Source organism: Saccoglossus kowalevskii, chromosome 16, assembly GCF_978046115.1.
Source record: "Saccoglossus kowalevskii chromosome 16, keSacKowa6.1, whole genome shotgun sequence".
NCBI lineage: Eukaryota > Metazoa > Hemichordata > Enteropneusta > Harrimaniidae > Saccoglossus > Saccoglossus kowalevskii.
The window spans coordinates 6,675,972-6,820,150 of record NC_140656.1 but is presented as its reverse complement, the minus strand read 5'-3'; the positions used below and the strand labels follow the sequence as shown (position 1 = coordinate 6,820,150).

The following is a 144,179-nucleotide window of genomic DNA, read 5'->3' as shown; positions in this document are numbered from 1 at the left end:
ACGTGCCTAGATTTTACATACATACTTTTAAAATCTGAAAAGTTATTGTTTATCATTGTGTCATTCTGCCTTTGTTTATTGACTGCAGTGTTTCTATTAAAAACAAAATTATGTCTTAATCATTTCAAACGGTAATTGATTTATTATTTGTACAGTAGATTGATATAAGGATACTATATGCTTAGCGGTTATAAATGTTATAGCACCAACAGTGCGCGTGTTTTAAAAGTATTTATATTGTCGGAAGCAAGATCATTTAAATACAATGTACATACATACAAATTTCTATTGCAGCACCCTAAAACTCAACAAGGTGTCAATGTTGTTAAATATAAAACTCATATTCATCCTGCTAAAATGTGTAGGTTATGAGGGCGTAAACCTAGTCCCCCTAAATTTGCTTCTGGCTAAAGTGTGCATTCATCAATTAGTTGATTGTTGAAGATGATTTCCCAGTCAGCATTGTCTTATGTTTAATTAAGAACAACAGTAGACACGCTCGTATGACAAATGCGCTTGACGTTATGAAGCCAGCATCTGTTACCGTAGTCAAGCAAGTGAAGATTCCGACATTCTGTCGACATAGACAAGTGAACAAAAACATCAAAATTCGATCTAAAAGCTATATCACAATTGGACCTCAATCACTTCCCTGTTATTGTCCGATAACAAGGCTGCACGTGGTGAAGATCGACCAATGAAAAACCGGCGTTTCAACAATGGCAGCAACGGTATTATAATATGTTAAAACAGAGAGTATAAATAACGGAACTACGCATTGACGAACTGACGGCTCGCTATCTTTTCCTAGTAGGTATATTGCGATATTTCAGAAACCAATGTAGGCCACGGCGACCTTTAAAATGATACACAAAGAATCATGCAATGATCGTGATGACACAAATAGAAGCACAAAGTGTGTTATACAACGTCATCAAATCCTAACATAAGCTAACCACGTATACAGTGCAATACCATTAATTGTTATATTTGATTTTGCAAATTCATAAAATATTAAAGGCAATTCAAATAAATATGTTTCTTAAGATTAGGTTACATTTGCCGTAATTATAATATAAATTAATATAAATATAAATAATATAAATGTACAGTGTATCGACTACTGACTAGCCGACCAATACACTCGTGTTATTCGACAAATCTCGATATAAGTAGGTAAATAGAGCACGACAAAGTCCAAATAATGCACGATATCTTGGTGAGCATACAAATGGTACAGTTGTTCGACCAGTTTACAAAATAGAGGTCATCTATTGAGAACACGCAGAGAAACCATCCGACAAGACATCTATTTTTATATTTTTATGCCAATCATCACGTCGTTCACAGCTGGAGTTTTTTAATGTATTGACCGGTAATTACGTGAATGTGAATGGCTGATATGGTAAATGAGATATCATACAATGTATTGACCTAGTATGCGATTTTTTTAGAATACCTTCGACTGCGTATAAGTATATCCGTTCTTTATACTATATAGTTGTACAATTGAAATGAAGTAGCAATTGATGGTCAATGGTATTAAAGGATTTATAGAAATGTCATTTTAAAGTCTGTATAGCGAACATTACATTGCAGTTCTCGTTATTAACAAAGTCACAGAATCAAGTTTTGTCTGTAGTCAACTTAGTGCTGCTTCCAGAGTTACACTTTGAAATATTTTGTTTACGCCCAGCACTCAGAAACGGTTAGAACAAGCAAAGTGGAAAGTCAGTGAATTACATAGCTCCTAGCTCGGCACTCTTCTTCTTGTGAAGTATGCATGATAATTCTGAATTGTCTTACATCGTTCAAAGTAAATCGTCCTTGGTTGTCCAGACAAATAATTGGTACGTGATTCTCAAAACAAGCTTAGAAGAAGAAAGGATTTACCGTCTTGTCGAATAAATCAAACAATAGCAAAAAGTAACAAGACCATACGTCGAATGTAGTGCTCTTGAGTGTTCTTAAAGTTAGATTATAAACGCTAGACGAGTCTTTCGAAATAAATTTAAAATAAAGTTCTCACCACAATTATTTATTCAACACAAGCCCGGTTACAATATTGTCGAAAAAGTATGATATTGCAAATATACTAATATAACATCGTCTTTTATCTTGCAAATACCTCGACTACTTACGTCATGAATATACTTGTTGGAATCCAATGAAGTGTTCTTTGTATTAGTGATCAATTCCAAATCAATTGAGGGCGCTATACTGTGTGTGTCACGTACCTGATATGATTTCTTCGCCCAAACCATAGGCAGCGTTTTGATTAGATTAGGCTAATTACGCATGTGTTACTTACGTAAAAACTTGTTATTAGAATGTGTGCATAATTGCAAACATCTGTTGATAAGGTCGCCCCCCTATTTGCTGACGTAATACATCGTGTTAGTTGGCTAGTCCATTAATATGTGATATATTAAAACTTAAGCGCAGTGAAATCCAGAAAGTTACCCCACCTTCTATATCCAAGTGAAGTCATTCCAAATTATATTACTACAAGTAACTACATAATATATGACTAGATTGAAATATTTCACTAATTAAAGTAGACGGGTTGTCACCTGCGCATGCGCGAGGATTGAGTCCCACGCGACCATAACAACACATGCTAAAGGCTCATGAGTAGACTACTGCTTTAAACAACGACACTCTATGGTCGTTTGCCGCATGCGCAGGTGACTTCTTCCCCGCTTTAAGCATAAATATAACAATATACGTTGTCATGTGATAAGCATTGAGCAATTTAGCGACAAATCGTGCCTAGTGTTCCACTAATTAAAAAAGAATATTTGAACATGGTAACATGTCACAAATATATTATAAACAACATATTAAAATCTACTAGATAGGAAAATCATTTGGTTTCTATAGCAAATAGCTCCAAAGTCAAGGTGATTTTTAGTCAATGGTTAAATAATTGTTATTCAACATGTGTATGTATAAATGAAACACAGCTGGTGGCCTGCAATAATAATGTTGTTTTTTTTTCAATTATTTGAGAGAAAGTGCATTTGTATATTTGGCACATAAATATAATACCGTAGCAACCATGCAGTGCATATGTGTCAACTCCATACCTTTCTCAAGTGGTGCTCACGTGAATTAGATTGTCCAACTTGTATTACTGTATATCTCATCTATTGTTATTATTTTATTTGACACGTTAATTTTACGTTAATATATAGTATAACAAAACCAAACAAGTTTGTTTAAAGTCATCGAATGCCATCGTTCAAAAACACTTATGCGATGTTATCTTTAAATAAACTTCCATACAATTAAATACTATAATCACGTACAGAAAACATAAAACAAATTAAGGTATTCTCGGAGTCAATGCACATCAGAACAGACAACCACAATTGTTTGTGGATCAAAGATATCTAGTATTTCCATTTACTCTAACCGATCGTATGAACACCAAATCAATATTCATTTTAAAATTTGAAGGTCGCCCCGCCACGCATGCGCGTGATATGGAATGAGCACAGATTAATGCGTACAGAAAAGAAAAGTTACAAAGGTCTATCTAGGTAATTTGTGTGGTGGTTGGAATGCATCGCCGAACCCTAAGAAGTCAAGGTCAGCATTCAATGTCAGGTTCAGTGCACATCTCGGCGAGATAAAAGCTCACATTCGTATTGTTCACTGGGAAAGTGCATTTGGTTGTTCATCAACACAAATCTTGCACAAACGTGGCGTGACGACCACTACACTTCAACAAATTCTAGTATTTTTTAGTTGTTACATTTTCTATTCGTTGTTGCGTAAAAACGTGAGAATGATAGATTGGACTTCCGCTTATATTTTTGCACGAGTAAGGGACCCTAACTGACATTATGAAAAGTATAATATCGATCAAGTAATTATACATTTTTCGATGTATAATTACATATCGTATTTGTATCCATAACATAAACAATATTTGTGTCTGATTCCTATTAATTAATAATCAAATCGAAATATATTACTGCAATATTTCAATTTTTTCAACAATAAATATTTATTTCTACGATATGGCAACAGTTGTAAAAAGGTGAAATAATTTGTCAAATTGAGTTATTAATATTAGTTATAATATACATAAGTAAAAAAATTCTAATGCGCTTACATAATTATAAATAATTCTATATAACAAGAAATAATCTGTAAAATAATATACCAATGCCCAGCAATAATATGCCGTGACAGAATGATGCAAAACATTACGCAGGTACGTATAACTATCGGTTTTTGCACCAGTGCTTTCAGAAAAAAATATTAAACTTAACTAAAAAAACTAGTATAAAAAATGCGATTGGTCAGAACTTGTTTTGTTTCAATACCGTCGTTGATATTGTATCTTTATGAATACATTTGTTTTGATTTATCATGAACTACAAATATTGTTCTCGAAGCACACAGCATGTATTCGTCTGTTTTTGCCAATATAATTTTACTGGTTTGATTACAATAATGGAAATTATTGCACTGGGTTATACTTTGCTTTCATTTCCTTTGAAGTCAAATGGTGTGTGTACTGCAAACTAATCGAACCAGTTACCGACGAAAAGGTAGATTAGTTGCCGAGGCGGAAGTGATCTATTACGATTAATTATCGTAGGGAGATCAATACCTGAAGTTGAGGTTAATATACAGATCATTAACCGAAATGAAGATCACTGCGTAGATCACATTACCAAAGTGGGGTCACTATTCAGATCAGTCACCGAAATGAGGTCAATAATAAAATTAGTTACCTAAGTGGAGGTCAATATTCAGTGGTTAGGAAATATATGCCTTGCTTTGAATGTAATGAATTGTCAGGGTTAATCCCTACGTCATTTATGTATATATGAATGCCACTAGTTATGTGTGGTATACAGAAGATCATAACAAATAAGACGGGATTTTACACATAATAAAGAGCCATATATGCATGCACACATCTACAATTACAACTATCGCTGTGTGTGAGCATAGTCATTACAGTATGTGTAAATACAGAAGCCAAAACCATTAGTTCGAACTGACAGTGAGTCACGATTTCGAAGCGTGTTATAAAACGCCACAGTCGTCGCGTGTGACCCGCTCAAGTTAAACAGACAACTTTGAGCTTTATTCATCTTTTTCAAATAATTATTTTCAAAATTGCATTTTGATTAAAACTTGAAGGTTTTATATTTCATAAAATAAAAATGCTGGTTATTTAGGAAAAATGCGCATGCATACCGCATTACAAATTCATAGGTGATTATAAGCTACTGTTTGCAGTATTGCGTCGAAGCAAGACATACGAAACATTTGTATTCATCAGTAAATCTGATGTGTTTATCAAAAGACATTAAATTCAGTAAGTCACACATGATATATGACTACATTGAAATATTTCACTAATTAAGTATCATGAAAACATCAATGTATGTTGTCTTGTGGTTGTCACACGCAACGTAATACTACCGTAATTGGTATAGTACAGGTGTGATGGTTCAAATACCAAAATGGCAACAGTAACATAAAGACTTCCCCGGCGGCGATGATAACATACGAACACGGAGTCAACAGATGAGGATTCAACTGGTACTAGTATTATTATACTCTGCAAACATCAAGTACAATAACTCGGTAAAACTCCACTACTCCAATAACTAGATACTTAAACTCCAACACAATTCAACGAGATCTCCGATCTGATCTCAGCGCTGAACAACTCCCCTATATATACCCACACTGTCTATAAATAGACCATTACATCAGCATACATAATGAGTCTGGAACTTACTACAAATTTCTAGAATGTTCCATTACCTATTCAACCAGTTTCTAAAAATTCCACCCAGACACAGTACGGTTCTAGAACATTCTCAGTCACACGGAAGTGGTAAACAAGTCGTATGCGACAGTGGTGTATTTTGTCGTGTGATGTCATAAACATTGGGCAATTTTGCGACAAATTGTGCCTAGTCTGACGTGTTCATCAAAGTGTCGAACACAGTTATTTAATCGCGCTCAATAATTTTCAAATTACGCACACTAATTGTGCCATTTGTGATAATTGTATCTTAGAATTCAAAATGTGATACTCGGATTCTGTGATACTTATTTCCAACCGTGCGATTTCACCTGAAACGATTGACACTAACTATAAGGTATAATAACAGATTCGTTAAAAAGAATACAGGTGTTTTAAATAAAATGCTTTCCATGCTGTTGTATATTGATTGATTTCACATGTCAAAAAGATCGTAATTGTTCATTCTTCCATAATGATCATCCGATATGACATTCAGTGTTTCTGTATTTTAATTTGTTTCGCAGATCAATAACTTCATTAATTGCATATCCGTTTAATGGAGATGAGATTCCAGTGCTCATACTCAACTTTGGTTGTCAAATAAATGAGCATATAAAGGGGTATTTTCATCCTACCATATTAGGAAATGCGAATTTCAAATATGGAATGATTAAGCACGTAAGCGTCCTCTAGTAATAAAAACAAACATGGCTGCCACAAGAATTTGACCGGACTCCACACAAAGAAGTTCGCTGATTCTGTTTTAAACATTTTTGGTATCCTCGTAATACCTTATAGTATAGTATCATAATGGATGTTTAGCAGTTTCAACAAAATCAACTAAAAAGCAATCCAAAAGCGCAAATCTCCGCCAGAGATTGTATCCTTACTAATTTATCTACCCTATTACATTAGTCTTCTACAACATGGGTCGTAGTGACATGGGCGTTCTATTACCTTTGATATTAAATAAACACAATTGTAAATAGTGTATTTATTCAATAAATCAGACAATGAAGACCGGTCATGTGTTGTAGGTACATTTCTCACGTTTTAACATGCATGGTAATACTCCATTTCTCAATTTACTGAGCGGATATATGTACAGTATATATGTCTGCATATTTGTACACTACGTTCTCCTTCTCCCGATCAGAAAGATCTACGTTTAGATCTACGTTAACGGTTGCCCCTCAATTAATCTATTTGCTTAAACGGTATCCTGCCAAATAATTATACCCAAAAGCAGAATGTATGTGTGAATATAATTGGTGCATAAACTTATTGTCGATGCGCATGTCTCAAACAACGTATGATTTCATACACTATAACGTACAAAGGTGTTTGCTTTGAGATAAATGCTCGCCCTAATTGCGAACTTCTATTATATTATAATACGTTATCCTGGAAATTACCCTTACTATGGAGGTTCAATCAATGATCTATCGACGCTCATATAATCGTTTACATTGATCTTTTGTCAATTATTGCCTTTCGTGTCAGGCTTCTCCGATAAAAGATTGTGAACAACTATTACGGTTGAACGATGTGTAACAAACCTTGCTATTCAGCCACATTAATTCAGATTATGATACTGATGTTAACAGATTGTACAAAAATGTTCCAACACATAGCACAAACAGAGAAAACTCAATGCAATTGATTAATAAGTGACATTAAGTACGAATACCGAATTTGTCGTCTTGTGTTTGCATTAAAACTTACACATGACACTATAACAAAAAAGGGCAATTTACTTTTTTTCAGCTCCAGGTACCCAAATATAGTCTCCTGAAATATGTTATGTTTAATATGTAATGTGCCTAAATATTATTGAGCGTGATGGGACAATTAGACAAGTTAGTAGTATGAAACTTTAATTACCAGCTCTATAAATTATCAATTAATTCATACGTATTTGACGTACTGATATGAGATAGCATAAGAACAATACTATTAATATATATATATATATATATATATATATATATATATATATATATATATATATATATATATATATATGTAACTGGATTTCGTTGGATTATTTACCATTTGATATTATTAAGGGTTATTGAAAGCAATGTGAAGTTAAACATTGATAGCTAGCCGATTATATATAACAAGTAAGCCATATAAACTCAGTGCTTTTTTTGAATATAAGGTGAAGTTAATTATAGCAGATTTATTTATTTATTTATTTATGTTAATATTTGTCCTTACCTTTTATATCAAATATTGTGGAACGTCGGTTTTTATGGATAATAAATAAATATAAATTTCACGTCCTAATAAGGTAAGATTGATGATGTCACGGTTAAAGGAGTACCCTCCAATATGACAATTGTTGTTTAGTTTTGACCGGCTTTTTTTAATTTCAAGACATGCCAGCTTTAGAAATTTCAGAGATTGATAATCATAATTATGGATAATTCTTAAATTGCGTTCTAAATATTTCAAAGACACTAGTTCAAAGCTTGGCGTCTTAATGCGCGCACACAATGGTATCACGAGTCCCCATCTAATCAGAAATAAGATTCCGCCGCACAACTAATTCAATGAAGTTTTCGACATGAATGCCATCAATATTCAAAAGAACTTGAAATAGGAAATTAGTTTTTATTCTATATCAGCAAGGTTTCGGATACTATAATACGGACTCGTACATCGTATTTCTTTGTTGCAAATTTGAAAACATGTCAAGGGTCACAGGATAATTGTGGTTTATTTACCTCCAAACATGTTGTATGTCACGCAACTCTGAAAAATCGTTTGGATCTCGGAAAAACCGGTTGTCACTTATGGGATTTTAACAATTTCTGGAAATCACAATCTATCTAGTTTTATCATTGAACTTAATCGGATTATACACATAATTTGATATTAATGTGTAGTGTGATAATCACGTGACCTCGCACAATGTCATGTGTGAAATTGATTTGATAATTTGTAAATACTGTCATACTACGCATGACCGATGCTCATCAATACAGAGTACAGGAACGCGCATTGACGGGAAACAACTATTCATCATTGGTATTCAACACTGCACAGTAACAGAAGAGTTTCATTTAATCAGAAAGTGGTATGTACATATAATCACGATACATTTATGTTAATTTATTATTTACATTACATCTTAGCTAAAGCATTGTTATGTGAAATGAATGTTAAACTGTGGTTCATTTCTGTGTAGAGAACATGTTTCATGAATGACGACGCTGCTGAACCATTGTTATCGAGTCGTTAAGATATAAATGTCCAGGTCAGTGCGTATATTTATTATCACAATTGTTTTATTTACGTGTGCAAACTGAGCCGATGGGATTGGTTTGTTTTCCTGCTAAATTAAACAATAACATAATTTATAATAATATATTATGATGTGCGTTTCACTCGACAATTGTATTTTTTGAATAGTACAGTCACCCTGACAAACTAAATTCCTAAAGTGTAAAACGGTTGTCCGTGTTCCTAAGAAAGAAAATATTCTCTTTTTTTATTGAACACTACATCTTATGCCACATTGTCATGACAACAACGTATGTCATACGACGTCTAACCATTTTGTAATGAGCAACTTAAGAATAGGTGTGAAAACATTGCCGGTACATCAAGTATTTCAGTTTATCTAATACCTTCATTATAAAAAGACACTATTATTCCAAATTGTTACTCTGCACTTACTATACAAAACCTAATACAGATAACTTCTAACTACAAAACGTAATGCTATCATTTTAAATCACTGAGGCAATACATCGAACTGTACTACTGTAAGGCTATTGTTAAAAAAAATTAATATTGTTAAATATATCTAATTAGCGGTTGTTAGGCAGTCAAGTCGCATATTTATTAATTATTACTATTACGCGAATATAAACAAACTTTGCAAATGTTTGATTTTTTTATTCTTTTATAAACCAAGTTTAATGTTAATACATAATTCACAATAATTCGATTGTCTGAAGTATATAAAAAACTTCTTACAAGTATATGTACATTATACTTTTCATATAACAACAGATCAACACCAGTTAGCTCTATATATACAATGTGTTTATATACTGCGTTACGCATTCTATGTGTGAAATGAGTGAAATGTAAGCTTATTTAGGTGTAAAAAATAACATCAGTAAACTATCTTACGATGTATTAATACATAGAACAGCTTGATAAATGGCAATCTTACACTCATAATAATGTATAACTTAGAATATGTTAACACCGCGGTCATTTTGCCATAGCAATCGACGCACAATATTTAAACGCACTATATATAAGGATACACATTAGCATTACACGGCACTACATGGCAAGTATCATTTATAATTGGTAAGCACCAATACAACATGTCAAAGCATACACCTGCTGGGCGTAATATGTTTGGTGCAGCAACGTACGTGACTAAAACTTAGATAAGTTAGCCTGTTCTAAGTTTTCAATTTCCGCTGTGATTTTTTGAGTTAGTTGAAATGTAATGTAATGTACTCTAGTGTTATATGTTTCACATAATCGTTCACTAGTTGACGTCTTTGCTCTAGTGTAGCCCGAGACAAATTAGCAGTAGTTGGGGTCTATTTTGTTGTGTTCACTCCAGACATGTCCACAATGTTCTTTTATGTTTAAAAATATGTTTTTGATTTTGTCCTAGTTAATAGTTAGTTTATACAGTGGTATGTTTCAATGAAACATAATAAAAATATGGGCAATGTTTATATGACAATTCATCATGATAGTTTCGTGGTGACTGGTTGTTTTATATTACTAGTATATCCCGGCTATATCGTAGTAGTAATAACGTACCTGGGAGAACTAAACCTCACATAGCTAATAATCCTCCAACGCATTTCTCATCATGAAAAATAGGATTTTGTTTCCTAATCTTTTTTCAGTTACATGCTTTCCGTGATGGATTCTATGATTTCTAAATACCAGCCCATAAAATCTCGCCAAGGTCAATGTGTTCTTTCGTACGTCATGTATTCCCAAAGTTCGTGACCTGTTGAGCGGCTGTTTAGTTCGATATTGCGTCTGACGTGTTCCAAGAGCCGTAGAGTGACGTGAATTGGTAAACACAATTAATTTACTGCATGAAAGTTTGTGTAGTATGATATGATATTGTACTGTATATATATTGCTTTTATATTTGATGACGAATATCATTGAGTGAAGCTTATTGATCTATGTAGGTTTAGTTATGCTCATATTTCGGATTCTTGTAATATGCTGTGATAATTATTAATGTATCGTTAATTTAGTGTATCATTTGACGACGTTTTGTGAACACCGTGAATTTAGGGTATAACCCACAATTTTGAGTATCTGCTCAGTATAGGTAGAGCATTCAATATTAAGATGACAGAGCCTGTATGGATGTTGAACAATAACATAAGTCGAATTGTTATGAGTTGTTGGGTCAGATGAGCCAATTATTTGTGTGAAGTTTCGATCATAAGACACATACAAACATGTTAAAAAATATCAGGGTTTATAGATATCCTTGTTTCACGTTTTTGCCAGATTCAAAAATATTGTTTTCTTTAGTTTAATTTTGAATTTCATGTTTTGTTTCATTATTACTTTATTTAGTTTGTATCAAGAGTAATTTTTGTTTGTCGATGCCAAAAGGTTTGCTGACGTAGTTTGCATTCTATATTCTTGTTATAATGTTGTACAATGCCAGTGATCAGCAATTTTTCAGTCTTTTTGTTTTTAATCCGACTTGGCGATATATCATTGTTTTCATGGATACTGCGTCTCTCATGAACCGATCACAAGTCTGGAATTTCTGTTCATCAGTAAACCTTTTTTTGTGCAGTGCTTGATTATTTCTTGAAATATGATGATTTGAAGGACACATTTGCTAGAAGTATTTATCGTAAATTAATCATTGCATAACATATAAAGGGGTTTTATCTAAGTACATAATCACATCTCAAGTGCCTTTATGAAATAAAATCACAGATATGTCTTTTTTTTAATTTTTTACGCAATACTAAAGATTAATTTCACCTGTTTGTTTTACTTGTACATTATGACTAGTATAGAACTGTTGCAACACATTTGAAAGAAAATATATTATTTTTACAGGTTTTGTAAGGTATTTATTGCAAAATAGATAACTTACTAGAGCATATAAAGTGTAGAGTAAAAAACAAAAGAGACGAAACTATAACATTTCTGTTTATGACTAGTAATGATTTAAGTATTATTCAATGAACCATGTACCGTGTACGCAATAGTGTGGATCTCGCAAACAAACAGGAGGTTAGTCAATGTTAATACACTTCCGGTCAGTTGGAATATGCAGTGTTAGACAGATATTTCACTACACCAGCTTTTGGAAGAAAATGATCATTTTGTACTTCTACGGTGTTTTTGGAACTTAAATTAAATTAATTTGTGACATATTTGTATCGTACATCGTAATATGTCTCTTAGATTCAACAGTGAATAATCGGTGATTTAAGTTTTCAGATAGATCCCAAGTACAAGGACTCATGTGGGATATGAAGTCTAACCCGATATGAAATGTCTAGGCTGCACTAAACTATTTTTATTTGTTGGAACATATCTCACACATGTGAAAGCATTCAGTGACTCTTGTATGCTCTTACGCACATAATTTGTAATAGAAATAAAACTATGTACTTACTTCTAAATGGAATATCCTGTACAATTCCATTTAATACGGCATGTCTATATCAGTACACGTGTATATGAGCGTTGACTTCACATAGATTGCACTTAATTTTCCTCATACAAATCTCTATATGAAGGTTCTGCCTAATGATTTACTTATTCATAATCTAAATTGAAAGATCGTACACCCCAAAAGCCAATGACCGACATCGTGTTACAGATATGCTTTGTGGTTTGTACTAAGCTGACAGTGAAACTTGGTCATTTCATCTTTGATGTCATGTGATCTGTGTGAAAGTCCTAGAACATTTTATGGTATAAAAGTCCTGATGTAAACAAAGATTCTACTTGAGAAAGCCAGACTGTATTCAGTTACCACATCAGTGTGTGCTCGCGCGCAATTACAATTTGTAACATGCATACAATACAATTTTTCATTTTCTTTCTTCCGGTTTACCGTACAATGTATGTCGGATCTTCCGGTTTACCGTACAATGTATGTCGGATCTTCCGGTTTACCGTACAATGTATGTCGGATCTTCCGGTTTACCGTACAATGTATGTCGGATCTTCCGGTTTACTGTTTAATGCATTTCGGACAATCATTTAGTCAGTGCTCTGAGCGATATAATGAGTATATCTTTTTACGCTTACCTAAAATAAATGTTTTTCGATAAAATACATTTTTAATTGTAAGAAACACAATGAATAATCACTAATATTTTTTTCTTATCTTTTGCTTTCACCAGTACTATTGGACTATCAGGAATATTTAATTTCGAAAGAAGACTAATAACCCACTAAGCAGAGATGAACGCCACGGCGATTGCGCAATCAACGTCCTCCAATTTCATCGTCTCATGGGTGGAAATTTGCAAAATCATTATGTCTATCGTGGGTGTGGTAGGAAACTCACTTGTGTGTTTGATATTCATCAGTGTTAAACGCATGCGCACTATCACAAATTGTTTCATCGTTAGTCTCGCATTCACGGACTTGATTTCATCTATATTGATTCTTCCCTTTCCTGTGCCTATTCCCGTGCCATCTGGAGTTGCAGGAGAACTGTATTGCCGTCTGGTGTTCTCACGTGCATTTCTGTGGATAAGTTTTAAAGCGTCAGTTTTCAACCTCGTGGCTGTAACCGTAGAACGTTATTACGCTATAGTGCATCCTGTCATTCACATAAAAGTTTTCACGAAGAAAACGTGCTTCGTTATGGTCGTAATGGTATGGTTTTGCGCATGTGCAGTGGAGAGCATCGCTTTCTACATATTCGTTTACGACAAGGAAGGCAATGCGTGCGCGATATGGTGGCCGAGTGAGGAATATCGGAAAGCTATCGCAGTACTTTTGTACCTAGCTTCGTTTCTCATTCCAACTATAGTTCTTATTTTCGTGTATGTCAAGATACTGTCCTCACTGAAACACCATGCGATTTTATTACATCAGAACCACGAATCAGAGCACAGTCCATCGCTATCACTTCTTAAAACGAGGGAGAAAATAATTAAGATGCTGTTTCTTGTTGTCGTTACGTTCTTCATTTGCTGGGCTCCTAATCAAACATTATTTCTGGCGTTCAACTTCGGAGCGCCCCTAGATCACTTCGCTGTGTACTACCAGTTCTTTATTCTCTTAGCGTTCTGCAACTCGTGCATGAATCCAATAATATATTCTTTCAAGAATAAACAGTTTCGAGACGGGTTGAAACTCATTTTCGGTAAAAATAGTGGGCAGATACAACCGGAACACATTGCACCATTTCACTTGAGGGTACATACAGTGACGCCACAAGGAAGCAGTGCGCCACACGCTGCATTCAACACATCTGGAAGCAACTCGTTAGTCCCGTAAATATAAGCTCGCATGTATAAATATGAGATATTTGAGTTGAAGACAACAAAGATGGTATTTTACGTCGGACTGGAAAAACACGAATGTCTTTTAAACCGCCCTCAATAATATACAGGTTGGCAATGTCACTTGTTTGCGGTAGGTGGCGCTATTGCAAACACGATTGACGGTTTCCTGTGCCTCCGGTCACACCATGCCTATGTACATAGCGTAATTTCAGGGAGACAACATATAGTAATACCAATATTACATATTTTTTATAATATTAGCGAAAATGAATATGTATTTATTTGAATTTGTATTTATGCAAAATAATTATATATCAAATATAGATAATTAGTTTCTCATAAAAAATTTAAACGTCTCATATTTTTGTGTATTTTAAGTTAGCTTACATTTTCAGTAAACAAAATCGTAGCAACATTTTCAGACTAGTTTGTACATAGTCAAAGGTCAACAAAATATTTATCGTGTTAAATTCAGTGTTTATTTCATGTATTAAACATGCAATTTACAGAAGACATTGTAATACTATATGCTCTTATCATTTTGTAGATTTTTGTTCAGCGCAACTTGTCCTTAACATTGTGGACAATGACGTACATTCTTTTAAAGTCAACACCCATCTATTTAACATATTTAAATATATTGGCGTTGAGCAGATTGTGATACTTCTACGAAGTAAGCTTTTACCAATTTAATATATAATGCGACTGCGCATATTAATATATTGACAGTAGAATTAACACGATGCTTACAGTTAGGGTTCGAGTATTCTACACGTGTCGCTGCATTCTCTTAAAGCGTATAAATACAATTAAATGTTCGTAATCCAGACGACTCAGTAGTATCAACAAGAAAACCAGTCATGCATGATGTCTTTGAAAAGTATTTGTGTGTATTTTCAAAACAAGTGATGGCTGTGCTTACACAGTCATAATTATCTATACTTACTATCATCAATAAAATCTTGATTGTACACAAATGTAATAGATCTAATCTGTTGAAAGCATCGTACAACATTGTTAAAAATGATTGGAAAGTTGGTAGATATGTTTGCAAACTTGACCTGAAGGGTTGTCCTACCGAACACCGCAGTTACAAGTGAGAAAAAGTAAATAAAACGAGTAAAGCGATGCAAATTTGCTGGATTTGTTAAAACAATTGACCAAAGTTGTTGATTTTTTTTTTAAATTAAATTCTAGTATTTCAATTTAATGTGTGTTTTTCGTGACTGCGATGACGAACATTTTGGTTGAAAAGTTGACCTAAGTGTTTGATTTTTGGAATTCCTTTTGGGAAAGTTAGAAAATGCCATGAAATCGTCGAATGATTGCCTGAAGCATGTAGAGATCAGTCATACATCAAACGAAACACACAAGAGCAATCAATATCAATTTTGGAAATATTCTGAAAATTAAATTGCCACCAATGGATTCTAATTCAGAAGTTCCATGTGATTATGTGATCGGCTAGTATTAAATGTTAAATGGTGGTGGTCGTCGCGTAGCGCGTGTTCGAATTCCATATAAACAAACAATGTAAAATAAAATACACGCGTTGTATACGTCGCTATGAGTCCCACACCGAACAGAACGCGGCGCGACGACCACCGCCCTATAAGCATCATGGGGAGTGCAAGTACTTGCATGGGACCACCTGAGTGAATCGCCTATCCAAACTTTTTTTTTTAAATTTTGTCACACACTTTTAAATTACATATTTCATTTTTGATGTTTGTTTTTCGTGACTCTGATGACGAACATTTCTGTAGAAAATCATAAAATTGACTTAAAATAGAACATTTAAAAATTTCAATAAAGTATTCTTGATTTTAGACTGAAATAGTGGTTCAAACTGTTGAAAAACCACGTACAAATTTGTGAAATGCGATTGGAATGTTGATAGCTATATTTGCAAACTTGGCCTAAGTGGTTTTCCCACCAACCCCGCAGTTAAAAGTTAAGAAAAAGTAATCAAAAGTTGAGTGAAAGCCCCAATATGTGTCACCAGACAGTCATACGAACTCAACGTATAATGTTTAGAAACAACGTACACAGTTATGAAAAGTGGTTGAAAAGTTAGTAATTTTAATTGGAAATTTGATCTGAGTGATTGTAGTAAATTGTCGACTGAAAGGCTTATAATAACAGACGGCCATGCGAACTGAACGTATAATGTTAAAAAATATCGTACAAATTTTTAAATTTGTAAAGCTATTGCTATTGTCTGGATTTGTCCGAAAAGTGTTTGTCGTATCGATTTAAAAGTTTGAAAAAAAAATAGTAATATAATGCCACTCTCAAAAATTTACCGCTACGCCAATAGGGTTGGACGTGCGTTCTTGGGAAAAGTAAATATTCTAAAACAAAAATAAAGTGAAAAAATTGTTTTTGTACCGCTATTATAAAATAAAATTAGTTTTATATTTTCAGCTTCCAATTTCACGAATCATTTGGCTTTTAGAAGAAAGATGTGTCTGCTATGTTGATAAAATAATATTCATAGGTGGGGTGCTATCTGATTAAAATAAGATCCTAGTTTTGGCTTTATTGTTTTTGTGATTTTAATTATTTATTTTCATTATACATTTTCTTTTACTTTATTTTAATCTATTTATTCGCTGGCAGTTATATAAGAGTATTAGTAATCGCGAAAGCCTACAAGAATTTGACCCAATGTCCATATAAACCCCGGTCAAATCTCGTATAAGCTACAGCCAATCACAGCAAGCTTTTTATATTGACCGACGGTGTACTTACTAAAGAAAATTAAAAAAGCAATTACAATGTACAAAAAATAACGATCGTGTTGCATGGCGTTGGTTTCATTTTGAAGAAAATCATCTCAATAAAAAGTTGGCCAGGGAAAAGTGGGTATTTTTTCCAATGATGGATATGGATATGAATGTCAATTAATGTGTATACTTCCTGCTGCATCTTCGCCAGTCAAGATTCGTTTATCCAGCCATCGCTTCAATTTTACACCAAATACTGGACATAATTAACAATATAGTAAACAGTCAAATCCCAAACTGGATAGACCCCCAAAGACTTAAATTGTATAACGGTCTACGGCACACGGCTATGTTAAGCGATTATACTGGCCCTGGGTTTATAATAGTTTCCTTGTGTTAAAGGGCGGTAGTCGTCGTTCCACGCATGCGCAAGATATATGTCTAATATAAACAATGATTGTGACTTTGACTGACGCTACCAATCTTGAATATATTTGTTTAGGTGTTTGGAAGGTATCGAAGGATTCCCATTAGAAGAGTGTGTTGCATTGTGGGGAAAATAATGTTTATCAGCACAAATATCGCGCTTTCTTAAAGCTAATTACATTAAAAATGTTTAGGGGGATCTGATGGATTTTTATTCCAAATTTTTTTTCGGGTACACCCCCAAACCAGATGTAGAATGTTTAAATTCCCCCTCTTACATGTTTCGAGTAAATTCACCCCACCACACACAGCTATCTCACAGTCTCACCAAAATTTAATTACGACTTGCCAAAATGGATGACAAATGTTTTGTTCCTATGGCAACAAGATAACAGACTACCCAACACTGATTTTAAGACTTTGACTATAGGCCACATACAGTTCTCTAAATGGTTCTCTAAAAAAAACAAGTCTTGCATGGCACAGTCCCCGTTTGTTATCAAATTTAAGATACATTTAGTTTTGTTTATAGCAAAATAGTTGGAACATAAACATGTCAGAAGTATGGATCCAGAAAATGATGCTTGGTTATGATGATATTTTAACATTAAAATGACTGACATCTTGTACCAGATCATCAAACGAGTACTTCTCCATGTTGAGAAATATTGCTCTGGAACAGCAATAATTAAAACAAAATGGCCACAAGTCTGCCATTTTCAATACATCTATAACAGGATGTGAAACGAATATATAAAATTTGATCATAATCAGTCAAATCATGTCAGAGATACGGCTCTAGAAACACATTCATTAAAGCAAAATGGCCGCCAGTCAGTGACCCATAATGTCTTATGTATGTACCAAGTTTGAACAAAATCCATTCATAAACGACCAAGATCCGGTTCCAGAATGCCAGAAATGCTTGATTTGAATGAGTTTTCAGCACAAACATTGCCGGCATTTGGCCATTTTGAATCAGATAGTCAAACAAATATATTTGTATATCTATGACATGATCTATAATGAATATATAACAGTTGAAGATAATCAGTCAAATTATGGTAGAGATATGGCACTAGGACTGCATTCATTAAAACAAAATGGTCGCCAGTCGGTCAATTTTAATTGAATCTGTAAAAATAAAATGTGGTACATCAAGGTTCCATAATGTTCAACGTATGTACCTAGTTTAAACAAAATCCATCCATAAATGTTTGATTTTGATGATTTTTTAGCACAAAAAAGGTCACCAGATATGGTGTACTGCTTTAATAAAAAAGTATTGTTAGTTTCTGCAGTTTGTTGTTGATACTATTAAACCTTGTTTTAAGTACATGGATAATGATTTTCTTTCTGTCCTCTGATATTAAACAAACTTTCAAGCTCCCTCCCCCTGAACAGTACAGTTTATTTCAAGTCCTCCCTCAGCAACAGAAATTAATTTCAGCCCCCCCCCCTGATCTCTTCAGACCCTCTCCTAAATATTTTAATGGCTTAAGAGGCACAGTCCCATGATCATTTGCGCCCGTTCTGTGCCGCCATTTTGTTCATATTTGGATTGGATCGGGTGAACATGTGAGTATAAAATAGTTAAATTTTCATCTGATGATCAGAATTAGTAATCACTAAGTCATGCTAACCACGGACGACGGTAACTGTGTTTTTACTATTCAACGCCCTCAGCGGCAAGAAGTATCTAGTTTGTGTTTATACCTTCGTCATTAAGGTAGAAGCCTACTCATAAATTAAAATAACCAGAATTTATTCATTTTGCAATAAACTGTTCTCCAAAGCAATATAAAGATATTGACTTTAAAAAAGTTGGGGGTCACCAGCCTCATTTTCAAGTAATTGATGGTTGTATTTTAGTGGAAAGTCGTCATTTTGGCACTATTTTAATGCTTTTACCATAGGTTACTATGGCAGAGATATGCAATATCTCAAAATCTAGCCTGGTGACATAGGCAGAAAAAAATTGTATGTTGTTAATGATAGAGTACTTTTTATTGTTCTGAATTATTCAAAAAAATGGGTTTTAAAAAAATGGCAAAAAAAGAAATTTTTCTTCAACATTGTGTTCTATGGAATTGTCCTAAAAGAAGTAATTTTCAGAAATAATAGGACACGTTTCTCAAAAAGCTTAACTGTAACATACAAAATAATGCTATTTCATTGTACCATGGGACATTAGTCTCATGATTGGACATAATAAACTAATAAACATTGTAATGCGATTTATGACCAATTTTGTCAACATTTATGAGTACCTTAATAAATTGAATTTTTTTAAAGATTTACTGAATATCTCAAGATATTTACTCAAGGAATTTACTCATTGTTATAATAAACAACTACTGGGTGTTGTTTCTCAACAACTCCTGTATACGCGTATTCCAACAGGACCATTCTTATAATTTTCTATTATTCGCCAAATTTTATTTTAATAAATACAAAAAAATAATTAGAATTCACAATACTCTCTTCAATCACCGGTGGTAGTCAAACCTTGTATACAACAAATTAAAACTGCAACAGGAAGTGACATCCATGTAAGTTGTGTGACCCATTTTTTTTATTATTATTATAACTTTTCTCATTTGTGGTGAATCAATTTTCAATTATTCTTCGAAGTGGTTGCTATGCATTGTAAATTCCTTAAAATAAAAAAATAAACGAATAACCATGTTCAGTTTTTTTTTATAGAAAAAAATGCAAGAGGGAGCACTGCAATTCAGCGACGCCACTAAGTGGGGGAGATAACGATTTTGAAAAAATGCTGGGGATGTAGTATAGATTTTTATTTTATTGTTTTATATTATACTCCATAAATGTCTATAATATAATAACTAATACTCCAAATAATATGAGTAATAAGCAAGTCAATTGGCCTATTGGAAAAGGTAATAATGACAACAGTTCATCTTACAAGAACCTAATTCCCTCGAATTTCCTGTGCCCTCCTCCTGCTATTACTGCAATATATCATGATCCCTGGTCATATAAAACTGTCCACAATGTGTGTAGAATATTTCTAAAGTCAACATTTGAATACTTTTTTATTTTTTACATCCTAACCACTATGGAAAAATATAAGCCGGAGTCAGTGGTAGAATAGGAAAGGAAACGATCAATATCGCAAGAAAAAAGAAGGAGAATGAACTCGTGTGGGGAGAAGGATTGAGGGCGCATTTGCAGGGTAGCAGCATCAAAGTGGAGGTGAGTGTGAGAGAAGATGAGTCACCATTACTACCAGAGAATGAAGCTGTGCTGTGTCTCATCCAGGTAAACAGTGTCTAAACCAAAGTATGTGGGGGGAACCCCCTGCACCTGCAAAGCCGGAGAGGACGTTGGGGAAGATTTCCAAATGTCCGTTTCCTGGGTGCAACATATCAGTTTAAGGTGTGGTGATGATTTATCTGAAGTAGGAACTGGTTAAACCATGGAGCGATACGTTTTATTATCATTGTTAAATATATGAGACGTTTAAAAACACTCTTTGTGATATTAAAATGGCAAAGTTTTGTACACAGTGACCAAAATGTAGATAAATGTAGTTATCAACTCGTATAGCTTAAGTTGGTCATTGTGGGCTCAGCATTTGTATTAACGTATATTCAATAACTGCTTTATAAATTGTCATCTTAATTTTTTAAGTAATTTTGTATTTTGGTTGTTTAATATTTTTAAAATTATAATGACAAACAAACATGTAGGTGTATCCTCACAATGAAAATATAGGTGGCACTGTACTTTAACAGACGGAGCCGATTATCTCGTAATACATTCTAAACTGTTTACTATAGTCGTATCTTATTCACATGAAGAAACAGGTAAACTTTGATTGCTCCAATTTTAGATAATATTTTGAGTCGGACATCACACATTGCTAAAACATACCTACAAAAACCTGTTTAATGATACAACACGTCATTGGCCTTCACAGTTGGTATCAAAGGAGCAAAAACATGACCTTAATGGAATTATGACGTTACGGCGTGTGTGGGCGACGGAAGTATTATGCGAGGATTGTGAAAGGACAATGATTGTGGTTTCGTATGCAACAAATTTTCTGAACGTGATTTACAATATTTAGCTGATTTAAACGTGATTTGGAGGCATTTTTTGGCAAAATAACGAATTCCTTGGTATCCTAAAAATATAAACGCAGTGAAGTGTCAAACCAAAGCTTATGTAAAGCTTTTCAATTGCCTGTAATTATGCATGGAATTATCGTGATTTACATAATTACAATATGATTGATTATATTTGCTGTTATAGCTAAATTTATTGGTGTATGTAGTTATGTAGTTTAACCTGAATTTGAATATATCTCATGGTCTCATTATATTATAGTTTTTAATATGACGGTCATGATGACAGGAGGTTTTGTCAGGAGAAACTTTGTACAGATACCGTGACAAACGTCACAGAATTTGAAAGTGTAAATATATTCAGAGTTCAGAGCTGGTACGAGGGTCGTTCAATAAGTAATGCCCCTGACCCACTTCCAGTTGTCTGATCTAGATGAAATTTTGCATGTGTAATAAGTTACATCTCTATGGGTCATGTTGCGAAAACAGCCCTAAACTAATTGTGGTTTCTGCATTTGCAGGGTAGTAGCATCAATGTGGTGGTGACCTTGCACCCTCTGACTTTCATCTCTTCCCAGTCAAGAAGTTGTTTTTGAAAGGAAAGCGTTTCCGAGATGGTGCAGCCTTGATTACTGAAGTTTCGACGTGGTTGTAGTTCAACCTGGGGTGTTCTACAAAAACGGTGTGCGGTGCTGCATCAAACGATGAGAGAAATTCATAACTCTGGTTGGTTCCTATGTAGAGAAAGACTAATAACTGTGCCAAGTTTCATTAATGTCCTGATATGGGAAATGGGTCAGGGGTATTACTTATTGAACGCCCCTCGTAACTGTCACATTCCGACTAAAGCGTAGGACGAATGAAAGTGTAATGGCGAGAAAGGATCCGTAAACGATGGCTTTGTTTTTATTTTACACTGCTAGATTCCCAGAACATAAGCCAAACCGTTGCGAGTGATCGGGTCATTTTATGACATCAGATCCACATTGACGACAAAACCTATCACCTTGCCTAGAAGGTGTGTGTGAAAGAGACTGTCGTAGTCCATTCGTTGTAAGTGGATTTCCGTTGTAACAGAGTTTTTACTCGTATATTATAGATTACAACCCTTACACCTTAGATATTTGTTCAATTTTGATGCCATTAAGCATTTCAATCCGTGTGTCTGGCGCCCGTAAATAATAAAAGTCGTGTATGCCACCATATAACCAACATAATTGCAGAATCTATAAATTTCAAGTTCGGATTCTCAAATTCAGATCTGATGACAAAGGAAAGCGATGCCATTTTAGCTGCACGTATGGTTATTTCGTAATTTAAAAAATAAAATTCGATTAAAAGAAAATTATTGTATCGAAACGTAAATTATTAGGATTTTCATTAATGAAAAACGTGTGACGTATGTACGAACTTATATTATTCCCCGGAACAGACATATACCACAATACATCGCGTCTTATGAGTATTAAACAAAATATACGTCATCCGACGTCAGTAAATCACTCACATCTCTAGTCACAGGGCCATTGTGCTGCGTATATTTAAGTAGAATAGTAACATGGCGTAAAAATCCAATCAAACTAATATATCTTTCAGCAATCTAACATGAGTCATGTATCTTGTTACTGCTTAGTCCTACAGATGAATATGAACTGAATAAATACATTGTTAAATGTCAAGAAGTAGAAAACAGTTGTATGTATATATATGACGTAGTATTACATTTACTTAAGAAAATCACATTAAATATTTATACAAAGCGTTATTGCTGCATGCTTTGTTTTGAACTGAACGCAGTGTTTTGTCCGTCAAATATTGCAAATAATCAGTCAAACGCGTAACGCCAATAAATGGTTAGTGACAGCAATGGTGATTGTCTTAATATAATATAGTATGGTATGTAATCTGATAGCACACGTGACTTACCAAGTCGTACATTTTATAATTAGCAGGTGTAATGCGACACGTCAGATATTGTAAGCATAACAACATGCAAATATAACAAAGTATAATAAATCATAATCAACTTTATTTTTCCACGTTTCGTTTAAAAAAACAATAGTAAATATATATGTTTTTGTTCATATTGTATTTTTAAATTAAATTGTAATTGTATCTGCTTATTTTCAACTATATTTAATATTGTTTGGTCCTGTTAATTTGTACATGTTTGTATTCCCAGTAAATGAACAAATCGTTAAATAAGAGTACCTGTCATAAAATAACAATTACAACTCACCAATCGAACATTTCATGAATGTTTGTGCTGCATATTATGAGGTTATGACAAGGTTACCTAAAAGTATGCCCGAAGACAGTACAGCGGAAGTATCGACCGACGCACTTGCTGCCTGAGTGCATACTTTGAGGTATCTTCGTAATAACCTTATTATTATACATCTTTTCCTTCCACGGATACCATCATGGAAATACCGAAATCCAAAATGTTTCGAACTTCTGTGTGGAGTCCGGTCAAACCCCAATGGCAGCCATGTTTTTTTTTTTTATTAGAGGACGCTTACGCGCTAGATAATTCCCTATTTGGAATTCGCATTTCCTTCTATGATAGGACGAAAATACCCCACGCTGCACGTTACAACTTATGGCGTTACGGTGACAGATGTATAATAATAGTGTTTTCTCTATGACAAACTGGGTTATTTGTGTGCTCATATGTATATTTATAATTTCAGAGACACATCAATAACATGTTCACTATTTTTTGAGAAAATGCATTTAATGGTTAATCCGTCCATGAGAAATACACAATCAAACATAATAAAAACTAACACGTCATTTGAAACTACTTGAGCCATTTCAGCTTAGCCTGAGATCTAATTCATTCATTCACACATATTTTGATAGTCGTATTAACACATGAATTAATCAACGTCTTAATTGAGAAGTCACGTGCAGCTATTTCCATCTCATGGTAGATTTTCCTGTCCGCTTTTCAGTTCCTTCTCAAAATAGTAGCTGGGAAAACGTAATTCCAATAGCTCCAATGTAAAGTTAAAAATCTAAAAAGAAATGCTTGATGAACCTTTCATAGCATACCAATGCAACTACGAAAAATAACGTTTAGTTTGCATGGAAAGGATGGAAACTTCCAACTTGTACATTTTAAGTCAAAAGGTGCTTTATTTATTTCTCCACAATTGTGCATATGACGAGAATGTTTTAAATCGCAACAGGGTACAACTAAATAATTTACTCCGCTAGAATAATGCTTTGCTGCGATCTATTGAAAGTAAGCCTCAAAGACCTGATCAATGCTTTGAATTATTTCTATAGTATCTGATACTTGTACTTGATACCTGGGGTCGAGGTATGTGTTGCTTATTTTATTTTATTCTATATTTATCAAACGCAATTTTTAAACCCCAAATCATGAAAACCATTACGTCCTAGGTGTTAAATGGGGAACCAGTTACTAATCAATTCCGACGTACATACTTTTCATATTTTACATATTAATTAGGTTTTTTGGAACACATATGTTATATTGTTTCTTTCGAAAAATAGTAATCAACTAATGCAAGTCGGTCTCATTAACTCAAATGTGTATCATGCATATTTATCACGTAGTAGAATGTCACAAAGTATAGAAGACAATAGACCGATATCCCTCTGGGCCAAGTGAAAAATATTAACTGCCTTTCTCATTAATAGATGATTTGCGTCATCCAGAGTTATAACTATAATGGGTTTATAGCTTTTAGCATTAGTGACCATGTGATCGATTGTTCAGACTATATATCGTACTCGTTTGAGTAGGTTACTTGGAATTGACTGCCAATTGTGAGGACAAGATACAGTAAAAGTCCCAGCGTTTATGACAACATATGAGAAAAGGTACTGTACTGTCATCTTTGTATCTTTGCATTCAGATTTACGGGTGAGCTGTGCCGTTTCTAACATCTTATATCTGATCGAAATTGGATAGTTCAATATCAAAATATGTAGAGACTATTTCTAGGAGAGGTATTTCAAATTTTCAAATGAAACGGACTAGGGGCGTTGAAGGTATTTCAAATTGAATTTCTTTAAGGATATTTGCCAATTTACATAATGTTTTTAACAGAAATGTCATATACTATTTTGAAACGGCCTTAACACATATTAAAAGTAGTATTTTCACAATCTGGTAAAAATGAGTATAATATATATATATGTGCGTGTAATATATAATATATGCATATATTCTCATATGCGTATTTCACTGCTTAATAACATTAACATTCCAAAAAATATTGTTTTCAACATTTTAATAAACGCTTAAGAAACGTTTTACATACTCACGGAAAATAGTATCAAACTTGTATCGTTTCAAAGTATTAAACTATAATATGTTTGTAGTGGGACGCTGGGTGCATTGCTTTAGGCTTGGCGTTTTTGCCGTTGTCGGGAAGACAAAGTCGTGTACTTTTTTTTTCTGTATTGTATTTCACACCATCTCATGTCCTCGTAATACCCCAACACTAGGACCGATTTCCGCTGAATGATAAATATCAATTGTGTCACATAGTAAGAACATCAACGATTAGTGTGGTGGGTTCTACTGGCGAACCTATATGCAGAGCAAGTTACTTTACGGGATTCGCCGGAGAAACAACCAACACGAGTGATACCAACTCTAGGAATGACTACATACCACCGATAACATACAATCTAATACTGCCTACCCAAAATACATACTCCAATGAAAACATATCAGCAGGATCAGTCGTGTCCTTATATACATTCTGGTAACGTACAGGTTTTATAACTTTCCCATTGATCCCCACACCGTGATAGTGTTAAAAAGGCATATGTTATGTTTCAAACAAAAGTTAAAATAGAAATTACAACTAAAATAACTCGACAAATCTAGGGTCAAATTGCGTAGTTACAGGCCCGTAGCCAGCACTTTTGAATAGGGGTTCGAAAACAACAATTATATTTTTGATGTGAAATGTGTGAATTTTATAATATTCAAAAAGTGTATTTGAGCTCTTTTACAGACATTTTCATATTATCGGCTTTAAATTCAATTGATTTATTTTGTGTTACGTTGGTAAGATATTTCACATAACATCTTTGAATTATTTTACCATTTTAGAGAAAGGGTCCTGAGCCATTCTCCACCTCCAGACATACGCATCCACACCATTGATCCACTACGGCAAAATGTTGTACACAAAAAAGACAAGACTGTACTTATCTTAGCATTATTGACTTAGTAATTTAAGGTAGAAGGCTACTTACGAGTTTTTTCGCTCTTCGCAGATGTTAGCGCACATAAAAGTGACACGATTTTACGTCGAAATCTGTCTACAATTATTCATTTTAGTAATAGTCAATTTTGTATTATGTAATTTTATTTCTGTACAGGGCCTCAGCCTATCGTACAAAATGTAAGGAGTAGAAAAGTGCACAGCACGTTTTAAACACAATACAACATCCATGTAAACATATGGTACTAAGTTAAGCTGAATTCATATTCGTCTCGTCGCTTGAAAACTTTTAAAAGATATAGAGCTATTTGATATATGGTGTGGCAGTTTGCGTAGCGACGAAGTAAGCCCAGACTGTCAGTATTTGCATAATTGCATAGGATTATTAGATCATTATAAAATGGACATATAAAAACAAAGTGAAATGTATTGTTGTGTGTCTGCCTAACTCAACATTATGTTTATGGCCAAAAACAGCAAATACTCGGCAGTATATATTTTAGTCTATAATTGCTTACCAATAAATCTCCCAGTTTATAATACTACTTTGATTTTTCCAAAGGTACACAGCCTGGATGATTGTGAAATTCTCCAACTTGTTTTTCAAACCAGACAATGCCGAAACCATATTTGAACAGGAGATTTTTATGTGGGTTTCCCAAGCAAGTCTGCCGGTCTTGTCTAATCGTTTAAGCATGATATAACATGTTTTGGGGTTTCAGTAATTTTAACCATTATGAGATACAACGCTTGAAATAACCACAGCACAATAGCAGCCTTCCACATTCGTCTAACATCGCTACATTGTTTGTACAACTATTAATGCTTAGTATCGGGTAGATATCTGCAAAGTGTTATCTGTACCTTCTCGATTTCCGAATTTACGTACCCCCATATCGCTACCATAAGAAATAGTTGGCACAATGATTGCATCAAACAAATTAAATGCACTAACCAATGGCATACTACCAAGTTTTTTACAGTATGTAAATATATTTGGTTCACTGTAAATCTGTTTTTTAGAGGGCGGTAAAATAATATGCATACAGTGGCAGTTTAGCAGCGGTCTCATTAGACTTCAATGACTACAACTCCTTTTATGAACCCACTAAAAATATAGTAAATTTTCTGAGACATAAAAAAAACGTGTAAAAAATATGTTTGCAATTTATGATTCATCACATAGTTTCAGTGCTGAAGCAACACTGTGGGGTAAATTGTTGGCTGCAAGAAGCTCTTCGGCCTATACAACTCGTGATGATAAATCTTCGGCATTTTTTTAATGATATGTCCAACCCGTAGCTGTACACCATTGTTCAAAAACAGAGACTACACGTACTAATACAATAAGTTAACTAAATTTGGCTGATACACTTGGAACAAAACAGTGATATATGCCGTCATTAACGTGAAGAATGCAAAACTAATGAACCAAACTAGGAAAGTACAGTGTGGTGTTGTCGTGTCAATCCCGTTCGATCCCCACACTTTACTAACTGAGCGAAAATTAGCACAAGACAAACTGCCTATTCAGGACCACCACATCATTCAGAGAGAGACTACCATTACATTATTGTTTCAATGTTGTTTTAATATTTAACATCAGGTGCTTGAACGCGATCTTCATTACACCATCGCGGAAAAACCGAATAAAAGCCTGCCTATTTATAACAACCTGTTTTGGTTGGCTGCTGTTGAGCCGAGACGGCATAACTTCACGATTGACATTTAAAGCTCGTTGCGACCTAAATGCATCTTACTATGCATTACTCATTACGGAGTCAAGCGATTTAAACAATGATAATTATTTTAATTAATGCTGTTTGTTTTGTTATGTTTTAATCTACGATCATAAATCTATTAACTTCCAAAATTTAGGGGGTTCGACAAATCCGGCTAAATAAATAATCGATGAAAATAAAAAAATAAAAAATGTGCAAATGAAAGCGTTACATAACTATTTAAAGTTGGCTTGAAATTAATTCCTGTGAAAAACTATACATTCATGTCATAGAATATAAATGCAATTATATTACACAATAAAACACGTACATTCCACCCTATTACTCAACCTAATAGTTTAATATTGATGCGTTGGTAAAAGCCATGTTAATTATTACATACAGATTTACTCATATATCTTGCATGCAAATTGAAACTAACACAGGAAGTATGGTGTTTGTCATTTGGTTTTAGTAATTCATCTCGTTACTTCAGATTATTATCTACTTTCGTTTGTGGGTGTACGTGGGTGTGTGTGCATCATGTTGCTGTCGGTGTTCTCGTGGCATTTTATATATAATTTGTCTGCCTGTTGAACGCAAGTAGAATACAAGTTCATTATTATATTAAATATTTATATTGTGTGCAATACCATTAGTTTTTCTCAATGGCACTGTGTTATTATTGTTTCTAAAATATGTTAATGTAATTTCTGAATGTCAGTCGATTTATCTTTTGTTTGTATTGCTTGACGGTCAACTCCGACAGATAAAATCTCTATAAACCTCCTGGAAACGTAGTATTTACCACAAATTCTCCCTTCAATTTTCATTAATTTATGCATTCCATACACAAATGTAAAATGAATTTTAAGACATTGAAAAAGGTTTGTATCTGTCCTAGTCAGTTGATATTGCTTGCTGACAATACGCCCAGGAACCAGATCAAAAGTAAACCAGACAATTTAAAAAAGTGTTACATCAATGGCATTGATATGTGTCGAGAGACTCAGATTGTGGGCGAGGTAAAGGCCCGATAAAACTCTGGACAGAGCAGTGCAAGAGAGTGAGTAGTTAGAAATAATTGGAGACTACTTATTACAAAGCACAACACAAGAATATATGATTGTGCAAATATATTCCAATATCGCAATATTCCATTCCATCCGCATTCGAATCAATCTAGGCAGTTGAATGACGTCAATAATAAATTGGTATTGAGCCAGATTGAACTGTACAAATGTGACGCTATCACAATGTAGTATTCAGTCAGTATGTGCCATACCACTCCTAGCAATTATACAAATTAATGCTACTTTCTCTAACACGATTATGTCGATGAAGACACAGGATAGAACAATGATGTGATATTATTGTGTACATTCAGCTAGATTTAGGGGTTCGTACATCACTATGAAAGGTTTGCAATCCGGATGTCACAAGATTCATAGCTCTGTAAAGCCGTTGTAATGTTGTGTTTTCATGGAATACAGCGTACATGTAGTAGATATACACAAAACACGGGATCATTGATGAGATGGAGTAAAAAGACGGGAACACTGGGACAAGATATGTTAAAAAATCTACGCATAAATATATGTCCACAAAACACATTTCATGTACCATATCTCTTTATCTTTTTTATTTAAGAACATGTTATTATGCAACATGCAATATTGCGTACTTGATTGATTGGTCAAATATGTGACATTGCAAGGGCAAATTTCATTTTTTTCACAATTTCCCGATAAAAACTGAATGAACATATATAAAGTATTGGAACTCTAAACTAAAAAACTATTAGTATCTTTAATCAGTGTTCAATTGCCTATCGTACATCATTATACACTTTTTGAAATTTATCAAATCTAAGAGTAAATGATTATTGGAGAACGGCAGAACAACATTTATTGTCTATTTATCGCTTATCGAAGCTACCAGTTCTTTTCCGGTGCTATTTTTAAATTTGCCGGCTTTCTGTATGTTCATTCAAATTCAATGTAGATTAAGCTATGATGTGTTTTTGGGTATCATGCTGCCCATGCGACAGAGCTGTCACGATCAGTAAAATACGTAGGTAAATAAAACGGTATTTAAGGTATCTCTATTTGTTTCTTTTTGTAGCGTTTCACAGAGGGCGTTATTTAACTTCAATAGATTGAAACGTGATATATAAAGATAAGAAGAAAGTTCCAATGTTTTGCGAAGCATGGTGAATATCACTAATCCGAAGAAAATAATTGTATATTTCACATCTGGACCAATCACGTGGATCGACATTTGTCTTGTTATAATTGGCATCACAGGGCTTGTCGGAAACAGTTTGGTCTGTATCGTTTTTTTGTCAATAAAGAAACTGCGAACAACGACAAATTATTTCATCGTTAGTTTGTCTGTTGCCGACTTGATTTCATCGCTGCTTTTTCTAGTCCGTACCATTAAGATTTCAATTCCAGGCGGAGTTGCTGGTGAGCTGTACTGTAGACTGTTCTACTCTGGGGCTCTTACTTGGATTTGCGTTAAAGCATCTGTTTTTAACTTGGTTGCAGTTACTATTGAACGTCTATGTGCCATTGTGTATGCCATAAAGCACAAGGTATATTTCACAAAATCAAGAGCAATTGTACTTTTAACATTTGTTTGGATTTGTGCATTTGTCTTGGAAAGTTTTCTGTTTTATATGTACGCATATAAAAATGGACAGTGCATTTCCGGCTGGCCAAGTGACGCATTCAGAAAGTTTGTTTCAGTTGTAAATTTGACGGTGTCGTATATTATACCTTTGTTTGTCATACTAGTGGCATATACGAAGGTATTGATTTATCTGAAAACACATGCAAAATCTATTTCCAGGGACAACCAATCGAATACAAACACTGCGTACACACTGCTGAGAACTCGCCGAAAATTGGTGAAGCTACTACTATTTGTGTGTGTAATTTTCAATATATGTTGGATGCCTATACACTTTGTATTTTTAGCTTATAACTTTGATGCACCGTTGGACTATGATGCAAACTATTTTCAGTTTTGTATTTTACTTGGCTATGCTAACTCTTGCGTGAACCCGTTTATTTACGCATTTAAGAGTGATCACTTTAGAAGAGGAATTCTGTTCATATTTTGCGGTAAGAAAACAAGGGGGAATTCGATTACAAATGTACCGACAGGGATCGCATGGCCAGCAAGTAGTATCAATCCTCAATTACGAACTGGTAGGACCCCTCTACAGGAAAATTGTGTCACACAGACTGTTGGTATATCAACAATTTCATCCTGAGTCCATACCCATGTACTGGTGTTACATATATTATTATACATTGTGCTTATTAATTCATTTTCATTTTCCTGAATTTATATTCTGATACATTTAAAAATTTCTATTCTCGTGATATTAAACTATATAATAATTGAGACGGTTTAGATACGATTAGGAAACTATAATGTTAATTCTCGATGTGGTTACCGCCCTCTAGTGACAAATTTGAACACTTATGTCTTGTGATGAGAGGAAAGTCGGACAAAAAACAATGGTTTCGCTTTCTTGGTGTTGACATTTCGCATTGGAAATAGTTCACCTTTTGATTTTCGAGTTTCGCCATTTATTGATTCTTTGTTGTGTTTGAGTATTTGTATTGTCAGTAATATTTACCTTGTCTATGTATTTGATACTTTCACTCAATACTAATTCGGTATTTGCATGTGACTCGCTATTATGTGTTCATGCCCTGTATTGCCACTCGATGGTACAGACGTGTAGGAAGTTCATCTTTCATTGTGGTCATCTCTCTTTGAGTATTTATTTTCCTAAATCTTCACTAGTAGCCAATGAGGTAAATATAACTTTAGAGGGTATCCATCGCAGCAATATTATTTTGGTTATTTGAGTCAAGATTTACTTGTCATTGAAAAATGCACGTGTTTGAGCACGTCGTACAACTAGCCATGTGTTGCTGATATGTATTGTATATCATTATTCTGAAATGAATTGTGTTGTTACAGTTATTGGATATTATTCATATTTGTATTTGTCTGTATTTTTCAGTTTTTACAGATCTTAAGATTGTGAATACGATGTTCATAAATGTGCTTGGTTTCACACTACAGATGGTTTGCTGCAGTTTGTATAGCAGACCGGAATTATCGTTATGAATAAATCACAGCTCAAGTATATGAAATTCTTGTAGACTTGTCACTTGTGAAGTAAACCCCTTGGTGACACATCTGACTAATGTTTAAACCCACGCATGGACACAATCAATATTATTTGGTATTATTATATCACTTTTGAATGTTACTGTATTCGAACTTGTAACACTCAGTTTCAGATGTCGAACACTTCCTAGTGCAAATTACACTGTTATTAACACCTAGAACTTAAGTGTTACCTCCGTTTTGTGTCGCTAACCTCATTGCTATTATATGTCATTGCCCATTCATCAACAAATAAATTTGAATTTGTATGACCTTGTACTGAAAGGGTACCAAATTGCGCATGTGATGAACAATTGAATAATGTTGACCGTATTTTAGTCTGAATGTTAAAGGTCAACGTTACAGTTTTATTTGTTCATATACGTGGTGCCATGTTTACCTTATATATCACGTTTATAGAATTTAATACAAATTACGATTTCTTACATATAATTTCCTTTCATCGGATCAATTTGAATAAATTCTTTGATTATATGTCAAATAACTCTCCACACCACCACATACAATCTTTCTTTAATTATGTAAGTTGATTTTCCATACCACCACATGCACACTTTTTAATTATATGTCAAATGACTTTCCACATAATCTCATAATCTTTTTTTTTTATTATATACCAGATGCTTTCCACATCATCACATACATTCTTTCTTTAGTCATATGTCAGAAGACTTCCCACACCACCACATACACATAATCTTTGATTATATGTCAGATAACTTTCCACACCACCACATACACATATTCTTCGATTATACATCCGTTGATTTTCCACACCAGCACATACAATCTTTCTTTGATTATATGTCAGCTGACTTTTCACACCACCACCACATACAATCTTTCTTTGATTATATGTCAGCTGACTTTCCACACCACCACCACATACAATCTTTCTTTGATTATATGTCAGCTTACTTTCCACACCACCACATACAATCTTTATTTGATTATATGTCAGTTGACTTTCCACACGACCACATACAATCTTTCTTTGATTATATGTCAGTTGACTTTTCACACCACCACATACAATCTGTATTTGATTATATGTCAGCTTACTTTCCACACTACCACATACAATCTTTATTTGATTATATGTCAGCTTACTTTCCACACCACCACATACAATCTTTATTTGATTATATGTCAGATGACTTTCCACACCACCACATACAATCTTTCTTTGATTATATGTCAACTTACTTTCCAAACCACCACATACAATCTTTATTTGATTATATGTCAGTTGACTTTCCACACTACCACATACAATCTTTCTTTGATTATATGTCAGTTGACTTTTCACACCACCACACACAATCTTTTTTTGATTATATGTCAGTTGACTTTTCACACCACCACATACAATCTTTCTTTGATTATATGTCAGCTTACTTTCAACACCACCACATACAATCTTTATTTGATTATATGTCAGTTGACTTTCCACACTACCACATACAATCTTTTTTTGATTATATGTCAGTTGATTTTTCACACCACCACATACAATCTTTCTTTGATTATATGTCAGCTTACTTTCCACACCACCACCACATACAATCTTTCTTTGATTATATGTCAGCTTACTTTCCACACCACCACATACAATCTTTATTTGATTATATGTCAGCTTACTTTCCACACCACCACATACAATCTTTCTTTGATTATATGTCAGCTTACTTTGCACACCACCACATAAATCTTTCTTTGATTATTTGTCAGTTGACTTTCCACACTACCACATACAATCTTTCTTTGATTATATGTCAGATGACTTTCCACACCACCACATACAATCTTTCTTTGATTATATGTCAGCTTACTTTCCAAACCACCACATACAATCTTTATTTGATTATATGTCAGTTGACTTTCCACACCACCACATAAATCTTTCTTTGATTATTTGTCAGCTTACTTTCCACACTACCACATACAATCTTTTTTTGATTATATGTCAGAGGACTTTCCAAATGTCTTGTGACTTTCAACACATTTACGCACAAAATATAAACCGGTAATCCATTCCTATATGACAAATAGATGCAAACAGATCTTGTCATCTGTATTTTACGACATTATAAGTTTTTCAAATAATGCATCAAGAAATCCAGACTCTTTATTCCCAGTCTTTACTTACTGACGGGGTGAAGAGCCGTCTTCCCCGCCAAGGGGTCATGTTGTATGTCAAGTGATGTTGAAGCGTCAAATGGTAAAGTGTTAAGATTCCCTGACTGGTTAACCAGATTATGCTAGTTGTGAATCACGGCCTTTTACTCTAAGTGACTTTTTTTGGCTTGAAAGTCTTTAATATATTGTTGATGGAGGCTGTTGAGATATAATTCACATCCTAAAATGAGGCATATTGGTCACAATGAATTTTGGGGTTATATTGCCCATTCTTCCTTCTATTACATGCACATGGTCTAGTCATATCTCGAATAAAATCGTTATATATATATATATATAATATAATATATACACTGAATGAACAGTGGGTTATATAGGCATATTTTAAGCACTGTTACATACATAATTCAATCAATGCTATATCGAAGACATTGGACAAGATAAATGGCGAGCATATTAAATATATACATGGTCAAGGGAATCAAACCTCATGTTATACAATATCTCTAGCATTGGTGTAGACAGTAACCAATGTTATATTGAAGGCGTTGGACAAGAAATATGACATATTATATGACCACATATGGACATTAAATCACAGCATATATGCATATCTTTAATTAACAACTTATATTACAGATGGAAACATATAATCAATTCTATAGTGAAGGCTTTGGATAATATAAATAGTCAACATATTGAATGGCCTTATATCATTATGCGAACTCATTAAATATGCAGATTGAGAAATGTACGCAGTGATATAATAACAGTATGGACAACATATTAGATGACCATATATGGCGATAGAACGCCATTAAATGAGTATGAATCAAGCTTTATTTCAGATAGAGACATACTACCAACGATATATTTAAGGGACTAGGTGACAGATATGTTAAACATATCAGATGAGATTACATGCTGCTATTCACATATTTATTATTAATTAATTATTATTGCTCTTTATAAAAGGGGAAAGATTTAAGTTTAGAATGATCAGAGACTCATACATGCTTATTAATCTAAAAAATGATGCATGTCATATAAGTATATGTACGTATATGTATTGTATTATATTCACATACACTGTACATTGGTAACTTTTACTAGCAAAGGATCACTTAGAGCGCATCATCAACCACATGATTAACTGCTTGCTACATTAATACTCGTAATTTGTATAAGCTGTATGATACATCGCGGGTCGTATATAGTTGGGTTGGGTTGTTTGTGGTTCTACCATGCATTGGCATTATCCTGCAGACATTAAAACTCAAAGGTATACCACGCAGACAATTCTAGTTTTGAGACTTGCTGGTTTACACTATTTACACTCTATTATAGGTCTACGTGTATTTATAACATTAAATGATCGTGACATCCCCAATCTTCAGTCAACTTACTTATGTTTCTCAGTACAAGAATCCGAACTCCCAAGTCACCAGGTAAAAAAATGGATTATCAATGCTCTATCAAGTAAAACTTACACAGAATTGGAGCACCAACATGACTGGAGATGACAATTTAAACTATGACTTCATAAAAAATACACACAACACGTACATTAAACATATGAAGTACAAACGCTATATATATAGTAATTTTAGTCATGTTTTTACCTGTATGTAAGAATTAAAATTATCAGGAAACATCTACATTTCATAAAAAATACACACAACACGTACATTAAACATATGAAGTACAAACGCTATATATATAGTAATTTTAGTCATGATTTTAATTAACATACATTGCGAGTGGGACGGAAGTGCGTTTCCATAGCAATCCGCTGGAATTGAAGTACATACATATAAGTATAACATTAGTAATGACTGACCTCGATAACATCGAGGTTCATCATTTGCGCCTGGTATGAAATTTCTTGTCTCTCGCCTGTATCGATTGTTTTGAAATAGATACAGTAAGATACACAGATATCTATACCTCGACACCGTAAGTATATCACATTACGTGTTGGCCTACATCGCATTCATAACATGTCGAGTGCACAATTTGTAACATATATTTCGGCAAAATAATGATTGGAAATATTATAAAATTGCAGTATAGGTATGACTAAATCCATTTTAAATGATTTAATAACACCAGAATAACCAGCTATTCAATTTACATTCAACAGTATGCATTCACGTAATATGCATGCATTGAACAACATTCATAACAGGCATTCTAATGCATTTTATTGCTTGTTGTTTTGAATGTATCGATGTGTATTCTATAAATGTACAGTACTATCACACTGTTAAGCATTTTACCATTGATGGAAACCACATAATAAGATTTCGCAATAGTATGACAATGGCTATTCCAGTGCTGCTATTTGTGCTATTCTTCTAATTACGTTGAAAACACGGACGTCTTGTTCAAATCGAACGTTTTTTATCGGCGTTTCTTTATTCATTCTCCGTGCCGTCGCTATTAGGTTTCTGTAATTGCATTCAGGGGATGTGCCTTGTCTACATCTAAACGTTACACAATTGAGAACGTGGGCGTTTGTGATTGCTATGAAACAATTCACATATGAGGTTATACAATTCTAGTCAATCCTGTGTTTGTATCTGCTTTTGTGTTCTCTCTCAGTTATCAGTACGATTTGACAAAAAAAATGTATTATCCAGTTGTTTCTCATAAAAACATACAAACCCATTTGTATCAATTTCCGCGGCAAATACTGTTAGGGAAGTTAAACATGCCATAGGTGAGAATTATTTTTAAATTCAATAAATGCGAACTAATAAACAAGATAAAAAAACACCTGATAATGGTCATAGAGGTGGTTAGAGTATCATAGAAAAGCGTTGTGTGTAACGTAAAGCATCACGGTAGTTGTGCCTTGTCGTGTTCGATTTGGGTCACATGACGTAAACAACGCGATACATAGTTTTAACCGAAATTCGAATTGAAATTACTTGTGTATATGCCAGTAGAAAACTTTACTTGAATATGAACTACTCGACGCATTGTGATTATACATGTAATATAAGTGTATTCCAATATTATTACTAGATTGTATTACATAAAGAGTGGACGAATCAGGTTGCTGTTTCTCTTCAAGGTTCTCAAGTAAAAAATGACGACGCGAACAAAAAAATTATATTTGGCCATGATGTTGTTCAGTGCGTCTCGTTGCAATATGTTAATTTATGTTTATTATTCTAATAAAATATATTAATAATAACCGATAACTTTGCTGTTGTGAATTGACAAAACAAATAAAATGAGCCAAGATCGTGTAATTATTCTTTATATTAAAAATAAGAATAACAACATAACAGCATATGTATTTACTATCACTGTAATATTAATATGTGCATAATACATAACGTTACACACAATGAACATGAGCTGTCAAACATTCATGATTTTTTTTATCTTATATCGTTAATGTGATATGAATAACAAATTTGTTTATTTGCCGTTGCTAGGATACTGGTAAAACACACGGGCTAACAAGATCTCTCTGGTGTATTAATGTGTGAGAGTGAACCCTGGGATACTCAGTGACTGCATTCATATCTAGGTATGTTTTGATCACAATTACCGTTCTAGTATCAGACACAAATATTCGAGTTTAAAAAAAAGTGTGTATTTTAATGTCCTTGATCATTTGTGCGCAATGATAAAAGCATATACGGCATTCTCAGCAACAAGTGATTTGTATTGATTATATCCGGTGCGATACAATGGTTTCAAATTGGCAACGTAACCAACAGATTGTATAGACTATGATTCGGATATTCATTATATGTAAATTAAACCTTGTTTAAAATTGTGTCCAGTAATGAAGTGAATATGTATATTAATTCTATTCAAACTAATTCCCGATTTATATTTCCAAGAAATTCGAAGTGCCCCACCGATATTGATGCAATGCAATCTTTGTTGACGTGTCTTTGTGATCTAAATCAATTTTTAGACTTACTTGATTTAGTTACAACATCGGTTTTCTCGGCAAACACTGCGTTGCCATATAGTCGTACATAAATATGCATTTATCAATTAATAATCATTTATCTTTATAGAAACCCTTTTCGAATGTGTTACAATGGAAACTTTCTTTTCTTTTCTTGTCACGTACTCGTGTACGTAGTAATATCAGTGTTTTACATTCTGTGAACAATGAACGCAATGGGTATAATGGGTTTTTTATCACCAGCGAAAAAAGCGAAATTGAAACCCAGTGAGTAATTGATGCATTTACACTAGAGAATTATGAAATGCCAACTAGTTGATAGGACAAGTATTACATGCCCGAATTATCTCACCCAGCCACTACACAACTAGCCCCTGTATATCGTAGCCGGCCATCCCTTCGTAGGAATGGTACTGAACCACGACTTGTTATAGAATGTTGAAAAGCTTTAAATTGATTTACGTTGTACCTGAACCAACACTTTTTGTAGGGATCGTTAATTTGCTCACTGTTGAATGCAATTAAACCGACAACCAGCAACGTTTGTATTTCCTCTCGTGAGAATAGAATTCTTCAATATCAAGTATAGCTTAAATGTGGTGTGACTGTGAACGGGCGGATACCCCCATATACGTACCGTAATAGAAACATGTCATATATTGCTTGCATAGTTAGGCGTGTTATGGCAATATCGAAACGGGTTTGGATTTTATATTTTCTTTTTGTATGGATTTCATCGGATGGTGTAGCTGAAGGTATGTATATATGAAATAATACAGCACTTTTGAATTTAAACCTCATATGTCCATAAGGGTTAAACCCAGGTTATTTTTTTACCATTTCACTACTTTATGATATTAGCACAACAATGTTATTAAACATGGAATCGTGTGTGAAAATGTTTAAAATATTAAATGAATGCTAACAAATTTGGGTATGCATGTTTATGTAGCTGTTCCTTGTATGATTACGTTAACAGTATATTCTTAGTTATACTTGTGATAAAATAAGAAAGTTGGCCTCCATGAAGTGTGTGTTTTACAGTTTTAGATAACCTTTGCGCTAGGTTTATTTTCGCACGAGTGAAATGATAAGTGCTCTAGAATTTCCCAAACATCTACTGTAAAAAAAGTTGAATTTTTTGACCACGGGCAAGGCTAAACATGAAAATAGAATGTGCACAAAAAAGATTTGCAGGTCACACATCAACGGATTCGCCCAATGCTTTAGCAAATCCTTCTTATATATCACAGTAAAATCTTCTCAAACTTGGAGGAGGGGGGCAGAACAGAAATAATCCTGACAATTTTTAAGGCATATTCATAAATCCTGTAATCATCATTTTGAGCATTAATTGCAATAAAATAAAACAGCACATAAATATTCTCAGATTATTATTGTATTTGTTCAGGTTAAAAAATCCTGTGTGAGCATGTTCCCTTGCCGTTTGCTCGTAAACTTCCACGCGTAACTGAAACACAGGCATCCATGGCGCGCAAACCAAACTGTATACTTTTTCTTCTTAAGCTGTCACTGCACGTATATCCGTTGTTTTCGACAGTTCGTGTTACTATAATTGAAATACAGAACGACGCACTGCTTGCCTGATGACAGGACTTGGACGGGGATGTTCGCTCAAATAATGGGCTTGATTGCGTCTCGACCATTACTGCGCATACCACCGTTCTAACCCTTGTCATCACGCAGGCAGTGCGACGTCTTTTATTTCTTAAAAGAGAAATAGGTATTATTCGCATTTGACAAAATACGCGTCTTACATCCACTGATCACTATAGTTTAGTTTACAGGTTACATAATTGTACATGACTTGATACATAAATATTTATTTCTTACGTATCGCGTCTCGATCGTTTCTTACAGGTTGTTCGGCAGGACAATATCATCATGAAGGGAGGTGTTACGAAGTGTTCAACTCTAATATTGATTATTTCAGTGCTCGTATCAATTGCATGCTAATGGTCCCAGTTGGCGACCTACCACAGATTCTCGACCAGGATGACCAGGACTTCCTTTTTAGCTTAATGACGTCACCTAACGAATACTGGACAAGTCTTTACGATACCGGAAGCGGTGCATTTGCGTGGCAAACAGATAACCGTATGCTCTCAGAAACAGGCTTTACGCAGTGGGTTCCATCGCCCGCCGTTGATGCCCTCAATCTATGCGTTAAAATGATTTCAACTTCTTCAGGTGACTGGGATACTTCTAGATGCGACGCTGCATGTAGTTACATATGCCAATTTCAGGGTAAGGTTTTATCACATCGCACTAACACAGACAACCTAATCGTAACAATGCATTTAATGCAAATCTATATATTGCCCGGTGACACATGAAATCCATTTCTTCCCATCGCCAACGATTTGCTTACTGCACCCGTAATATAACTAGAGAATTACGTCACTGTATGTTGGTTACATTGTAAATTACGTTGTTGCATGTAGATAAGTAATTCATTGCAATGTAGTGTTTGTATTGGTTAGTCAGCATTTGTCATACATTCATTATTATAGGGGGAATAGTAGTCAATTGTAACTCATATATAACGTATGTATATTTTGAATAAGAAAACATTCATTCTTTCTCACCCGCGGTTTTATCGTCAAATTAATAGCATAGTTATGTTGCTTTAAATTCTACATATTCATAATGACAGCACTTAAATATATATAATGTATATAACCCACTACTGAAGTCAGTTGTACAGTTTCGTTAAGAGAGTAACTTGGATTTTAAAATCATGTTTAACTGAGTTGAATATAACCAAATCAGTGTATGAATGCCGTTGTTTTTTTAAACCAGCGGCGACTTCATTCGCAAATTCATAATATAATGGCATCCGAGATAATGAGTTCAGTACAACACATTCATTAATTGTTTCGTGAACACAATAACTTTAATTACATGTGAATTATAGTATGGCTTCTTGTGTTCGATTGCCGACACTGTGTAATTGCGAAGTCTTTATACGTACACCTGTGTGTAGCCGTGTCAACACGTTTTATTATACCCTCTAATTGAATCAATTTACTATAGTATAAGTGCGTAGCGATAATCTGAGAGGCTATACTAGAATTCGTAATTCTGATGACCTCTATTCACCTTATTCCTGTGAATACTCTTAATCACCGGATGACTGTGTCGAACAACGTCTAAAAATTGTGGTATTATATGAATGTATAAATATATAAAAATACGGACACTTATTTTTCTAGTCTCTATGAAATCAAGGTTTGTAACAAATGTATGACAAACAATAAACATATTTATTTATTTATTTATTTATTTATTTATTTATTTATTTATTTATTTATTTATTTATTTATTTATTTATTTATTTATTTATTTATTTATTTATTTATTTATTTGTTTGTTTGTTTGTTTGTTTGTTTGTTTATTTATTTATTTATTTATTTATTTATTTATTTATTTATTTATTTATTTATTTATTTATTTATTTATTTATTTATTTATTTATTTATTTCACTTGTATATAAGATCCTGGGGGAGCAGCTACAACTGCAGCAGTGACCACAGGTGTGTCGACAACAACCGTGCCAACAACATCAATCACAACTGCAGCAGAAACAACAACCGTGCCAACAACATCAATCACAACTGCAGCAGAAATAACAACCGTGCCAACAACATCAATCACAACTGCAGCAGAAACAACAACCGTGCCAACAACATCAATCACAACTGCAGCAGAAACAACAACCGTGCCGATCACAACCGAGTCAACAACATCAATCACAACTGCAGCAGAAACAACAACCGTGCCGATCACAACCGAGTCAACAACATCAATCACAACTGCAGCAGAAACTACAACCGTACAAACTGTAACTGGTAAGAGCAATCATATTTATGTATTAATTTAAAAAACTTGTTGTGAACCCAAATGATGGTTACCCCAGAATATCCCGCATTCCATCTGATTTACGATTGTCAACTATCGAACCTAAACTAACAAAACCGATAATCCGAGCGACTGCGGAAACCACATTATATCCTTTCTCCGTAATACATATTTCTCAATGTATATGGCCTTAGAAAGGAAGCCAATAACATTCCCCATCGCGTGTCACAAACAATTGGATAAATTTCGGCGTTAGTGTTCATGTGTTTTGAGGAATACGACCACTATTTCTCCTATCGACTTGCATGCAGTAAATAATCAGACGTAATATAATCTTAAGAAATAGCTTTATTTCATAATGCCAGAAAGCTCTTCATAAGCTACTGAATCCAGTGATTGTATGATACATGCAAACATTATTTAGCTATACGTATTTGCTGGCGATTTTATCAGAGGTAATACATTGTTGTACTGCTGCTGGCGACACCCTCGCTCGTCCATTGAGTTTGTGTTGCTTGGCAACAACTATTTCAAGTGAAAACTTCCGACAAGAAGAAAATATGGCTGCACGAAAATTCACAATTCAGTGAGTTTAAAATAGTCATATTTCAAATGAAACACGTGTTAAATACTGAGAGTAGAAGTTTTTGTTGTTAATTTTGTCTAGTCTACCTAGTTTAACCCACAACATGCTAACAATGACTCTAACATCGCAATGTGTGTGTTAATACAACTAATTAACATACATATGAAATATCACTTTTTTGTAGCCAAAAATATCTGTGCATTTACATAGACGTGTTTAAATGCCTTTTAATTTTTTTTTGGAATTGTAAACAAAATCAAAAATATCTTTGGCTATCTATGTGTGGAATTTGTGTATTGAAAATATATTTATTATAACTTATTCTGTTTTGTAGTGGAGAGGCATTTCTACTGTGTCACACTGAAACATATACTAGTATTTTAGGCATGTTTTGTTTAATAAATTGTTTCTCAAACACATTTTTAGTGTTGTGGATTTGTTTAGAGGAGCTTTCGAAATCCAAAACTGCAGAACCGCAGATACGCTACAGTCTATTATCACATGATTTTTTTTGTAAGAAGACTTACTACAGTAGGGAAATGTTTAATTGCAAATGCAATTGTTGCTTGTGTCAGATATGACAAGTATTATAACATTATTAGCTTTAGAAAGTCAATATTGCCAGAGTTTAATATTCATAGTCAGAAGGCGTACACGTGATAATAAAATAAATGCGATCAATTTACCGAAAATTACAATATGGGGCCGCCGTCATGAATACGGCTTGAAACTAATATAGTAAATATCGGTAAATTGTCGTACGACAGCAATATCCTACTATATGAGAAGCTGGCATCCCCAATTATTTAATGATTTCGTCCAACAATCGACAATGCTGGCAAAACAAGCTTTGTCTGCAGACAACTATTAAATTATTAAAGCACATTTTCATGAAACCCGCACAAATATATCAAGTTCTAAACTGATGTCCCGGATCCTGGGAACAGTTACAGCGAATATATTTCAGATCGTTCAGTAACAGTAATTGCCAATCATCAAACTTACTTATCATTGAGTCTATAAAGGAGGTTATGGCGATGATTGTTAGTTATATTGTTACTCTTGGATGCATTAATCTCTGAAATTTGTGTTTGTTTAGGTCACCCTACCAGTTTTTATCCGGTTACGACCACGACTGTTTTGGTACAAAGCAGCGATTCACCATCAACCCACCTAGACAATGGCGGTGCGACTTCAGCAAGCATACCAGCATCAACGAGTGTAGCTCCATCAAATGCTACCCAGACTGAAACCTCCATATCTGACAAAATTCTCCGCGCATTGCCATCATATCTGTTTTCAGGGGCACTGATGGCGGTTATGAGTGGTCTGGTAGTTTGGGACTGCTGCTTACTGGCAAAACGACGCAGACGAGACAAAGAAAAGAAAGAAGAAAAAATAAAGAGATCAGCTGAAATGATGACAGAATTCAATTAACAATCAGGAAATTGACATTTCTCCTCTGAGGATATATCCACGTACATATATCTGTTAGTGAAATGAACACACACATAAACATCCCTTATAATTTCTTACCATAAATAGTTCAGGGCGATTTACTGCTTGAATAAATGCGCTGAATGTATTTATTTAGGTCCCCACCTGTATCGTGAATAATATAATAATTGAATAATGCTAATGTTAACACAATCAGCATAACAAATGATCTATTTAATAGTAAGTAAAACAACTAGTGTTATTATTGAAATTATACAATTTTTATTATGAGACCATTTGACTATTGTACTCAATATTGTTCTAGTTTGATTTAGGCCTTGACACATTTGACACATAGGCGCAACATTTTTATTATATTTTAATATATGTCATAAGTAACAAATATAATATCTCACTGGTTGCGGTCTAATTACAAACCTTTGGTGACGAATAGTGTGATTCTTCTGTGGAACACCCAACATGAAAATGGTATGCGATTAGATGAGAACGATCCCAAGGCGTGTTCTTGTTTTGCTATTATACAATGACGATTCTGGAATCTTTGACTTGGGACGTCAGAATGGACAAGCGAATAGTGTACAATTATTTTTGGTCAAGGCGAATTGCCTGCATTGAAGGTTATAGACAGAAACTCTCACAATTGGCTATCTCATTCATATTCATTCCATTGGATTTTGCATGGATGGATTCTGTAATATGGAGTATAATGTATGTGTACATTGCTTTGTGTAGTTGACGAAAACTGTGGGGTTTGTTATAGAATGGATACATATTACAAGGCTGTTGAATTCATTCCGAACTTATAGTTCAAGAAAACTGGCAAATAATCTACGGAGAATGTAACGAAGTTGACGTCAGAAATGAATTATACATTCAGTTAAATTAAAAGATTTGGCAACGATTGTACCACATTGCAAGGATCAATCATAATAAATGTATAAACCAGCTATTGGAAACAGATTTGGATTTGGTTTAACTTTACAATTCAATTTTTAAAATTAGTGCAATTGACATTATGTTTTTTGAATACCATTATATGTTTTTATTTATCAAATAGAAATGAAAAAGTATTCTACGCACAGATATACATGTATTATATATTTTAAGAAAGCATTTGATAAGAGCACCAGTTAAAAAATATACTCTCACACTCATAGGTTTACAAGTATGGGTTATTTTCTTATAGGGTGTCACAAAATGGCTGAACTTTATTGCTCTTATATAAATTACATGAAAAAAACAATTACACAGACTCTTTAGTTGTAATCGTTTGTAGATTAAATTTAGCTACATCAAAATTCATAAAAAATTCAAAATGTGGTGATGCTCAGACAAATGTGTAAATGGTTTATTGAATGGCACTTGTCTTACTTTGTATATATTTATAGAGAACTTTGTCATATAACTGTGAGTGAACACTCCGACTGCTCAAGTCAATAAAGCAGCAGTCATGCTTTCATCACAGATCACGTATTTGGCAGAGCCATTGGAACATGTGCGAAAACATCACCTTGAACTTGATTGCAATTTCTCACACTATTGTGTCAATCCACCTGTCTCATACAAATTATATTTACTTGCGTCATTGAAGACTGTTGCCATCTTCAATAAATATATTCATTGCCTTTCAATGGTATGGTTTGCCAATCAACAAACCCCAGAAATTACTGCCGAATTGTATATGCCCACTTTAATATAAATTTATGCACATTTCTACAATTATTGTATTATCAACAACTATTATAGTTGTATCAACATGGGAAATATACAACATCATGTCAATGCAATGTCTTGGCAAATTATAGTAAAATAGGCTTTATTTGACTAGTCCGTTTATTACGGTCATATAATCCAACGACACGGCTCTACTGTGATGTAAATCAGTTAAAGGAACACTGTTTCCTACGAAAATATTATCTCGATCAGTAGTGGTTCATCAATAAAAAAATATACTACTACTGTTGTTGTTGTTGTTGTTGTTGTTGTTGTTGTTGTTGTTGTTGTTGTTGTTGTTTTAGATATTTGCTATATTTTTAACGACGACTACACCACCAACATTTGGATAGTGTGTTGAATGATTATAAAATACACAGCCCTAAAGATGAAGTGTCATCTCGGAATACTTGTGAGCACGTGGTTATCAGTCACGTGGTGACAGTGCAATGTGTAGAAGATGGCAATGTACTGTGACATTATATCAGGGTAATTTAATTAGGTTTTTGTTTCAGTATCCAAGATGTACATGTGAAGATGTAAATTTCATTATGCAAACCGTTGACATTTAAAAGTTTGCCTTGGTTCACAAATTTACTACTGTCGCATACGACTTATTTACCACTTCCGTGTTACTGAGAATGTTCTAGAACCGTACTGTGTCTGGGTGGAATATTCTAGATTTTTTAAGAAACTGGTTGAATAAGTAATAGAACACTGTAGGAGGCAATAGAAGGTAATGGAACATTCTAGAAATTTATAGTAAATTCCAGACTCATTATGTATGCGGATGTAATGGTCTATTTATAGACAGTGTGGGTATATATAGGGGAGTTGTTCAGCACTGAGTTCAGATCGGAGATCTCGTTGAATTGTATTGGAGTTTAAGTATCTAGTCATTGGAGTAGTGGAGTTTTACCGCGTCATTGTACTTGATGTTTGCAGAGTATAATAATACCAGTACCCGTTGGAACCTAATCTGTTGGCTCCGTGTTCGTATGTTATCATCGCCGCCAGTGAAGTCTTTCTGTTACTTTTGCCATTTTGGTATTTGAACCATCACACCTGTACTATACCAATTACGGTAATATTACGTTACGTGTGACAACTACATACATGAATATAATAAATAAGAACTGAGCTAAAGTAGGTATGGATTAGTATACACCAGATGGGTCACAACAGTTAGGGATGTTACAAAACAACAGCTCCTTGCAGTACTATTAACATACAGTACAGAGAGCAATGAATCTTAGCCAGATGTTTTACAGGAAAGTAGGGTCTCGTATGAAAAATGCATCTGTCATATCTCAACATACGACATATACAACATAATTAAAGAAGTATTGCTGTACCTGTACGTAGGAATAATTGGGAGGACATTTAATTCGATTCAGAGATTTATTTGACAGTATGTTTTGATTAGAGAGGCAACATTGAAAGTTATCATGAATATCCCCTGTCCACATTTCGCAATTTTATTAGACTTTATAATAATGTTAAATTCTGACTTTACTAAATCCTACAAATTGGTTATATAGCTGCTAGTGAAAATGGTGTTGGCATATTTCATATCATAAAAATCAATTACAGAAATCGAGTGGGATTCTTTCTGTGAAGCATGTGGTGACAAAGTGGTCCAGGAATGTATTTTTGGAAAAATTTAAAACTAAAAACCGGAAGCTGTTTCATTGTAACCTATGCTCGTCATATTTCATGATTTTATGATTTTTTTGTGTATACTTTCAGTACAAAAATCATTTTCTTTTTTCAGTGGTTGTGGTTTTGTGATATCTAATTGTTGAATCACGTGTTCAGGCACTTAATGTATACATGGCCTGTTAGTGATGGATATCGCATGTAAATGTCACTCGTACTCTTGTGTGATTAGTTAATAAAATCGCTATGTTTTAGGTTCATGCTACAACTTGAATGTGAATTTGAAGAAAACTATTTTAAATAGAACGGCCACAGTTCCGAATCCTGCCGGACATGTTCTATATTATAGCGTCTGTGCTGGTAAAAAGTCTGTATAAGCTTGATGTTGAATAATCTTGGAAGAAAAACTGTGGTCTTTGTGGTAATGTGGTCATTGCAAGGTATATTGCCTACTTAAGTACCGTCAAGCTGTTGGATACCTGTCACACACAACTTACCATTTAAACCATGCATGTACTTGCAGGAAATTAAAACTTTACATTTGTACAATTTGTGGGACACATGTTCAACTACCTTTGACAACATACTGAGAGTGTAATTCCTGTTTTGCAATGTTTCGCTCACTTTAATCATAACGCATGTTCATGATTTTTACGAGTCCTTCATGGCCCAAAAAATGACCATTAATTCCTGCTAACGTACTCAATAGGGTATATCTAGATGTAATGACGTTAAAGATGAAATCAAGCTTGGTAGAATGCTAATGCCTAACATGTTTTTCTAAGAGCACTTAATTAAGAATAACAATTGAGTTTTCAGAAAATTTTATCAAAAATAAATATGAGAGGATTATTCAAAATGCATTCTTCAACCATCGCAAGTCTAAAATTGTCTTCAATTTTCCACTCACGTGTTTCACCACTAGATAATGAGATCTGATGTTACTCGTACTATGATGGATGACAGATGGTGTGTGGACAATAGGCGTGCCCCTTCCCGAATTTCTAGATCCACCAGTGCTTATAAATCAACTTATTACAACATTCATACTAAGTGCAAAGGCAGTGGCGGCAGCAAAAAATGTTGGGGGCGTCGTCCCTTCAAAAAGCTGAAACCCTTTGTGTCAGCAAAATTTGCCCCTCAAATTGCTGGAAATAAGTTTCAGAGGGTTTAGATTTCAATTTTTTTAACAGGGAGCATGCCCCAGACCCTCTAGTAAGGTCGCGCCTTTGGCATGACATTGTGAGCAGTTCTCCCTCCCTCATGCAAAATGTTGTGCCACTGCCACTGAAAGGCCAACTTGAAGTAATTATTAATACTTGATTTGTAAAGAAACAAATATTAGACAATTGAAATAATCTGTGGTAGGGTCCAAATTGAATGCAAAATACTTGTAAATTAAAGTTTTTAAATACGTGCTACGAGTGGTTTCATATAATCAATGGTAGCTCTACTTGTATTGTTATACGGAGTATGATGTCCATGCATGCTGCTTTGCGGAGATATACAGAAGTCTGCATCACAGTCAAGTTATTACAGAGAAAAGGTTAACTCAAACATTCTCTTTCAAGAATGATTGAGTGGATAGTGATGTCTGTGCTAAGCAAATTGGTGCGCAACTGACAAATAATCTACAGTTGGCCAACACTGGTTTCTCAACCAACCCAGTAATTGTTATGCAAATTAGGCAATTAATATGCATGGCTTTCAACCATAAACTAACCAGGTCATTACCCCAGAGCATATATGCACCAAGTTTCATTTAAATTCAGTTAGTGGTTCTTTAGATATCAGAGAAACGCATACCCACAGACAAATTAACTTCAAAGATTTCCATTGTGTGCAATGAACTATTTCAAAAACAGAAATTCCATAGCACCACTTGTGTGATATTTTATGTAAATGTTTTCAAACATGTCTAGTCCCCGGATAATTATGAAGTGGCTTTTCCCTTGTGTTTGTGAAATGTATTCCATCAACATGAGGACTTTCAATAATAGATACAATAATGCGTGTCTCTGAAGATCGTTACATGACAAGAACTGACACATGTCTCGGACACATTATATAATATAAATAGAAGATCATGATGCAACTGCCTTTCAATAATGAAAATGCATGCATTCAGATGAATGATGCATCCTTGTAGAAATAGTTTAACCCAACCAGTTTTAATCCAGAGACACGCATAGCAAACCGAGCTGGCAATGTTGTTATTCTGGTATCCAGAGCAATATGGCAGTGGCGGTAATAACGATAAAATTGTAACATACATGTAGACATGTCCTGTAATCTCCAACATGGAATATTGTGTCTATGGCAAAGTTTCCATATTTGCTCTTTTAGTAGCATCTGCACTTATTTAAATGTCAGAGGTACATGCACGTCTATGGTCAAAATAAGTTATACTTCTAAGAGAACAAACACAGTATGGCTGGCAATTGTCACCTGGTATGCATGTACAATAACAAATTACACATTCATAAGGACAACATAATATCTTTATTTCTCACTATCATAAAACAATGCATAGGTATGTTGGATACTTCATTCATAATTTAACTATATTACAATTAATATTAATTTATTTAAAAATAATTGCACTATATACTGTAGTATACATAACACGGGGCTGTGAATATCTGGGGGATCTATTCAATAATCACTTGATATTAGTCTCGGAAATTCGGTTACAACACTATAACTTACAAAAAAAATAATCTATTTTCACTTAAGTTATTATATTACCCGATACAGGTTTAATATCTGCTCAGTAAGAAAAAACTTTTCATTGCAAGCTGCAAAAAGATCTGTTCCTTTAATTAGGTCATAAATGTCATGCATCAAATCTATATCCTGTAGTACATGTCCACAGAACCCCCCCCCCTCTCTCTCGCTCTCCCCCTCCCCACCCACCATCTATGCACACACACATACACAGGTATCTCATGAAAGATGAAGTCATTAATTCAAATACAGTTAATTACATACATGAAATTTATGTTGGGTTTCAATTAAATTCCAGTTTAATTAAATTGAATTAACTTGAATTCAACTGAAATTAAATTCAATTTAATTAAACTGGAATTTAATGTAACCAGATAAATAGGTATGCTGTATATCAACCAAACTCTAAACTTAAATTGGCTTCTTTTTTATGGTAGTAATTCACTTGTATGATATATTCAATGAAATGGCTTCACTTTTCATGCAAATAACACACATTTCTGTTTGGCTAATGAGGCTGGTAATACAACAAATACCTTCAGCTCGGACAGCCATGAAATACAGTTGTATGTGGTGATTGGCCTCTGCAGATACAATCACACAGCAGGGCATCTAGAACCATACTACATACATTAGTGTGGTGTAATACCATGTCAGTGTGGTGTAATACCATGTCAGTGTGGTGTAATACCATGTCAGTGTGGTGTAATACCATGTCAGTGCGGTGTAATACCATGTCAGTGTGGTGTAATACCATGTCAGTGTGGTGTAATACCATGTCAGTGCGGTGTAATACCATGTCAGTGCGGTGTAATACCATGTCAGTGTGGTGTAATACCATGTCAGTGTGGTGTAATACCATGAAAGTGCGATGTAATACCATGAAAGTGTGGTATAATACCATACTGGTGTCAAGTAATAACATATTGCCGAGGTGTAATAATTTTACAGTTGAAGTGACAAGTTTGAGAAGCCCTATATGCATGCATACACACCACACCAAGTGGTAGCCTTAAGACAGATGCTCTAACAATACAAATACACATATTTGTACACTTTTAAAAACAAAATACTTACTTATACAAAATAACTATGTAAATTTACTTACAATAATAAAAAGTCACTCAGTAGCACCTTTATGCGAGAAGAAAGCATACAATATTGAGCTTAAAATATGCTGAGTTGTTTAAAAAAAACATTATATAAAATCCAACCATTGAGTCACTCTGGTATATTAAAGGCACTGATCCTGAATTCCCATTTTTAATGGTGTCACTCTGTTTTCTGTACCGATATCCAGAATTGCAAAGCATCACACCCAATTATAATAGTTTAAAAAACAAGGAGGAAGTGACCTCATAATAATGAAGTGAGATTACATATTGCAAGTACATTTGAAAATTCAGTGGTTTTACACTCAGAATCAATTTGCATTATGAAAACAAAGTGTATATCAGCACGTTTATTCATGAGCACTGAAATATAATACCTGAAATTGTCATCGCCATATTTGGATGTTTTCCCGAAGACAGTTGTGAGACTCCAAGTCAACTCACTTTGGAGAGCAATTCACTAAATACAAACAAGTAATTGATTATGACTGGCCTTATCAGCTGATTTCACCATATTGGGCAGATTATTAAGATTATATAAAAATGTAAATTAAATAAAAAAAAAAAAAAAAAAGGAAAGGGAGAAAAAATATCTACAGTGAATACAGTTTTTATAAAAGTTGTTGAAAATGTAGTAAAATATTTAAAAAAACATGTGAAATTTTGCATATTTTAAAATATCTGTACTATGCGATACACAAGTCAATTTTGCATAGATGATGGAGATACATTTGGTCAAACTAGCCTTCACAAAGTTTCAACTGCTGCGGCAAGAAATTACTTTTCGATAATGTTTTGGTGAAGTCACTACTAATAATTTCAGTCCTTTGCAAACGCATCATACATTGTCGTGTCTTACTGACATCCACAGCTTACTGTGTTCTTAATAAGGCTTTAAATGCAAATGAGCCAAACAAACATAACCATATAAGGCAAGACTTTTTTTTTTAGTATTGATAGAAACTGTAAAATATTGCAGGCTCTATCCACCCATTCAAAACAGATAGGTCTCTTCTAAACCTGTATTTAACAAAATCTAAATCATAATCCTCCTTCGTATTGTCATGATTAACATGCAAATGAGTATTTCCTTATATGGCAATATTAAGGACTATAAGAGGAAATTTGCAGCAAATTGTAATACAAAGTTGCTAACAGTAAATTAGTCTAGTTTCTGCAGATGCCTATACAGACTCTGTACGTATGTAAATACACATTTCCAATCAGGCTTGTTTCCCATCAATAACATGTCTTCGGTTTCCAACAGTGGCATGATGTCGGCTTTGGTTCTGTAATAAATTAATTATTCAAAATGGCAGTCACATTCATGAATATGCATGAGCAAGGAAACGCCACAAGGAAAGGAAGTGCACTAGTGCTACCATGAAGCTTACAAAACAGTGCATATTTTAATCAAAGTGAAAATAACAAGGGGTTTAATGGTCTAATGTCATATGTAAATGCCCTCGTCATGGTCATTTACTAATAGAGCAACCACAGTTTGCGTTTATTCTCATACTGATTTTATTTAACATACATGCATTTAAACATCTGGGGACAGAATTAGAGAATTTTAGTTAGCTCACCAAATCAAAGCATTTCCACTGCCTGGCAATCATATCACAGGTGAACCCAAATGCCGAAAACTTTAGGGAAAACTGTACTTTGGGGCTAGTGGTTGAAACTCTTGTGAACAGTGTGACAAGACTATCCTACATGTACATGTGCAACATATATAAATTAGGTTGTTCAGGATTATCTCATAGTTGAGTTTATGCTGTTTTCTCAACTTTAGCAGTTTTCACCAGCTCCTCAACTGGCACACTACATCAGCTCGCACAGATCCCATAGAAATGCATGGTACAGTGGTGTGCATCCAAGCAAACATTCTGTTACGTAGCTCCACCCCGAGAATATCAATAACATGATCAATGGATTTTTCTAAATTAGTTTGGACACTATTTTAACCTTATCACAAAACATTCAATTCAGACACTTACTCTGCTGTGTTGAATGCTAAATCAAAATTACGTCTTCTGTTCTTTGGGTTGAGTACCCGATAATCAAAGGCGTCTGGGAAGTAGTGATGTATGAGGGCACAGAATGCCATGCCGTTAGCCCAGCTGCTTGAGAAATTAGTGATCTCACAGTTCTGAAAAAAACAACTTATGTGATCAAACTTACAATCATAAGGAGAGGAACGAATGTTATTAATTGTGGATATTGAGCTGACTGCAGCAGTTTACAAGCAGTCAGATATCAAATGGGAGACGAAAATTGTATGATTCACTGATTCCGACTGGCCAGTGGCTAATAATCCAATGAAATTGGTGGCACAGACATATCCACACACATGCACGCCTACATGCACAAAAATTTGTGACAATTTAATTCTTCTGTACAACAATGTATACAATGTACACATGGAAATTGCATTGTTTGTTTACATGAAATTCGAGCAAACTATGGACTATGGTATTTCAAATAAACAGCCTACATAAAGGGCAGTCTGTCAGGTTTTAAAATGCTAAAAAAAATAGTTCTTCCCCAACGAGTGATACAGTAACTTAGATTTGTCACTCACCTCATAACCTGCAGTCCTTGCCTTACACCATTCTAGTAACATAGTTTTAATGGTGTTTGCATTCTGCACTCTCATTCCACCACGGGCAACACCTCCAGATGGTGCCCCGCCTTTAGATGCCCCACCAAACTTGTCCATGATGGAAGACCTCTTATTCCTAGATGACATGGCATCCATTTTCTTTCGTTCCATTGCTTCTTTTTGTCTGGTCATGAAATAATACGACAAATCAATGTGTGAATTTAGATTATGTATATTAATAATGCTATTGGCATAATTGGGATTATGTATATTAATGATGTTATTTGCATAATTGAATTATTCATATAAATGAAGTTATTTGCATAATGCTCAGTTAGATAATGCATAATAATGAACCTATTTCCATAATGCTCTGAAACTCCTTGATTAAAATATTTTCTCACAAAATAAAATTATGATTTTAATTTCAAAGTTTTGCCCCAATACAATAGATACAAATGTATAATAACATTACTAATATCATTAAAAGTACTGTCACTCTACCTTTTAAGAGCATCTTCTTTAAATTTGGCAGTGTCTGCCAACTGCTTTTCTTCACGTGCCTTTTTTCGTGCAGCAAGTTCTTCCTCAAATTTAGTCACTAGGATTAATGAGAAAATATTATTACAAATATTATAACGTTATAATTAATGCTAATGAATATATTATAATACTGGTATCCACCCATTTTAAAATTAAAATGCGGTGGTCGTCGGGCAGCGCGTGTTCAAATTTCATGTAAATAAATAATGTATTTTACACACGTTGGGTATGTCGCTATGAGTCCCATATTGTTGTGCCGCCCTTTAAATAGAAATTATAGTACTGTAAGTTGCATGTATGCTTGATGCCCTCCAACTATTTATTTCAATCAAAATGAACAGAAAATACCATGTGTTTCCACTTATGATAAGGGTAGTTTGTCAATAAGACTAAAATGAAAATGTAAGTCATTTGATTTAGGATGTGAAAGTTAATTTCGTAATCTGTGCATCAAAAACGCAATAAAAAACACGAACATGACATGGGTGAATGTAAAACATAAGGAGTGGAAATGTACATGAAAATGTGAACTGAACTATGGGTAGAACATCTTGTAGGGTTTGCACAAAATTGTGGTGGGGATGCACATTTTAATTAAAGAGCTGAAGATATCACTGAAAAACAAGTCATTGAAAATGACACAGTCCCCATAAAATTTTTGAAAGTTCTCTTTGTGCTAGTCATATTAAAGCAGAGGAGTTGTCGCGAGCATGTCCTTGAAACTTGAGTTCCAAGTGGCATATACAACAGATTGTGGTACAAAATGTACATAAATCTTGGAAATATAGTAGTAAGGCCAAAAACTAAGATGGCTGTCAATCGACCATCCTTGATCCAATTTTGAAACAAATTGTCCTGGACATGCATCCCAACATGTATAAAGTATGTGCCAAATTTGAATGAAAACTGACAAAGCATGTCCAAGATACCACATATAAAAAACAAAACAAGATGCCTGCCAGTCGGCCATCTTTGATCCAATTGTGAAAGAAATTGTCATGGACATGTATCCTAACATGTATAATATATGTACCAAATTTGAATGAAAACTGACATAGAACATTTTTCAAACAAGCAGCCTATCGGCTGAGATAGCTCTGCTGTTAGCAATGCACATTTCAATTAAAAAACTGAAGACATCATTAGAAAATGAACAATATGAATAGTATCAAAGCAATCGGACTTACAGTTTTTAACGAGAAGTCGAAAATATCACTTTTTACCAAAAATTACAAAAATATTCACCAAAATAAATTAATTAGAGAATTGAAGATATCATCACAAAATGAACAAATCTGAGAGAGGTCCACATGTAGTACCTATATATGTAATATCAAAGCAATCAAACTTGCGGTTTTTAACAAGAAGTCGAAAATATCACTTTTTACCAAAAATGGCAAAAATATTCACCAAAATTAGAGAATTAAAGATATCATTACAAAATGAACAAATCTGAGAGAGGTCCACATGTAGTACCTATATATGTAATATCAAAGCAATTGCACTTGCGGTTTTTAACAAGTCGTCGAAAATATCACTTTTTACCAAAAATGACAAAAATATTCACCAAAATTAGAGAATTAAAGATATCAACATGAAATGAACAAACCTAAGAGAGGTCTACCCAAGGTACATATACACCAAGTATCAAAGCATTCAGGCTTGTAGTTTTCAAGAAGAAGTCGAAAAAGTAAAACATTGACACGGACGACGACGGACAATCACTCATATGATAAGCTTCGCTCGACAAAGTCGACAGCGGAGCTAAAAACAGACGACCATTTTGAATCAAATCGCTAAACCACTGCATGTGCATATGTCCCACATAAAGTAATAGGCACATGCAAATAATGAACGTAATCGGTCCAAAGAATTCTGAAATATGACTCTGGACGGACTGACGCACGAACAGACGGATGGACGCACGGACGGTCGGAGGACATGTATCCTAACATGTATAATCTATGTACCAAATATGAATGAAAACTGACAAAGTATGTCCAAAATAAGACATTTTCAAAAAACAAGATGGCTGCCAGTTGGCCATTGTTAATCGAATCAATAAACCACTGCATGTGCATATGTCCCACATAAAGTACTAGGCAAATGCAAAGAATGAACGGATTCGGTCCGAAGGATTCTGAGATATGACTCCGGACGAACGAACGCACAAGCGCACAGAGACTGAATTATAAGTCCCTGTTTTCGGACATCATCCGAACTGGGACTAATTAACAATATGTATAGTATCAAAGCAATCGGACTTGCATTTTCAACAAGAATTTGAAAATATCACTTTTCACCAAAAATGACAAACAAGCAGCCTCTCGGCTGAGATAGCTCCGCTGTTAGCAATGCACATTTCAATTAAAGAACAGAAGATATCATTAGAAAATGAACAATATGCATAGAATTCAAAAATATAATTTTTAACCATAAATGATTGTGGTTTTTAACAAGAAGAAAATATCACTTTTTACCAAAAATGACAAAAATATTCATCAAAATTAGAGTATTGAAGATATCATCATGATATGAACAAATTTGAAAGTGATCCATATGTAGTATCTTTATATGTAATATCAAAGCAAATGGACTTGTCGTTTTTAACAAGAAGTAGAAAATATCACTTTTTATCAAAAATGACAAAAATATTCACCAAATTTAGAGAATTAAAGATATCATTACAAATTGAACAAATCTTAGAGAGGTCCACATGTAGTACCTATATATGTAATATCAAAGCAATTAGACTTGCCGTTTTTAACAAGAAGTCGAAAATAACACTTTTTACCAAAAATGACAAAAATATTCACCAAATTTAGAGAATTAAAGATATCATTACAAATTGAACAAATCTGAGAGAGGTCCACATGTAGTACCTATATATGTAATATCAAGGTAATTGGACTTGCTGTTTTTAACAAGAAGTCGAAAATATCACTTTTTACCAAAAATGACAAAAATATTCACCAAAATTAGAGAATTAAAGATATCAACATGAAATGAACAAACCTAAGAGAGGTCTACCCAAGGTACATATAGACCAAGTATCAAAGCATTCAGGCTAGTAGTTTTCAAGAAGAAGTCGAAAAAGTAAAACATTGACACGGACGATGACGTCAGAGACGGACGACGACGGACGATGACGTCAGAGACGGACGACGACGGACAATCACTCATATGATAAGCTCCGCTTGACAAAGCCGACAGCGGAGCTAAAAAGTTGACAAGGACGACACTCGTATGATAAGCTGCGCTCGACCAAGTCGACAGCGGAGCTAAAAAGTGTAACAAATATTGCCAATTAATGGGAAGTGAAGTCTTGTGATTCACTTATTTCAGAATCTTACACTGCCTTCATGTTTGTATTCCTTGTACATATACATTCCTTGTAATATAAATTAGGTCCCTCAACTTTGAAGCCAACAAAACTTACATTTTTTGCCTCCTGTGCCAACGCTGCTTGTTGTGGAAACTGAAGTCTTACTGACAGACATGGAACTTCCACCACTCCCTGAAAACATGTACAGATAACAAACGTGATGAGAAGGTGAATTGCAGCCATATTCATTGTGATACTACTTACAAACAGTAACTGTAGAATTTTAGATTATCAGTGATTTCAATACAAAAATACACCCAGAATAAACTTGCCACAGACTACATGTACATGTATATCACATTATATTATATTCATTGAAAATTGTTTAGGTTATTGTAAGGCCATAGAAAGAAAAACACAAATGTTTCTGGTCACAAATTGTTGTTTTTAAGAATTTGGTGAGATGAGGCAATTTCTATTTAACAGTTCACAAAGTTTGCCAATAGAGGGCGCTGTGCAATAAAATAAATTATAAGGGCATAGTAATGTGTAAGAAGGGTGAAGACTAATCTATGTTAGTTTTGGGAACATCTGCTCAATTTAACATTTCACGATATCTAAATACTCATTTGTACAAGAAAGTATGTACAATAATAAATTCACAGAAAAAAAAATTGCTGAAAAAAAATATTTTAAAGCACAAGTTAGGGATAGAATTTGTTGGGGAGGGGGAGCAGACGTTTTGGCATATTGAAGATATCCTGAATAAAATAAGCATACTCCCAAGATTGATAAATTCATACTATAGACTTGTATAAACACAAAATGATTTATACAAATAATTCCTAATATTAAATAATTATTGTTGATATGTATTCTCATTTGCATTATGAATGATGAATCACCAACAGTGGTGTCATAAAATGATACAACTTCCATTAGTTTTCACATTCAGATACAAATATGTAAATATGGAATATCTCAACTATGTACCTTTAGATGAGACCATGGTTTCCTGTTCAACTGTCTTTGATTGGGTGCCGCCATCTGAAAAGAAATCAGTGAATGAATTTTACAGAATGCACTATAACTTACTCTGAGTACAAATTAAGCCCTGGACCATTTCACAAAATGTATATATACTGTTTTTTATTGTTGTATCAAGTCTGTATTATCAAGTTACATTTTAAGTCAAGTTGAGTCAAAGCATTTATACAAAGACATGGTTTGATTTGTTGAAAGAACCTGTTAAAATTAAGCTGCTTTCTCATTGGCTTGACTGTAAGGTGCTTGGGTTGCCAATCAGGAACAGCCACTTAGACTCGGCTCCAAATTTGAACAAGCAGCCTCTCGGCTGAGATAGCTCCACTGTTAGCAACGCACATTTCAATTAAAAAACTGAAATGAACAAATCTGAGAGAGGTCTATCTGCCGTACCTATATGTATAATATCAAAGCAATCAGACTTTTTTAATAAGAAGTCGATAATATAACTTTTTTCCCAAAAATGAGAACAATATTCACCAAAATTAGAGAATTTAAGATATCATCATGAAATGAACAAATCTGAGAGAGGTCTACCCAAGGTACATAAACACCAAGTATCAAAGCATTCAGGCTTGTAGTGTTCAAGAAGAAGTCGGAAAAGTAAAAAGTTGACACGGACGACGGATATCACTCGTATGATAAGCTCCGCTCGACAAAGTTGACAGTGGATCTAAAAAAGAGACATTGAGTGCAACGGCAAGCATTTTGACACCTATACCAACCTTTGGATTCTGTGATGGTTGTGGTTCTCTTGGCCGTCGTTCCTCCAGCTGTCTTTTCTTCTGTGGTTGTAGTTTTAGAAATTGTACCTCCAGTATTTGTGGTAATAGTGTTAGCATTCTTCTCTGTGCTCACTGTGTTGTTATTGTTTACTGTTATTGATGCTTTGGGTACCCCAAGTCCAACCGCTTCACGAATCTTCAGGTCCTTTGCATGTATTCTCTCTCGTTTCTCTTTTTCCCAATTCTTTTCTTTCTGTAATAATCTATTTTCCCTTTCCTCTGAAATGATAAAAAGAAAAGAAATAAGGAATTCACTGTGTAAATATCAGTATATTTTCTAGTTGGCCAATAGGAGTGCATACACATTACTTGTTGAGAAAGTGTGGTTAAGGTAGTTTGCTGTCAATAAAAAACAAACTCAGAAATTCAGCAAGAGAGGTTGGGTTACTGTACTGTTTTTCAGAAAATGACCTCAAAAATTCATCAAAAATGGATTTTTTTGAATAGCTTACAATTGATTTATATGGCAGAAACATTCCATCATGTCTCATATGTGTAGGCTGTTTTGAATATTAGTATAAGTTGTCCATAGAATAATGTGTTTACATTGAATCCTATAGAAAATGCAAAATGGTTGTTTTTTTAGATTATTTTGCATATGTTTTCTTTGCAAACACATTAAATATAAATGACATGCATGTATGTGAATCATCACACAACAATTTTTGAATGATTTACTGTGATCATTTTTTGTTCATGTTTTAATGGCAGTGAACTATCTTAATTTAATTTGAACTGTCCTATGTTTACCTTTCTTTTTCTTCCTGATTTCTCGAAGCCTTGATCTTATCGCTCTCCGGTCATCAAAGTCCGTGGTGGCATCCAGCTGAAGAAAGAAAAAGAGTTATAGAAATTTTAAGCTTTCCATTGATGAAAAGATGAAAGGACTTGTCAGGAACACCAGAGTGTGTCATATGTCGGCACAGCACCACCAAGTGGCAGAGTTTGGTGAAACTGTTGTTTTTTATTTTGTTCATTGCAGCTATAAATGTCATGCTGCTATCGGGTTCATAAGGTGGAATTTTTTACTTATTAAGAGCTTCTGAACATTTTTTAAATATACGAACACTATAATTTAAATTGTATCGATGAAAACAAATTATTATGAAAGCAAAACGTGACAGATGCTGGGTATACATCGTACACCCAACTGTTACTGTGTGGTTTCCATGATTTTCACAATTTTATATATTATATTTATTTCGTACAAAAACTTGACTAAGCAAATCCAAAATGTGGAAATGGTTGTGATATCAAAAAATTTCAAAACATTGACAGACGTGGGACCCACTCCAGTCCTTGTAAATCCAATTCTTTCATTGTGATCTATTACAATGTAGTTGTTCAAATTAAATCAATTGATCCACTACAGATAACGTTTTGATCCACTACAGATAACGTTCTATCAATAATGACGTAATCCAGTTTCCTAGATTAATGCATCAGCTATAATCTGAGTTGGTATGCAAGGCTAAGCAATGAAAGATAAGTAACAATGCAACATATTTGAAATGGCATGCAGCAATGGACTACTACCAAATGTACATTCATTAGAAACTGCTGATTTGATTCAGATATCACTGATTTAGATAGACCGGTTATTTCCAAATACAACAGAAATTTGACAAAATTGTTTGTAAAACAACTCACCATTGTTTCCAGCTCAGCTTCATCCTCAATATGTGCAACTGCCGGCGGGGCCATTTCGCTGTCGTTCTTCACTTCTTCCCCTTTATGCGTGGCCTCCAAGGCGTCTTTCTCTTTACCACTGTCTGCTCCGTGGAATTTTCCACCTGTGCCAAATCTCTGCGTCTTCTTGAAAAAATTAAATGAAAGCACATTTAGGTTACAATGATTTTAACTTTATGATGATAAGACACTGTATATTCACTGACCAGCTTCGAATAAGGGGCCGGTTTGAATCTATGGACAAGTTCTGAACATTGCGAGGAATTCTTGCTATGGAGGTCAGGTTGTTTTGTAATGCCACACAACGCATGGAGCATATCACATGACATTATCCATTGTCTCTATCTTTCATTTTTTATTTTGATCTGTTAGACTAACAGTGTTGTCATTCTGTGAATAATTAACTTTTCTGTGTACTGTTTTACAAGGCAAATGTTTTAAGTAAAGCTGTTTATATATAAAACAAATTGTCATAATTTCAAATGCCAGCCCAGAAAATTATTTATTACAAGCTCATTTAACTTTCCTGCAGATTCAATACATGGTTTAGAATCGGGATACACAGGGTTTGTTGTAATACAACACAGCATGTATTAGCCGTTGAAATTGGTTGCTGCTACGCTGAGATCGATCGCTGCTATGCTGAGAGGAAGGGAATGATTTAATCACTTTACAATATCAATTTATTTGGCCTCACAGTAGTATAAAAAACTGTATTAGAAGCTGCAGCTGCAGATTGTGATTTTTTGGTTCTCAATTGTTCAAAAAGAACGAGTTCAGCTTGTGATACAGACTTTACATACATATGCATGCCTGCCTGCTAACAGCCCTGGTACATGGATAACATTGATTTTAATGGTCTAACAGAATATTGAATCTCCTATCACAACAACTACCAGGCATTTAACAATCATATCGATTTCATTTTTATCACATCATTGAACCCTGCAAAGGTCTCCATAAAACCACAGCCATACACCCAAGTGATATATACTGATACAAGCAGGTGGCATCATTACAGACTTCAACTGGTTCTAATTTTAGACTTTAGTCCTGATCCCAATGTTACACACAGGCCTGGTGCTCAAATACTAATTCCATAGTTTCAGAGAGGTCAAATTTATTATGACCTTAGTACATGTGTATATGTGTGACCTTCTCTTACATACAAAATGAAATAGAAGCAGACCCCTATCAAGAATTGGAATAGATGTAGATCCTTATCTTGGAATGGAATTGATGTAAACCCCTCATCATGCAATGGAATTGATGTAAACCCCTTATACAATTAAATAGATGTAAACCCCTTATCATGCAATGGAATTGATGTAAACCCATTATACAATGGAATAGATGTAAACCCCTTATCATGCAATGGAATACATGTAAACCCCTCATAATGCAATGGAATTGATGTAAACCCCTCATAATGCAATGGAATTGATGTAAACCCCTTATCATACAATGGAATTGATGTAAACCCCTTATCATGCAATGGAATTGATGTAAACCCCTTATCATGCAATGGAATTGATGTAAACCCCTCATCATGCAATGGAATTGATGTAAACCCCTCATCATGCAATGGAATTGATGTAAACCCCTCATCATGCAATGGAATTGATGTAAACCCCTTATACAATGGAATAGATGTAAACCCCTTATACAATGGAATAGATGTAAACCCCTTATCATGCAATGGAATTGATGTAAACCCCTTATACAATGGAATTGATGTAAACCCCTTATACAATGGAATAGATGTAAACCCCTTATACAATGGAATAGATGTAAACCCCTTATCATGCAATGGAATTGATGTAAACCCCTTATACAATGGAATTGATGTAAACCCCTTATACAATGGAATAGATGTAAACCCCTTATACAATGGAATAGATGTAAACCCCTTATACAATGGAATAGATGTAAACCCCTTATCATGCAATGGAATTGATGTAAACCCCTTATCATGCAATGGAATTGATGTAAACCCCTTATCATACAATGGAATTGATGTAAACCCCTTATCATGCAACGGAATTGATGTAAACCCCTTATCATGCAATGGAATTGATGTAAACCCCTCATCATGCAATGGAATTGATGTAAAACCCTTATCATACAATGGAATTGATGTAAACCCCTTATCATGCAATGGAATTGATGTAAACCCCTCATCATGCAATGGAATAGATGTAAACCCTTTATCATACAATAGAATAGATGTAAACCCCTTATACAATGGAATAGATGTAAACCCCTTATCATACAATGGAATTGATGTAAACCCCTTATCATGCAATGGAATTGATGTAAACCCCTCATCATACAATGGAATTGATGTAAACCCCTTATCATGCAATGGAATAGATGTAAACCCTTTATCATACAATGGAATAGATGTAAACCCCTTATACAATGGAATAGATGTAAACCCCTTATCATACAATGGAATTGATGTAAACCCCTTATCATACAATGGAATTGATGTAAACCCCTCATCATACAATGGAATTGATGTAAACCCCTCATCATGCAATGGAATTGATGTAAACCCCTTATCATACAATGGAATAGATGTAAACCCCTTATCATACAATGGAATTGATGTAAACCCCTTATCATGCAATGGAATTGATGTAAACCCCTCATCATACAATGGAATTGATGTAAACCCCTCATCATGCAATGGAATTGATGTAAACCCCTTATCATGCAATGGAATGGATGTAAACCACTTATCATGCAATGGAATTGATGTAAACCCCTTATCATGCAATGGAATTGATGTAAACCCCTTATCATGCAATGGAATTGATGTAAACCCCTTATCATACAATGGAATTGATGTAAACCCCTTATCATACAATGGAATTGATGTAAACCCCTTATCATACAATGGAATTGATGTAAACCCCTTATCATACAATGGAATTGATGTAAACCCCTTATCATACAATGGAATTGATGTAAACCCCTTATCATGCAACGGAATTGATGTAAACCCCTTATCATGCAATGGAATTGATGTAAACCCCTTATCATGCAATGGAATTGATGTAAACCCCTTATCATACAATGGAATTGATGTAAACCCCTTATCATGCAACGGAATTGATGTAAACCCCTTATCATGCAACGGAATTGATGTAAACCCCTTATCATACAATGGAATTGATGTAAACCCCTTATCATACAATGGAATTGATGTAAACCCTTTATCATGCAATGGAATTAATGTAAACCCCTTATCATACAATGGAATTGATGTAAACCCCTTATCATACAATGGAATTGATGTAAACCCCTTATCATACAATGGAATTGATGTAAACCCCTTATCATACAATGGAATTGATGTAAACCCCTTATCATACAATGGAATTAATGTAAACCCCTTATCATGCAATGAATTGATGTAAACCCCTTATCATGCAATGGAATCGATGTAAACCCCTTATCATGCAATGGAATAGATGTAAACCCCTTATCATACAATGGAATAGATGTAAACCCCTTATACAATGGAATAGATGTAAACCCCTTATCATGCAATGGAATTGATGTAAACCCCTTATCATACAATGGAATTGATGTAAACCCTTTATCATGCAATGGAATTGATGTAAACCCCTTATCATACAATAGAATTGATGTAAACCCCTTATCATGCAATGGAATTGATGTAAACCCCTTATCATGCAATGGAATTGATGTAAACCCCTTATCATGCAATGGAATTGATGTAAACCCCTTATCATGCAATGCAATTGATGTAAACCCCTCATCATGCAATGGAATTGATGTAAACCCCTCATCATGCAATGGAATTGATGTAAACCCCTTATCATGCAATGGAATTGATGTAAACCCCTTATCATGCAATGGAATTGATGTAAACCCCTTATCATGCAATGGAATTGATGTAAACCCCTTATCATGCAATGGAATTGATGTAAACCCCTTATCATACAATGGAATTGATGTAAACCCCTTATCATACAATGGAATTGATGTAAACCCCTTATCATACAATGGAATTGATGTAAACCCCTTATCATGCAATGAATTGATGTAAACCCCTCATCATACAATGGAATTGATGTAAACCCCTCATCATGCAATGGAATTGATGTAAACCCCTCATCATGCAATGGAATTGATGTAAACCCCTTATCATGCAATGGAATAGATGTAAACCCCTTATCATGCAATGGAATAGATGTAAACCCCTTATCATACAATGGAATTGATGTAAACCCCTTATCATGCAATGGAATTGATGTAAACCCCTTATCATACAATGGAATAGATGTAAACCCCTTATCATACAATGGAATTGATGTAAACCCCTCATCATGCAATGGAATTGATGTAAACCCCTTATCATACAATGGAATTGATGTAAACCCCTTATCATGCAATGGAATTAATGTAAACCCCTTATCATGCAATGGAATTGATGTAAACCCCTTATCATGCAATGGAATAGATGTAAACCCCTTATCATGCAATGGAATTGATGTAAACCCCTTATCATGCAATGGAATTGATGTAAACCCCTCATCATGCAATGGAATTGATGTAAACCCCTTATCATACAATGGAATTGATGTAAACCCCTTATCATGCAATGGAATAGATGTAAACCCCTTATCATACAATGGAATTGATGTAAACCCCTTATCATGCAATGGAATTGATGTAAACCCCTTATCATACAATGGAATTGATGTAAACCCCTTATCATGCAATGGAATTGATGTAAACCCCCCAATCATAGCAGCAGATAACCAATGTCAATCAGAAATGTTAATAAGTAAGAAACCATATTACCAAGTGGAACTGAATGACTAAACTGAACACAATACACAAAGAAAACTCATTAAGATGCAGTGATTGTGTTTTATTGAAAAATGTTTCCCATTCAGCACACAAATTAAGCATTTCTTGCATTTCCATTAGTCAAGGTTGGTGAGTATGTACATCAGCAGAGACTCGAGAATATTACCTCAAATCACAAATCAGTTTAGATTAGTTTGGGCAAATGAAAAGAAAAAAATATTTTGGATTCGAATAACTCTAATCAAAATTGATAGTCTATCCTAAACATTTTGTTTTTAACACAAGCAAAGACTTGATTAAAAATGCATCGACTATACACTAGCACCAGCCTTAGCTGTCTTCTTAAAAAACAGCTATGAAACAAAACAGCAACAACTATCAGTGTATTAGGTTGAAATTAGAGAGTGTTTTCTATTCTGTTTTCTCCATGGGTTGCAAATTGGCTTTATTTTTTATTTTTATTTTATTTTTTATTTGTTTCATATAGTTTTTAATTTTCTTTCTGTAAGACCCTTTTTATCCTTTCCTAAGGATTTTATGTGTCTAATAAATATTATTACAGAAATTTAGCCAAATTGGGAGGATTTTACAAAAACATTCTTACACATGGGACTTGTTGATCAAACTAGATGCAATCGGACTGATCGACAAAAGGATATCCAACGTGCATAACTTTTTGCAGTTTTTGAAGTGCATCTTAACACAAACATGCAATTTTTGCCTTACTTCAATATCTAACTGTAGTGTACATGTTGGCATTTATCTCAAATTACTTGCATTTGTACTTGTTTCAAACTCCCCCTATTCCTAGTAAGCTTTCTTAGAGTTGGGAATTGCCCCAGGGTGCTTACATTTAGACATGCAGCTTTACTCTGCCATAATCAATGACATAACTACATGTTTGATTGAACAGGCTATCCTGTCATTGATACCAAGTTTGTCAAAGAAAATATGTTGATCCCTTGTTTTCCTATCCTTATAAAGACCTTATGGGTCACAGCGACCAGACAGGACGCCATCAATAAATTCATCGCGTTTTTAGTGGTATACATGCAGATTTGTTTGATTGAAGATGATTCAGAAGTATTTTGCAATTTTTTTTATCAACCTTTTCACCAATAGTTCCCCATTTTCATCACAAATTTGTTTCTAGTCTACACCTCCTATCAAAAGATTGGGACAAAATAGCTACATTTTTTGTGTACAAACTGAAAATTGACTCAAATTTTGTCTGTTGGCTCCAAAATTAGGGTTCATTTTGAGAAATATTGAAGAATATAAGAAACAATTGTAGAATAATTTGGGTGGGACAGTTTGGTGCTGAAAAGGTTAATCTTAATGTTTTTTCTTTATAAATATAAATTATATAATATGTGTCATGTCATTTTGGTAAGTGCTAACAGTACTTGTGTTCAATAGGGCTTGGTGAAGCGCACTAATTTTCCATTATGAAGGCGTAAATTGCTGCAGCCCTGTCACCTAATCCAAAACAAGGAACAGAAAAAAAAAAAAAGAATTTGTGTGGCAAAATACACTACTGTTCCATGCACCATCAGTAATTGCAATTTGTACATTTAAAAATTGTCAGCAGAGACAACAGTCACATTGAATGTCGGGAAATACATGTATCACTATGCATAACAATATTGATGAATATACGCAATGTCATTGCGTTATGCCACAGAAACCATATTTCACATTTAAGAATATGTGAAACGGCTGTGTGATAATATACATGTACTACTTTTTGTGAACATAACTTTGTAGTTGTGGAATACCATTTAAAATTTAACAGATCCAGTGGTCATGACCTTTGCTCATTTGGCCAATCACAGATATCATAAGTTGTTGGAGAATTACTGATCTGAGTAGCAGACATGTATGCATCCCAATGTAGGCAGGATTGACAACAACAGGTGACAAATACATTAATAGACAACACCATTCTACTTATGAAATGTACATTGAATGATACACATAACTACAACTGTAGAATGCACAAGGTCAAATGAATAACATAAAGGTTGTAATTGAAGCGCTAACAACATCAAATGATTTGATAAATAAATACCAAATATGGAAGCCAAATCACCCCCCCCCCCCCCCATCACAGAATATTGACTCAGATATTACCATACTTTTGAAATGATTTGCAGTTTACATAACAAATTCAAGGATTAGGTTTTAAAACAGTTTATTTGATAAAATTTGTGGCTTATTGTACACTGGAGTTTTGGATTCTCAAGAATTTTGTCAAAATTTTATGCTAAAGACAGTTTCACTGATGATTGCATAGATCCTGAAGGGATTTAAATAACAATATAAACAATCCCACAATTCAACAGTGTAACCCCAGCGATATATACTTTTTTTTTTTACAGCACAGTCATCTGAGTTCACTTATCCATAGAGCTACAATGTAAGTGATGCAAGTGGCATCATGGGATGTATTCATATTATAATTATGCAGGCCTGATGTCAATTGCCTGTGAACCTGTCATAACCTCAGTATATAATTGCAGAAAATTCCACCGGTGTTGGAAACAAATTATTTACCAACTTGTTAATATTGTCCAAGGAAGTTCAGTTTCTGAGAAAAATTTTTTTTTTAAATAGTTTGGAAACCGTTTTTAGTCGAAAAGTGATTTTAAATATACTCATAAAATCGACCTTCTTTACACAACACTGCATTTATATTTAGTTTTATCAATGGGATTATCTTAGCATCAATAAGCTTCACTTTTAGAAATATCTTTGAGGTGAAAACGTGAAATCAATGATCTTCAAGTAAAGTTATCAGAACAATACTTAATAATGTGCTTGGCCACTGTACACAGCAGTGCACTGCTATCCAGTCAACTGTACAATGAATTGTAGTACATCATAAAACTACATAAATTGATGGGACAATGAAAGTTAATTAAATTTTAAGAGCTGAAAAAGAGTCCATATACAGTATTCGTGAGTTGACAGCATACGTACTGGTATGATTCATCTCATTATTTTAATGCCTGCACAGTAGTATTATTGACCTATAAAGTCTTTATTTAAAACAACCCTGTCTCAATCATGATGCACAAACTTTGGTGGAAGAGGAAATGTCGCAGAGATAATCACTAAGTTTTAAATTCACTGATGAGTGAAGGAAACAATACATCAATTTAATATTAACTGGGTGAATTAAAGGGACCATGACAATGATATAGAATACATTTGTACTACCAAGAGTAATGTTGATAGCCCTAAGAATGGATAGTGTGGCAAGGTCAAACGATCACACACAGGGTTGCAATGTTAGGAAGAACCTTGTCTTAATTCAGTCATATTCTGCTATCAGTGAAATAGGTGAAAATAAAATGTAACTAATTATTAAGTCCTATTCAGTATCAAATGTGACATGTAGACGACAGTTATAGACAGCAAAGTGAATGATAGTACTTGGTAGAATAATTACTAGTACGATAGGTATTGATGTACAATTGGTCGTCATTTAGGAATGAATAGACATCTTACATACAAGTGTGAAGAAACCATAGGAGCCTCATGCACCATAGGAATAAAACAATGCACCATGGGAGTACAACAATGCACCATGAGAATACAACAATGCACCATGGGTGTATCACAATGCAACTTAGAAGTACCACACACTAGAGTTTATTGGTACAAAGTAACCCATGCCCTGCCACTGTCAAGACGCATGGCATTTCACGATTTGAAAGGTGTAATCTATAAAAATACAAGTCTTCGATGGCGTGCTATACGGTAGTCATTTTGAATCAGAACTAGAAGCAAAAATATGTGTGACAAGAGGTATAACATACATGTATGTGTACAGTTTTGATTGCATTTAGCCAAGGCATGCCATGTAATGTACATGTTTTCAAGGACTAATCATATTCCGTGTTTCGTTTAAAATTGATACCTACATGTATGACTGGTAGAATTGTGGTTTTGATTGCCAAGTCCTGAGAACAAAGAATTATCTGAATACGATGGATTGAACCACTGGCAGAGATTTATTAAAGAAACGACTTAATTTTTAGAAAGTTGTTAAGATCAGCAGGTGCTTGTATTTATACTGGTCGGGTTGGTGCCAGGAGAGTGCATTAACTTGTCATAATGCTATTATAATAGAAAGGTGGTTCCTGTCACGTAATATTGTTTCAGTGGCAATATGCTTTGAATGTACACACAGTTTACACATTTGAAGAGTTGGCATTTAATGACCCTTCTAACCACCGCTACCAGTTTGACTCATTAGTCCAAATAAATACAGACGACAGTGAATTAAATGGATGTGCATTAAAGTACCATTAGTCACCATTATCAAGAAATGTCAGGTATTTTCTCACTCCACAACTTATGACAGCTTGTGTCCTGGCAAGCTGAATGCATGTACAAAGGGCAACTAACATCTTCCAAAAAAAACGTAGACTAATTTTAAAACACATAATTCATGGAAGATTACATTTTAGTAAATTTGAGGATTATTTTAGATACATTCCTTATTTCCCGCTGAAGTCAGAATTATCATTAAAAGTAGTATTTGCTCTATTAGACGTGTATGACCATATGTAAAAAAAAAAAACAGAAATGAATCAGAGTAGGTGCATAAATCCCACAAAACACTCAGCTTTTATTAGAGATCCACCTCTATAGAAGCGAATACTTTGATGAAGCAATGCTAGTAGAACTTTAAATTTGTTGAAGCTGAATTTTAGAAATTTGAAGAAAAATTCTCCTTGTCCAGAACAGAGCGCTGAGTGATACCGAGACCATTTTGTGCAGGACTTTTTTTCTTTCTCAGTAGCAGTGACTGTAAGCGATGAGAAATCAACGGCATGTACGGTAACTGGGTTACTGCGCATTGCACCATACAAGACACTGAAATTCAGATAATTACTGATCTGGAGAATGGCCAACATATTAAAGCCAGCTCAATGATGTCAGTTGTTGCCATGGTAACCAAATTCTGATTCTGATTTCAGGGTCTGCTTGGGATTGTTATTAATGATAAAGACCAGACTTCCACCTATATAGTCACAGTACCAGTCATGAATACTATTAGCACATTTCCTTCTATTAAAACTATTTCTCACATGAGACTCATTCTCACATTTCCTATTAAAACCATAATTCTTTTCGATTAAAACTATATTTCTCACATCAGACTCATTCTCATTCATTTCAGATTTGTCTTTCTCATCTCACCCTACAAAGCAAGCAATTACTCTGAAAGGAACTTCAGTAGTCAACTTGAAGGTTGTAATTCTGTTGAAATATTAAGCAATTCGACTGATCATTCACTGAACATGTAAAGCAATTCCAGAAATGCAAAATCGGTCCAGCAGAAGAATATAAACAATGTTTACAATCCTTAAGCAGGGAAATAGCAGCCTTCATGGGATCAAAGGTCACTATGGTCCTGCCAGTAACTATCTGAAGCATCCATACCCATAATTCATTAGGATTTTTTATGCATCACTTAATATCATACACAAATCACTGCATTTCTTGTAGGTCACCAGCCTCAGCAACACAGTGCTGTGTGTGACCTGCCAGGGATACCATACACATAACCTACCAGTAACATAATACACTGGACCCAACAGTGGGTAATAACAATGTATATACAAAACCAATTATAACCAATCCCTGAAGGAATCCATTACTAAGGCATCTCCCCCATTGCCCATATTGACCAGCCCCTTGATATACAGTCAACTTGATGAGTGAGGTGACACCAAAGGAACGTGATATGTGAGAGTTCAGTAGTGTAAGTGTGCCATGAAATTCTAAACTGGGTCCAATTAACACTCTCCAATTATATAATAAGTCTAGTAAGATAACATTAGGTTTTTATGTGGTTATGTTGGCTCTAGAATTTAAACATTATGTCTGTCAGGCACGGCTGTATGTCAATATGGGCTAAAGAATGTTTCTAATTTCACTCTGGAGAGATGGGAGAATATTTTAATTTAAACCAATATCTAAAGTGTATATTTATTGCTAAAAAAAATTACTGGTATAGAATAGCAAACTATGGACACCATAATATGTTTACATCTCACAGTAAACACCGTAATATGTTTACATCTCACAGTAAACACCGTAATATGTTTACATCTCACAGTAAACATTGTAATACGTTTACATCTCACAGTAAACACCGTAATACGTTTACATCTCACAGTAAACACCGTAATACGTTTACATCTCACAGTAAACACTAATATGTTTACATCTCACAGTAAACACCATAATATGTTTACATCTCACAGTAAACACCGTAATATGTTTACATCTCACAGTAAACACCATAATATGTTTCCATCTCACAGTAAACACCGTAATATGTTTCCATCTCACAGTAAACACTGTAATGTTTCCATCTCACAGTAAACACCGTAATATGATTACATCTCACAGTAAACACTATAATATGTTCACGTCCCACAGGACAATGTTAAATTTGCGTGAAATAAAACCAATATTTTTTCAAGACAAAAACCAAAGGATTAAAAACATTTCTGTCTAACAAATGAGTCATTAAGTATATCTAATAAAGTTCCAGAATTGACAGGAGTAAAGTAAAAGGTCAAAAGATATCAAATAAAATACAACATGCAATAAAATCATTACCAGCAGTAGCGTATGATTGCGCATCACATTTCTACATGTGAACAAAGTTACAATCATGTCTTTAACACATGCAATGTACCCAGATTGGGGGGAGGGGTAGTGATAAGAAAAAAATAAAGTTATAGCAATGATTCATAGAACAAAAATGCCAATATTTCAAGTGCCCCAGAGATTTACAATTTTCAGACTAGAAAAGTCATGACAAGCAAACATCAATTTTACAATCCAATATAGTTTACCTTTTCCCCCCTTGTGACTAATGACATAAGAACTAAGTACAAGTAAACATCTACACATTTGTAAAGTGTAGTGTAGTATTGAACTGCATGCCTGAAAATGGCTAAAACAACCAAGAATGACAGATTTGTCTTAGATATAATATTAGTTATAGAAACCAGCCATTGATCTTTTCTCATAAGGCACGCATGCACATCTTTCTGTACAATATCTTGAGTTAAAAATCACTTTTCATAATTCTTTTAAAATAAATCTCTCATGTCCATATTTTTTCAAATTAATTGATAAATACCTGAATCCAATCGAAAGCGCCTGAATATGTTCACGTAGTCCAAAACGAACAAAGAAATTAATAAATAATTCATAAAAATTTGTAAAATGATGCATACATATTTGAGTGGTGAAAATGTTCTTATATCAATACAGATTTTATCAATGAGGACATCTTATCTGTGATCTGAGCAAAGTTTTCTGTGAAGTAAATATTACACTCATCAAATATTAGAGTGCCAAGGAATTTGTACCTAATTCAGGTCGCTGAACTCAAGGACATTGTTGACATCACTGCTGATGTCACTAGATGAATTATGACATAATTATTAGAGATGCAAAACATCACAACTGAAGAAAACAACATCATTGGAATTGTAACACGTGGAAAAGAGCTCCAATTATATAGTTTTCAAAGTCGGTGGATAAATGGTCGTATTTGAGTGCGATGAAACAGACATGTTTTTATCAACCCTTATAATCAAACAGACACACTGTTAGGTCCAGTTTGAATAAAATAGTCACTATTCCTGAAACCAGCGCCATCCAATCAAAACCACAAGTTTCATGTAAAACTTGTAAGGAAGTCAAGCAAATCAAGCAAACCTGGCATTCCATATTTTGAAAATACATTAAAAAATAATGATTGACAAGGGATTATTTTTCAATATTTCAATACAATAGTATCAAAGAGACATTAAGATGGGATTTAGATCAATAAAATATTATTAGGGCTATTTTTTCATATGAAAATATTAATCTAATATAAACAGATGGACATATGGTGATGAGCATGTCGAAATAACATGTTATCATTGGCATGACTGATATTTTTAATAAATAAAACATACATGTGAACACTAAATGTCCACACACGGTGATGAACTAAGTAACATTATCATAATTTCTACACAAGTTTTCACCAAAATTAAGAACGAATATAAATTTAGTATATTCAATGTACAACATTAAAAACTTTCACTTGAACATTTCTAACCATAATTTTGTTTTTTATTTTTTATGTATCTTTCTATAATTTTTTAGAAAATTTTGACAAAAAGAGACATAATTTCCCATTGGCTAAAAGAATTGATCAAAATTTTAAAAAAAAATAAAAAAAATTATTCGGTTTGAAATTTGTGATGGTGTGAAAAATTATCATTGGCGATTAAAAGGTTAATGAACATTCTAATATACATGTAGTGTTATAAACATCTGTACTTTCCTGTAAAGTGAAAATACCATGACGGGGATCATGCAAGAATACTGTAAAGGGGGTAATTATTCACTGGGTTTTAATTTAGCTTATTTCGCTGACTGGAAAAATGCGCTAAATTAAAACACAGTGAATATGTAAAATTTAGCATAGAACACATTATCTAAATGACGAAACCGTGAATTTAAAACCCACTGAATATGCCTGAAATGGTAAATCAGTGAAATTTAAACCCCGTGAAAATTGGTCATTTTACAGTAAGTAAACACGTATAAATACATAATAGCAGCATGTTGCCACAGGCATTGGCTGCACATACTAGGGTTAGAAAGTAAGTGATTCACATAGGAATGTATGTACTTCAAGGGGAAACCAAGTTACTGACTGAGACAGCCTTGGTGAACCTGAAAATACCAGTTTGACAAAAGACACAAAATTGTCAGCAAACGCAGAGGATCATATTTTACATGTTGAGTGGTTTGGAGAAAAGTTTATAATGACACGCACCAGTAGACCGGATAATCACTACGATGAAAGCATTATAGTATAGCATTGTATTACAGCAATGTAGCACATTCATAACGGTTTTGTGAACGCAGAAAAGTGGGCCTACTGTTGGTGACAAGTACTGGAGCACTGAAAAAGTGGGCCTACTGTTGGTGACAAGTACTGGAGCACTGAAAATGTGGGCCTACTGTTGGTGACACGTACTGGAGCACTGAAAAAGTGGGCCTACTGTTGGTCACCAGTACTGAAGCACTGAAAAAGTGGGCCTACTGTTGGTAACAAGTACTGAAGCACTGAAAATGTGGGCCTACTGTTGGTGACAAGTACTGGAGCACTGAAAAAGTGGGCCTACTGTTGGTCACCAGTACTGAAGCACTGAAAAAGTGGACCTACTGTTGGTAACAAGTACTGAAGCACTGAAAAAGTGGGCCTACTGTTAGTCACCAGTACTGGAGCACTGGAAAAGTGGGCCTACTGTTGGTGACTAGCACTGAAGCACTGAAAAAATGGGCCTACTGTTGGTAACAAGTACTGAAGCACTGAAAAAGTGGGCCTACTGTTGGTAACAAGTACTGAAGCACTGAAAAAGTGGGCCTACTGTTGGTAACAAGTACTGAAGCACTGAAAAAGTGGGCCTACTGTTGGTAACAAGTACTGAAGCACTGAAAAAGTGGGCCTACTGTTAGTGACAAGTACTTGAGCACTGAAAAAGTGGGCCTACTGTTGGTAACAAGTACTGAAGCATTGAAAAAGTGGGCCTACTGTTGGTCACCAGTACTGGAACACTGAAAAAGTGGGCCTACTGTTGGTGACTAGCACTGAAGCACTGAAAAAGTGGGCCTACTGTTGGTGACTAGCACTGAAGCATTGAAAAAGTGGGCCTACTGTTGGTGACTAGCACTGAAGCACTGAAAAAGTGGGCCTACTGTTGGTGACTAGCACTGAAGCACTGAAAAAGTGGGCCTACTGTTGGTGACTAGCACTGAAGCACTGAAAAAATGGGCCTACTGTTGCACCGAGAAAGTGGGCCTACTGCTGGTAATCAGTACCATAGCAATTATCATAAAGAGGGTGAGGGCAGGAGGAAGGGTTGCAGAAATAAAACAGTTTAGTCACAAATGATATAGACTAGCAATTGTCTCAGTGCAGACCTTGAAAAGCTTCAATGCTTGTGGTAAACAGCTGCTACATAAGACCTGTGTTAAAACACATGTTATTGGTTACTGAATGCCATGCTGTGGATGGAAATGTGTTTATGTTGGCATAATTCCATCCTTTCACAATCCAGGACAACCAGAAAAGGCCACAGCCGGGAAAACAATATTTAAACTATGAACCCTTTACACAAGAGATTACTTAACCAGACCAGATGACAATAGGCTAACCAGGTCAGATAACAATAGGCTAACAAGACCAGGTTCAGGCTATGCAATCATAGAAAACATAACGGGCTATTTCCTGTTATTGAAATCACATGCAAAAAAGAAATGAGAGTTGAATTAAACGCAGTGCCTGGTGACATCCTCGGACACTCAATGGTATAGTTGTTTCTCTATAATTGTTTTATCTCTTGAATATCTCCTGAACACAGGAACATGAGTGATGAGCAAGTGATGCTATAAAAATCTCTTCAAAATAGTATGGATTTGGGAGTGTGATAATTAGCTTTTTCTGTACTCAACTTTTTAACCTTTTCACCACCAGACTTTCTCGCCCAAATTTGTCTGCACTTGTTTCTTATATTTTTCAATATTTCTGGATATGGACTCTAATTTTAAGTCAACAGACAAAATTTTCAGTTTTAAATAAAAAAAAATGACTATTTTTGTCCTAATCTTCTGAAGGAAAATGAATACTGTAAAGTATTTTTTAATCTGTGATGAACTGATGGTGTAAAGGTTAAAGTGATAGGCAAGATAGAGTGACTATTCCCTTTAGAAATTAGCATCTGATAATCAAATGGTTCTAGTTGTACATCTTATTGCGGATGTATTTTTAAATAGGTGCAGACTAAGGCAACAGATTGACAGTGGGGTTTGTTATTCTTCAAATAATAGCTCACTTAAAACAATATACAGTGTATTGCCAGATCAGTGGTTGTTACAAACATATCAAAATAAACAAACACTGGGAAAAGTGAAACATTAGAATTCACATCAGTAATACAGTTACCATAGTAACAATCAAATATCAATAAGGTCGACAAAACAGGTATGTTGGCACAACATTTTGTCTTTTTTTATATATTTTTCTATAAAATCGTTGTTAATTTTAGATCAAATTGATACAATTTCTTATCGACTAAATTTTTTCCCTATCAACTTAATTTTTTCGATCAGAATTTTGTAAAAATGTAGAAAAAACTATGTGGTGTTATTTTGTGAAAGAGGACAATAGTTAACCTATGCCCTCAAAAGGTTAACATCAACATGAAGACACAGTTGAGTTTATTTTATCAAGATCTTCAAATTATTACAAAAAATATATTAAAAAAAAACAATTTTCAGACAAAAAAAAACCTCACTGCAGAGATTATCCTGTGTTATGATTTATACTTGAATTACATATATCGCAATAGTTTACACAGCATTCACACTGGATATAAACATAGGTATCATGTCCTGAATAAGATTATGAAAGTCAATACTAAATGTGAATGAACTTGACCTTGAAATACTCAAGTTATAATATCAAAGATAATATCAAATGACTTCTTGGTAATTTGGGAGAAACCATGCTCGAGGAATGAATGATATGCTTAAAATTAAAATATTATTGACAAATCTCCGCAATTCACAGCAGCCTGATATCAACTTAGCCACTCAGTATAGCCTTAGATACCCTCCTCCCTCCTAGTCCCCCCCAGTCTAGTTTTACACACATCCCAATTACCTCTAAAAATATGGAACCTTCTAAACTCAGTATAGCCTTTAAATACCCTCCTCCCTCCTAGTCCCCCCAGTCTAGTTTAACACGCATCCCAGTTACCTCTAAAAATATGGAACCTTCTAGTTTATGCAGGAACTGTCATACATGTGCAAAATTTCTTTCTTTCTCAACTATTTGTAAATTTCTTTGATGATTGGTAGAGAAACATTTGCACCTTGGTGAGCAAAGTTTAGTGTATTTGTTGTCTATGATATCGGTGATTGTGAAACCAACAAAGCACAAGGTAGATAACCTAATAAATGATTGCTTTTGATGTTCACAAAAATAAAAATGGTCTTTAACATCTTTGGTAGGTAATAAAAGTCGGGTGCGCTTAGGTCAGCCGTATTATTTTTTGATGACCTAATTTGTGACTGTGTTCTACAAGATAAAACACAACAGGAATGTTCACAGACTTTGGATAATATGCTTTCAGACAGGAGTGTAATGTAAAAGCAATTTAAACTGAACTGTGTAAACCATGAAACCTTCAAAGTCTTGCTTAAATAACGCAGATTCTATGAATCAAACACATTTCTTTGGGGTTCATTTTAGACAAGTTACAACAAACAAGAAAGTAGAATGTCATTGCGGCTATGGCAACCGTCACCATGACAACCACTTAAGCTATCATTATAGAGTAACATTTTAACAGAAAGAGTTATGATTAATCATACTAGCTAAAGTGAACAATTTTAAAAATGCAGTTAGTAGTAAAACAGCTAGCTCTTTTAAGAGGAAAGACAAGTAGAAAGTTAGATATGGTGAGGGCACAATTAAGTAAAATAATATATGAAAATAATATGACTAAAGCAGCCATGTTATTTATTGAATGACTGGTGTTTTTATAAAATTCAACTTTAATGGAGTTTTATAGATATCTACACAGATTATGATGCTGCTGTTAGGGGAACTGTGAATCAGTTGGATGTATGACTGGATGGTGTCTGATTTCACCAAGATGAACTATATCATTATGATACTTGAAACTTTGAAAAACAAAATGTCATCTTTCAACATTTTTCTTCATGCTAATGCTACACATTCTATTTACCATAAAACATGCTAATGAACTACATATCATAGACAGATTGTTATACTTGGACTTTCAGTTATAACCACAAGATCAGATGAAATTAAATCTTAGGATTATTTTTCCTGTAAAGTAACAGTTAAAAAATCAAAAACATAGAAGGAACAGACAGCCTATGGCAAATCCCGCAATTTTTTAAAAAAATGGAAACTTGACAATTACATAATTTCATTCTACAATATCTCAGCTTTCTGAAAACATATATTGCCATGGTTACATGCTTAGTTACTGGTGGAGTATGCCCTAATTGCAATTAAAACAATTACTTATTTTTCTGTCACTACTTTAAAACATTTTCAGTAATAACAAGTCAAAAATTCAGATGCTGTAATTCACATTCTAGAAATCCCTGTGGGACAAATGGATACAGGAATGAATTCATACATCTAACAAGAAACAGCAGTTTATCCAATCAGAACGGAAACGTTCAAATTCAGTTTGAAATGAATATGCAGATGTAAAAACACTTTGGAGAAATAGTAGATGTGCACACATTCAAAAATGTGCAGAATGCCTGATAGCCGTGCTACTACTGACCTTTATCAGAGAGCCAGGGATGTTTCCCTTCTCTTAAGGAACGTTCTGCTCTGGTCGATGGATATAATAAATGTCCCACAAAGCTGCAATGCACTCGAAGCACACACAAAAATCCTGGCACAGAAAAGGTTTTCTTGACAGAAACAAACTTAGCAAAAGAAAAAACAGGTTCCGGAGGAAAAATATGAAGTGTGTATCTTGGAGAACGCTGGCTGTCTATAACAACCACATCTGTTCACTTCACTGGCCTCAATTCCTACACAACCAACACTGTTTTTATTTTGACATAGATATGCTTGTTGACACGGGGGCGTCACTCCTATTAGTTTTTAAGTTAATTAAGTTTTAAAAGAAAGTTAGAAATCAAATTCTTTATATAATAAACCAGAGACAAAAACATAATAAATTAATGCAGGCATTTATACGCTGTTTTTGATTGAGTGAGCAATTAATGTTTCCCATTTATGACAGTTTACCACCATAAACAAGCTCCAGAGAAGCACTACAAAAACAGAGCGCCAAGAAAAATATTTATCATGTAGATTCATATTTCAGATACATTACTGAATACATTCAGTGTTGTTTTCATTTCAAAACTCCTAGTAATCACATGTGAATAGCAGATAAATTACACTAAGGTGTGGACCCCCTGATTCACATCATTATTGAGTGCTATACCGAGGCACTACTGATTAATAACAACTAGGAGGCCCTTACGTCAATCACTCCATCAGAGGTAAAACATCATGGCTGGATGCACTGTTAGTTAGATCATTTACGTCACTTGCACAGTCAGCCAATCACAAGGGTCAGTCTTAACCACAAGAATGGAAAGCCATTTAGATGGTAACCTTTGGTCTTTATAAACAAGGTTTTTTTAGATCAATCTTTTTATTCAGTTTATTGAACTTATCTGTGCATAATTATAAACTTAAAATTAATTTTTGATTTTGATGAACGAATACAAAGAATCATTTTAGAGGGAATTATATTCATATAGCTTCATATAAAAACAAGCATTATTATGTTAACATTTTGTTTTTCAATTGTCAATCACCAAGGTATATTGACTTATAAAACATGTCCCCCAAAGTCAGAGTATTATTGGTTTAATATTTGTTCTCCAAAACACAATCAGTATTCTATATTTTATAGATGATAGAACTAACCAATTACATAAGAAGACATTATCAGCTGAGGGGAAGATAATGCATTTGGAAGAGCCGGCCCTTGCACAAAGCTTTGCAAAACAAAAAAAAAAACAATTACTTGAGCAGATCAAGATAGACCCAACTGCTCAGGAACAGTATTCGTTTACTTTACCACGATGTAAACTAGAATGTTTAAAAATCTAAATGCATTTTTTAATAAATGTATGCAATAAAGACTGTGCACGTTCACAACAAAATTCCCTACACAAGGCCTTGGATTAACAGAGCCTGCAACAGCTAGGTAAAATATGCCAAGCATTTCAGACACTCATGATATTCATGCTGTCTTCCAATGCAGACTTTTTGCTGGAGAAGGACACAGTCACTTGACAAATGAATCATCACAGATATTGAAATTGTCTCATATTTCCTTCACACCAATGACAGGTAAGTTAAAATTACAAGTCATATTATGTTTTTGTGTACAGGAACAAAGAAAATTACAAAACAAAACTATTGAATCCACTAATTGGATAATCAAATTGGGCAAAGTTTTCCAAAAGCATGGTTCACTGTCTGGTAATTTGACAAATGACAGTATATGTATAAGATGTCTCCATTTTAAATCTTCACAAATTACAAATCTGACCTGAAAAGTGAATATCCCTCAAAATAGAAGCCAGTTTTGTTGCAGTGTTTTCATACATGCATGTGTTCGAGGCCAATCATTATTCTGTTATATGCATTCTTACAATGTCATCACTATCATCAATATTACTAATGAAAGCACACACTGTAAACTGTTTAACATTCATCGCTACATTTCTACAATTTGACAAATGACATAATGATTCACAAAGAATCCTAAGTAAGTATTTTCACTGCTACAATATGTTTCTTGAATCAGAAAAGCACATACATTTGTCTCCAGTGAAATAAAAGTTGTTTACCATATTTAAAATTTGATGAATTCAAGAAAGAGGGTCATTTTGATTCCATATATGGAATATTCATTATTTGATGCCCTGGATTGATTGATACTACCCATGGACATAGGGAGGTGCATAAACACTGCCATGGATTGATTCACCATACTACCCATGGACCTAGTGAGGTGCATAAACACTGCCCTGGATTGATTCACCATACTAACCATGGACCTAGGGAGGTGGATAAACACTGTCCTGGATTGATTCACCATACTACCCATGGACCTAGGGAGGTGCATAAACACTGCCCTGGATTGATTCACCATACTACCCATGGACCTAGGGAGGTGCATAAACACTGCCCTGGATTGATTCACCATACTAACCATGGACCTAGTGAGGTGCATAAACACTGCCCTGGATTGATTCACCATACTAACCATGGACCTAGTGAGGTGCATAAACACTGCCCTGGATTGATTCACCATACTACCCATGGACCTAGTGAGGTGCATAAACACTGCCCTGGATTGATTCACCATACTACCCATGGACCTAGTGAGGTGCATAAACACTGCCCTGGATTGATTCACCATACTACCCATGGACCTAGGGAGGTGCATAAACACTGCCATGGATTGATTCACCATACTACCCATGGACCTAGTGAGGTGTATAAACACTGCCCTGGATTGATTCACCATACTACCCATGGACCTAGTGAGGTGCATAAACACTGCCCTGGATTGATTCACCATACTACCCATGGACCTAGTGAGGTGCATAAACACTGCCCTGGATTGATTCACCATACTACCCATGGACATAGTGAGGTGCATAAACACTGCCCTGGATTGATTCACCATACTACCCATGGACCTAGGGAGGTGCATAAACACTGCCCTGGATTGATTCACCATACTACCCATGGACCTAGTGAGGTGCATAAACACTGCCCTGGATTGATTCACCATACTACCCATGGACCTAGTGAGGTGTATAAACACTGCCCTGGATTGATTCACCATACTACCCATGGACCTAGTGAGGTGCATAAACACTGCCCTGGATTGATTCACCATATTAACCATGGACCTAGGGAGGTGCATAAACACTGCCCTGGATTGATTCACCATACTACCCATGGACCTAGTGAGGTGCATAAACACTGCCCTGGATTGATTCACCATACTACCCATGGACCTAGGGAGGTGCATAAACACTGCCCTGGATTGATTCACCATACTAACCATGGACCTAGTGAGGTGCATAAACACTGCCCTGGATTGATTTACCATACTACCCATGGACCTAGTGAGGTGCATAAACACTGCCCTGGATTGATTCACCATACTAACCATGGACCTAGTGAGGTGCATAAACACTGCCCTGGATTGATTCACCATACTACCCATGGACCTAGTGAGGTGCATAAACACTGCCCTGGATTGATTCACCATACTAACCATGGACCTAGTGAGGTGCATAAACACTGCCCTGGATTGATTCACCATACTACCCATGGACCTAGTGAGGTGCATAAACACTGCCCTGGATTGATTCACCATACTACCCATGGACCTAGTGAGGTGCATAAACACTGCCCTGGATTGATTCACCATACTACCCATGGACCTAGTGAGGTGCATAAACACTGCCATGGATTGATTCACCATACTACCCATGGACATAGTGAGGTGCATAAACACTGCCCTGGATTGATTCACCATACTAACCATGGACCTAGTGAGGTGCATAAACACTGCCCTGGATTGATTCACCATACTAACCATGGACATAGTGAGGTGCATAAACACTGCCCTGGATTGATTCACCATACTACCCATGGACCTAGTGAGGTGCATAAACATTGCCCTGGATTGATTCACCATATTACCCATGGACCTAGTGAGGTGCATAAACACTGGCCTGGATTGATTCACCATACTAACCATGGACCTAGTGAGGTGCATAAACACTGCCCTGGATTGATTCACCATACTACCCATGGACCTAGTGAGGTGCATAAACACTGCCCTGGATTGATTCACCATACTAACCATGGACCTAGTGAGGTGCATAAACACTGCCCTGGATTGATTCACCATACTACCCATGGACCTAGTGAGGTGCATAAACACTGCCATGGATTGATTCACCATACTACCCATGGACCTAGTGAGGTGCATAAACACTGCCATGGATTGATTCACCATACTACCCATGGACCTAGTGAGGTGCATAAACACTGCCCTGGATTGATTCACCATACTAACCATGGACCTAGGGAGGTGCATAAACACTGTCCTGGATTGATTCACCATACTACCCATGGACCTAGGGAGGTGCATAAACACTGCCCTGGATTGATTCACCATACTACCCATGGACCTAGGGAGGTGCATAAACACTGCCCTGGATTGATTCACCATACTAACCATGGACCTAGTGAGGTGCATAAACACTGCCCTGGATTGATTCACCATACTAACCATGGACCTAGTGAGGTGCATAAACACTGCCCTGGATTGATTCACCATACTACCCATGGACCTAGGGAGGTGCATAAACACTGCCCTGGATTGATTCACCATACTACCCATGGACCTAGTGAGGTGCATAAACACTGCCCTGGATTGATTCACCATACTACCCATGGACATAGTGAGGTGCATAAACACTGCCCTGGATTGATTCACCATACTAACCATGGACCTAGTGAGGTGCATAAACACTGCCCTGGATTGATTCACCATACTACCCATGGACCTAGGGAGATGCATAAACACTGCCCTGGATTGATTCACCATACTAACCATGGACCTAGTGAGGTGCATAAACACTGCCCTGGATTGATTCACCATACTACCCATGGACCTAGTGAGGTGCATAAACACTGCCCTGGATTGATTTACCATACTACCCATGGACATAGTGAGGTGCATAAACACTGCCCTGGATTGATTCACCATACTAACCATGGACCTAGTGAGGTGCATAAACACTGCCCTGGATTGATTCACCATACTAACCATGGACCTAGTGAGGTGCATAAACACTGCCCTGGAATGATTCACCATACTACCCATGGACCTAGTGAGGTGCATAAACACTGCCCTGGAATGATTCACCATACTACCCATGGACCTAGTGAGGTGCATAAACACTGCCCTGGATTGATTCACCATACTACCCATGGATCTAGGGAGGTGCATAAACACTGCCCTGGATTGATTCACCATACTAACCATGGACCTAGTGAGGTGCATAAACACTGCCCTGGATTGATTCACCATACTAACCATGGACCTAGTGAGGTGAATAAACACTGCCCTGGATTGATTCACCATACTAACCATGGACATAGTGAGGTGCATAAACACTGGCCTGGAATGATTCACCATACTACCCATGGACCTAGTGAGGTGCATAAACACTGGCCTAGATTGATTCATCACTGATACAAAAACCATAATACACACAATGCAAATACCATTGCAAATAAACAAGGACAATTTAGCAACACTTGTCAGAGTGAACATTACTATTCAGTTAGGTCACTATTAATTGGTAAGTATGTAAACCACACACTGTGTACCTATTGGCATCTTCCACAGAATAATGCATGGCAGAGTTCCAAGCCTGCAGTTATGAAATCTACATATGGACATGTGCGTGACTGTCAGAAACATGGCAACTTGAGATGAACTGTAATAAACAACATCATCCTTGTGCATATTCTCAATTCCACATAACTGAATCACTGCTAAACATTGATAATACGCACAATAAATATGTTGCCACAGACTTCCTCTCCTGTTTGTAAACAATCTTGTTTTAAAATACAAGGCCAGAGATGGATATGTGGTAGGGCATATACACCAAGGACACGTTAATGAATACAGGAAATCTCATAATTGGCTAGCAGGACACATCAAAGATACAGTAACAGCTGGATACACCAAGTATTAAATAACAGTGATCACTCAATACTTAAACAGCTGAGTCTTCAGGTTTGTTATGGTTAAGGAGACTGAAGGAAAGTGATGCAATCACTCCCATTTAAAACCACTACAACCTACTTAACCATGTGCAGACTGATAAACTCTTATGAACTGTTTGTTTACTATGTGGTCACCGGAAGAACCATGTTATGACTATGTTTATGGTCAGTTTGTTTCCTTAATGACATTACATGGGAGTAAAGTTTAGATGCTATTGGTCAAGAAGAATATACCATAAAAGAAACTTTTCAAACATGAACTCATTATATGGATTCAATTTGCCTAACTTTACAAGGTTTCTATTTTACCAATTGCCAGAAGATCTAATACGTAATATATCTAAGTTTACTTCACGTTTAGGAAACAAGACATGCTTCTCAAATTGTATTAATTATTTCAAACTGTATATAGCGTATTTCCTTAAATTTATATTTACTGATAATGATACTACTACCGGTATTGTACTTGATTCCACATGAAAACACAGCCTAGGGATTTTATTCAAAGCAAAACATGCAATACGTGCACCAAAATGAAATACAAAGTTAACCAACCATTCAGTGTGGTTGCTATATGTTGTGTTCACATGCTATCTTGGACAAATGTTGCAATCTCCACGGTATCATTTTTTTTAATAATTTAACAATTTTTTTTAGAAAATGTTGAAATCGTAAATCAATATAAAAGTTCAGTGTACTTAACACAATAAATATGCCTCACATTTGAGCTTCTGATAGCGCAAATATAGTAACTGTATAGGTGATAGTACTGGCCTTGTAGAAGATTACCAATAACACTTCACAAATATCATTTACCATAACATTGTATCACAGGTCAATGACCTCATACATGTATCAGAGGAAGGATGCATCTTGCAGTATTATAATTAAGGGTGTGGGTCAAGTAAACTCTGTCAGTGAACTTTTATAGAGGTAGTTCACATTACATCACAAGGCCTTCAAAGGCAGCTACTACAACTAAATTTAGCTTTCACAATGGCAGCTATATCTTTGGTTTGGCCTTCACAACGGGTTTGACATTCACAACAGGTTTAACATTCACAACGGGTTTAACATTCACAACGAGTTTGACATTCACAACGAGTTTGACATTCACAACGAGTTTGACATTCACAAGGAGTTTGACATTCACAAGGAGTTTGGCCTTCACAACGGGTTTGGCCTTCACAATGGGTTTGGCCTTCACAACTGGTTTGGCCTTCACAATGGGTTTGGCCTTCACAATGGGTTTGGCCTTCACAATGGGTTTGGCCTTCACAACAGGTTTGGCCATCAAAACGAGATTGGCCATCAAAACGAGACTGGCCATCAAAATGGGATTGGCCTTTGCAACAGGTTTGACATTCACAAGGGGTTTGGCCTTCACAAAGGGTTTGATATTCACAACCGGTTTGACATTCACAGTGGGTTTGGTCTTTACAGTGGGTTTGATATTCACAACAGGTTTGGCCTTTACAACAGGTTTGACATTCACAATGGGTTTGACATTCACAATGGGTTTGACATTCACAACGGGTTTGACATTAACAATGAGATTGACATTCACAATGGGTTTGGCCTTTGCAACAAGTTTGACATTCACAATGGGTTTGGCCTTCACAATGGGTTTGACATTCACAACAGGTTTGGCCTTCGCAATGATCGCTATATTTCAGTTTTGGTCTTCACAATGGCCTCTATATGGTCTTCACAATGGTCACAACAGTGCTCAAGACATGTGTGAGATACCTTGTATAAAAATAGAATTGTTTAATCTTACCTTATCAATACTTGTATGTTTGGTCTCCACTGTCTCTGACAGTTCTGAATCCAACTTGATTTTTAATCCAGTTTTGGCAGTGGTAGTTCCTACAGTTAAAGCATCAAAACTGCCTGTCAAACTTGTATTATTGTGCATTTTTATTTCAATCACAATTTTACTTAAGCATTTACACTAAATTAAATTTATTTTTAGGTTTAAGTTTTAAAATCCTATCATCTGTTAAATCAATTAGTGGGATAAATCATTTTTTAATAAGAAAAAAGGTACATATAGAAAGGGATTAATGTTTTAATTAAGTTTAAAAAAGAAAAGAAATGTTTTAAAGTACTCTTCCTTGGTGCTTTCTCACCTTTGTGTTGTGGCTGTAAATTAATGGCAGCGGTCTTGGATAATAATAATCCATCGACTTCACCCGAAACATCGGTTGTAGGTCGTAGTGTAACTTTAACAGCGTTTGAACTGTTAGCAACAAGAGTCTGTGGTTTGATTTCAAAATTAATACTTTTAGCATTGTCATCATCCACAACAAGTTTGTTTTCAACAATGAAATTCAAATCATCGAAGTCAGATTGTGTTTTGGTATCCATGGAAACTGTCTTAGTAACAACGCTTGTTTTGCAAGTGTCTTCATCAGTTGCAAGTTTCATTTCAATGTTTGAGCTTTTAGATGCGCTTGACAAGGTGAATGTAGTTCGGGATGTTTTCCTCACTCCTACGTTAGTTTTTTCAACGTGCACAGCCTCTCTACGAATATTTTCCCCGATTTTGGATGGTTCCCTCAAGGTCATTACTGCTGTTGTTGTCTTGGTGATAGGTTTCTCCTCCTTTCTTTCAATATTCAACAATTTTAATGCTGTAAAAAATATAAATGTTTTTCTTTTTTTTCAACAAAACATCTCAACATGGATATTAACTTCATGGTGTTTTCCCACCACAAAAAAAATTACGTAATTATGTTTAGTGCTTTCTATTTATATTATCAGTCATCACCAGGAGAAGCTGTCAATCCAAGGGATTGCACCAGTGAATCATGGGTACTACATTGCTTGAACTATTAATCTGCTTTTTATTGTGTATTCTAATTTATGTGTTATTAAGCTTATTGCACAGATGCCCCTTATATTTATGGGCCTCAAGTTCATAGCACAGGTGCCCCTTAAGTTTATAGGCTGTAGGCTTATAGCAAAGATGCCACCTTAAGTTTATGTGCTGTATAAACAACGACAAATCTATTATACTTCAATCATTATTAATCAGTTTAAATGGTTAAGACCTAATATTAATGTTTTCATACTTTTTGATCTGAATAATCCTAATTAAGAATATTTTTATTATTACACAGATTATAGTTATGACATCATGAAATAGATAAGAATAATTTGAAATTTTTACCAAGATGCATTGTATAAGAACCAATCAAAAAAGGTGGTGGTAAATTGGATTGGGTGATGGCATAATGAGAGGAGGGTGATAACGTGACTGGGTGGCTACTTGTGGGTTGGGTGGGATATGGGTGAAGGGGGGCTTATGGGTGAAACTCACTAGTTGCTACACTAGTTGTCTACATTTCACTAGCACTATCAGCATAAAAATGATTCACACTTGGGTACACACCATTCTCATTGTAACTAAGGGTAGCTAGGTGTTCTGAATACATGGTGAACAAGGACAATGTGAGGGTGCATGGCATAGCTTCCACACTTTACATGCATGGTTTTAGCAATATTTATAGCATGCAGTAGATTGCATTGGTACCTTCGCATGTATTCCTCGTACCATCATCTTCAGTCGTTGTTTTATCTGGAATCTCATCTGAAGATTGCAACCATATTTTAAATTAGTCCACCCAGATTGTTAATAAAAAGTTTAAATTTGTAAATTCATTTCCCATGAGGCATCAATCTTAAAAGACGGTTCAACGATATAGCCCTCTACAGGCCTAATCTATAAATTATTCAGCCTGACATAAACAAAAGTTTTTGTCAAGATAACCGTTGAGGGCTCTGATGAAATGATGAACAACTTGCAACAGCCATTTCCTGCTAACATCTTTGTTGCAGTAATACCACTCCTTTTACATGGTATCATAACATAGCGAGTCAAAATATGAATTCTCAGAGTAGAATAACTCAAAAATATAAATACCTGCTTTTCTTTTCTTCACATCCCGTATATGACTTCTTATTTTCAGCCTGACATCAGTCTTCTTTGCTGACAACAACTAAAAAATTAAACAAGTTATTGATAAAACATTAATATCAACTCATCATAATTTCCTCACAGGCAAGTCAAAATATTAAAAATTCTTACCATGTTTTCCAAGATTTCTAAATCCTCAATTTCTTCAAATGAATTCTCATCTTTATTGGTGATTTGTAGTTCTATCTTCTTTGGTTCAGGGACTCTATTTCCCAGCATGCCTTTATTGCTAGAATTAACAGTGGAGGTAGTTTTTATCAACTTCTCTTGGTTGTCATTATTGCAAAGTTCAATGCTGATTGTGTTTCTCCCTTTTGTATTATCATCTTGGTCTTCTGTTTTATCTTCAATTTTATCCTCCACTGGAAGCTTGCGTGGGGCAATTGACGGCATCTCAAACTTGTCCAGTTTTGTCTTCGCATGCGTTTTAATTGACATAAGAGGTGTGTTGGTTTTCACATCACTGTTTTGAGAGACTGGATTGATAGCTATCTCAGCAATTTTCACTTCACCATTTCTCTTCTCCACTTCTTTGTTTTCAAGTTGAACAAGAACAGTAGAGGAGTGGGTACCCTCATCTTTGCTTTCATCTTCTTTTTCTGCAGCAAAATTCAAATGCAGTTTCAAATAGCTGAACATGGATGAAACTGTTTTTGGTACTATTTATAATTTTAAATACACATACACCACTTAAAGCCAAGGAAATACATTTTTTGGTCCTGTTTTGATCATTAACACCAATAATTTTTTTTGATACACGAGTTTGAGATATTGTGACATGTGACATTGTCCAGAATGTTCAGACACTGCCAATTACTGAAAGTGAGTGAAATAATATTCAAACCTACCTCTGTTTTTCCTTCGAAGCTCCCTCAGTGTGATTCTTATTTTCTTCCTTTCATCATAGTTATCTGTATCTTTCAGCTGTAATCAATGTTAGTCGACTAAAGTTAACTTTTGTTACCATTATTAAAATGACCCCAATCATGTTTTCACAGCATTAAAGGCCATTAATGGCAGCTTGTTTTTGATAATAATTAGTAAAATTTACTACTGATATTGGATTTGTCTCGTCATTATCAAATACACTATAATACAAATCAAACTGCATTTGACCTTAACCAGACATCTCAATAGCCATCATATATGATTCATTATTATAAATCTATTATCGAAAACAATAATAATCACTGTTCTGTAAAAGGCCTTATTAACACTTGTTCCAAAAACATATCAGTATTCATTAAAATATGTCCTTAAGTGGTGTAAACTACATCTTCAACATTGATGCATTCAAGGTCATTACGTTGGACACTGAAGACAAACGTTCATACTACGCTACGTTATGTGTCAGTGAATATGCTCCCTGTATTGGCTTTGTGCAAACAATTATCATAATAACGTAATAATACTAACATCTACTGTAGATGTAACAGTACTAACCATCTGTTTTAGCACATTCTCATCTTGAATTTCACTAATCTTTTCAATATTCTCAGCGGATTTCTGTCCTCCATCTTTGACCTTTTCTTCCTCGTTTCTTTGTGGTCTTGACGTTGAGGTTCTTTGCGAGTTGCTTTCGTCTTTAGTATCCTCTTTACGAGTTGATGTCTCAGTTTTCTCTTCCTGGGCTTGCATAAGTCTTCTTGTTCTACGGGCCACAGGGGATCCCTCCGGTGTCATTGACTTGGTCTGATCTATGATTACATGCATGTGTGCATCAATTAGTAATGATTCATAATTGAGTAGTGAAATCTGAACAATTATACATATTCTGAAAGCTTGGATATCAGGAAACTTAGTAACTCTGTCAATGTATGTTTTTTTTTGCTAAGTGCAGAGGAATTTTATTATCAACAGTAGGGCAATGTTGGTTCATGATCTTGTAAATCTATTTAATTAATGAACTCTAAATATCCATTCATTTGTGTTAAATGTTTATTTTTATCTACCTCTATATCAACCTATAATGTGACAATAATGCTACATATATTCTGAAAGCTAAGATACAGGAGAGCACAGTCTGCCATTTACTGAACATGTAACAATGGTGATGTATACGTACTATGAAAGCTTGAATGTAGGACATTTATATAAACAGGTCTTGTAACTAAATTACTTAGTTTACAAACATATCCCAGATGATAGGATGCATTCATACAGACACGAAATAATTCCAAGAATGTGTTCAAATTTCATTATGCTGGATAATATCCTTTGAGGTTAGCAACCTAACTTGTTTTTTAGAAACTGATGACTATAAATTAAAAAAAAGGGGGCTTGCACTTAAATTTTTTTACTATTGGTTTCTGTAGTATAAACATATGTCTAAATTTTATGTGGTAAAATACAAGTGAAAACCATATAGACTGTGACTGACAGTTTTCAATCATTTTTAAAATTTGAGTATAGAAATAAGAGCAATGGTCATTGGTGCAATGGCTTCCATTGATATACTAGTAATTCTCTAAAATAAACTAGCAGATCACAAAAGAGCTATTTTTGCATAATTTTAGATCCACTGATTCAAAATGAGTTTCGTACTACACAATAGAAAGTAGTTCATAAAACATTCAGGATTGGGTAAAAGGCTTTCTGTGTGAGCAGCGCCCTCTATGGCTCTGAATTTCTTTAATCATTGCTAGTGAAGTACTAGATTTGATATCCTTTCAAAACAAATTGCTTCAATTTACCAACCTCTGGTTTTTCTCAATTCTCGAATGGCAGCACGAATTTTCTTCCTCTCCTCATAGACTGTAGTGTCTTTTAGCTGAAATGAGAAATCAGATGAATTACAGGTCTGTCTACAAATCAAGATAACCTGCCAGTCTCTTACTGGTCTGTCTACAAATCCAGATAACCTGCCAGTCTCTTACTGGTCTGTCTACAAATCCAGATAACCTGCCAGTCACTTACTGGTCTGTCTACAAATCCAGATAACTGGCCAGTCTCTTACTGGTCTGTCTACAAACCCAGATAACTGGCCAGTCTCTTACTGGTCTGTCTACAAATCCAGATAACCTGCCAGTCTCTTACTGGTCTGTCTACAAATCCAGATAACCTGCCAGTCTCTTACTGGTCTGTCTACAAATCCAGATAACCTGCCAGTCTCGTACTGATCTGTCTACAAATCCAGATAACCTGCCAGTCACTTACAGGTCTGTCTACAAATCCAGATAACTGGCCAGTCTCTTACTGGTCTGTCTACAAATCCAGATAACCTGCCAGTCTCTTACTGGTCTGTCTACAAACCCAGATAACTGGCCAGTCTCTTACAGACCTGTCTACAAATCCAGATAACCTGCCAGTCACTTACTGGTCTGTCTACAAATCCAGATAACTGGCCAGTATCTTACAGACCTGTCTACAAATCCAGATAACCTGCCAGTCACTTACTGGTCTGTCTACAAACCCAGATAACTGGCCAGTCTCTTACAGACCTGTCTACAAATCCAGATAACCTGCCAGTCACTTACTGGTCTGTCTACAAATCCAGATAACTGGCCAGTCTCTTACTGGTCTGTCTACAAATCCAGATAACCTGCCAGTCTCTTACTGGTCTGTCTACAAACCCAGATAACTGGCCAGTCTCTTACAGACCTGTCTACAAATCCAGATAACCTGCCAGTCACTTACTGGTCTGTCTACAAATCCAGATAACTGGCCAGTATCTTACAGACCTGTCTACAAATCCAGATAACCTGCCAGTCACTTACTGGTCTGTCTACAAACCCAGATAACTGGCCAGTCTCTTACAGACCTGTCTACAAATCCAGATAACCTGCCAGTCACTTACTGGTCTGTCTACAAATCCAGATAACTGGCCAGTCTCTTACTGGTCTGTCTACAAATCCAGATAACCTGCCAGTCTCTTACTGGTCTGTCTACAAACCCAGATAACTGGCCAGTCTCTTACAGACCTGTCTACAAATCCAGATAACCTGCCAGTCACTTACAGGTCTGTCTACAAATCCAGATAACCTGCCAGTCACTTACAGGTCTGTCTACAAATCCAGATAACCTGCCAGTCACTTACTGGTCTGTCTACAAATCCAGATAACCTGCCAGTCACTTACAGGTCTGTCAACAAATCCAGATAACCTGCCAGTCACTTACTGGTCTGTCTACAAATCCAGATAACCTGCCAGTCACTTACTAGTGTGTCTACAAATCAAAATAACCTGCCAGTCACTTACTGGTCTGTCTACAAATCCAGATAACCTGCCAGTCACTTACAGGTCACAACCTACCAATGTACATAGGTAACTTTGTGATCGATGCTTACAAGCAAAACAGTTTTTCCAGCTTTGCAAAAAATTAAATTCAAGCCATACAGTCGAATTTTTATGCAACTATGCCTCAACAGGAATATACTCACCCTAGAGCTCAGTAAAGAACCCATTGCCCTTGGCTTTGTCACCCTACTCTTTTTAACCAAACACCGCCGAGTAGACCATCAACACCAAAACAGATGCAAAACCAGTTTTACTTGGCAAAGCAAGTAATCTGACTAATCCCTTAGGTTTAAAAGGCATTTTAGTTTCTTTGTGTTCATACAGTGATCGGCCTGAATACAACTAGTGAGACACATTGACTAGAAAAAGACCTACAAAGGAACATGTAGGAAATCCATTGACATTTAAAAACATATTCTAGTCAGCTGACAATGTTCACAGACAGCACTTTATTATCTACTATCATCCTCTCTGAGGACAGTAATTATACAGTTCTAAATGCAGGTCACGCCCAGATTGACCTTTCCGTGACCCTCAAAGTATTTTCTACTAGGTCACTTTGCCATCCAATTTTGTCTGCATTTTTTGGGTGAATGGATATCAATAGGAACAATTAACTGGAACAGAAAGCCATTGTTAACATAAGCAGACAATGACCAATCATAAATACATGGGAAGAAGTACAAGGAATACGAAACATTTTGCATATAGTTTAAATATAATTTGCATAAATTAAAGCAGGAGCCAAATACTAGTAGTAACCTTTTAAACAACAGTTAACAAACACAAGATGTTTTGTTCTTCTAAGAACTATTGTTCACCCCTATGTTGAGAGACCAGCATGACAATCTACCCAAGGGTCTCAGCATCTACTTGAACCATGTAGTACCATGGATGTGTTGAAAACAAAGCGATACAGTTGTGCGGTAATGCAGTGTTTCTGGAATGAATATTATTTTCATGATTTCGTGACTCAATGTTTACATCGCTACATTCCTAAGAACTGCATGCGGAACTATGGGCGACAACTAGAGCATTCACAAACTTACATGCATATATTGTCATCGGCAGATATGCATGACGTGTTTGTTATTACAATCCAACCTCTCAGCTTACTAATTGTTACAGGAATGCTAGGACAAAACCTGTAATGCCAAATAAATCTTGTGTTTCTCCTAGCATGCAATCCTCTTATAATACTTATTGCAGCTACCCATGCAAAGGAAAGTAACAAAGTGGACATCTTTAACTTGAGAACTACCGAGCTTGACAAATCTGCATCTGGGGACGATATACGAACCAGCAGTAATTTTACAAGTGCAATGAACATGGATAATTTCCATCGACTTTGATTAAAAAAATATCTTGAACTTTTTAATAGTCAAGATCTCCTGGAGATCTTCCCAGGCATGTTAGTCTATTATTGTATAACAATGAACGCATACAGATTTATAGAGTTCACAGACATGGCTGTAAGCTGTACCAAGTTTGCTTGGCAATGCTTACTTGCTGCATTACACCTAGTATATAACCTTCCTATGTCAGATTGACTTGAGCCTCTAGAGATGCATCAATAGTCTAGTATATTTTGCACAGCATGTCTAATATCACCTTGATGACTAGTAGTACAACAATTGAGGTTAGACAACTTAAATTCAAGTACTTGTATGTTTCAATGTAATCGTTGAATACTTGCCATCCATGACCGCCAACATTAGTTATATAGATGAAAGGTATTTGAAATTTTTATCGACCAGGAATTAACATAACTAAGTGTTATTGTTGGGTTAGGTACCAGATGTGAATTACTACTCCATCAAATGTATATTATGGATTTAAATTTATTTTTGCCAGCCCAGACTGACACTTGTAAACAAAGCAAAGAATGATGGATTGAATTTCAAGCATTCCAGATGGAGGCTAAGCATCTTGGGTAAGAGTCAGAGCGTGTGATGGTTAGAGAATTTTGAAAGAACACTGGAGATCAAACTGTTATCTCCACCACCACCACCACCACACCCTCCCACACCCACCCCAACAGATCCCACCCCATTAAACCTTGATCAAACCTTTAGTACAAGTTCTTATCAACAATTGTCATAAGACATATATGCACCCTGGATAAATGTTTTGTTATTGTCTTATACAAAGGGTCGTGTATTTAATAGCCGGGTTTGACCTATAAACCACACATATGTCAAAACATACCATGTTTGTTGCAAATGTCAACAACTGATGAAAGATAAAAAAAGTAGTTTATCCACTGGTAATAACAAAACAATGGTGATGTTTACTCACCAAATTACTTATAGCCATTCTGAGATCTATTCAGACAGACAGTTGGCAAGATTGCTTACAACTTTACAAAACGCTTCGGTTTTTGTCCAATTTAGACTCAACATCTCATTTGATTACACATGCACAGTTTATACAATGTATCATTTCATTTTCATACTCTCTGAGCATTCATTAGAATATAAAAATAATGCATTTTGATGTGTTTTAAAATTTCCTGAATTACACACAACATAGATAAACAAGAAATGAAGTTATTGAATGTACACAAAGTTTGCAAATCAAGATGATCAATCTTGTGAAAAAGTGAATCACACACAGCAAGCCATCTGTCAAGCAGTGCCACTAAGTCTAGAACAATGTAAACCCTAAGTGTTTTGCTGAGTTGTAGGGCATCCTGCTAGCTGACTGTCTGAATAATTCTAAGAACTGCTGTTATGCAGCAGTCACTAAGATCACTACTAAGTAAACTGTTATACTCACCATCTTGGTTAAAACTTCTTCATCCTTGATGTTCTCTATCTTTGGATGATTTTCTTTCTCTTTCAACTTGGTTTTCTCTAATTCTAGCTCATCTTCCGTTTGATTCCTATGCCTGTATCGAGTTCTGGGTGCCTTGCTTTCATCCCCACTACTATGCCATGCATCTCCATCACTGTCAGCGTTTCCGTGCCGACGAAGTTTCTCTACTCTTGGTTGTCTCAGATCCTCAGAGTCTTTGTTGGTTGATGGTTTGACGTTATTGTTGTTATTATAGTTTTTCTCAGCTGTCTTCAACTCTCGTATAGCTGCTCGAATTTTTCTTCTTTCTCCATATTCTGAAGTAGTGTCCAGCTAAAAAGACAAAATGAAGCAACCACTATAAATACACGAAGAGTAAAAAAAATAAAATGCAAAGCACACATGATGTTTCTGTTATAGCGCCCTCACTCTGTAGCAAAATACAAGGTACATAATTTCAAAAAAATCTTTCATCATTTACCTTAAGATCTCATCAAAATGATAATGATAAAATTATTTAAACTATTCAATATGTAGATTTCTTTATTTTCACTTAGAATTTATTTCCACTACTTTAGCTGATGGAATGGAACAGTGAAAATAAAATCCAGCATAAATACCTTTTTTTTATTATATTTTACATTCAACTCATCAAAAATCAGTGATAAGAAACATCATGCATAACAGCAAAAAAGTCTCTTCAGCTAAGACTAATTTCATCTTAAATAAAATAAAGTATTGTAGAGTAATATTCAACATAAATCTGAATACACATGTATGCAATTCTATGGATGTTCAAAATTCATGTTTTCTGTTAAAGCACTTGGTAAACATGTTGAAATACTCCAGTGAAAAATTCTGTATAGACATAAAACAAATACAGTCCAGTGAATTCTGAAAAACTGAGGCATCATTTTATTTTGATACATTTCAAGCAATGCTGTTGAATTTTTTATAACATGAACATGGTGCAGTGCACTATGAACATGTTGGTTTATGAATAATACTAGACCATAATGTCAGTCTACAAACAATTGATATCAGGTGACAACCTCACAAGAATAGATCTAACAATACATGTATATTTCTATCTCTGAATATAATTTTAGATAGTTCCCCATAATACCCTGCAATTACTTGTTACACTGACTGGTCCCCCCCCCCCCCCTAGATGCATGCACATTTGTGTGAAAACACAGCTCTATGTCTATGGAAAGGTCAACACAGGCCATCAAAATATAAATTATATGTAGACACTGTAAATTTATCGTTTCTCACCATGTGGTCATAATTATTTCTAAACTAAGGATTTTTCATCCATATTAGCATATAGACTGGGTGGTCACACTGACAGGGATGTGGATTTTGCTCTTTACATACTTTTATGGACACCGCCATTTGGAATTGTTGAAACTTAAATCACTGAAGTGTTACAAGTATTGTATGCAACTGTACGGTCATAGTTTTATAACATACATGCTTTATAACTGGAGCATCTTTAATATACATGACTGCATAAAATCAATTACAATTTGACTTTAGTTAGATCGCAGACACACTTCTGTTTTTTATCTAAATATACATGCTACTACATATAATAGAGCAAATATGGTACACGTGTAGGAATTCAGTGGCACATTTCAGGTGAGAAAACTGCAAATTGAAAGAGAAAAAACAGCAAAATTTGAGAGATCGCAGAATTTGATTATGACCATACTACCAATTAAGCTACCAGATGTAGGTTTCCATAAGTAGATTGGGGTCATGACCTTCAATCCGTTAATATCCTCATCCCAAAAAGCTGTGGAGGACTTGACTTGAAGTGAGGAAGCAAACTTTAATTGCTCGCCATGTATGGTTATGTATTTTGTCAAAATTGAGCTGACCGTTTTTGGTAATGATTTCTCATTGTCTAGCAACATGCTCACTAAATTGTGCACAATACTAACCATGATTTTGTGTCTAATTGTACTGTATGCAGATACTTAATTCAGATACATATACAGTGTAGTATCAAACTTAATTATTATTTTCATTGAAAAGCATTAACCTTCAAGTACAAGGCGGTATATTATATTTCACAACATCAGAAATTTATATTTGATCTGAGAAACAAAATGACGTGCATCTAACGTATTTACCAAGTTTAAACAAAATGCATCCATATACAACCGAAATCCAGTTCCGGACTGGCAGATGTACTTTTAAGCATACAATGGTTGCCAATCGGCCATGTTGAATCAGAAATCGGATGTGCTCAAGCTTTGAAAAATAATGAAGAAGTTTTCAGAAATGTCTTGGTGATTACAGTGAAAATGTATTGAATTTCACCACCCAGTAATTACTGTACAGTTTAAAAAACATGACAAAACAATATGTTTGTGGGGAGGAGGGGGGTACCAACTAAGCACAAGGGACATCCTTTTGCATAAAACATCTGTTAGTCTGTTATGTATCTATTAGGCAAAAATAAAATCCCATTAGACAAATTTAGCGATAATTTTTGGTTACCCCCAACCTTTTTTTAGGTCAATATCCTTATGCTACCCAAGAGTACAATTTATTACAATATGAATAAATTCTGGGTATTTACATTTATGAGTAGGCTTCTAACTTAAATCAATGAATTTGATGCTAAATCTGTGATGTGTGTCAGTATTAACCAATGTCTGATTTGTTTACACCCAGTGTGTAATAAAAGAAACATATGTTTTGCTTTTCAAACTAAATAGACCAAGCCTGATATAATATTCTATGACAACAATATAACGGCAAGATGACGTCAAACATGGTATCTATGGCAACTAGCACAGTGATGCATGCACACATTTACTGCACAGTTCACACACAATGTCTAATTTTATACTACACTATCTCAATATTGCTAAAAACATTACTGAAGGTCGAGAGAAAAAAAATAGTGTTTCTGAAAAATAGATACATGTACACATAGATGAATTAATGTGTTATTCTTTGCATTGTATGCAAATACCAAAGTATTGAATAATTATGATATTAATTATGCAAGCTGTCACTAGTCTTAATTATTCAAAACCCAAATATTTATAATTCAATTTACAAGGACATTTATTTTTACCAGACGTGGTTTCAGTGACAATTTGACCTTTGACCTGAGTGAGCATTATTCACCATGACCAATATAGTCACTCCCACCCCATGATTCAACTATACAGGCAGTATATGTATCAAATTGAATATACTGTATTTCTTCTATTAATTAATATGCTTACGTAAATTACATCAATTTTTCTATGGTCAAAAAACATAAGTAATAATTTAATGATTCAGTATACAATAAATTAATAAAATATGGAAAAAGATCGGATAAAGACTGAGTTAACAACAACAACAACTAGGACAGATATTTTCCCCTCATATACCTTTTCTTTAATCTAATTATAATCAGGCAAAGTGATAAAACCCAAAACATTGTTTCTACCTATTCTACCCACATGGAAATAAAACTACATTTTTCAATTGACAATATTTTAAAAAGCCATGTTTTAATGCAATAAATACAGTGCTAATGTAGCCAAGGTATTATTTTTTGGTCAAGGCAGATCAGATTCATCACAGCGTAATTTGCATACCAAAGAAACACCTTAATTACCTTTATCATATTCATAGTTTTTGTCCTAAATTGGCTCTATTTTTTATTCAACCCCTACACTAATACCATGGGGAGAACCTTGTATCAGTAAAGGACAGTGGACTGTCAGCCACAGGTTTTAAAATAAAAGTAGACAGGTTCGCTCACAGTTTGTAGTTTCACAGTTTGTTTTCCATGCAGTATGTAGAGACAATATATTTTACAATACTCTGTGTTGCAAAGGCACATTCTCATTTGTACCATGTGCTGTCCAGTTATCGGGCAATAACTGGCAGTGCTTGGAGTTCAATGAACGAACGCAGAGAAGATTGCGCATAAATCAACAATATCCAATGTTTGCCTACATTTGAAAGGATCAATTTAACAACAAACCCATTATGATTCGTGCACGTTAAGAAATTCTGGTCACTTTCTCCTGCATGTTTTCACATACCATTTGCTTGTGACTCCTGGTTTCCTCAAGGCACCCATTCCATGTACTGTGAAATACTTTATTTTACCTGGAATTAATTTTTGCTGAAAAGACTTTTCGGTGTTTTGTATTTTTCACTGATTTGTGACTGAGTTGAATGTAAAATATAGGAAAAAGATATATTCGCTGGATTTTATTTTCACTAAATCAAGCGAAAAAGTGTTTTCCAGTATATACAATTTTTCAACAGTTTGGGTTATTATTATTGAAATAAAGGACTTGATTCTGATACAGAAACATACTAGAATTGACCAAGTGCTGTTCAAACCAGACTATAATTATATAGTTTTTACTGAGCTTAGATATTATAGGACACAAGGTACATTTTTATTTTGTTTCAAATATTCTATTTCATTCCTGTATGATAGACAACACTTATGAAATCCAACTTCCAAGAAGACTAAGGTGTGAAAAAGTTAGTTCACTGATAAGCCATGCCTCAAAAGAAAGTGTCACCACTGGGAGAATGTATTATAATAGAGGGCTATGACTTGTATTTGTCTGAATAAGAGCAAACGCTGATCTATAGAGAGGGACTTGTGGCTGAATGAATCAAGGTTAGAACAAACAAATACTGGGTTTAAATGGGATTACGAGTGACTTGAGTCTGTCTGAGGTTAGATCATTAACTACTTCAATTTTCATGCATAGATGCAGGATTTTTGATAAGACACAAATATATTGTCTGTCAAGAAAAAGATTGTTGACCTTAAGCCAGCAAGTATTTAGTAGATTTCTTTACAGTCTTTGTATATTGTAAGATAATTTGTGCACCCCCTTGCAGCTATTGGTTTGGTCCCAGAGGGGGAAGGTGTTTAGCAACTTTTCATTCTAGCAGTCACAATTGTAGATACACGCACAGCACTAAGCCTCAGAGATTAGTAGGCATACGTATACACACAGGTCAGGCAAACCGTATGAAGTGGCCATAAAAATCAACCAATGACGTAAATTGATTTGAAAAGGTTCATCAAACAAAGATTTCGGTTTCCAAAGATCTCGACTTGGGATTCTTAGCAGGTCAACATTGGTCACGGTACTTTCAAGCTAAGCGCTGGAAACCAACGTACAACATTACAATAGTACTTATTGCATTTTGTTGTCAGAGTTTGTTAATTGTTCTCCACGAATACTCCACTTTTTGTGGAGGCACAATGGTATATAAAGGCAATTACAAGGTCTTCCTGTCTGGTGGCACGATATCTTTATTGTGGTTCTTAATAGGGATGAGACCGGGTGTAGCCCGTATAATAGTACCTGCATGCCCTCTCAATGTAAGCATGCCTTGTTAACCAAGACGAAATAGCAGAGAGTGTCAAACACAAACGGGGCAATTGTCACGGCAACCAACAAACACCTGCAGAGTGATAATAAATATGTATTTTAAGAGAAGATTGTCTTTTTAGTGAACAAAATTTAGCTCAAACCAAATATTCACGACCTCATTATGAAAGTCTTTATTTTTTTAATGAATGGGGCACACAGGCCAGCTCCAACTTTCCAAACATTTTTTAATATCCTCGATATAGAGATAACGATGCTTATAACTGCTTATAACAGATTGTCAGGCACAGACGATAGAAAACTGTACTTTCTTTGGGATGGCCAACTTTTCACTTATTGTCAAATGCTGCACTTGCTTTATAGTGTTGAATGCTCATTATGTAAATAATAGAGGTGTGGCTACGGTCAAAATAGGTCAAGTTTCAATGATCCAGTATACTATATAATGTAGTTTTGGGTTTATATACACTCCTATTAGAGATGCGCAAATATGGGAAATAGACAAACAAAGGATATTTAATTACTGTACACATTATACATGCATGACGAATGCTATCCTCTATTAGTAGCACATGCACATGTTTCTATGGTCAAAATAAGTAATACTTTAATGATTCAGTATAAAATTAATGCAATTTTTGGTTTATATGTGCACTTCTTTTGGAAAAGCGCTTTCTTTAGAGCAAATAAACTAAGGATACATGTATATATGGTTTGGGCTATACCCCCTAAATACATGTAGCATGGACAGTAAGTCTCTGATCAAAATTCAGATTTATGCCTGTCCATCCATTCTTTTTTGTGACTAATTTATTGAGGGTTGTCTGCTAAAGGCTCAATAAAAAATTTTTATCTCCACCACGGACCTCTGTTAGTAATAAATTCTATGGAAATACAACTATTAATGAGGGTGGTCTTGAAGCAAAAACCTGTGTTTGTACAAACACCAATTTTAACAACTTCCTAGAAGAGGCATTTTTCTGTACCATCAAAGCTTGAATGCTTTTCATGTCAACTTGTCTTTCTAAGTTAATACTCTTCTACATAATATCACATGGTGTTACAAGTCAATAATGTACTTTACTACCCAGACAGGAAACCATACATGTATGTCCCGGATCATCGATTGAAAAATATGCATTATTAATAAGTTGTTACTAAATATACTTTTTGAAACTTCAATTAATTGCGTGCCTCATCTTACAGTTTTAATACTGCATCCAAACTCCAAAACATGATAGAGAAATTTATTTCATAACGACTTAATTTACTGATCTTTGTTTAATTCAAACGAGAGGGAACTGAGTCCCAAGCGATGATAACAACACACGATAAAAGCGCAAACGTTCATGGGAATACGCTTGTTTGTAAACAATGACACGCTATGGCCATCTGACACATGCACAGGTGATGACTCCTCCGCTTCAAGTTTGAGATACAAAGTCACATATTTTACTTTTGTTTCATGTAACAGTTTATGATCCATATATACAGGAAATTATTAGTAAAATAGAATAACTTTAAATAGCTAAAGTGGAACACTTAACCTGACTTTTCTGTCTGTGAACCTCTCAGTGGTTTAACATTCAAATTAAATCCTTTTCAGACAATATGTACTTACATGTACTTGTAGTTACAATAAAGACAACTTTTTAATCAAAATACAATTCTAAGTTCTCCAAATTGATGCGTACACATACTTTTTTTTCAAAATTGCCCTTAAATTGTGCTTATGTTTTGATTTTTCATAAGAATTTTTTTTTTTTTAAATTCAAACAAACATTTCTTTTTTTAAAAAGCTGTGACACACGCATTTTAATAGAAGCAATAACAAGATGAATAATTTTTTCCTAGGCCTTAGTTTGGTTGCATTGAGAGACCTGCTGACATTGTGTGACCACGAAGATCACCCTGACTGGCAGCATTATAGCATAGGATACAATGCACAACAATGAAGGCATGACTGGAATAAATTAGTATAGCCTCCCTACCATTGGTATGCAGAAAAGTCACAACATCCCCCAGTTGCCATGGTGATGCAGATTGAAATGTTATGCCCATTCTCCAACTGCATGCAAAATGAGGCTTCAATATTTGTTGAATATTAAAAAGAACGTATGCTATGCTAGAAAAGATGCATAATTTATGGTACATCTATCTCCATTGAGTCTCAACCATACACAAACACAGACTTGTATTCCATTCCTTTTTCAGACATTGGAATTTCAACTCAACATTCCTGGAGTGCAGAAATTGGAGAGATGGCATAGAAACAGCCAGACACGCTTCAGGGGTATTTATAGGCAGGAGAGAGTAGAAGAGGTGACCCAGCAGGATACAAACAGGAAATACATACAACATGACAAAGTGGTCCAAGGTATACTTTACTATATTGCATACCAGTTGACTGATCCTAAAAATATTAATCACCATTATATAACAAGAAGTTTGTCAGAAGGTTGAAACACATCATTGTTGCCATAGCGATAGAAGGATCATTCTTCATTTAAGCCGGGAATGATATATTATTATCAAGTGGCTGTGTGGTTACCATGGTGACTGAATGTGATTAATACTGGTTCTCACTAGAAAACATTATACTGGGTTTAAGTTGTGGCTGGTAATTGGATTACATTAGTAAGGCAGCAACTGGGCACAGACTGAGAATATTTCTGTTGACCACAAATTTCTGTCTTATAAGTACTCCATAATTTTAATTGTTACATGTAGCTAAGTAACTAAACCTGCTTAAATTACGCTTGATGAATGCGCAAAGTTGACAATATTGTTTAAAAGTTAAATATGTATTATTTTCGTTACAATTCAGTGAATTTAAAACCTAATGAACATCTCTGTAACATCAAATCAGCTAAATTAAACCCAGTAAATGTTTTTTCTTCAGAAGTACTTTTTCATTCTGTTAGGTAACAATTTCCCTCAATCATTTTTCAAAATAGTTTCCAATATTAATAGATATTAGTTCTTTGACGATAAATACAACAAAATTTTGTATACTTAGCTAGGAAATAAAATGAATAATTTATTTTGCCAAATTATCATATCATGCTAGAGTCAGGGGCAAAATTAGGGCTTGTCCCAGACAGTCTGATTATAGCAGGGACAGCTAAATGTAGACATTACCTGTCCCTGTGGATATGTGAATAAAGATATTAAGTTTTTACTAACTGATCAAATGGGGCTAAAAAAGTTGCTATATTGTGTAATGTCTAGAAAATTGCTATCAGAGTTCAAGACTTATAAAATGATGATGAGCCATAAATTAAAATTGTATTTCAAATACCATGTTTCAATTCATCTAGCTAGGAACGGGTAATTTTATTCTTCAACCAGGCAACTTTTTTTAATTTCAACCCCCAAAAAGTATAATCATTCAAGTGTCTTATTTTCACTTAAAGTTTTATAAATATTCGGAATATTCAACCCAATTCAATTATGTGGAAATTTAGAGAAGAGCAACACACTATGACAGTTTTACCTGGATTGAGCTAAAAACAGCTTTAACAAGTTTTGGAAACATCTAGTTTTCCCAATAAGTTATCAACTCTGGCACTGTTTAATCCAGTAATGTTTATTGCTGAATTACTGATATAAATCGTCTATATTGAACAAACCATCCTGTCTTGTAAGTGATTTATCTTTGGTTAATCATTAGAATTAAAAAAAAAAAAACATGAAACAGACAGTCTGAACACACCTACAAGATCCATACATGTGTACCTTTAACCTTTTCACTACCAGTTCTCTCATTTATTACAAATTCCCAAAATAGTCTCATTTATAGTCTACACTTTCCCTCAGAAAATTGAGACAGAAATAGGCAAATCTTTTGAGTAAAAACTAAAAATAGACTCAAATTTTGTTTGTTGGCTCCAAAATTAAGGTTCATTTCCAGAAATATTGAAGAATACAAAAAATGTACAAAAAATAATTGCAGACAAATTTGGGTGGGAAAGTCTGGTGGTGAAAAGTAGTAAGGACAATAATAATATCACACATGAATATCTACCAACTAGAACAAAATTTTAATTCAAATACAAAGGATTTAACAAAACAATGAAAACAACATTATCAAGCAGCAGGGATGGAATTCAATTTTTGTTAATAGCCTGACTCAGCATTTTGAAAAAGCTAATACCCTATAATTATGATTCGTAGATTATAAATACAGTTGTATTATGAAAGATTTTTATTAACTTGATTTTAAAGACAAGATTTGCATCTAAGGGGGAAGGAGTATATATTTCTAGTGGTCGAGATGAGAGAGATGTGTCAATTTGGAAAAGGTAGTCTGTGGGGCTTCTGTTGATTTCAAAATATTCCCAATAACACAGAGCAATTTAACTGCATCTGTCCACTCAAATAATATTGAACTTTAGCTACCACAATAAACTTGGTATATCAGATTACTTTTTATTATAATATTGTTGACTTTTTGTTTTCAATTTTGGATGAAAACCACCAAATACTGCCAGCCTTGCAATTGTTGTGTTGAAATCCCAGCATGGTGCATATGGTATGTGGTCCTTTCATGACTCCAGCTAATTTAAAACATGCTCTCAACTTCATTAAAATTAGAAAATGGTCTGCATTCCAGAGTGCATGACATGTGCCCTTGCCTGGAGTGTGATCATCATTAAGGGTCAAACATTTAAAATCTTGGGGGGGGGGGGGGCTGGAAGAGTACAACCAGTGCTCTTTTGCTTTGTGTCAAAATGTTTTTCTTAGCACCTTGCACCTTTTTTCTCTTAGTTTTCTCTCGTTTTCTAAATTTGTTTTCAAATAATTTTTATGCCAGCCTCTCCTCCAATGACTTCACATGACCGACCCACTCGTTTCCAGGATTTTATGACATTCCTGAAATCGAAATTCATTGACACTCATGTTGTAGGACACAAGAGAAATTTGCACTGCTAGAATAATTACACGATACTGATTAACTCACGAAATTCGTAAAAATTCGTCTCATGAAATTTAACCGATTTACAGTATGTTATTTATCCGCTTTCCTATAAACTAAGGAGCCAAGCCCATTTCAGTCAATTGGTCATGGGATGAGATTGTTATAGAGATGATTGAGGATTAAAGGGTCAGTTTTTATTTATCAGATTAACCTGCAAGCTATTAGGTATACTGGATTACAAGTTTATTGGGAAATTCAAGATAACTCCAATGTTTACAACACACAGAGTGAAACTCATACAATCGTGTAGATTAATGGATTAATGTCACAGCAGTTAGGGGATTTTTGTCGAAATACGCAGGTGATATTGATCATTTCCAATGTAGGAAAACAATAACTTTATAGACAGAGTATAAGATAAATTATAATTCTATTAAAATTTAACCAGTGTACCTACAAATGGCTGAATTATTATACAGATTAGGTAGTTAATATAAGCAGATTACATCAGAATTAATCAGGTGTGTGTATTTATCCAGGGTATATACTGGATAATACAAATGTACGAAATCATATCAAAAACTGAGAAGTTGAAATATGTGTGACAGGACAGTTGGCAGATCAAAAAAAAAAAAAAAAAACATTCTTCGTCCAAATAGAAAGCATGAATAGATAAAGCTGTCTGAACACTCTGCACAAGCCTTTGAATACAATATATATTAATTCGTGAAGTTTTCTATGCTGTCTTATGCTGGTAAAACTACAGTATCCAACCAATACATTTACACACTGTACAAATAACTGTGATAATTTTAACAGCTTCCAACATAAATAAAATGAATGCAGAACATTAGTGGCGTTCACATTATGGATAACGGCACATGCCAAGAGTCATGACTATTCAGCATGTACCAAAAATGTGATTGGTCGAACAGTGTTGGCACAAGTTGACTAAAACTTGATGTCAGTCCCAATAGTATAATACACATGTGTTGATTATGTATACAGATTATCTAATGAGGGTGCGATTAAGTGGGTCATAAGTGGTCAACATGAATGCAATTCTGTATTCCCTTCACAAACATGAATAATTGAAAATTGTCTGCATGTGCCGAGATCTTGTAATGTGAACGCAGGCATTGACTGAATTAATACTGGTTGTTTGCTTTGCACGGGATCCCAAAACATAAAATAACTATTATCTGGACACATTGTCTCATTCTATTTGATATTCACCATCAACAGCTGCTGTTACTTTTAATGACATATCAAGGCTGCTTCAATAACAACATCTAACATTATCATTAAAGGGGGACTGCTCAATCCTATGGATTGCACTAAAGAATCATGGGACACTATTGTTTATGTTGTTTACAATGTTAATCTATCTTTTGTTATCCATTGTTATTTTAATCCAGAAAGTAAATTTGTTGTGAAATTAAGCTTAACTGGAAGGTGCCCCTTTAACAAAAAATGTAACGAATATTAATGAGGTTTAATTAAATTGTACACAACTAATATGGTATATTTTACTTGTAGCAATCTTTGTATGCATGATTAAAACCAGGATTCAACTGAGACATTGTCAGCATGCATATAGATGAGATAGAATAGTTATGCATACAACTGTATGAGGTACAAATGTACATCAAACAACTCTGTATAGAAAACACCATATAAACAATTATTCATAAATATTTCTTTGCAACTATAAGTACAAAAACATCAGAAAACAAAACAGAAAAGGTTTTTGCCTATAAGGATACCACAGAGTAAAGAATTTACCACACAGACGATTGTAACCCCATAAATACCAAGGTTCCAGTAGGGTGCCGTCGACTAATGCTGTTTTTACTTTTAAAAATCACAATGTCAGTCTGTGTGCGATTCTAACATTTTTTGCAGCTTTGAAAGGCATTCTTAAAATTAACAATTTTGTAAACTAACAAACTATTTTGAAACCAAAGAAAGATTTGTTTCATGTGCAAGATTTGTGTCCCTATACTAGTATACTGTAGATCGCTTAATTTCACTGCTGAGAAACAACCATTCAGTCTGGAATCAGATATGCACATAATATTGATGAGGTCACAGAAAGTGTTCCCATATTATAAGTTCATGCATTTACTAAGGAACTGCTGTGTGCAATTAAATATGCAAATACGATAATTAATGGCTCATGTGATTAAATATGCACATAATTAATGAGATCACGTAATTAGATATGCACATAATTAATAGCTTACAGAAAGTGTCCTCAATTTAGGATCGTGTAGCCAATCAGGCACAATCTTGTAGCTACAATCTCAGGGAGAGCTGAATGCAATTAAATATGCACATAATTAATGAGATGACATAATTAGATATGCACATAATTAATAGCTTACAGAAAGTGTCCTCAATTTAGGATCGTGTAGCCAATCAGGCACAATCTTGTAGCTACAATCTCAGAGAGAGCTGAATGCAATTAAATATGCACATAATTAATGAGATGACATAATTAGATATGCACATAATTAATAGCTTACAGAAAGTTTCCTCAATTTAGGATCGTGTAGCCAATCAGGCACAATCTTGTAGCTACAATCTCAGAGAGAGCTGTATGCAATTGGATATGAGCATACGTTGTAATTGCTCACAGAAAGTGCCCTTAAGGGTTCATGTCCAGTACTAAAAAACTGCCAATGAACTAGGCCTGATACATGTATGTACATGTAGACCACATGTAAACCACATGCGTGTGTCACAACACATTTTTAACGATTCAAGATTTCTTCAGATTAAAAGGTTTTATGAATTAAGTTATACATTATAAACATGCTTTTGGAATGAAGGAATTTTCACTGCCAGCACTTCAAATTACCATACAGTACAGTACATCACAAGACCAGTGAAAAATGTGGTGATCTAGTCAGAAAAGACCCTTCTAAACTACTCAACTACAATGTATACAACATATAATGAGATACCTTTCATTCTTATTTGGAAGGAGACACCATTTATTGACAGCTGATAACTGATGGTGAATTTCTTGATTCTTGGGTCAGGTTATACAATCATTTCTGAGTAATGGATTGGTTAAAATGAATTTTTTTTCAAGTACCTAATCATGCAGGGATACAAGGTATGAATATATTTCAAAATTTGATGAGTATCTTGCTTGGAAAGTGTTGAAAACTGGCACTGTTCTTTCTCAATCTTAGTGGATATGATTTACCTATCAACACTCACCAGATCCAATCAACAAGGCTTATTTATGAGCATCTTATTTGTAAACATTTTATTTTTAACACCAAGCATGCTTCAACTTCGCTGAACACTTTGTTCCGTCAATATACAGAGTCAGAATTACTGACATAAACCTTGGTACTTGTCCACTCATGGGTGATTTATTTGATGTGGTACATGTATGTGGAATACTTGTTGATGTACAGGTCCGTGACTCAGGGCAGTGCCCCTAGTCACATTATATATGGCCTATTTACTTAAGATTGAAAATTAACATGTTTTTTAAAAACATTTTCTGTTGGTATACACAATCATCTTAATGATGTACGAGTTGAAAGCTTGGATCTTGACTGGAATTCACTTATAACACAAAGTGTCCCAAAACCAGCACTTGTTGCTAGGGACATTTATAGTTGTAATTTCACAAGAAATTATTTTTTGCAAATTTCACAAGTCTGTGAAAATCATGAATTTATTTTAGCAGTGACAATTTCTCTGGGGATGATTTTTGGGAAAGTTTGTCTTCACAAATGCCATAAAATTGCTAAAAATCCTAGCGTTTCACAAAAATTTGTATTCATGTGATAGTTACAGCACATAAACCACTGTTTTAGTGTCATACATATTTATCAAATTTGTAAGAGTGGTGTGACTTGCTATTGGGTTTTGTGAAGACAAGAAATTGTTTCCAGGACATTATAATTATTTGTAACATATTTATCCAGAAAGATTCTTATGCTTCATTCAACTGCCAAGAAGATGCTTTCATTGGCTATAGAAATCATTTGGTCCCACCCATTACCCATGAATCTTTGTAAGGTCCCTTCAATCATTGGCTGATTTACTGCTTCGAACGCAAAAGATGTATCCCATCAAATATGTTTAAAATGCTTGAAATTACAGTGATTCATCTGATGAAATTATTTTAAAAGAATGCAGTACCATTATCGTTTGGCACAGAACAATAAATTGCAAAATGTATCTATGTTTGGAGAAGAGAGTCAGTGGCAAAAGAGGGGTTAAAGTTTAATTGACCACAGTGGAATTTTATATGGGTGGGTATGCATCCCTTAAGGCATATGGTTGGTCAAGATTTCTCAATCACCATTTTAAATTTATAAAATTTATAAATATTTGAAATAAATCAGGCATCATAAAACACAATGTATAACTCAATACTTAATTATAATTACTACAACACTGGGGCTTATCATAGAAAAGATTTTGCTGTTATAGTAACTGTCCATATGTGCAGAGAAGGCATACATGTACAAACTATGCATGTTTACATAGACATAATGGTCTGTTTTTTGAGAGCTGCTGATTGCCTAGCACACAGTGACATGACAGACAGGCAGGTTAGTATTAACAAAGTATGTAAAAAAAAAGATTTAAAAAGGCAAATTCAAGCCTGGTTTGTCAGGATGAATACGACTTATGATCAGGTTTATCAATTTACATCCATATTGCGTTTGAATGAACAGCAGTGCTTTAACTTTAGAGTTTTCAAGGCTTTTAGCATATAGGAATAACACCAAGGCAACTAACTGGGAATCCAGGCAATTGCATTTGATGTCTCCATGAATTTCAGGCCATGGAATAGTGTATACCAAGATGTACATCAAGAACAACCAGTGATTAGTCAATAATAGAACATAGTATGTAGACGACAATGTCTTGTTGAAAATACCAACTTACTGTGAGACCAAGTTAGAATATTAGCTAAAGTTCACACTACAAGAACTTGTGCAACATATATTTAATCTTTCATGTCTGCAAAAGAAATACACCAGTTATGTTCATGTTAAACAGGCCCACATTGGGACCAACTTAAAACTATTATTCATCAATTTGTTTAGACATGTTTTGCACATGTATCTGACGTGGTATTTTTATCAATCATCTTGCAAAGGAAGGAAAAGAAAAAGAAAAGAACAGCTATTTTTTTCAGGTCATTAGTCAGGTTTCGGCTACACGAAGTACGGACTAAGATTAAAGCTAATCTCATATATTTGCATATCGGAAACGGAGGTTAGCATATGGACTACTTGTTAAGAATATAGAAATCTACACTCCTTTTAACTAAAAACAAGCAGCCTATCGGCTGAGATAGCTCCGCTGTTAGCAATGCACATTTCAATTAAAGAACAGAAGATATTATTAGAAAATGAACAATATGCATAGTATCAATGCAATGGGACTTGCTGTTTTCAACAAGAATTCAAAAATATCATTTTTCATCATAAATGATTGTGGTTTTTAACAAGAAGAAAATATCACTTTTTACCAAAAATAATCACCAAAATTAGAAAATTAAAGATATCATCATGAAATGAACAAATTTGAGAGTGGTCCACATGTAGTATCTATATATGTAATATCAAAGCAATTGGACTTGTAGTTTTTAACAAGAAGTCGAAAATATCACTTTTTACCAAAAATGACAAAAATATATTCACCAAAATTAGAGAATTGAAGATATCATTACAAAATGAACAAATCTGAGAGAGGTCCACATGTTGTACCTATATATGTAATATCAAAGCAATTGGACTTGCGGTTTTTAACAAGAAGTTGAAAATATCACTTTTTACAAAAAATTACAAAAATATTCACCAAAATTAGAGAACTAAAGATATCATTACAAAATGAACAAATCTGAGAGAGGTCTACATGTAGTACCTACATATGTAATATCAAAGCAATTAGACTTGCGGGTTTTTAACAAAAAGTCAAAAATATAACTTTTTACCAAAAATGACAAAAATATTCACCAAAATTAGAGAATTGAAGATATCATTACAAAATGGACAAATCTGAGAGAGGTCTACCCAAGGTACATATACACCAAGTATCAAAGCATTCAGGCTTGTAGTTTTCAAGAAGAAGTCGAATAAGTAAAACATTGACACGGACGACGGACGACAGACGACAATCACTCATCTGATAAGCTCCGCTCGACAAAGTCGACAGCGGAGCTAAAAATAGCAAAACAAATTCAGAAAGAGCAGAATTGAGATTGCAGAAAAAAAGGAAGTAGGAGGAGATTTTCATTGTCAGTTCATTTTTTTTTATTGAGAACAATGTCCAATGATGTATTCACGTTGATTGTCATGTCTAAAATGATATACTAAGCGTTCACACACATACTTTGTTAGCCTGTGCTAAGGATCGGGATTTACCCTGTACATCATGTTTCTTAGCCTGTGCTAAGTGTTCTCACGGGTATTCTTAGCATAGACAAATGTTATTGAGCTCTTAACTGGTGCTAAAGAGCTGTGTGTGAACACAACTAATGTGAACGACACTAACGCTTCATACCTAATCAATCTGGTTGAATGGTACCGGTATGTTAATATTGACTTTTTTGTCACTGTATAACAAACATGTAACTACAAATTCATTCTGGTGTGAATTCTGATTTATGACTGTCCTTCAACTCTAAAAAAATAATGTATTTGTTTGTAACTCATTATATCAATACAAATGTAACTTGATAAGTCCAGCAGTTGTCCTGCTAGGTGGTGTTTGTGGCTGCCAAACTAGATGTAACCAGATATACCTACATGTAGGAGGATATATTGTATTTGTATACACATACAGAAAGATTATAAAATCATCCCAAGTCATCATAGTCTAGATGTATTCCAATTTCAAAATTCAAATTGTATTAAAGAGGATTTAGCTTCATATTTACAAATGAAATTATCTACTCAAATAACACATCACTAAATCGTCATTAAGTACCAGATATCTGATATTTTAATCCTACTTGAGTCTCTTGTTTTGGGATAATTATTCTTGTGTATACACTATCCTTTCATCCTGCTAGTTTTTGCAGACATGGATGTGTTGAGAAAACTTGTGGAAATATCACAATTTGTATTGTGGAAATGACTGACAATACATCACATCAACAGTTTTCAAAATCTCAAGACAAAAAACGAAAATCTAAAGAACATGAAGATTGGAAAAGTTACAAGGAGTTTTGCCATTTTTAACACAGAGATATGAATGTAAATTTCATGTGAGCATCTATGCCATTAGAATGCATTGGAATCGTTTTTAGCTGTTTTTAGATTACTTCATAATCAATTTGCCCGTGGGAATACTACCATATTTTCTCTATTAGTAGCATACATGCTCAATACGTAAATTACAGTAAATTTTCTATGGACAAAATAACATCCAATATCATTGTTCAAGTTTATTTCAGTTAGATAACATTACATATATTATATATATATTGACATTATTGTCTGAAAATCTAAAAGTATTTCTCTTGTAGTTAGACATTGTAGTCAGGCAACTAATTGGGAAGTACCGGTACTTTTTTCTCCAATATTATCAGAGAAAAAAACCAAATAGAGTCAGTGTAGGAGTTAACAGCTAACTAAGATATCTTGTACAATAATATTAGAGTAAATTGTTCAAAGCTATCACGATTTCATCAGACTGTATCAAACGATAATTAATCATAATTATTATGTAATTGAATATCCTGTCTTTGTGCATGCACATTCCAATTATACAGATTAACCAATCACATATCCTACCATCTTTGGGCAAACCCAATCTCGGGTTCACATTAGATGGCTCCCCAAACTAGTATGTTATTATAGCCTTCTCAGCATGCCAGCTCACCCATTATATAATACTTCTCAAATTCCTTAAATCCCTGTGAATTTGGGAAACCAGATGTTGCACATGTATTCTCCTTTTTGCAAAGGATTGGGAAGAGAGCAAAAATAGAACACACTAAATCTAACAATAGTCAATACACCCACATCCAACAGTACACCCACATCTAACAGTATGTCTACATTAAAGTTATATGCAGCAATGGTTTTAGAAAGGAGACTGCATCATAGAAAACAGGAAAACAGAGACAATTTAAATTATATTCGAGATCTCAGCTATCTCTACCGATATCTCCCTATGTGCATAATTGTGATACTACCAGTATTTAAATCTTTATCTCAATTATCAGCATTTATGTGCATAAATAATGTTTACATTGTACATAATTAACAGTTTATAGACATGATAGTTGCATTTGCGCACAACTCCTTAAATATCCACAATTCTTTTACTGACTTTATGTTCCAGTCCATCTTTGAAAATAGGAATGGTCACAGCATTTCATATACCATAATAATCTTGGAGGCAAGACTATCTTAGCCAATCAAAAATCTTATTGGACATCAGCCAATCAAAACCTGGAATTCATACAGGTCACTGAACAAATACACTCCCCCCCTCCCATGTTAGCGTCACACTTTATCAAACAATTTGTCGAACTTGAACTGCACTCCCTCTCAAATTTTCTGACAACTTATTATTCAAAGTATTTTATTTTGAATGTCATGGTCAAGTGAACACAGATAAAGCCATTCCATATTAAAGTGCTTTCCATAGTTACTTTAGGAATGTACCTGGCAACCCATCACCTTGACTCTGTTGGTTCAGTTGTGGCAACAAAAACAAACTTCACTAAAAAAAATGCTAGGAGCAAGCAAGCAAGTTTTGCAAACATTGACACTGTTTATATTTGAGGTTGAGACCAGTGGTTGGGTGTACACTGATTCATCCATACAAGTTCAAAAATAAATACAAATACCCTATTTTAAAGTAAAGAACAATTAGCTAAAGAGATTATTAAATAAATAGTATTCTTCACATATTATGCACAAATGTAATTCTATGCGTTATATCCCTGTGGTCTGCCTATTTACATTTTATGTTTATTTCTTGCAGAATGAGAATAGCTATCCCAAGGAATGTCTGCTGTTGCCGGTAGATTATACTAAAAATATGGGAAAAACGTATATATCAAGACTTTGTAATGGTTGATTTCTCTGCCTACTACAAGTTGTGTAATTGTTATGTCAATTGTTTTTATGAGGCTAATTGTTTTGAATTTAAAACTCTTTTTTTTAAAATAACTGTAAGAGATTAAGTAGTGTTTGTATGCAGACCAACACATACAGTGTGAGATCACAGCAGGGTGTTGTTTTTTAAAGATCTGATTTTCTATTGGGTTGGGAAGATAGAGGAATTGTGGGTTGACTCATGAGGTTTGTGACATCTGTGGTCAGATGAAATAATTAGCATTTGAAAAGTATTATTAAACAGTAAATTCAGTATTTGCTACACTACCATCCTAGACTAATTGGTTTCATGTGTGAATTATACCATGGAACTAAAAACATGTGTTTTTACCTCTTATGATTATACCGATCAGTAAATACGTTTCTTGCAGAGAATGCACACAAGTGTACAAAAAATAGTCTTTTCTCGTTTTTAATCCAATTAATTGATATATTAGGCACACAATGCACGATGTGTAAATGCATTCAGAAGACAATTACTGAAGTTTTTTTTTGCAGTTAACTAATTTACGATTCAAATATGAATTCATTTCACCATCCAAGAGTGTGAAATTTTTAGTTTACAATCTGAGCTCCTGATGTCCTGGAAAAGCTAACAGGATGTTAGTACAGTACAATTCTAGGGTCATTCAGGTTTTATTACCCTGGTGTTTTAGATGCCAGGGGCATGGTTTTAACGCAAAGAGTACTGTAAAAGACATATTTGGATGGTATATGCAGGTGTTTTATGCTCTTAAATATCATTAGTGACATGGAGCAGTCAGGGTTATTACTATGTAATGTTTATCTGAACTTTTTATAGCTTGTTATTTGAGTTATCACAAAGTTGTTGAGGGTTTAAATACCATTGCATCATTTACAAGGTCGTTGATTTCAATAAAGTTAAACTGGTGTGATAACGGGACTTAGATGATTTGCTTTTAAGCAAAATTTGACATTATTATTTTAATGTTTGTGTGAAAACGCTTCACTAGTTTGTTTGGCAATGCCTCCGAGTGTAGCGTATGGTGTTACGTAAATTGTTACGTACTTCAAACAATCAAGAAGGTGACATCAACCATCATTTCATCATATCGTAAGGGTACAACGGGGAACCTGCATTATCATTACCAGCGGCAGCCATTGTAGACCGTAAATGATAAATACCCGCCAAGAAAAAATACAAACAACGCTCAAAGTGGATGATAGCGGAGTCTGTCAGTGGCACTGGTGCAGGGTGAAACGAAATGTTCAAGCAGCTGTCCGGTTTGCGGCGGCTCGGCGGGGGAAATACGCATCGTTTGACTTAGCTACATCATACGACCTAACTTAAAATAGTCTCAAATGCAGAGTAACAACATAAATGTTGTACTGATGTGTTATAGTTTACATGTAGTCGGTCACTGACAATGTTTTAGTATTGATCTCACGCCGCCCGTATATTTGTAAGCGCCGCATTGTAGCCGGTCTTGTAAACATACATGGCGAGACCAAGAACGATCAGTTCAGCCTTTTCACAGGCAAGCACCCATGAACGGTCAGCGTGTCAAATTGCAATCAAGCACGAAATATGCAGCGTACATTTGGGTCAGGGATGCATACGTACACGTTGTACACTTTTAAAAGTAAACATTCAGTCAGTCATGTACAAAACTCGACGAAAACTCACCAATTTTCTCAGCGTCGTCTCGTCCTTTCCGCCGTACGTATTCATCCTGAACTGTTTACTGACTCCCGGGACGCTAAACCGGTGACAGACTACTTTGACTGTCCGACATCTGATAGAAAATTAGCCCCAAATGACAGCTATACCGTGAGAGCTGTAGTACATGCTAATGTGTGGCGGCCTCGGTCACAGTGCACCGGCCTAAATGCTAACACTGAGTACACTCACAGGATGTAGAAGCGTACAATGGGGCGGGACTCCACCGCGTGTTGGTTGCCGTAATTCTTGTAATGGGGGTGATGCCCTAACAACAATAGATGGACTTTCTATGTGTCCCCTTTCACAGGAAAGACCTTTAATTTTCCCGCAAATTATAACATTTCTGTTGAACTGTAGTTCAAAACAATAAAAGAAGGTCCTGTAGTGTTTTCGAAATGGTCTTATTGCTTTTATCAATCATAGAACAATCCGACGCCCTTATGGTGTGTTACATCAATCATGAAAGTAAAACTAGATCAATTCTTTACCTCCATGCATTAATATAATCGCCCGTGTTTTGGTCTTGCTTTATGACAGAAGGTTTGGCGTTTTTTAGACACCAGCAACTCGTTTTTACCAGGATATTCAAAGATCACAAAAATAATGCTGTTATCGTATATAAGACGGTCCATGACAATGTCAAAAGCCATAATAAATCACTGATTTGAGTGTCATCCCGGGATCTCACCCAACAAAGACACAAGTACGAATGAAAAAAGAAGGACCATGGAACTTTTGTTATATCGAAATATCGATAACAATATATGTACTATATATATATTATATAGGGAGTCCATTTCAGCAAGTGATGTGTATGAAGTACGCTTTATCATCTTGAAAAAAAAAACTTCCATTGCAATGTGGACACATTTTATGATCGATACCCTATTTAACGAAATACATGTACCTTGACGTAAAAGTAGACATCTCACGTGACAATCTATTGAGTTCAGTTCTAGCATAATAAAAAAAAGTCAATAGCTATGACGTAGTTTGGTTTAGTAACCTAACTGCCTATGTCACATCAGTTTGGTGGTTCCTAGTGTGCTACGCTTGATACCCTTGAAAATTCAAAAAGTTTGTGGAAGTCGCTGTCAACGTCATCACGGTTGCGGTCATCATACCATTCATTCACTGCGACGATGTGGAGTCTGTTATTTCCACCATGTTTGCCACAGATACATAATAACCCAAACCCACCACGAAATAAAAACTGCAGAAAATAATTCCATGGGGGTTTAAATTGAGGAACAACACCAAGTTCGTGTGACAGGTCCGTAATTACTTTCTGGCAGACTTGTGCCCGTCCGTTACATGTCTGGCAGTACGTTATATCGTCACGGCAACCCGTATTTATGTATACTCTAGGTATTGAGTTCTACCCGGTGTTATAGTAATTACTTTTTTGGTAAATCTGTATGTTCGTTCTATAATTCACAACAAAACATATGATCTCATTGTGATATTAGCGACTTCTTGGCCAAATTATAGTTCTGCTATTAACATGTAATTGGCTACTAGTATTTATCAAGTCGAGAATCCCTGGGTAACTGTCCTTAGAAATTCACATGCTTTAGTCACACGCTGAGGCCCCAACCGCTTAAGTATTCCCAAGAACTCAAGTTGAACTCAGTTTGTCACTGAAAAATAAAATACGATGAGAACGTAATTCAACCATGTTTTTGGAGCTTCCAGCTAAACAACGCAGAAATACCAATAAATCACCACCGCCAGAGGTCGCCACGAATCATCAGAGTCGGTTGGCAACCCATCAATCGTCACGATTTTCAAGTTGAACTGAGGTATTCAGTCACACATTACCGTAAGTACAGGCATAAGTATAGACCTGTTTGAAATATATCACATTGCGATGCCCTGAAACTAAGCGATTCCACCCTCCGAGAAAGGCTCGGTTGTCCAGTAATTAACATTTCTTGCATTCGTCACAGAGGGCGTGGTGGGATTTTCGCGCCAGCGAAATTAGACCATAGGACCACAAGAGTGCGGAGAATAATGACCGATTTAAGGATTTTCACCCAAATATTCGCACTTTATTCCGAAACACATCTATAATAAATCATAGACACGTGGCATAGATGAACATTTCTGTGTGGAATAGTCTCACGTGACCATTCCAGTATATTTGACTTTCATCGTCACGTACATGCAAGAGTTTTCGAAGACACTACCAATATTGAATATATTTATTATTATTGTATTTTACAGAAAATTAGGAGTACAAATAGATAGTCAACAGTGGCAATGGCTCATATTTGTGACATCATGAAAAAATAAAACCTATTATCATAATAAGATGAAGTCAGTGGGTGGTCTTTGTACCAAATAAATGGCACTGGGCATACTAACTTCCCAAAGTTTCATATGCGTGCATATGAGGCAAGGGTACCTCTATAAACGAACTGCGATGAAGCCCACCAGTTAAGGGGGGTGGTCGTCGCGCTGCGCATGTGCGAAATTTGTGTTGATAAGCATTGATTTTTCCACAATCAAATGCGCTAATGGAAATCATGAGGTTTGACCTGGGCGCGACTTGCACTAATCACCATTCATCAAACAAATTACCTAACTGAAGCTTGGTAACATCTCAGTTTCTAGTCGTTGGTCTGCGCAACAGTCGAAGTCGCCGTCCTTGTTTGTATGAGACCCATATCTCGCGCATGCTTGGCGCGAGAACTACGGCCCTTTAGTCAAAGATGAAGATGAACCGTCGATTCAAAGTCCCTATATATCACCGAAGTGCCCTCATATCTTTGGTGGAATGAAGTTCATCTGGGGTCTCGCCCTTAGAAACCCAGACATCACGGTATGCATGGTGTCAACTGAATGAAATATATTCCCTTGATATATGTATATGTGACTGTCAACATACCATGGTTGATTTCATAGTATCAATTTGCTAAATTAATGTTATTACGACCAGGGACTTTATTGTTATTTATTTCACAACTCGTATTGAAATCATAAATTACATAAAAGACATATGTAGAACTACAACATTGTTTCAGTTGTATGGACAGATCGTGAGAGCAGAAAATATGTGTGTAGAGTACAGGCAGGCAACCTTGGGTTGTACACTGTATTTGTGCATGTACACGTACAGGGAGTGTAGCTATAGTTATTGATTAATGAGAAAATTTTCTGTAAATGCTTTCAGCTTTGCATATACAACTACATACTGCAATAAGTATTGATTTGTATTGCATATAAATTGTTTATACCTTTTGAATCATTGCTGGGTCGATTTAGCTTGATACCTTCATGTGTAGTTGTTTGTTCAAGCATTGGCGTTCTGCTTCCATAAACGTGAATATTGTCATTATTACGTACATGGTCACGTCTATGTTTCGATGCTATACTTTTTTTTTTCAACTCCGTCACTTCGGAAAGATAAGTAACACATGCTGTTTACATACTGTCCTGGATATTTATTTTAAGAGGGTCATGGTGGATTCAGTGGGAAGTTATTTTAATCAAAATGTTTTGACCACACACGTTAGCGTTTATTAACAAAACTGTACATAATTTAAAACACGTTAACTACGTGAACCACGTTAGCGAACGGACAGAAGTTGATGCAAAGTATTGGTAGTACGTTGTCAGCAACGGATCGTGATATTTCGGAAAAATTCTAAATCGCCAAGCATCCTGCAGTTATATCGCAATACACATGAAATGAAGAAATAGTTAGCGGTAGCTAATTGCACCATATATGTACGTAAATAGAATGTATTGGCGCCGATATCGTCATATGATTGTGTGAAGGATAACCCTCGGGCTACGCATGTAGACAAGAATCAGCATTTTGTAAGACTGCATCTACACGAAGATTCGTCATTGTATCTGCAATATTAGCAGCATAATGTTAACCCATTTTTCCAAATGTTACCACAAAGACGGAATTAGCAGCTACCAAAACTTTTTCATGGCGACCTTTCTTGAAATGGAAACTGTGACGAGACTGTAAAATATATTTAGAGATCATATCTTTGTTTATCCAAAGCATATCGTTTACTAATTAGCTGATTTACAGCGATAACGATAATACCACCGTGTTTAGACTGCTCTTACTGAGCAAGCTTTGGCCTCAAACTTGTACATTGCACGGTGCGGACAGCTTGTTTTGTTATTCATGCTGGGCCAGCGTGGTTAACACAGGTCAAGTACTAGTATTACTATATGTGTACATTATGAACATCGACTGACGAAGCGACTCGGTTGATGGGTTCCGGTTCAGGGGTGTCGATGTTTTCCAGATGTGTTGTGGATTCATACTGAAATTGATCATACTCATTACTGTAAACAGTAGAGTCTATATGTTAACGCGACAAAAGAACTACAAAAGTATACAAGAACTAAGCAGATACTATAGGCTAGATTCGTTCCAACGATGGATTGCAGTGGGTTTTATATGTGACGGGGTTGTAGTTGATACCATAGGCTGGATTCGTACCTATGATGGGTTGTCGTGGGTACCATAGGCTGGGTACCAGTGATGGGTTGTGAAGGTTGCCATAAGGTGGATTTGTATCAGTGATGGTTTGTAATGGATACCATAACTGCTGGATTTGTACCAGTGATGGGCTATAGGGGGTCCAATAGACTGAATTCGTATTTGTGATGGGTTGTTGTGGACACCATAGGCTGGAGTCCTATCAGGGATGGGCTGTAGTGGATACCAAAGGCTGGATTTGTACCAGTGATGGGCTGTAGTGGGTCCAATAGACAGAATTCGTATTTGTGATGGGTTGTTGTGGACACCATAGGCTGGAGTCGTACCAGTTATGGGCTGTAGTGGGTACCATAGGCTGGATTCGTACCAGTAATGGGTTGTAATGGGTCCAATAGGTTGAATTCGTACTTGTGATGGGGTGTAGTTAATACCATAGGATAAATTTGTGCCCGGGGGGGAGGCTACTTCCACATTAAGTTGTTAGGGGTGTGCAGCCCACCTCTCGCAAACCACACTCGCTTCTAAACCATTTTTTCTATTCATATACCCACTTCTAAACACAAGTGTTCAGGGGCGTCGATCCATTCTGAAAAGTGAGGGGGACACTTTTGTGTCCGCGTAAGCGGCCAATGTCCGCGCTTGCGCGAACAGTGGGGTGTCTGAGAAGGGGGGACTGCCCTATGTTCCGACATCTCTATGTTCCGACACCACTATGTTCCGACACCGCTATGTTCCGACACACAGTATACTTGTGTCAAACTTAGTCTGACTAGCCGTGCGTTACCTTTTACTCCCTCGATATAACCAGGATGTGCTGTGGGTTAATACTGGAAATCCAACTGTAGTGTAGTCCGGCCATGATGCTCGAAAGTCCGTGAAGGCGGGATCTTGCATAATGTTATCGAATAATTATCAGAGAATTATCAAACAATGTTGCCCATTGTATCATTCTAATACTTCGACAATTATTTGACAATATCCGTGTCTGTTGAATGTGGTTCCAACTTGAAATCCTCCGATTGCTATCGAAGTTTTAGATCGATAATTATCGGAGGATTATTTTACCTTTTTTATGAAAGTTGTTCTTCGATATTCACCAGTCGCGGAATTGCAAGGTTGCCGTTTACATCCGGTAGCAAGTTTATCTACATATTAATTAAAATCATTTATTTATTTATTTATTTATTTATTTATTTATTATGCGAGAGATGAATAGGCACTGCATTTAGCATTCCGTAGTGTTTGCACAAGTTTTTGAGATTGCCAAAAAATACAAAAGTTTCACACTATCTCCTTCCATTCCTATATTGTGTGTTTTCGGCCAACATTCCTTGTTTACCTCCACACGTTATCCTATCAATCTAAGACATTGATAGGTCTCAGAGAATTCCATGTTTAAAAAAATTAAACCACCACTGTAGACCCTGTCTAATAGTGTCAATCTAAAACATCGAGAATTAACAGATATTTATCCGATAATTCAAATGTACAATAGGCCGGCTTCCTCTAATGCCAGGATATTGCACAAGTTTATACTACCTGCAAATGTGATGCATAATTCATCGTTCAAGGTTAAGGTAAGTATTAGACAGATATCCTTAAGGAAGTCAGAAAGCACTATTCTATTCTATTCTTCGTTGTTCCATTGCATTGTTCTGATATTCCTCTTTATTCTGAAAATATTCCCATATGTTACACTCATAAATTACAGTTGGTATAATACACAATTTAAAAACTTATCCTTATATCTGCCAAAACATGTATATCCCGTATTTATACTTTACATTATTTCTTTGTCAATATCCTTCGTGTTCTGCAGATGTATTTTAAACTGCCTATTCGCTCCATTGTACAGTCGTCGACTTTGTATTTTACGTTTGTGTAAATTACCCAAACTTCTTTGCTACATGTGTTTAATTTACTTATGTAAATCTTAGGTCAGGCAACGTCTCGCCATCTATTTGAATTCCATTTTTATCTATATGTAATTTCTTGTAATTTCTCTTAAATAAATAAATAAATAAATAAATAAATAAATAAATAAATAAATAAATAAATAAATAAATAAATAAATAAATAAATAAATAAATAAATAAATAAATAAATAAATAAATAAATAAATAAATAAATAAATAAATAAATAAATAAATAAATAAATAAATAAATAAATAAATAAATAAATAAATAAATAAATAAATAAATAAATAAATAAATAAATAAATAAATAAATAAATAAATAAATAAATAAATAAATAAATAAATAAATAAATAAATAAATAAATAAATAAATAAATAAATAAATAAATAAATAAATAAATAAATAAATAAATAAATAAATAAATAAATAAATAAATAAATAAATAAATAAATAAATAAATAAATAAATAAATAAATAAATAAATAAATAAATAAATAAATAAATAAATAAATAAATAAATAAATAAATAAATAAATAAATAAATAAATAAATAAATAAATAAATAAATAAATAAATAAATAAATAAATAAATAAAATATAGCTGCATAGCAGCGATGACGGGTTTCGAGCCTGCATGGCTCATGGCAAATTGCACTCGCTTGATGTGATTATTTGACGAATGTTTCGTGTCTAGAATGCAAGATGGCAGACAAACTACACAATATATGGATTTGATTTCACAGGAATATGATAAACTTGATGCATGGATTCCACATACCGAATTTTGTATCAGTCAGGCAAATAGTTCATGAGTTATAGAACTTTTTCTCTTTTACTAAATCCAAGATGGCTGCCAATGGAAGCCATTTTTCAATAATCTGCTTCAGTAACTTTGTAGAGCTATCAACATAGGTGCCATATTCTAAATTGCTAGTCAAACAAGCGGGGCAGTTTTTAAGAAGATTTTTTTGAGGTTTCTTTGATATATTCAATATGGCCGCCAAAACCACTTGAATCATGGGAAATATTTTCATGAACCCATAATCATCTTATTGAAGGGATGTTGTATGCCAACTTTGGCTTAAATCTGGCAAATTGTTCATGAGTTATAGCGTAATTTCACTTTTTACTAAATCTAAGATGGCTACCAAAGGAATCCATTTTTAAAAAGATCTGCTTCAGTAATTTTGTAGAGCTATCAACAGAGATAATATATGCTAAATTGCATGTCAAACAAGTGGGTAGTTTTTAACAAAATGATTTTTTTAGTTTTTTTTTTACATTTTTTGGATTATTACAAGATGGCCGCCAAAACCACTTGAATCATGGGAAATATTTTCATGAACACATAATCATCATATTGAAGGCATGTTGTATGCCAACTTTGGTTTCAATCTGGCAAATTGTTCATGAGTTATAGGGTAATTTCACTTTTTACTAAATCCAAGATGGTTGCCAAAGGAAGCCATTTTACAAAAATCGGCTTTAGTAACTTTGTAGAGCTATCAACATAGGTGCCATATTCTAAATTCCTTGTCAAACAATAAGGCAGTTTTTAAGAAGATAATTTGTTGAGGTATTTTGCTTTATTTTAATAAATTCAAGATGGCCGCGAAAACCACTTGAATTATGGGAAATATTTTCATGAACACATAATTATCTTACCGAAGGGATGTTGCATGCCAAGTTTGGTTTAAATCTTGCAAATTGTTCATGAGTTATAGCGTAATTTCACTTTTTACTAAATCCAAGATGGCTGCCAAAAGAAGCCATTTTTCAAAAATCTGCTTCAGTAACTTTGCAGAGATATCAACAGAGATACTATATGCTAAATTGCTTTTCAAACAAGCAAGCAGTTTTTAACAAGATAATTTTTTGAGGTTTTTTGCATTTTTGTGATAAATTCAACATGGCCGCCAAAACCACTTGAATCATGGGAAATATTTTCATGAACACATAATCAGTTATTGAGCAGATGTTGTATGCTAAGTTTTGTTTAAATCTGGCAAATTGTTCATAAGTTATAGCGTAATTTCACTTTTTACTAAATCCAAGATGGCTGCCAAAGGAAGCCATTTTTCAAAAAATCTGCTTCAGTAACTTTGTAGAGCTATCAACAGAGATACTATATGCTAAATTGCTTTTCAAACAAGCAAGCAGTTTTTAACAAGTTAATTTTTTGAAGTTTTTTGCATTTTTGTGATAAATTCAACATGGCCGCCAAAACCACTTGAATCATGGGAAATATTTTCATGAACACATAATCAGTTATTGAGCGGATGTTGTATGCCAAGTTTTGTTTAAATCTGGCAAATTGTTCATAAGTTATAGCGTAATTTCACTTTTTACTAAATCCAAGATGGCTGCCAAAGGAAGCCATTTTTAAAAAATCTGCTTCAGTAACTTTGTAGAGCTATCAACAGAGATACTATATGCTAAATTGATTGTCAAACAAGCATGCAGTTTTTAAGAAGATAATTTTTTGATGTTTTTTGCATTTTTTTGATAAATTCAAGATGGCCGCCAAAACCATTTGAATCATGGGAAATATTTTTATAAACTCATATTCATCTTATTAAAGGGATGTTGTATGCCAACTTTGGTGTTAATCTGGCAAATTGTTCATGAGTTATAGCGTACTTTCACTTTTTACTAAATCCAAGATGGCTGCCAAAGGAAGCCATTTTTCAAAAATCTGCTTCAGTAACTTTGTAGAGCTATGGTCATAGGTGCTTCAAAGCAAATTTCTGATCACATGAATGAGCCATTTTTAAGAAGAAGATTTTAAAAGTTTTTTGTCAATTTTCAGAAAATCCAATATGGCGGCCAAGGTCACATGACCGCTAAAGATTTTATTGGTGATATTTGCTAGACCTCATTATTGAGCCAATGATGCCACACCAAAAAACCGGAAGTTCCTCGACCCTCAGAAAGTGGTGCAATTGAGCACTTCCGGTTTGTGTTCTCCCTAAGATGGCGGCCAGGTCATGTGACCTACATAGCTGGTTTTGGGGTATGCACCACAACTCATGGCCCTTTATCAGCATGCAAAATAGCAAATAAATCGCAGCATTATTTTTCAAGTTACAGCGCTTAAAAAAAACGACGGAATAATAATAATAACCAAAGCAATTACAATAGGGTTTCGCCCCATAGGGCTCAAAACTCTAATAAAGCATAAAAAGACTTATTTTCAAATACATGAATATGTCATAACTAATTCATTTTATCATAGACAGGATTTGCCCAGAAAATGCCATTTGATGATTTTGAATAACGTATAGTAAAGTTAATGAAGTCATGTCAATAAGTAATGGATTATACGATGTAATATCCAACAAAATACTTGTACGCTACACCAATATAGCTTTAATTTGATATATAACATGATGGTGTTTGTCTGAGGTATTCCTATTTAATATGTGACAGGCTATTACGTAATTATATCTTTGTATAAGGTTGATCCCATAAAATTCCCTTTTTATTTGATGCTGTGTATAATTTTTTAAAGCAAACATATTTACCCTGATTTACGGGGGCAAAACGGCTCAGCCAAAATTGACCAAATTAATTTCCATGTTTCTGTCTATTTTATGGCATGTAAATTTGACAGCCTTGTCTTAATTGTACAGTCAGTATTCTGTAACTAGACTGATCATGTTGAACAGAGAAAAAACATGTTGCTTTGTTCTACCATGTGGATGGGTATTTATCCAATTTTGGCTTCCGACCACTAGCGTACATATTTCCATTGAAAATATGGCACATTCTGGCCGGCTCAGAATTTATTGGATGATCGTCGAACATAAAAGTACTAAACAATGTAATTTAGGTCTCCCCGAGTACAAGTTGTCAGGGGGCCACATGAAGACTGTCAGGTACATAGTTTATTGTTGATCTGAACGTTTGGCAATAGTTAAACAAATAAATATTTTGCGTCTGAAGCTTGATAGGATACATCGCGTCTGAGAATATTGTCGACGATGATCACAAAAACACCTCCATGAAAGCCCATGGCCAGAAGAGTGGCAAGTATTATAATCCGGCATAGTTATTTTTTAATGTAAAGAAATGTAACATTGTGTTACAAAAGGTGAGCGTAGAATAATGATTTGAAGAAGAATAATGATATTTTTTCTTATAGTAAAAAGATAAAAACGCAGTGAAATGTCAAAAAAGTTTCTAAAATGTCGTAGGGTGTCAGAACCTATTAGCATCTCAACCCCCGGGATCTCAACATAGGGTTGTCGGAATATAGGGTTGTCGGAATATAGGAATGTCGGAACATAGGGGTGTCGGAATATAGGGATGTCCGAACATATGGGTGTCGGAATATAGGTGTGTAACCCCGAGGAGGGATGTGCCCCCTCAGAAGGTAGAAATTTTTGAAAAATGCAACCAAAATGAAGTCATTTGGTGCATACTTGGGGATTTTCATTCTTGATCATTAAGAATACAGTACATGTACACAGAACCAAAGACCTTACACAAACGCAGGCTTTGATATAAGCCTATTATTGATATTTGGGTAAGTCTGGAAAGTGGAGTGGACAGTTGATATTGTGACCCCCACCCTTCAGAAAGTAGGGGGGTGTCCCCCCGCCCCCCCATGACCGACGCCCCTGCAAGTGTTTTCAGCGAAAAAAACCCAGCTCACAACTTTTGCAACCTGTGAGCGCAATCGGGCGATGCATTTTATTCAGCCTTTTCCGGTATTTGGCTTTGAATGTACCCGGTAAGAACCTGTGAAAAAGTAAATAAATGCTGCACTCTTCTAAACCAAACCACTTCTAAACAAAATAACGTGAAATGACACCCCAGTCGGGCGGCACATACCCGTATTGCACTTCTATGCAAGTAGCCCCCCTGGATTTGTGCCAGTGATGGGTTTGTAGACAGGCTAGATTTGTACCATTGAAAAGTTGTGATCAGTGTTGTTAAAGTCAATTCCATAGTCCAGATCCATATAATTTCATGGGTTGTAGTGGTTAACAGGGATGGGAGTGGATACTGTACAGACTGGATTCGTATGAGTGATTGTTGTAGTAGGCACTATAGGCTTAATTTTTACTAGTGATTGGGTTGTGGTCAGCCATTGATTGACAATGTATTCTAGTCAATCCAATAATCAGTAGTCAGAGTTATGGGAGGGCGAGGCGTCTCAGTGATGAGCTGTAGTTGATGCCATGGGTTGAAAGTTAGTCCCAGTAATAGGTTGGGGCAAGTCGTCTCCGTGATGAGTTGTAGTTGATGCCACGGGTTGAAGGTTAGTCCCAGTAAGAGGTTGGGGCAAGTCGTCTCAGCAATGGGTTGTAGTGTGTTTTGTGCAGGTGAGGTGTCTCAAAGATGAGTGGGTTGCAAGTTCAACTGTAATGAAACGATGGTGACAATATTTCAATACAATCGCACACAGTGTCAGCAGCATTTGCTAAAGTGCAGTGACTTTGAGTCAGGGTGAGTCATTGAAAACAATCAACCTGGCACTCTCATCAAGAAAGTAATGCAAGTTGTCTCATTTGTGAAATGAACGGGTTGTAACTAGTATCAAGTTACACACTACTACTGAGATAAACATATCCTAGTTCGGCTGCAATGCTAAACATAACCACCATTTCCATGGTGACTTCCCCCAGTACCACATCTCTTGAAATGTATTTGATAGTATAGTACTACAGTTTCACAAATATTCTTATCTATAATAACCATCTTAATTAACTCTGGTTCGGGCAATTTAACTCAGATTATACGAGTTTTCTGTGATGCATTTTGGAGAAAAAAATCGGAAGAAAACTAATAACTGACACTACTCATGCCTGGAAGACGTGGTGTACTATTCACCTAGTGACCTGTACTATTGAACCTTAATATGGCAAGGTCTATTTCCCTTGCCGAGAAAATAAAAATATGCATTGACTCCACCATTCCTCTGTTACAATTACTCTGATCATGAACATAGTGCAAACATGTACTGTTTGTTTTGGATTTGACAGCAAAACTACATCATGTAATCTACTGGTTTCCGGTTCCTTCCAACTTGACAGCTTTTGCAATCGTTTACATAAGTATACTGTACATTGATCAATGATTTTGATTAGAAAACAATTAAAACAGCGCCATCTAGTGGCAACATCTTTAAAGCAAATCAAGTGCACAATGAACAAAGTCGCCAGCAATGTCAATGTATTGGCTAACAAACCTGAATATCCTATAGACAATATCTTATGTCTCAAATGTACAGTATGTGGGATCATGAAGTCTATATAATGAATTAACGTGAACTATACACAGATACATTGTATGAATGGACACAAATAAATACCATATTTTCATATTTAATTCTCAATCTGCCTTTGAATCCAGCCTATGGTATTTTGAAAAAAGAAAACATCTTCTTCTCAAGCAATCCTAACACTCTATAACCTATGTTATACAATGCTACTTTCAGATAAGTTAGTCTCAAACATTTTGTAGACAGCATGTAGTGTATTCCCAAAAAGTATACGAAACTGTCTTTCCATATTGTATATTACAGTTCTCACAGAAATATTGAACGTCTTAAAAAGGCATTTACTCATTTCCTTGTTAAGGAATCAAAAACTTTGAAATACGATTAATTGTTTGATGATGTCTTGTAAAGATCTAAAAAACAAAAATTTTAGCAATTCAAAAATGTATATGCATACAATCAGTAATTGATAGTTGTGCTCAATTTCGACTGTTCATGTTTTTTTCATGATTATTACTTTGGGTCATACTGCTATATGTAAACAAGGATCTTTAGAGATACACTTGGTCATAAAAAACACCCATAAAATGGTGCTAACTATGATAGGCTGATAGTGTAGAAATCCTTGCAATAGCTTCTTAGGGTTCTCATCGGCTGGCTGTAGTGTTTACACAGGGTTTGGTTTAGGCAGGTTTTAATGTAAAGCAATATACAAAGCTTTTACATTCACGTCCAGTAAACATACCAGTATATGGCTATTGTACATCATAATATTTTGTTAGTCATGATATGTATATCATCTATATTCAGCACTTGAGTAGAATGTTGTTAAAGTATTTTGTCTGTGAAAAATATCATCAAAGTTAACTAACACATTCTTTTTCATCAATAAGAATCACACATACAAGTCATCAACAAATACTATTTTTTGCTTTTAAATTAGCAGTGAATAAACTGATTACCATTGTACATTTGATGTCAAATTTAAAAAAAAAAAATCCAGCGCTATAAAAACAAGCAGCCTGTCGGCTGAGATAGCTCCGCTGTTAGCAATGCACATGGCAATTAAAGAACAGAAGATATCATTAGAAAATGAACAAATCTGAGAGAGGTCCATATGTAGTACCTATATGTATAATATATCAAAGCAATTGAACTTGAGGTTTTTAACAAGAAGTCGAAAATATCCCTTTTTACCAAAAATGACAAAAATATTCACCAAAATTAGAAAATTAAAGATATCATTAGAAAATGAACAAATCTGAGAGAGGTCCACATGTAGTACCTATATATGTAATATCAAAGCAATTGGACTTGCGGTTTTCAACAAGAAGTCTAAAATATAACTTTTTATCAAAAATTACAAAAATATTCATCAAAATTAGAGAATTAAAGATATCATCATGAAATGAACAAATCTGTGAGAGGTCCACATGTAGTACCTATATATGTAATATCAAAGCAATTGGACTTGCGGTTTTCAACAAGAAGTCTAAAATATAACTTTTTATCAAAAATTACAAAAATATTCATCAAAATTAGAGAATTAAAGATATCATCATGAAATGAACAAATCTGTGAGAGGTCCACATGTAGTACCTATATATGTAATATCAAAGCAATTGGACTTGCGGTTTTCAACAAGAAGTCAAAAATATCACTTTTTACCAAAAATTACAAAAATATTCACCAAAATTAGAGAATTGAAGATATTATCATGAAATGAACAAATCTGAGAGAGGTATACCCAAGGTACATATACACCAAGTATCAAAGCATTCAGGCTTGTAGTGTTCAAGAAGAAGTAGAAAAAGTAAAACATTGACACAGACGACGAACAATCACTCATATGATATGCTTCGCTCGACAAAGTCGACAGCGGAGCTAACAAATGGGTATTGAACTCTTACCAGGATTCTTACCAATAATGTAGTGAGTATGCATTGAAAAACATTTGGCAACAAGTCATTGTCAATGACACGTCCCCGTTCCGTTCATATTTGAGTGACATATACATTCAAAGCAGATCATGACCGAAATGCACCTGCATATGTACAACACATTGTGCTAAATCTGAACAAAATCCATCCATGCATGACTGAGATCCGGTTCTGGAATTGTGAAAATACGTGATTTTGATGCATTTTCGGCCTTAAAATGGCCATCATTTCGCTATTGTTAAGCAGATCATGAAACAAAGGCACATATCTATTTGTGACATGATGTACCATGTGTGTGTGAAGTTTGAACTTGATCAATCCAGACATGTCTTGGATACGGATCCAGAACTGAATTCTTTAACAAAATGGCCGCCAGTCGGCCATTTCGAACTTGATCCGAAAAAAAAAAAGACGTGCATCAAGGTCCTATTATGTTTAATGTATGTACCAAATTTGAACAAAATCCATCCATGCATAACTGAGATACGGGTCCGGAATGGTGAAAATGTGCGATTTCAATGCATTTTCGGCCTTAAAGCGGCCGCCATTTGGCTATCGTTAATGAGATCATGAAACAAATACACATACATATTTGTGACATGATGTACCTTGTGTGTGTGAAGTTTGAACTTGATCAATCCAGACATGTCTCGGATACGGATCCAGAACTGAATTCTTTAAAACAAAATGGCCGCCAGTCGGCTATTTCGAACTTGATCCGGAAAAAAAAATGACGTGCATCAAGGTCCTATTATGTTTAATGTATGTACCAAATTTGAATGAAATCCGTCCATGCATAACTGAGATCCGGGTCCGGAATGGTGAAAATGTGCGATTTCAATGCATTTTCGGCCTTAAAGCGGCCGCCATTTGGCTATCGTTAATGAGATCATGAAACAAATGCACATACATATTTGTGACATGATGTACCTTGTGTGTGTGAAGTTTGAACTCGATCAATCCAAGCATGTCTCAGATACGGATCCAGAACTGAATTCTTTAAAACAAAATGGCCGCCAGTCGGCCATTTCGAACCCGATCCAAAAAAAAAATGACGTGCATCAAGGTCCTATTATGTTTAATGTATGTACCAAATTTGAACAAAATCCGTCCATGCATAACTGAGATCCGGGTCCGGAATGGTGAAAATGTGCGATTTTGATGCATTTTCGGCCTTAAAATGGCCGCTATTCGGCTATCGTTAATCGGATCATGAAAAAAATGCATGTGCATATGTCCCATATAATGTGTGATGTATGAGTGAAGTTTGAACTCAATCGGTCCATGCATGTTCGAGATACAGGTGATCACGGACGCACGGACGCACGGACGGACGGACGCACACAGGGTAAAACATAAGTCCCCGTTTTCGGACTGCGTCCGAACGGGGACTAAAAAAGCAAGAGACTCGGCAATGAGCAACATAATTATGGACGTTATGGAATGCCAATTACAAATTTGCCCAACAATCGTTTTACCTGCGAGTCTGAAGTCCTATCGAAGGATAACAAATAAAAATTACGAATTTATTCTAGTGTACTTTTCAGTACATTTTCAGGATCAGTGACTTTTAATTCAGGACTAGTAAATTTTATTTTTCATTTGTCCTGGAACAGTTGGATGATGGGTCCTAGATGGAAATTTTAACGCCTGATTTTATGATAATTCTGGTACTAGTAATTAAGGATTATTGCAATGAGACCAATTTACCAATAATATTGAATAGATGTAGCAGCATCATTTTAAAAATAGTAACTGATCATAACACAAATAATATACCTCTATGAAAAAACAATAATGTTTTTCTATCAGGTGCTAAAAACTGAATGAGCACTGATAATAGTTGTACATTTCAAATACATAGAATCATCTTCTTTATCACTTCTGTTTTTTGGCTTCTTTGTTTTTCACATTTGAGGAAGAGTGCACAATGTTGAAGGATTTTGGCTCAGCTGAGCTGGCCCTGGCACCTATTTCAGCTTCTATGTTGCTACCAATGGCCTTTTCAATATTCTGCAAGAAATATAGCATGTATATTAGCTTAGTAGTAAAGTATGGTCTACAATTCTCTGTCAGTGACATGAGTGTATGGAGTTTAGGTAACCTACAGTAATATCATGAGACTTTTTTTTTGCATCCTCTGTTCCCCTGATTCATGCAACCATGGTATTAAGAACAGTGATGACAGTAGAGAATGGAACTTTATTTGAGGGGCAAAAACATGTCTTGTGGCTCTCACTTTCAAATAGATCTAATCGGCCATTTGCATCTCAAGTCTATTGGTGTGCTTTGCATCTGAAACCATTTAAAGAACTAATTCACATATTGTAAAGCTGCACTCTGAACTTTGACTTCTTGAACCTGACCACCATTTCAAGTAATGGGTGTGAATGTTTTTTCACTAGTAAATGTACCAGCTCTTACACAGTTTAATGCTGTATTTTTTCCAAAATCATTTTACAAATTACATATTTTCTGACATTTTGTACAAGTTTTTTAATCTTGATCAACATTTTTGAAAAAAATTTGAGAAAATTCACACAGGTTTAGACATTCAAAGAGTGAGTGTCTGAAACCATAAACATTAGACAACTATGTGTAGGACGTCAACATACAACATGGAGGGTACCATATGATATTGTACCATATCATAGTGGTGATTAATAATGGCATGGTGAAAATCAAACGACATGGTGAAAATCAAAAAACGCAGTGCTATGCAGAAGATAATATATCTGCAAAACATGGCACAGTATAGCATTGTTATTATTTTTAATCACATTGAATGACCCACAATCCTTCTGCAACCAACAAATAAGGTGAATTCATGCTTGTTTTCTACAAATTGATATAATAATACATATACTTTAAATGCATTAATTATTCACGATCCACGAAACTAAATCCATGTGAAATGTCAAAATTCTATAAATTTAAAACCCAATGAATATGATTAAATATCAAAATAATAAAATTAAATAACTGTGAAAATCAATGCCACTACAGTACATTACAAGACTGATCAGTTTTAATGTTTTCACCACCAGACTTTCTTGCCCAAATTTGTTCTGCACTTTTTTATTACACGTATATTGTATTTCTGGAAGTGCACCCTAATTTTGGAACCAGTTTTCACTCCAAAAATGTGGCTATTTTTGTCCCAATCTTCTGAAGGAAAGTGCAGACTACGTATGAGGGAACCGGTGGTGAAATGGTCAGACCTTACATGGACTCTTACCTTTTTGAGTTTAGCTACTTCTATATTCTTAGCTTTCTTGGGTTTTATAACACGACCTGAAAAATGAATATCAACAATGGTATGCAAATAGAATGGTGTTCACTGACCCAGCGACAGTGTACATCATACTGGTTTGATCTGTTTACTTTCATGTAACAAACAGCGCCCCCTTCTGGAAATGTAGAAATATAGCTCTCACAGAGCATAATCAAAGAAAGCTTAGAAAGAACTCCCGTGTGCTGAGAAGAGTATTGGAGGCACATTAAAAATTAATTCAAAATTACTTATACTTGAGATATTGATGGAATAGCTGAAAACTAATTATGCAAATAAGGTAACTAATATGAATAGATTTAAGTGTAAAACTAATAAGGTCTGCCACAATGTACCAAGTTTCATTGAAATGTGATTAGAACCAAACAAATATTAATTATTATGCTAATTAGAGAATTAATATGAACAGATTTTAACCCAAAATTAATCAGGCTGTCTATTGTCCTAGAGCATTTATGTACCAAGTTTTATTCAAATGTGATGATCAATACTAGAGATATCAGTATTAATTAATTATGTTAATTAGGTGATTAACAAGCATAAATATTTACCAAAAAACTAATATGGTGTATAGTCCTAGGTTCATTGAAATGTGATGGGTACTCTTTAAAAGTTTCATTAAAATCCAATGAGTGGTTTTTAGACATCAGTGCAATAGCCATAGAACAGCAAAAAATTAACTAATTATGCAAATTAGGTAATTAATACATGTAGGCACAAATATTTATCCCAAAATTAATCAGGTCTCTGCATAGTCCTAGAATATCTATGTCGCAAGTCTCATTGAAATGTGATGATTAGTACTTGGGATATCAGGTGAAAAGCTGAAAATTAACTAATTATGCTAATAAGGTAATTAATATGCACACATATTTACCCAAAAACTAATCAGGGGTCTGCACAGTCCTCAAGTAACTATGTACCAAGTTTCATTGAAACGTGATCATTACTACTCGAAATATCAAAAGCTGAAAATTAATTAATTATGCAAATTAGGTAATAATAAGTACTGATATTACCCTAAAAACTATCAGGTCTGTGCAGTGTCATATGACATCTATGTACCAAGTTTTATTGAAATGTTATGATTAGTACTTGAGATATCAGTGGAAAAGCAGAAAATTGATTAATCATTATGTAAATTAGATAATTAATAATATTAACAGATTTTTACCCAAAACTAATCAAATCTGTGCATTAGTTCAGAGCATCCATGTGCCAAGTTTCATTGAAATCCAATGAGTGGTTCTTCAAAAATCAATGGAACAGTCATGGAACAGCTTGAAATCAGTTAATTATCATTCAAATTAGGTAATTAATATTCATAGATTTTTACCTAAAACTAATCAAATCTGCGCACTAGTTCAGAGCATGCATGTGCCAAGTTTCATCAAAATCCAATGAGTGGTTCTTCAGATATCAGTGGAACAGTCTTGGAACAGCTAAAAATCAGCTAATTATCATGCAAATTAGATAATTAATATTCATAGATTTTTACCAAAACCTAATCAACTCTGCACATTATCCCAGAGCATCTATGTACCAAGTTTCACCAATATTTGATTAGTGGTTCTTGAGAAAACGGTGGAACAAAAAAAGTGACATACATACATACATACATACATACATTTATACATACATACATACATACATTTCTCTTTTTTATTACTCAAGTATTAAAAGTAACAATTATTTACAGTTTAAAAACTCACACGTAGGTGAGGGGAAAGGAACAATTAAACTAATATTAAATCGAATAATAATTAACGAGTGAAGTGATATCGATTACAATTGTGAAAGTTACTGATAAACGAATGTATATATAAGGTAAATGCGAATTAATAAAGCGAGACTGATACACACATACATACATACATACAGACAGGGTAACTGCAAAGACTCCCTTTTGTGCTTCGCACACGGGAGTCAAAAAGCAGCATGTGACACAATGGAATCACAAAAGTGATTGAGGTAGCTCATAGATTTATGCTACAAAGATTTCACCCCTGTAAGTAAAAGTGTATGAACCTAACACCCTAATTTCTGTGTAGATTTATTTCTGGTTGTATTTTTTTCAATGTGTCCCAAATAAAACATAGAACTTATCCTAAATTCAAGAGGTTTGAAACGCGGTTGGTGAAGTGCAAATATTTTTGAGAATAGCAATGCCATTTTCAATCAGCTTCACTTTGGTTGTGGTCTGATGAAGGAATTGACAACTAATGTTAATATATAGTAAAGTGATACACATGTATGGCAACTGGACTTAAACAGCTTTTTTGTCCGTGGAGATGAAAATAATGCCTCTGACACTATTGTTGTTGTGTTTTCTGTTGAATACTCTACAGATAATCAGGGGATTACCAAATGATAACATTTAAATTTTTGCATTTGTTCGGTGACAGTTCATAAGAATATTTGATTGCATGGTTTTGTATATGATCACCCTCTCTCTATGAACCCATGGGGTTAATCTATTCATAAACGCATTGTATAAGAATAGCAAAGTTATTGACCAATCAGATTCTTTGTGCAGTGTGATCACTATTACCGTTTCAATTATTCTGAGATGTTTCCAGCCTATACTTTCACCATCCTGCAGATGGACGAAAGTTTCAACTTGGAGATATGTCAAATGTCTTTTTATTCTATTCCATTTTCATTTTTATGATCACTCCTAGTATGGCAAAAACATTTTTTTATTGTTGCCTGTACCAGTCCAATGATAGGTGTGACCCAAATCCAACCTTGAGTTGAACATATCTATCTGTAACCTTGGGAGAAAGGGTTTACATGACATGTCAATTTTTATACATTTATTTTCACCAAAGAAGACGCATGGCAAAACCAGGGCAGTTAACAGAGTCTCGATGCCCATGGAGTTTCCCTAGGTGCACTATACCACTATTACAAGTCAATTTTGTAAAATATTAGCTTTGCTCTCTCAACTCCAAAGTTTAAAATCTGGTTTCAAAGCAAGTCTCAGGAGTATTGGGGCAGCCAATATGCAAACTCTCTAGTGAATTGTTTACCTGCTTGGGTTTTGACTAAACAGTTGGCTTTTGAATGTCACTGGCACCGACTTGTTGCCACAACTAATCTGGGCAAATCTATATTACAGTAGGAGACAATCAGTGATTCTATGTAGTGGAATATAAATCATTTGTACTACCTTGTCTATGTATTATTAGAATATACAAAGATTGATGGAATATGTGGTTGCCCAACTGTATTTTAATGTGATATATTGTCTTCTAGCACAGGCCGGCAATTGTCAACAAATGGACTCTTCATTTTGGAACACAAATGTACTCGTCATTTTGGAACACAAATGTACTTCAATTCAGTAGATTATTTACTGACAGGTGAAACGTAAAGTATCAAATCCAGATTTTGTACAGAGGATAGAGGGTTTGCCAGGGTTACACCAAAGAACAGCTAAATTATAACGACTGGAAACCGCCTCTTTTCAGTCGTCCCGGTCATCACACTTTCAGGAGCTAATCAGTGATGGGGAAAGTTTACAATTCCATGTAATTAGGTGTTTGTATGCAAGAGGTTTTCAATACAAATCAATAAATGTGTTCAAATTTTATTAGCAGTTGGTGTAATGTTAATGTTACCCTAACAGATCGTTTTCTATATTTGTTTTCTCAACATATTTTAAATGTTGGTGAATTAATCATACTCGTCTTATTATCATTTGTACGTCAGGTGACTGTGCTTGGTTCTGACCAGGGAAAGGCATGGGAAAAGCTTGAGTATGACAGAACGCCCATTATTTGATAAGATCACATTTTTTGGGATGAGGGATTTTCAGATGAGAAGACATTTACTAGTAATTTAATTGTAGTTGGCAACCAATTTGATAATTGTAAAATACATTATCACGACTTGCGTAATACAGCAAATCGCTTTTGATATGGGAATTCCAGACATGTGCCAGGCGAAAAGCATTCTATGTTTTCTACGGCACCAGCGAGATTTGGAAGCCAATTCACTGTTTTAGTCAAAACCCAATCAGTTTGCCAATTCACTGGCGAGTTTGCAAATTGGCTGCACCATTACTTTAATGAGACTAGTTGTAATGAAATGCATCTACAGTAACAGGTGAATAAGCGCATGTTCAGTTCAGAAATGTACACACTCTGTTTACACGCTTTCACATTATATGATAGACAAATGACACGTGACTGCATCTATTATACTTGCCCGGCATGTAATCCAGAATTGGCACAAGCATGTCTCGATGTAAGGCACACTCGTCGTGATACAAGTACTAAAAGTGACCAATCTTCAATCTGAAGCAAATGTTATCACGGAATGCTCACCTCCTTTCCTTGGCGCCAAAGCTTTCTTTTGGTGTGCGTGTTTCTGTTTATTTCGTCCGGCTTTTCCAGGAAGTTGGACTTTCTTTTTCATCTTTCCCTGCGCCATTTTGTAATTTTGTGTGTGATTGTTTGTTGCTTGATGACTCCAGGATTCCCCTAGCCTCGGTTTCAACTAGTCGAGGTTTAAATTCTCGGATTTGCTTCCAAGTTGCGACGAACTCGCAAATACAAGAAGTAAGTTTAAATTTGTTTTTCAAATGGTTTAGATACCATGTGCAAAGTGATATGTTGTTAGAGTATATCACAAATGTCATGTTCAAATGTTATGTTTATTTATTCATATCTCCGTATGTAATGCCATGGAAGGTATTAACGTTAATACCTTCCGTGGTAATGCTTGCAGATAGATCATTGTAAAAATGGGCTGTGGATGTAAAGGTACAATTTACTGTGAACAGATTTTGTTAGATCTTGTTACAGTGAATGGCAGAAACCTGGGGGTAGTAGTATCGATGCAACAAATACATTCCCTTCGATTTCATAAATTTCAATCAACGATCCCAGAGACGTCATTTGAAAATGTTTAATTGTTATTTCAGCAGCCAATAGAAATTTTAATTCAAATTGTGAAATACTGTAAAACATTTTAGCTAATTTAGCTAATCCGAAATTTCCCTAAATTAAGATGTCGCTAATTAGAATACAGTATATTCTCACAGTGAGATTATTGGCACTTTAGCTAAATTAAGATTCAATTAATTTATGCATTGAGTTAAATTCGCTAAAATGGAATATAGCTATATCAAAGTATTTTACAGTATATAAAAATGAAAGGAAACAGTTTGTTGTGTCGATAGTAAATGTTTTATAAATATAATTTTTTATAAATCAAAATGGATGTTATAATTCAAATATACCAATTTAGAAATGATATTGTGACATAATTATTAATGAGCAGGGTGTTAGCCAGCCACCAGTCCACCCACCAAAACGGACTGGCAACTTTGATTTTGGACTGGCAACTTTTTCCCATTTTTCTGTTTTCTCTTATTGTTCTTTGATAATTTTACCAAAATATATCCAAAACTATCTACATTTTTCAATATGTTAATTGACTTGTTTTGGATTGGAAGTTGCAAATACCTGGCTAATAGCCTGTTAATGAGTTAGTTTGACCTTATCCAATCAGCATTGCAGGTGCTTTGTTATAAAAAAGTTACAGTAACTTGCTATGTCGCGTGAAGACGTGAATGTGCATTATAGGCATAGACAATGTTTAGGTCTTGGGCCAATTACTATAAAGTATTTATATTTAAATGAAAGCTGATTACTCGTATTTCCATTTTTTTTTATAAATGCATTAATATACAGCTATCTGTCTTTCACTGTATTTTTGGACAATATATTTAAATGAAATTTTAAGTTAAATCATCATGTTAAATAACTTTTTTTTATAATTATGTATGTAGTAGACAGTATAGTTTAACAAGCCATGCATGGCACAGTCCCTGTTAGTTATCAAATTTAAGATATATAGTTTTGTTTATAGTAATATAGTTGGAACATAAATAGGTCAGAAGTATGGATCCAGAAGATGATGCTTGATTATGGTGATTTTTTAACATTGAAATGATTGACATCTTTTATCTGATCATCAAACTAGTACTTGTCCATATTGAGAAATATTGCTCTGGAACAGCATTAATTAAAACAAAATGGCCACTGGTCGGCCATTTTGAATACTTCTGTATATCTATAACATGATGTAAAACGAATGTAAAATTTGAACATAATCAATCAAAGCATGGCAGAGATATGGCACTAGAAGTGCATTCATTTAAACAAAATGGCTGCCAGTCAGCCATCTGTAAAATAAAATGACATGCTTGAGGAACCCATAATCTCTAATGTATGTACCAAGTTTGAACAAAATCCATCCATGAACGCCAAATTCCAGTTCTGGAATGCCAGAAATGCTTGATTTTTGATGATTTTTTAGTAAAAAAACGGCTGCCATTTGGCCATTTTAAATCAGATATATCTATGTCATGATGTATAATGAATATATAAAAGTTGAACATAATCAGTCAAAGCATGGCACTAGAACTGCATTCATTAAAAAAAAATGGCCACCAGTCTGTCATTTTAAATTGGATCTGAAAAATAAAATGATGTGCATCAAGGACCCATAATGTCCAACCTATGTACCAAGTTTAAAATCCATCCATAAATGCTTGATTTTGATGATTTTTTAGCACAAAAATGTCCACTATTTGGCCATCTTGAATCAGATCGTGAAACAAATTGATGTGCATATGTATAGTATTATGTATGTGCGAAGTTTGACTGTGATTGATCCAGGCATGTCAAGATACAGGTTTAATTTTTTCAGTTTTTAACACAGAAAATACAAAATTTGCAAACTTGCGATTTCACTGATCCAACGCGTAAAATCAAAATAATTTTCACAAATTTTTCTAATTTCGGTCAGTTGGAGATGGTGGATTTGAGAAATTTTATTTTCGAAAATAAGATTGTCGGTAGATCAGAGCACCAAGGTGTAAAAACAAGCAGCCTATCGGCTGAAATAGCTCCGCTGTTAGCAAGGCATCATTAGAAAATGAACAATATGTATAGTATCAAAGCAATCGGACTTACAGTTTTTAGCAAGAAGTCGAAAATATCACTTTCTACCAAAAATGACCAAAATATTCACCAAAATTAGAGAATTTAAGATATCATCACGAAATGAACAAATCTGAGAAAGGTCTACATGTAGTATCTATATATGTAATATCAAAGCAATTGAACTTTTGGTTTTTAACAAGAAGTCGAAAATATCACTTTTTACCAATAATGACAAAAACATTCACCAAAATTAGAGAATTGAAGATATCATCACAAAATGAACAAATCAGAGAGAGGTCCACATGTAGTACCTATATATGTAATATCAAAACAATCGGACTTGCGGTTTTTAACAAGAAGTCAAAAATATCATTTTTTACCAAAAATTACAAAAATATTCACCAAAATTAGAGAATTTAAGATATCATCACGAAATGAACAAATCTGAGAAAGGTCTACATGTAGTATCTATATATGTAATATCAAAGCAATTGAACTTTTGGTTTTTAACAAGAAGTCGAAAATATCACTTTTTACCAATAATGACAAAAATATTCACCAAAATTAGAGAATTGAAGATATCATCACAAAATGAACAAATCAGAGAGAGGTCCACATGTAGTACCTATATATGTAATATCAAAACAATCGGACTTGCGGTTTTTAACAAGAAGTCAAAAATATCATTTTTTACCAAAAATGACAAAAATATTCACCAAAATTAGAGAATTGAAGACATCATCACAAAATGAACAAATCTGAGAGAGGTACACATGTAGTACCTATATATGTAATATCAAAGCAATTGGACTTGCGGTTTTTAACAAGAAGTCGAAAATATCACTTTTTACTAAAAATGACAAAAATATTCACCAAAATTAGAGAATTGAAGATATCATCATGAAATCAACAAATCTGAGAGAGGTCTACCCAAGGTACATATACACAAAGTATCAAAGCATTCAGGCTTGTAGTTTTCAAGAA

The 144,179-nt window shown here is 34.8% G+C and overlaps 4 protein-coding genes and 1 long non-coding RNA gene across 9 annotated transcripts; 3 read left to right on the top strand and 2 right to left on the bottom strand.

Moving 5' to 3' along the window:
• The first annotated feature begins 13,240 nt into the window (after positions 1 to 13,240).
• On the top strand, positions 13,241 to 32,633 carry LOC144352786 (galanin receptor type 1-like). The gene is made up of 3 exons (XM_078009649.2): positions 13,241 to 14,153; positions 31,463 to 31,609; positions 32,527 to 32,633. The coding sequence occupies exons 1-3, from the start codon at positions 13,241 to 13,243 to the stop codon at positions 32,631 to 32,633; spliced, it is 1,167 nt and encodes a 388-aa protein (XP_077865775.2).
• Positions 32,634 to 40,930: 8,297 nt separating this feature from the next.
• On the top strand, positions 40,931 to 44,776 carry LOC144352787 (uncharacterized). The gene is made up of 3 exons (XM_078009650.2): positions 40,931 to 41,040; positions 42,292 to 42,645; positions 44,341 to 44,776. The coding sequence occupies exons 1-3, from the start codon at positions 40,965 to 40,967 to the stop codon at positions 44,676 to 44,678; spliced, it is 768 nt and encodes a 255-aa protein (XP_077865776.2). The 5' UTR covers positions 40,931 to 40,964; the 3' UTR covers positions 44,679 to 44,776.
• Positions 44,777 to 50,554: 5,778 nt separating this feature from the next.
• On the bottom strand, positions 50,555 to 118,598 carry LOC100378669 (uncharacterized). Of its 5 annotated transcripts, none has more exons than XM_085491681.1 (19): positions 118,354 to 118,598; positions 97,261 to 97,611; positions 92,945 to 93,017; positions 91,691 to 91,944; positions 91,096 to 91,171; positions 90,359 to 90,846; positions 90,194 to 90,269; positions 89,804 to 89,860; positions 88,398 to 88,901; positions 88,046 to 88,134; positions 61,863 to 62,027; positions 60,963 to 61,038; positions 60,153 to 60,431; positions 59,377 to 59,430; positions 58,498 to 58,575; positions 55,020 to 55,116; positions 54,495 to 54,699; positions 53,911 to 54,062; positions 50,555 to 53,199 (listed from the first exon to the last, which is right to left on the bottom strand). In XM_085491681.1, the coding sequence occupies exons 1-19, from the start codon at positions 118,396 to 118,398 to the stop codon at positions 53,073 to 53,075; spliced, it is 3,246 nt and encodes a 1,081-aa protein (XP_085347807.1). In that variant the 5' UTR covers positions 118,399 to 118,598; the 3' UTR covers positions 50,555 to 53,072. The 5 variants fall into 5 exon arrangements, with proteins under 5 accessions (XP_085347807.1, XP_085347808.1, XP_006817117.1 ...); XM_085491682.1 differs by having other exon boundaries at positions 61,863 to 62,024; XM_006817054.3 differs by lacking the exon at positions 88,398 to 88,901 and having other exon boundaries at positions 118,354 to 118,597.
• On the top strand, positions 81,687 to 117,609 carry LOC144352785 (uncharacterized). Its single transcript, XR_013420668.2, has 3 exons — positions 81,687 to 81,780; positions 104,880 to 105,042; positions 116,572 to 117,609. It is a non-coding gene; the product is annotated as an uncharacterized LOC144352785 (long non-coding RNA).
• A 15,914-nt stretch (positions 118,599 to 134,512) lies between the features above and the next one.
• Positions 134,513 to 140,702, bottom strand: LOC100378819 (leydig cell tumor 10 kDa protein-like). Its single transcript, XM_002735224.3, has 3 exons — positions 140,568 to 140,702; positions 136,183 to 136,238; positions 134,513 to 134,957 (listed from the first exon to the last, which is right to left on the bottom strand). Exons 1-3 carry the CDS (start codon positions 140,671 to 140,673, stop codon positions 134,823 to 134,825), a joined length of 297 nt encoding a protein of 98 aa, XP_002735270.3. The 5' UTR covers positions 140,674 to 140,702; the 3' UTR covers positions 134,513 to 134,822.
• Between the last annotated feature and the right edge of the window lie 3,477 nt (positions 140,703 to 144,179).

Coding starts and splice junctions, on each gene's coding strand:
- LOC144352786 (XM_078009649.2), top strand. CDS start 13,241: ATGAACGCCACGGCGATTGCGCAATCAACGTCCTCCAATTTCATCGTC. Junction 14,154..31,462: donor CGGGTTGAAACTCATTTTCG/GTAAAAATAGTG, acceptor TTGTATTTTTAG/CTTATAACTTTGATGCACCG. Junction 31,610..32,526: donor AATTCTGTTCATATTTTGCG/GTAAGAAAACAA, acceptor TGTATTTTTCAG/TTTTTACAGATCTTAAGATT.
- LOC144352787 (XM_078009650.2), top strand. CDS start 40,965: ATGATTTCAACTTCTTCAGGTGACTGGGATACTTCTAGATGCGACGCT. Junction 41,041..42,291: donor TTACATATGCCAATTTCAGG/GTAAGGTTTTAT, acceptor CTTGTATATAAG/ATCCTGGGGGAGCAGCTACA. Junction 42,646..44,340: donor AACCGTACAAACTGTAACTG/GTAAGAGCAATC, acceptor GTGTTTGTTTAG/GTCACCCTACCAGTTTTTAT.
- LOC100378669 (XM_085491681.1), bottom strand. CDS start 118,398: ATGAATACGTACGGCGGAAAGGACGAGACGACGCTGAGAAAATTG. Junction 58,576..59,376: donor AACCATGGTCTCATCTAAAG/GTACATAGTTGA, acceptor ACATGTTTTCAG/GGAGTGGTGGAAGTTCCATG. Junction 54,700..55,019: donor AAAGAAGATGCTCTTAAAAG/GTAGAGTGACAG, acceptor TTTCATGACCAG/ACAAAAAGAAGCAATGGAAC.
- LOC100378819 (XM_002735224.3), bottom strand. CDS start 140,673: ATGGCGCAGGGAAAGATGAAAAAGAAAGTCCAACTTCCTGGAAAAGCC. Junction 136,239..140,567: donor TTTGGCGCCAAGGAAAGGAG/GTGAGCATTCCG, acceptor TTCATTTTTCAG/GTCGTGTTATAAAACCCAAG. Junction 134,958..136,182: donor AAGTAGCTAAACTCAAAAAG/GTAAGAGTCCAT, acceptor TATTTCTTGCAG/AATATTGAAAAGGCCATTGG.